Consider the following 143,648-nt stretch of genomic DNA (forward strand, 5'->3'; position numbering starts at 1 on the left):
TGTAAAGGAACTGTTTCTCCTCTATATCCTATTACAGTTTTACGTCTCACCTTCTTTATGACATAGTGGACCCTTCGGCCTTAGGGCAGCTCTATCCGTGTGTGTGTGTGTGTGTGTGTGTGTGTGGTATAGGTGTGTGTATGGGAGTGGACCATACTGTGCTGCGACTTCTTCCTCCTGGTGTCATATGGGAGGGGCCTGGCATGCTAAAGCTAGCTCCTCTTATTTCCCTGCCAAATGTTATCACCACAACATTCACATTTCTCTCCTCCTCCTTCTCCTCCTCCTCCTCCTCCTCCTCCTCCTCCACCTCGGCCTTTTTCTTCCACTCCTCTCCTCCTTCCAACATCCGTCACTCCCTATCTGCCTGTCAGAAGTCCCACATGTCCCTACAGGGTAAGATGCTGGGGGCCACAGGAAGAACTGCGCTTTGCGTCTGCTCTGTGCTCCTCATCCTAACAGGTGAGCTTAAAGGAGCTGTGATGGTGTGTTTCGCTTGAGTTGTCAGTGTTGTGATTGTAGAGCTATGATAATTATTGAGGTTGCTGTGTGTTCGCTTGGTTGGCGGGGCGACACTGGAGAGGAGTTGAGGAAGTTATTTTTCGTGGTGAGCTGCGACAAAATGTTCCGTGGGAAATTCTTTGGCTTTGAAGGGTTCAAGTTGGAAAATCTGTATAATAAAAAATTGAATATCAAAATGGAAAAAAAGACAAAGAGGACTCAAGCGGTGAATTTGAGGACATCCTAAAATGAATTTTGCCAAACATGTAAGCCTGGACTGAGAAATACCTCGACACAGCCTATTGAAATGCTAATGCGAGTCTCGATAGTGCTCCTTTTAACGCTTGTCTTGTGTTGTTTTGCATGTATTTTCCATAGTCATCTTCATGTGAGCTCTTCTACCAAAAACAGCAGTAAATAAAGACAAGCAAAGGAAAGAAGTTAAATCCTACAGATAAGTCCTTGAAGTCTAGACCCATCCTTCATGTTTGTATCATAAACCTTTTTTTTTTTAGAGAGAGCACTATTTGCCTTATCTTGAAGAAGACAGAAGATGGTGGCATTTGGACATGCATCGAGGGACTTTATTTAGTATTCAAACAATACGGATGTGTGCATTCGGCTGATAAGAGGCAGGTGCTTGTGGGTCTTTACCCGTAGTTGTTTGAGTGTGGACAACAACAAAAAAAAAAGGTATCCTCTCACCTCAAAGGCCAATGTCCGTGTAATGTCCCTATTTTCACCACAACAATATCTGAGTTGTGTAGGGACAACAGCGAAGGAGCGGGCTCGCCACACGCCTCCTCACCCTGTCTTTTCACCAGATCTCAGCTGGTGTAAACACAGGCACACTTCTGCTACACACAAGCACACACACTTAGAAAATGGCCTGTTGGAGTGGAACGTGCCAGAGGGGCGTCTGAATCGCCTTTATTATTTAGGACATAACACCAGACACACAGTGGCTCTATTGTGATGAGTGACACAGACAGCAGTCAGCAGGAGCCTGGCTGACAAAAAGAGCTGTGTGTCCCAGAGGAGGAAGGATTGACCAATCAGAGCAGAGGACAGAGAGATTAAATATGGCGCAAAGAATATGGTGTTAGAGGGAAGCGGCAAAACGCATTCATCCACTTAAGATGAAATCATGTAGCATTAGCAACATTCATGTTGTGGATACCTTCCATTCCGAGGGTCGTTCCTTAAATGTTGAAACTGAGAAAGAGAAGATGCACATTCAGAAGTGAGACAAAAGGACACAGGTTGCAGATAAGTGAGACGCCGTGGTGAATTTGTCTCACGATAGCACTGCCTACTCACCTGCTGCTGCCCAACACAGGCCTTCAGTTTTAAATTTCTGTCAAGTGGACCCAGAAAATGAAGTCTGAACCTGCTAAGGACATAATGTGATGCTTGAACTCAGGAATTTGCCAGAAAAATAAAGACTGAGCACACAGAGAATAAAATTATGACTATTCGATCAAAAGGACTCCCATTCTCTGGGTTTTCAGCTGGTTGCTAGATAATGAACTGCCATGGCAACTGTGACGGCATGTAGGAGATCAACCGTTTTCTAGTCACTTGCGAGAGCCCTATTGTTTATTTTGAGACAGGTTAGTAAAGTTAGACGAGCCTTGAGCTTGTCTGACAACAATGAGAGTCTTCTAGGGAGCTAAGTCAATATTAACTCACTACAGTTTCAGGACCTGTGTATTGTCAAGACTAGGATATAGAACACGTTGTTAGACAGACAAAAGTGTCTTTAAATGAAAACTGTTATACTCGTCATTGCTCCATCGAATCAGCAGCACAATAAATAGTAGTTCAGTATTGCAATTTGTAACTAGGATTTGAGTGCACATTGCTCAAATACATTAATTCAGTCTTAATTCAGTTAAAATGGGAAACAAAGTAGAGGGGAAAACTTTAGGGCCAGATATTTTCCTCAGGAGCTGGTAGAGACCAAAATAGAGGTTAAAGGAGGGAGGATTTTGGAATTAAATATGCCAAGCTGTCATAAATGTTTGGTATTAATTAATATAATGTTGTCATAGGTCTATTGAATTTTGAATTAAGGCTTTATTTGCTAACAGGCTAGCCAACAATGTAAATAATGAGAAAATATGCATATGTTGTGTTTGGAGCTTTTGATGCGTCGCCATGTACCACAAAAATGTCAAATAGCATTTCATTAGCACCCAAAAGTCATTCCAGACAGCCCCAAGAGTAGAGGCTGGACTATTGTTTTATTTTCCTTTATTCACATTTAGTTAAATTATTAATATTAAATGACAGTATATTAAACCATTTCATCTAGAATAGGAGGGACATCTTATCTGAAGGAGCTGCTACGTAGGGTTGGGCGTTATTGACAGAAACTGTCCAGCCATCAAACTGCACAACAACAGTTCATTTCCCTTTTGTACAGAGGTGTGTGTGTGTGGTGCACACAAGATAAATGAATATAAACTAAACAATGACACGAAGCCAAACACGTTTTTAAACAGCTAAACAGGAGAACCTCTCAATATAAAAAAGAAAACAATATTTTTCCCGTTCCCATCAATGTGACTTTGTTAAATGTAAAAAAAAAAAACTCTCTCACACATTGTTTTTCCTGGCTGCTATTATTCTAACCAATATATATATAACCTACTATACTCCTAATCCACCTAAAATTCTTATTTAGTATTGTTTACAGCGAAACGCAGAAGACAAGTACGGTAAATGTGATTCTCTCAGTGTTCCAGTCTGTTGTCGAAACATGAAGTAACCCGTGGCAGAGTATTTTTCTAGGTTTTGTGTAGTGTGTGTAGATAATGGCATCACTAACAGGGAGGCTGTGATAAATTCATGGGTCTGACACAGAGCAGTGTTCAAGTTTGGTTTCCAGTCAAAAGCTGGTGTTTAATTTTAATTGTAGTATTCTTCAAAAAAAAGTTTGGTATTTATTTTCAATATATCTGATTTAATTGAAGTTTTAGATGTATTGGTTTGATTACCAAGAGGTTTTAGACATCTGGTACAAATATAATCTACCTCTTTTTAATTACAAGGACATATGATAATTGAATTCACTCAGCAGCAGCTTGTGTATTCATCATCCAATGATACTAATCCATAAAGAGAAATACCTTTACGAGAATACATGCGTTTCATATTTGTTCTGTATGAAGCTGGATTTACTTAAAGAATAATCCAACTGACGTAACTCTCTGTTTTCTTCCTTCTCTTAATCTCCTGCCGACTCAGAAGCCAGCTCCGAGTTCATCCACGTCCCGTCATTAGTCCATCATGGTATTGAAGGGACGCCCATGTTCCTGTCTGTTGAGTCTCGATTCCCATTGGATGAAGTGGAAATGCAGGGAACTTGGTCCCACACAAAGCCAAGTGGCACTAGAGCCATGTTGGTCACATTTACCAAAGAGGCAGCAATCATTGGCATGATGTACCGAAACCATCTCCTTTTTAAACAACCCAACATTTCTTTGCTCCTCTGGAAACTAAACCAGGAGGATGAAGGCGATTATCAGCTGAACCTCAACATAAAGTTTCACAACAAGACAGGGCTGGTGATCAAGGAGGAGAGAACTGTGCAAGTAACAGTTGACGGTGAGTATTTTCTCTTGGACTTGTTTGTCGTAATTTATCGGCGCTGTCCAAAAATGTCCCGACATTCCTTGCTTTATTTTCAGTCCCTGTGTCTGTTCCGGTCATCAAGAAGAGCCCATCCTATGCAGTCATCGAAGACAAGGCGAACGTAACTTGGACTTGCTCAGTGGAGAAAGGAACACGAGTTGTGTTTCAGTGGCAAAGGGACAACAAAGTGCTCAGTCCGACTGATAGATACCACTTCTCCAAAGACTACTCCACACTGCTAGTTAGTCCTGTGAGGAAAGACGACAAGGGAACCTATCACTGTGTGGCCAGCAACTCCATCAGCCAGGGTCGACCCAGCAGAGCCATGGAACTCAATGTGTTTTGTGAGTAGATATATATTCATCAGTAGTCTCCTTCTCTTTATCTTTGCTCCCCAAACAAAATACATCCCCACCCACAGGGATAAAACATTACAAAGTAAGAATAGTCTGTCAAGATCAATGTCAAAAACATATTTGCATGAGACCGGACCTGCATATCTCACAGAGCTCTTCTGTCACTTAAATCGAGCTTGTTACACCCAGAACATGAAGTACATACAACCTTACCTTGAGTTTTTTGTTGGCAGTCTAACAAAACAAGTTAAGGTGGCTTAATTTTTAAATTTAGGAAAGCAAATATTATTAATTTACTTTCCATCCATGATTTATGCCACTAGACTGGTAATCAAGCCTGAGAGCCCATTATTGGAATCTATTGGCGACTGTCACCCCATGATGCAGTAAGCTGAAATAATTCACAAAGCCTTGGTATCAGAATGGTTATAGAATTGCTGCATGATAAAAAAATTGATGGAAAAAGAATATTATAACAGCCATATTTGACACAAACGCTCTCTGATCTACTGATGATCCCTGCAGATGGCCCTTATAACCTGGAGGTCAACTCGGGCCAGGGCCTGCGGACAGGAGAAGTGTTCACCATCAACCCCGGAGAACTGGTCTTCTTTGAATGCAGGGCTGATTCTAACCCGCCCAACACCTACATCTGGATCTCCAAGAGCCACAACACAACCCAGGTCATCACCGAGGGCCCTCACCTGGAGGTGCGCTCCTACCGATTAGCTCAGGCCGAGGAGTACATGTGCCGTGCCTTCAACAACGTGACGCAGAAACAGGACGAGGCCCAGTTTACACTGGTGGTGGCCAGTTTGGGAACAGGTGGGTTGATGGGGGCAGGAAGTCCTCTGAGATGTAAACTTTAAACAGTAAAGAGAGTAAACAGTATTTGTCAAGCAATTGAGAGGCTACGATGCTATAGTTGAAGTCGTTTCTGTAGATCAGGTGAAACTGAAAACCGGTTATGAATATAAAAATTAATAATCAGTCAATATACAATAGTGAAACTCATGCCTTATTGTCGTTGCCGGGTCTCAGTGGCTACAGTCGATATTAAAGTTCAGTCACTGGGAAAGTAAACACTGGATAGCAGCTGTTGCATTTGTTGACTAAGTTTTATAGCATGTCCAGTTTCTGTGTGCTGAATGTGACATTGATATGTTGCCTTGGAGATACTAAGACTCGCTGATGGCTACTGCTGATACCAGCCATTATTTAAAAAGCTATTTACTGAGTCAACACAAGTCACGATTGCTTTCATTTTCACGGACATCAAAATCTGTTGTAAATTTACCAAAGAATACTCTGTTGAATAACCTTGCGCAAGATTAGCTGTGCTAGCTAGCTGCTGTCAAGCTTTGAGCTACATGCTAACATGAGGACACTGATATGCTAATGTTTACCTGAGAAGCTAATATTTAACAAGCTGTCATCTCAGGTTGCAAGTATGTTGTCATGGTAATATGTGCTAATTAGCATACACGTCTGAGATGACATGATGAGCTGAATGACAGTTTTTCTGATCTAATAGGTCTCAGTTTTCTTTTGAGATCAAGATTATTCATACAGTCCTCATATTTGTGAAGACATTCTTTATTTATTTTTGGTAAATCATTTTGGCTAGGAGGCAGAGAAAATAGGCCACATGCTTAAGAGGTTAAAAGTTTGTTTCAAAGACATTATAATTTATCCTTTCAAACTTCACAATGTATTTATTGATGGTGCTAGTAGAAGAAAGTTCTACAATTCCCATGTGACAACAATCTTGCCTTTTAATATTAACATAGATATCTATTGTGCATTTGCCTACAGGGAAAGAGAGGCACACCCAGGAAGGCAGCCCTGTTTCCCCTCTGGCAGCCATTACTGTCTGTTCTTTGTTCATCATTGGCTGTATGCTGCTTTTCTTCATAAGGAGAAGCTGCAATCCCAAGAGAGGTTAGACGATTGTCTTAATCTACTGTTTTGACACGGTAAATGCAGAAGAAGTCCGTTTCGAGTCTTGTGAGTCTAAACCAGACTCAGTGGTGCAACTTCTTTCCAAAAAGTTAATCATAAGTATAGAAAACTTGCAAATGTCAGTATTGTACTTAGTTCACTGAAGAAAACAGAATTTGAAGGAATGTAAAAAAAAGAAGTGTGATTTCTTTATTTGTGACAAATTAAAATCACCTCCACTTTCTCATTTTCAACAGTGCTCATGAGCATTTACAAAAGGTATAGTCTTTCATTTGAAATTAATACAAGCATCATTCGTGTTGTTGCATATTTAACATACAGTACACGCATTGTGACTAACAGCTTTATTTCTTTTGCTTTGACAGACCGCTTGCAGAGCAGAAACGACCACATCGCTCAGGTGACTTTCATGTTAAACTTATTGCACTGGCCTGCTTTCTGGTCGCCACTCATGGCAGTGCTCAGGTTACGCTGCCTGAGCTGAGAGTCGTGATGATCTCCATGTCAACCATTTGCTGATGTTCTGACCTTATGGCGTTGTTACTGATTCTTTTCGATTGTTTTGTCAGCTTAGCTACGATAACTCCCGAGACAGAACATCCATGTTTTGGATTTGCAGGCTATTAGACTGTAGTTTGAAGGTGTTCCCTTGTGTGACTCCTTCATGATCAGGATTGTACCACCCAGATAGCACTGATGTTTGCAACTCATTCACTTGCGATCATGTGTAGCTGGTATCTTTGTCAAGCAGTAGCTGTAGATCATTTGTGATTTTTGACATGGTACTGATTTTGGGAGGCTGCTACGGTCAGCTCTTAGGTCCTTTTATCTTATTCCTCATGGCACCCTTCTGCTCTTCTATTGGACGAAAAGCTTTTTTCCAGGGGTTCTGCAGTGGAATATTGAAACTGACTGGTGTGTTCATCTCAGCAAGCAACTCCTTCAATTGCTTTGTTGGTCTGAGGTTGACACAATTTCCATCATCTATCTTCATTATGTTTTGGTGTCACCTTGCCATACGAGTGCCTTTGTGCTCTCATTGCATTTTAGCCTTTCAATTCCCAGTTGTGATGGACGTATCACAACACCAGCGGTTGAAGGCACCAGCTAATGGTTTACCTATAGCAGTCTCTCTTTGGACACTTTTGACACGGAAGTTGTTGCTATGGTTTCCTCACAGAATGTATTCCCCTCCTCACCTTTGCTCGTGTCTGGTCTGACATTGAATCCTGCCCATCAGCAGGTCACGAGGATGCCACAGAAGATTTTGGCATCTACGAGTTTGTCTCCATACCTGGGAAAATGGAGTCTGCACAGGTGTGATCATGAATTGACATGCATAATAAAAACAAAGTCACATTTGCAGCTTTTGTCTAATGTTGAACAGTTGAGTGCACTGTTCTAATTTTTCTATGCAACTATCCTGCAGGCCTCCTGCAGGTCCTTGGCTCGTCTGGAGTCTGTTCAGGACATGCACACCACCATCTATGATGTGATCAGGCACGTTCCTGAAACCCCCAGTCACAGTTTGCTGAACTGACTTCTAGCTGGTGGCTTGACATTATCGCTTCACTTGAAGACTTTTGCGTAGCCTTATGATCTCGAATCCCTGAAACACTGGCTTTGGTGGCCATTTTTTGCACAAGGGGTAAAGGAGACTATCTGTGAGTGAGTATACAAGCAAATTGTGCACTGTTACTGTCCAGAGATGTGAAAAAAGTTAAATATGTTTTGCTGACGTTATTGTGTATGTGTGGCTTACATTTCTTTATGTCAAACTACAACTGAAATTGAACTGTTTTACTTTTTTCTTTCAATTAAAAAATGGCCACTTGGATACACCGATACATCTTGATGGAGTTCCGTGACATGGGAGGGAGGGTAGGGCATGTGATGAGTAAGACGTTTTTTTGTAGACAATTTTATTAATATATTTCCAATTTAGCATTCTCAACAAGCAGAATATGTTTAAGAAAACAAGTGTTATGATGCATTTTTGTGTGCAAATATATGTGTAAATACTGTACATGAATTAAACTACAGATGCTTTATACCTATTTTCACCCCAAAAAGCCCGGGTTTGTCTGTCTCTGTTTGGTTTTACTTAACAGCTTTTCTTGAAAATTGGTCCCCAGTTGATCTGGTTAAAGGAGGCGGAATCAGGTATTTTAGAGAAAAAAATGTGTCAACAAGTCTAATGATTACATGATTCTTAAAAAAAATAAAACAATAATTATCAGTCATAATTTGCAGCTGATTAAGTTAGTTGCATTACATCATGCAATCTATTGAATCTACCCCCTAATTAAAGCTTACCAACTGACTCATTCGGTCTGATGTGTCTTTGTGCTTCCATCTCCGGCTAAGGGCTACCATCTGTTCCGTCTCACTGTATGCGTAAAGGGAGGCTCCACACTGTGGATGGCTGCTTAACAAACAACTGTGAAGTCAATAAAGGAATCAACCTCATCTTAATTTGACTGGGAAATAGCCTGTGGCATCATTAACCAGGATCTAGAGCTCATGGCGCCTGCTGTATATTGACTGTTTTTTTTTTTTTTTACCAAGTGCTGCTAGACATTACAAATAAGACTGAATAGGTCTGCATTGCATTGCTGATCTAATAATGTAATTGGATGTTATTTACAATACAGAGCCAGATGTAATTGCAGGGCAGAAATGGGGCTTCATAGAGGAACGCTGAGTTATGGATGTAACAATTAATCTTGCTTATTTAAAATGAGATCACATGAAAATATATAAAATAAACTTCTCTAACCTGCACAACATTGTGTTAACACGCAATTACAGTTTGTGATTATGCACTTCATTCAAGTTCTGAATACACAGAAAAATACAGCCAGTATTAACATTATAATAGAAGAAAGCTTTATTCTTGTCATTGTTATTTTGCATCTGAAATCATGTTAAACAGCAAGCACACAATGAAATTATTTTATACACCCTAGTACTCAGGGACCCCTCGAAACAACCACGCACATGCAGGGGCCCTGGCATGTGGAGAGGGAATAGGGTGAAGGTGCTGCCATGATCGGCACAACCGGAGTATTTTACTTATTTAATTTTATTATATTAGTTATATGCTCTTGATTATTTTTATTGTGTGGCACAGATGTTCTGACGACTGCTCCTCTGTCAAAACACAACAAACTATTATCTATTTGGTTATTTATTTGCACATTTAGTTTTCAAGCTCAGTGCAACACAGCCCTGAAAAGGCACAGCAGAGAACACTTTGCCATGTTTTCTCCACTAGAGGGACACAATGGAGGGCACTTCACCACATGCTGTTTATTGAAATGACTTGTTGTGATGAGTCTCATCACGTTTTATCCACTTTAAAGGCACCTGAGAAAGACCGCACAGTTGCTAATTTTTATCCACCACAAATTTTATAATTGAGCTTGATTCTTTTACATAAAAATATCTGATGTTTAGGATCCACATATAATTAGATTAAATAATTCGTTTTAAGAAGCCACAATAACAATTTTGCAACTGAAATAAAACAAATATAAATCACGACCAAACAATTATGCAATTATGTTCTGTGTTGTCTGAGACAAGAATACATCTATCATAATGATGATATATTCAACAACTTTGAAATGTATTCTATCCAGAACCAATCACATTTTCATTTTAATAAATGTTACTTCTCAACTGGTAATATTCTGTAAACCAAATTCTGTCAATGCGACTACAATGACCAGGATGCCTCAGACTACTACGTTCCTTGACGTTCCAGACACGTGACTATGACTTCCCTCCTGTACTGACAGAGGTGCGGTGTTAGCATCCAAACAAAATTGTAACTTTGAGCTCATTTATTCATTCTTTGACACAAGTTGGACAGATAATGCAGAAGTTCAAGTCTCTTATGACCCGGCAGGTGAGCATAGGTCTCTACAGAGCCGAAGCGTTCGTCTCTTTGTCTCTTGATAGCTGTAGTTAGCTAGCGTGACAGTTGGCTAAGCTAACAGGCTAATTTGACAGCTCATCGTTTGGCTTGTAAAATGGTACATTCAGCCTGACTAACAGCGACTAGATAGCCCATATGGAGCAACGGCAAGACATTCCTGTGTTCTTCGAGCAATGGTTATACCACGAAACAAGCACAACAATATGGGTTAACAGTGGGGACGATGCATCCTGTGTTTTGATCAGTTTTCACTGTCATTTAAAAAAACAATTGACAGAACAGAACAAAAACTACCACTTTTAGAAATCTGCCACGTTTCCATTTTTTTCTATATGTGACTGATGAATCACGAATTATATATCAGGTTGTTTCTTAACTTTATTTTGGTCTTATAGTGACTTTTGATTTGACAGGGTCTAAAAAGCCCTCAAGAAAGCATGGCAGATCTCAGTCCTGTGGAAAACCTGAGGATACCAAGCAAGGTAAAGCTTTGTCTTAGATATTACTGAATGATCTCTCTCATCGCCATAAAAGGTCTGCTGTTGTTGAAGTGGTGGCTGGAGTAGTTGACATCTGGCCTATGTTTACCTGTTTTAATTGTGAAAATCTGAGCAGGCGAATGCTTCCTGTTGCTGTATTTTTAACAGGTGAAAAATATTTGTAGTTATTTGTTCTTTTACATCTTTAACTATGGTTTTGATCCTACAAGATGCACCTTTCTTCTCTATGAAGTAACAATTATGTGGATTTTCACATGTAATATTTAAAGAGGCCAATTTTCTTGAAATTCAAACACAGTTCTTTCATTTATAGTCAGATAATGTGACTGATTTTGTCAGGATGGATTTAGAGTTGAACCAGTTGAACCAGACTTATTTTATTAGCGTTTTGATCACTGTATAACATTGAATTCCATTTCAAACTGCTCTTGTCCAGAAGAAGTTGTTGAATACATATCAGTATATTTATTTTAATGTATATCTATGAAGTCATTTCCTGACAATCTGATAAGAGTTTTTTTTTTTTTTGTTTGTTTGGCAATGAAATATTTATTCTTAAAAATAATCGATCATGACGGCGCCTTCACCCAATGCTCTGTCCACATGCTACAGGGCCCCTACATATACATGTGTGTGTGTGGATTGTTTAGAGGGGCCCTTTTTAAGGTCTAAATGAAATTGTTTCTGTGGGTACTGTGACACAGTACAGCTGTTTGTGTTAACAAGTGTGGTTGTCTCCTTTTCATTTGTCACACGCCTCGACTCAGGTTTGTGACAATGACAATTCAGATTCTTCTTAAATATGTGGGATCAAAAAATCCTGAACTAAACCATGCCCGCAGGCTTTTCTGGAAACCAGAAAATGGTTCCATTTAATATGATTTAGGGATATGCTGTACACATCAATCACAGCAGCAGGAGTGTGAAATACGGTCAACTCTTACAGTATTTTAGCAGTTTGACATGGCAGTATTTGAAAAATGTCAGGCTTTGTCACAAGCAGCTTTTTTCAATATCTAGATGTGTAAATGCAGTTTGTGAAGAGTCGACAGGATCAAACTGAGTGAAAGTCAGTGGCTAATGTATACTTAAACCCCAGTGATTAGCGAGTTGCTGCCTTGCCTCTGACGTTTGTGATGACCTCTATGTGAATGTGGCTGATTGCCGTTCGGAAGGTGGCCACCTCCTTGTGGTCGCTTGGTTTCCTCAGAATGATTCAAACTGATATTTAATTTCCCTATCGTGGCGTTCTTGGATTTTGTCACCCTGGTTCGGCTTTAATGTGAGTTGAATTGCCTCGGTGGACTCCTCCTTTGCTTATGTACCATCGGAGTATTGGTTGGCCAATGTTAAAAATCCATTTCCTGTTATGAAAGCAGAACAGGAAATGTTTTCTGTCAATTCATCTATGAGGGTTTGTGAAAGGTTAAGCGGGGAGATGTCGCTCATTTAGTTGTTTATATTCGGTCTTGCTCGGAAATCAGCCATTATTTAATAAGCTAAGAATGTCATAGCATATTGTTGTAATGTTTTGTGGGCAGCGTAATATGCTGCCACACCCAATATTGCAGATAGTCGTTTCTCTTCATTGGCTTTGCGTTTGGTACCAAGTGGATCTGGAGACATCAAACACCCTAAAACATTTACCATCATGCTTGAATCATGACCCCATGAATTATTAGGAATCTTATTACACCTGCTGCATTTAGCTTCTGCGGAGGAAACGGTGTACGAGTCCACAGGAAATGTGGAAGGGAGTCAATTCAGTAAAAAGAATAACAGCAAAATGTGTGGTTTGCATTTCAATACGCCCCCAGGCCGACTGACAGTCAGCGGTGAATTACGTCTCCTGTGTGTACTGCAAACGCCTGCTTTTTGTGTACTCAACCAAAACACAGGGCTTATTTATTATTTGATGATATAATGCTTCGACTGTATTTACTTTTTGTTGGGACTTTCAGCCTTCGTGATGTGGAAATTGGACCCGAGCAAGCACGCACTTGTATACACAAAAAACCCCTTTTGAATAAAGGTGAATAATCATCTCACTATGCCATGACACGTCATCACCTTGCTTTCATGCTGTTGCTGTTCATTTATTTTTATTTCAAATGTATTTAACAAAGGAGTCTCATTGAGATTTAAAATGTTTTTTTCACGAGCATCTGGGCTGAGACGGGCAGCCGCATGAAAAGGCAGGGTTGTAACAACCAGACCTATAAGTACAATTTACAGTAATTTATTGATAATCAATGTTTTCAATCAATGGATCTTATTTGCGTAGGCTCTTCTTCAATCCTCGGGAGCCATTACAATTATATATTGTTACAGTAATGGTCAGTCAACAGAGTTTTGGTTCTGATAGCCACTGTTTTCCAGGATTCCTTATTATTTCAGAGACATAAACAGATCTGAAACATTTAGTTAATTAAGCAAGTGTTTTCTGTCATTTTTTTTAAAATGAATGGTGCCAGATGTGAGGATTTTATTTGTTGAACAAAAATGTTACCTTGGGATTAGATGGGAATTTCTTTGCTCCTTTTATTGTCTCATCAGTTGATTAACTGAAGCATAACCGGCAGACCAGTCATTAATTAATTTTTTTAAAGCTCTGAAACAGACTTGGGTATAATCTGTGTCCCGCTGATAAATTCTACTTGACTGTTAGTAGGGAACAGTCGGTTACCTTGTAAACTTCAGATTCCCTGAGGCAAGCAGTGTTTGTCTTAATCCTGGCTTGTACTTGATGTACGTGCAGTTATCATTTCCCACCGGCAGGGGGCACCATAAGACCACCAAATAGCATTAGAATCAAAGCACTCTGTTCATTTAGAAGCGTTCTGTACATCTTCAGCATCAGGCAATTTATGACACATAGTTCCTAAAGATAACCTCTCTGTTTCACACAGACTCGTGGGGAGGCATCTGATATGACCTAACATGACCCAATCAGGTTGGTGTCTGAGCTAGAATGCTGCCTATTTATGCTCCAGGAGCCAGACTGTGTATCCGTGTAGTGAAACGATAGCATGAGAGGCCGCATTGCAGAGAGTATTTGTTTTGGGTGCATTGATATTCAGTTTTAGAACAACTTCTGAGGAAACAAATAATCACATTCTTCCGAGTAAAAGTTGCCCCATTGCCTGTTAACCCGCCGGTCCACAGCCGTGCTGCAGCCTGGATATTGCTTTGGTATGAGATTACATCCTGATATCCCATAAGGCAAACTGCGTTAAACTCTTGTGTAGGAGCTGTTGAGGCTGTTCACCTGCTTAGGTTGACATAAATATTCAACGCTGATTACGAGTAGGAGGGTTTTTTGATTTGTTCTGCTAATGAATGATTCCATAGTGGAAATAACTCCTCACCTTGGCACCTGCCTCTCCTGATGTCTCACAGGAGCTTCCATGTATCTCTTAGTGGTTATTCACTCTCCTGTTTTATCAAGAATCCGCACCTCGTTTCTCCACGTTCAGCGGACACTGCAGTAAATTACTTCTTTGATAAGGCTCGACTTTGGATGCAAATAGATGACTAATTTCTGCAATGAAATGAGAATTTCACCGATTTGGGGAGCGGGTTGAAGGGCGTTTTTGTTTGCCCCTCATCCTTCAAAGTAAAATTTGATCTCATTGATTTGATCAGAGGCGGAGCATCTGCTTAGCTCGCGCCTACGCAGCCCCGTGGAATGACGGGATTTACTCAAAGCGGGGTAACCTCTCAGTAAGTCATGTTTGGAGCTTTTCTCTCCTTCATTGCAGGTAGGATTGATGGAAAAGGGGGAAGGCAGTAACCCGGGACGGGTGAACCGCTCTAACTATTCTGGAGTGTTTCTGAAAGAGAGACCACATCATTGTCTTTTGTTCCGCTCATTCCTCTTTTTCTGTCTGTTCCAACGTTCACTACCCACGAGTCATCCAGCCCTCATCCTATTCGCTCTCATTTGAGCTGATTTTCCACCCACCCTTTTGACGGGAGATCGTGATCTTCTCCCCTCTCCCCTCCTTCCTTATCTCATGCACTCACCCACGCATTACCCCCCCCCAGGGCTCTGGCTCACTCCTTCACCTGATTGAAACATGGCGGCGTGCACGCTTCTTTATTACAGTCCTCCCAACTGCCTTGTAGAAAGTGTCTATAAGTTATATAAAAGAGATTATTTTAGTGTACCGGTAATTGAATTAAATCAGGGTAGACGATAACTTCAGTCAGAGCTGGGGCTGCCACAGATAAATGCCACTCAGCACGATGTGCTCTCACCCACAGAAAGCAGATTGGGTTCCTTGGGTGGGTGGCACGCTCCATCACTCCTCTTGCTGATAGCAGCTTGAGAAAACATTTGTGATTAAGCAGGTGTGTAACGATGTTCCACCCAGCTCAAGAGGTCTGGGATGAAGCAGAGATTTATGTGCTTTTATATAATAGATGCCTAAATGTGGATATAGCTTAACTTGCATTCATGCGCCTGCTTTGGTTCATCTCCATACCGAGCCTGTGTTCTGTTTGAAGTGCCATCCTGCCAGGCGTTGCTTCCAGGTATTGATCCTTCAGCTTCAAGTCGTTGGAGTCAGAAATATTTGAACTCGATGTCATATCTAGAATTTCAATGCTTCATCAGTTCAGGTCTCATTTTGTGCAATAATTTTGTTTAAATGCTTTCAAAACTGATGCCTTTATTTTTTGTCATTTAGAATAAAACAATGTAAGAGCATGCCGATTATAACTACAAGGTACTCCATTGCAATAAGCAAGTAATTTCAATCTTGGTCTGTAAATGTATCTGATGTGTATAAAGTTCACCGATGGATGATGTTTAAAATGTTAAATCCGTCCCGACTCTCCCCAAGAAGTTACCGCCAAATAAACAGCAGACAAAATAAAGTGCACCATTTTGAATAAAAGTTTTTATTTCTTAGGGTTTGTAAGAACACAACATAAAAGTATACCAAACAACAGTCCCATCATGCAGAAACTCTTATATGTTCAGCAACTTTCCCTTTATTCTAACGCAGCCACTCCACCACCTCTTTATTGACGTGTGAAAGCTGGCTCATTGGGGATGTGGGCTTTAAGCCCCTCATCTAAGAGACTCATTGCAGATATAAGCCTTGATAGATGCGCGGCACGTTAATCAATAAGGCTCTGATTGATCTCAGTGGCTCTGAAGGGGGGGGGGGGGATCTCTGTTGTACTGAAGTTCCTCGGCCATTCCTTTATTCTCATCTTTCCTCTCAAGGCTCTTTGATGTCCTCCGTGGCAGCTGTCCGATGAAATGAGCTGAAATCTTCACCAAAATGCCGCTATCACTTTTCTTTTTCCTTCTTTAACACCACCTTCCTTTCTCTCTTCTTTCTGTTTGTTCTCTGCCTCATTTTTAATTCTGTCCATTCACATTGCTCTCTCATCATTGCACCCCCCACACACACACACCCATCACTCTATTTCTCTCTTCCCGTTTAGATATATATTTTTGGGATTTTTGTTCTCATTTGTGTGAAAATGATGTAATTCTCTATTTTGAATTGCTGTTGCTTTCGCACCAACCTCAAGGACATTTCTATCTCTCTCTCCCCCTCTATTTTTGTCTGCCTCTTTCGTTCCGTCTCTCCCTTTTTAGGAGGAGATGCGAGAGCTTAGGGAGAAGCCCATTGATCCCCAGGCAGAGCAGGAAATCATTGACAGCATTCAGGAGGTCTACTTCTCCAACGACTCCTTCGACATGGTGCAGCACGAACTGGAGGTCAGAACTGGCTCCCAACTTCCCCCCCTCCATGACACAATGAGTCTATGAAACCCCTCACGTTTCATTGGTTTTATTGACAGTAATATTGCGTTTGTTCCGAATGAACGCCGCGTCCCGGGCTTTCAACCGAGCCTGACTGGCAGAGTTAAAGCTCCTCCCCACCTGAGCCACCGTCTTCTACGGCTCTGCTGAGCTGCATGCGTGCTGTTGACATCCGGATTGATGGATTGCATCCAGTCAACAGAGGAAGGGTGTGAAATCTCATTAGATTTATCTTGGGTTTTGCTACACCATCTGAAATGAGACTCTTAGTCAAGGGGAAAGTAATTACCGATCATCCTGTGGGCCATGGATTTGCAATATCTCCTTTCCCTAGCAGAGATTGTTTGCTGTTTACTGAATAACATCATCTACCTTCTGGACTAATCTTACTTTAGTAACTCACTGCAAAATGTGTATGAATTGAGCAAACATGTTTTATGTTTGTTCTTTCTTTAATGGAAGAAGAATTGCAGCCATTATCAGTCTTACTAGATTAGCCACCTTAAGCTCTGCAGGAAAAATAAAATACTCAGCAGTGAAATATAGCTCTGCCAAGGTAAATCAATTTCATACTATGGCCCTGAATGGCAGAACTTTTATGCTGCCATAGTTGTGATTTGAATGTTTCTCTCTGACGCATATCAAGCTGTGAGTTTTTACTGTGTTGAAAAATCTGCAACAAGTTTGGAAGCAGCTGTTTAGTAGTAAGAAGCTTTATGGTCTGTATAAGCAGACATGCCTCTGGTGATTTCACCTGTGTAGGAGGATATATTGTAAAAAATCCCAAAAAAACAGTTGTGTGTGTGTGTGTGTGTGTTTTGATTGTAGAAACTTCCACCTGAGTTGAACCTTCAGGAACTGGAGGAGTATAGAGACAAACTGAAGAGACAACAGGCAGCAGTAAGTATCTCACTCACTCGCTCACTCACTCACTCACTCACTCACACATCACTCACTCACACACGGGCACGCTATGGTGTTAAACCAGGACGGGGCATTTAGAGGATAATCATATCTTGCATTAACATTCCTCTGGTGGCCCAGAGGGGGGGATATAATTAAAAAAGGACAGAAATTGCACAATGACCTCCCAGTAAGACCACATGGGACACATCAAAGTGGTCTGGTTCAAGTAATATTCTGTCGTGAATTCGTTCTAGCGAGGCAATATTTACTGAACTATATTCTGAAAAAAGTTAAACATTAGTTTTCACGATCAAAATTATTATATGCAAATATGATAATTATTTTCCAGGAACAGACTTTAATGCTCAGGACATCAACGTGTCTGCTTTTTATATTATATAATTTGGAAACTGAGGTACCTCAGGGAGTGTTTTGTGCTCTTTGACAGCTTTCCATTTTATAGCTTCTCTGAAGCACTTTCATCACAAAGAAAATAAGACAGAAGTTAATTCTTGATCTTGGCTCGGCTATCAGAGCCTCAAAGGGGGAGTTTTCCTGTCTTTAAATCATTTGTCAATGTACTGCAAAAGAATGTTGACGGCGTCTTAAAGTAGTAACGATGTGACGTGTGGACAAGTTGCGGTCAATCTCCTGCAGACACTGATGGAATAATCATTTTTACCTCTGGGCACACGTGCGCACACACACACACACACACACACACACGCATACGCATACATCTATGTCTACGTCCACATCCAAGCATACAGAGACGCAAGGTAATCACCAACGTGTGAAATAGAGCGTCGGCCTCTGGAGATGCGATGTATTGCTTTCAGATTGTCACCATCTGTGTGAAGCCTTTTAGCGAGTTAAGCTCTAAAGCACTTTCTTACCTCCCGCTGTGACAAGGTTTGCATGACGTGGTGTTTTGACACATTAACTTCTGCTCTCGTGCTGGAGGGTACATCAGATGTGAACAAATGCCCTGTTTCTTTGCCACAATATTCAAGCTTAATTGGGGCCTCTAATACCTGGAAATGGCTGCTTTCTGGGCCGGTTGGCTTTTCATGTCGTCCCGCTGGAACAGAAACCAATTAATGTTACATGTATTAATGCTTACGGTATTTAATGCCCCTGCAGGAACAACTCATGAGCAGCGTCACGACCTTTTGCATTAGAATTCCCACCCACCTCAAATTGACTTTCTTCAAATGAATGAAGAAGGCAGAGATAGTTGGGGAGTTTGCATTTCTAACGCAGATGAAAATATTCAATTTTTAATGAAACTTGAAAGCAAGAGATGACGACCCGTCCTGGAGCGGTAATGAATTTCTTTCCTCTGCACCGTTTTCATAAAAGTTAGCAGTGCCTTATGCAACCTTTGCCTAAACCCTCAATGGCTGCCAAAAACCTTTCCCGCATATAAATCACGCTGAACTGGTGTCATGCTGTGCAGAGAGACACACTGAACCTTTGCAATAAATTTTCCTAATATAATCTGCAGTTTGCGATTTGGACCTATTTGAAGCATAACAAACTTCATTTTAAGCGCAGGAGCAGCGCATCAGACCACTGCTTTAAAGGTGAACTCGGGTTATAGGCCTTGTTCTTAGCTCTTTTAATCAGGAAGACAGACCTTTACCGCCACGGCCTGAATTAGTATTACCTAATGTATCTTTGACTACATCTGAATAAACACTTTCTTCAAGGTGTCTGTCTTCTCTTTTAACTTACCTGTAATTTTTCCTTAATTTCTCCTATTTTTTTGGTCAGACTCGGCTTTCATCTGATGTAGACAACCCTGATTCCAGTAAGGATGGGGCACTGTGTATAAAGCAAATTAAAACTCCAAATTGTTTTCCATCTATGTTGAATTAAGTGCAGCACCAAGACAGGATACTTAATCACACACTGATGAAATGTTTTTTTTTTTTTTTGTAAATACAATATACATGTGGGAAACTGTCCAAAATTTGGAAAGGGATGCTTACCTATGCCAAGGCCAAATAATCAGACACGTCAAATTTCACGGAAATTGATTTTGGTGTTTTCCTGGCCTGGTACCCATACAACTACCGATTTTATTTTGTGTAATCTTCCTAACAAACATGTGAAAACACTTTTGCAGAGGTAAAACCTCGGCAAAGTTGTGAAATCCTCGAATGCATTCCATATTGGTTTTGTCTTTCGAGCTAAAAGGTTGAAGGACCATCGATATTGCTATCAGCGCTAAGCTCCAAAGCCAGAGTCTGTGATGAAGTGTGCGTTAGTGCTAATAATTGTCTGCCTGCAGATGCCTGTCTCACAAAATAGGACAAAAGCCTCCAGCTGCTGAATGACTGAACTCCTATATCAAGTAACAGTTGGTGTCCTCAGGTCCCTTACCAGTTTGTATATGTTGTTATTTATAACGCAGTGGTAAACATGGCTCTATTCTGACTTTGGAGATGTTGCAGACATCAAATTCAGCGTGAGTGCATGTGTGCACACAGATTATTGGTTAGCAAAGTAAATATGCTTTTTTGGGATCGTATTCTTTCTATTTAGCAAAGGTGATTAAAACATGCTTTTTTTCAAATAGTTTTTTTTCACTAGTCACCAGTTTTCAAAATAGAGGTTGTATGTTTGAATATTTAAATATGCAAACTCGTCTGACGCAGACTGTTTGCACTGAGCTGTACTTACCATCTGTTCAGGTCTCCAGTCAGCCACCATGCATACTTAAACACGTGTTGAAATGCCATCACCACCCTGGTCTGTTGCAGATGTGATCCCCTCCTCACTATTTTGAACTAGACAGCAGTGAGGGACTGCAAAGCTCTGCGAAGGCAGCACATTTCCCCCCATTGTGTCCTAAAGGCACAGCCCTGAGCCTTGTTATATGACTCTTGGAATCACGTTGGCAACATTATTAACTTCATAGTTATTCAATAAGAACAACGTTTCTACATTTCACTTCAGGAGGAAGTGTTGTTGACATTCAGCTTTTTTGTGCCTTGACCCCTTTCAACTTAATCTTATATAAATTAAATAATCCGTCAATTGACATTATCATAAAAATTATAATAGTCAACGCGACATTAGGATAAATATTGCAAGGTGATTAACAGTTCAAACTGTGCTCCTCGTATGTTATCGGTAGACAGGGAAGGAAGAACAGCGATCCTTGCTGCAACCACAGAACAAACATTTTGGAAATGTACTGAATGAGAGCTATCAGGAGTTAACTCTCTCTGCACAACATTGTTTGTATGGCCATTCAGTGTCGGCGAGACTTCAATTCATTCAATTTCCATTAACCCTCAGTGTCCCTCAGCCTTATTCTCTGCTGGAATCAGGGGTGTGTAACTCACTGAGTCACAGTGATCTCATTACCTTGCTTACCGTGCTTCACGCCGAAGCGCATATGCTTCTGTTTTATTAATTACAGCTTTACCGTCACTGTGCCAAATTAGTACGAGGCACAGATGAGATGAGGGAGCATTAAAAAAACAAATACAAACAAACCTCTAATGTTGTTGAGAAACAATACAGCCCATCTCATATTTCATCTTTCTGTTTCTGCCTCTATAGGTTTCTAAAAAGGTTGCAGATCTCATCCTGGAGAAGCAGCCGGCTTATGTCAAGGTAAGATTTTTTGCGTCAACAATAAACGAAACTGTCTTAAAGTGATATTTCAAATGTGAAACTTGATTCTAAAACATCAGTTATGATTGTCGTTTGGGGTTTCTATTTAAGGGTATCTAGCCTAAATTTATGACATATAACATGAGTCAGAAAAGTTCTTGAAAATGATGGTATTATTCATTAACAGTAGTGAACAGATGCACTGTCACCTCACGATCAACATTGCAGCCAACCAACATTCTTTACTTTTCAAACCATAAAAATGAGCCTAGAATAGATCATTGAATGTTGGTAAATTGAATTCCAGAGTCTGGCAGCATCAGTAGATTTCAAAGTCACATATCACATTTCTTCGGTGCCATTTGTGACGGCATCACGTTGGCTCAAGGATCCGTCCATGACCATTTATCTTATTTATTTCACTTAGCGAACAAACCGCACCAGTTTCATCAGATATAACATAGTTGGATGGCAGAGGATGCTAAATTCCATATTTAGTCGGTGGAACTTTAATTGACACGATGGAATAACCAGCATCATTAAACCATCTCAAGGTCAGTCTGTGAAAAGTAAATTGGTCATTATTTCTGTGGCCCTCTCTGTGACTCTGGAGAGACAGTGACATCAGGTCTTTTAGGGAGCATTTCCACTGATCCCTTTCAGCCCACATTCACTTTGTCTTCAAACACCCTGCTGAGATCAGACGGTGCTTCAGTTTCCATCACATCAGAAGAAAGACAGATATTCACCGAATCAATCCATCATTCAAAAAGACCAAAAGTGACTTGCGTCTTGATTTGCAGATTTGTTGACTTTTTAATATAAATCCATGTTTTTATTCGTACTGTAAAACCTTATTTGGATAGTTTTCTTAAGGCTTATCAATGTCATGATATTTTACTTATTTACACACACATCTATGAACCTTTTCCTTGGACACTCGTAAGCCATTGGGCCTGCGGGATGCTTGGCTGGCGTTCCACACACAGCTTCCGCTTTTCAACAGTTTCCATCCTCCTCCCTTGTGGGTCATTCTGCAAATATCTTATTTTGCCATCTTGGTAATTTGGTTCACTGCTCAGATTTTTGTTGGTGTACATAAGACACAAGTAAATGTGGAGAGAGACCCCCTGATGTCATAGTCCTCGGACAGCGTGTCCTCAATCTTGTCACAATTTGCCAACGATGCACTTCTGCATGCTCAGTTAAATTTAAAGATGATTTGGGATTCATCATTTATCTTGTATTGATAGGTTGTGAAGTAATAATTTAAAGGTGCTTTTTTTTAATACTGCTGAAAATGAATTCGAAAGTTGATTTGTCTGTGAGTGATGAAGACATTTTTGTGAACACTGGCTCTCCTTGGTGGAGGGTTTGATGGACATTTAAACTAAAAGGCAACAATCATTCGCCTCCGCAATCATTTACCAGCTGAGATAAATAAAAAGCAGCGATGAGCAAGTCCCTCTATCTTGATCATTGGTCATTTCGTAAATGCCAGCTGTCTGCCTATCAGTGCCGCTTTCCCGCAGATTTTACAAAACCTCCAGCATTATAGAATAAAGTTATGGAGCGGTTTCCTCACGCTCAAATGTGGACGAATGTTTTTGTTTCAAATAGAAAATAATTACTTGGAAAATGAAAGACTGACTCCGAAGTCTTCCAGTGTTTACAGAAGCTGCTTATCTTTATTTGTTGTTCACAGGAATTGGAGCGAGTGACAGCATTACAGACTAACCTGCAGTTGGCTGCAGTCATTTGCACGAATGCCAGGAGGTAATGGAGGTCAATTGCTTACTATTTACTCACTGGATGAAATAGTCCATGCAAACTGCATCTGCATGCTAAGAGCTTCACTCCATGATAACATTCCCTCCTTATTGTTTTCAGCGTCTGGCAATATGGCCACAAATGACTAATAAAAGAATAAAAAGCCGCTGTACACAATACTATTAATACGTTATTACTTTGTTTATATATAGGTAAGCACTTCACTCTCCAGAGATACCTTAAGCACATTTTAGCTAAAATAATGGTGGGGCCCCCGAGGTGATGCATTTTCTGGTTATTGGCATACTTATTTTTTTATGACGTCTTGTATCAGTATTAATCTCTAGCGATGCTGCTGTATGTTCTCTCCGTACCGTGACTTCTTGTTGGAAGGCAACTGACCGTCTCAAAGGATGGATTCACAGAAGCCAGTCTGGGTCTGCTGGCCAATCAGAGGAGACGACAACTGCTGACAGGCCTTCTTAAATCACTGAGGACCATTAAGACGTTGGTAAAGTTTACACACATGCTTTTCATATTTTGCTCACAGCTAGTGAAAGTGTCGAGTGAGACCGCAGAAACAGAGAAGCAGCTAAAAGCTGAGGTGAGATCTGTCTTGGCGGCTGCTTTTGTAACTTTAACACCCTGAGCACGCACACTCTGGCCCATGATTGAGCCTGATCTCTCACCTCTGTCCAAGTAATTACATGCTTTTTATTGCCTTTTTTTGTGGCAGAGCCTTACATGGATTGTCATTCTGATTTCGTTTACACCCAACACCAATGTAGCACATGCCAGCATGGATTTCAAGGCGTTTCGAGATTGCTTCAGTAATCCTGTATGATTACATTTTTTTATTCAAACTTCTCAAACAGTTTCAAAAGATATATGTTTAATTAAATGTGTACATTTTGGATGCTTTATAATAAACATGTATATAAATTGTTCTGTTCTTGATAAATGTCCATTTTCAACTTGAATCATAATTTACATTTGCTTACAATTTCTCATTCTATTCTTCTTGAGGTTATTTCTTTTTAAATCTCCACTTGGGAGTCTGACTTTCCCACTGCAACGCTCCGAGCTGTTTGAACCTAAATGCCCAACTTTGCTGAATAGAATCCACGTAGTCTGTGATAGTAACCACATCACTGCACATGATTTTAATTTAAGATGAAAGTTGCTAATAATTAGCTCATTTGCTTTCATCATTTGCTCTAGCCGTAATCATTAGAGATTACCAGCAAGGCTACAGCAGCTGAGCATCGAACTGACGTATTCATCTCTTGTCATTCTTCTCACAGCAAAGAACAGATGTAAGGCTCAGTGAGATGCTTGAGGTAATCCGCTCCACACATACATACCGGCACACATGCACACACACACACCAACAAACGTGTAGAAATATGTTTCTAATTGACTTGAAAGGGCAAACCTCAGCAGAGATTCTGCATTAAAAGCCAAGCCCACACAAACAAGAGACTCTCTGTCAAAGGTCTCTCTATTGTGAAGGTCAGCTTGAGTGCAAAGCATGGATTTGACTACCATGGCGTGTAAGCCTCTAACCTATAACAACCACTTATATTACACTTACTGAATCTCAAACTGCGTTACGTAGCCCATCATTTACTCCTCATATTATATTATGTTGCCTTTTTAAATAAAAAAAACAAACTATATTCCACATTTAAGCCTATATTGTTGTAACATTCTGCCCCATGCAGGAGGAAGACTATCCGGGTGCCATCCAGCTCTGCCTGGAGTGCCAGAAGGCTGCCAGCACATTTAAACACTACAGCTGCATCAGGTACAGCACGGACAGACTGGCAGGCATGTTTAATTCCGTTCAAACTGGAGCAGTCGAGGACTTCAAGTCCTCTTTCTGTGGGTTTTGAGGAGTCATCTGATGATGATGATTGCGATGAGGAGGAGGAGGAGGAGGAGAAAGAAACTTGACAACATGTTTGGATGGGTTTGCTGCTATTATTAAGAGACTTCTTAGTTCCTCTTGTTTTGCTCGTTGACTCTTGGATATGACGTCAAAGCAGCTTTTAGCAGCTGTATTCCTTTTAGCTTGGAGAAATGTACAAATTCCGAACTGGAGTGTTTTCTTTCAATTAACTTGTAGCCTTCAATGTGATGTGAAAATGGATTGATAGACATTCATCAGTCTGAATTTCATTATACACAACATTGGCATTCGTGCAATTTATTTATCATTTACAACAAAGTTTTTGTTACACGCGATTCAAATAAATAGACGAAAAGAACCAACTTGATAATTTAACGCTCCACGTCTCATTTCATCCACCATTTTATTCCCTTTTTGTCAAATAGACGTCGAATGGCACAGTAATGCTCCCGGATGATGATGATGGGCAGAATAGACTCCTGCACCATTTTCCCCCAACGATGCGACACATTGCGCGCAGCCTATCAAGGAGAGAATGGAAGTGTAATCGTGATTAAAAGAGGCACTTCGATTAGTATTATAATAGTGGATGTCTTTGTGTTCAAATGTGGGCTGGGGCAGCCAGATAGAAATTCAATTGCCCTCTACCCCTGTGCTTCCCTTCGCAGTATGCTAATACCGCTTCCTGAATATCATTTTTTTTTAAACATAGCCGCATTGATCGCGCATCTGTCATGGTGTGAATTAGCATGCATGCATCGCATTTGACCAAAACCTTGAACTGCAGCATTGCCCTCCCCGTGCAGCTATAGTTGCCCGGTCTGATGCGCTTTAATTTAACCTTATAGCTACACTTTTCCCTGGGCTTCTGAATAACATGGAGGAGTTGTTTAATGCCCGCCTTTAAAATCAATACTCTTTTCCCAAGTAGGCACTTAACAAAGCCTCATGATCTGCTTCGGCCCATTTTCAATGGGCGGTCCACACGGGTAATTGCTGGGCGGCAAAACCCCCCAAACGTCAGCGCGTTGTTCATCAGCTGTGAAGGCTACTGTAACCTTACAGAAACAAAGACGTTGAAATCTAACCAAGAGGATCATGCAGAATTAAGAGTAACAGGTTCATTTTGTATTCAGTGCAGTATTAAATGACAACACATACACTTCATGTCAAAATGACTGTCGACAGCCCCCCCCCCCCTTGTATGTGGCTTGAAGCAGGTACAAAGATACAGGGGAATGATCAGTTTTGTAGAAAGAAGGGATGTTAAAGGTAATTTCTGTCTCACATGCACAGTTTTGTGAAAGTTACTCATTACTTACATACCTTCACTGCAGCAGGTCACCAATTTATTTAGAGCCACGGTGCCTCCATCCTCCTCTCCGTGGTCGTAGTTGGGTTCCTTCTGGGAGATGTGCAATTGCGTGGCAATGCAGAATTTTAAGCATTCATGTTGCGTGCCTCTGTTTGTGTTTACCACTCATAAGAACAGCAAAATCTTGGGAAATTTGATTTGAATGGCTGGTTTTGGGGATGCTTTTTCTTGTCTGGCAGGTTTTGTTGCCCGCATACAAATGCAGCAGAAGTGCTTTTGGCTGTCTCTAGTTATCACTTTTTCCATTATGTTAGTAATTTTGGAGGAAGCATTAATTTTATTTTTGTGTGCAGTCACTGTCCTCCATTTATGTATTTATACAGTTTTAAATTATATTAATTATATTAATTGCTTTCTTCATTAAAATGTATTGCATGCTTGTCACATAAGCTTCCGGACTGAAGAGTGTCAGCGCTTCACTTATTCGGATATTTAGGGTGCATATTTTAAAAATCAGTGATGCCTTCTGCATGAGCCTAAAGCATCATTGTATATTGATAAGGTGTAAACTCAAATAGTTCCCTTTTCTCCTTAAAATATCATTGCCGATGGCAACCATATGGTCAGTGTCTAACATTACCACAGCAAAAGTACATTGTCTATTTAGCGAGTCAGCCGTGAAGGGACTTCTCTCACGCCTCTTCGGACACTTAATACCAGCGATAATTGAAAACGCAGAGAAACCCCCCCGCCTTAATTTCCTCGTAACTCTATTAAAATCCATGCATTCCCTGCAGAAAACAGATTTTTAATTAGGGTTTCCACCTCATCTGTTATTTATGCATTCTGTCTCATCGTAGAAGGGTGACAGAATGTGGGCAGGAGCTGCGTCAGTACAAGCATGAACTCCCAGTGGACAGCGTCATGTATTATAACAGGAGGACTGGATTAATGGTTTTTAGTTGGTGCTTTCTACTTAGTGAGTCGTTTCCCTTGTTCTGTAGCAAGTCAGAAGAAGAGTATTTCCTGTTCTCTTTGGTTATTTTTAATCTTTATTCATCATCATCATATAATAAAATACAACGATAGCAGCAACAGTAGCTGATAAAAGGAATTCAATAAGGCACTAAGGCAACCAAAAAATAAAAATAAAGCTATAACGCTATATAAGTGGAAAGGAAGTAGAGGACGGAAAAAAAAGCAAACAGCAATACACCGGAGATCCAATCAGAGCTATGCTCAGCTTCTGCATTTGATGGAACATCATTACTTCATTTATCCCTCATACGAAGATGGATGGGGCAGGTATCGTTCCATCTAATTGAAATTCAATATTGGACTTGCAAAATAGCCAAACAATAACAGATATGATGTAATTACATATTTCGGTGGGGATACACCAGATATTGCCTAAAATGGCGTCGAGTCTGTTATTTTCCGGCAGACAAATAAGTGTCTTTAAAATATTAAAGTCTCTCTGTCAGCTTTGATATCTCTGGGATGTTTTTTGGGTCTGATTTAATCTCGCATTACTGTTGAGTTTGTGGTTTAGCTTCTGTTGCTCTGCAGCACTGCGGTGTGGGAGTGCATGAGAACGATCTGTGAGGAATAGGCCATTTAATATCCTGGCCTTTGCTCCGGTGGTATATATATCCTCAGTGCGGATGCCAGAGATGTTCGCCTCTCTTGTTTAGCGCTCGCCGGAGCTTGCATTTGGACAATCAGACGTATTTCTGCAGTAGCCTGGGTTTGGCATTGAATTCTTAACGCCTCTGTAGTTGAGCCAGCTAACTTCTTTGCTTTTTACTTTTTTTTTTTTTAATACCAACTTCAAATGTTGCTTTCCTCTGAGGACACACTGACTGTATCCTCTCAGCTCCTAGCTTGGAGTCTCTGCTGCTATCATTGCGATGGCACATAATGTAAAATCATTTCCTTTAGTTGTGTCTCACTCATTTATCACACGCATACATTGACGGGAAGATAGAAAAGGGTTGCTATGTATCAAATTGTGAAACGACATGCTCATTTTGATACCTGCTTTGCAAATAACCTGTGGGACTCTATCCACCGTCTCCTCAGTCTCTCCTTCCCCCTCCTCCTCCTCCTCCTCACTCCATCCCCAACTGCAGCTGAGATGCTTAATTAGCTATTTGGTAAAGACACTCTCTCCCTCGGGCGACCGTGGTCTCACGACGTACAACATGAGAACGGGCTGACCTGAAAAACATCTCAAGCAATGCAGAGACGGAGGCGGGGAAGTGATGGAACAAGGGGTGGGGGGTGGGGGGGAGGTTATGAATGAATGCAGTGCAGGGAGAGTCATAAGGGACTTGGTGGTGTCTTGGAATGAGGGAAAAAAGCTATGATTTCTGTCCCTGCTTCACCGATTCTTCAGTGGAAAATATTTTCTGGGATGTATCAAAATGCATGCGGGGCTCCGAGGAAGCGTAGGCGTTCTGTATCTGACATATTCATGCACATAGGGATTCAACACGTAAACCGATTCCACTGTCAAAACTGTAGAAAAGCAAGCATTTCAAACACAAGCAAGCTAATCGTCCCAAATATTTTAAAATGTAAGCATTACTGAAACTGCTGCTCTGTTTCCCCAAAGGCACATGATTACAGCTTGTTGATAAAATGTTTGCGATTTTAATGTGGAAATAATAATAATCTTGTGAAAATTCTTAGGAAATTACTGTTTCAAGATGGTTAATACATTTTTGTATTTTTTCTCAGATATATTTAAAATTCTAGTTAAACATTGTTGATATGTAACAGTGGCATTAATATCTCCCAACAGTCAGGAATACATTGATTAGATATCAGTAATTATGGATTCTAGCTTCTGCTTGTCTAAATGAACACATTTTTAAAACTATATTTGTTTCTTTTGCAGTGAATTGAATTCCAAACTACTAGACACTCTGGAACAAATAGAGGTATGTGCTGTATCTCCTGTTTCAACTTTTCAGAGTGACATTACTGTCCTTTTTCCATCTGAAAGATGCAATTCATACTTAATCTTGACATTTCATCTGGATCTGTGAATGTTAAATCAAGAAAGTTATTATTGTGAGCCTGCGAGCGGAATAATTTATATCTGTCCTGTGTCTACCGGTGTTGTGAAACTTGTGCTTTATAAATGATATGCAAAGCAATTTTCTCTGCGCTGCTGCTGCTGTGCTCCAGTAGATTAATTACTTACCGTTTTGTCTGTACACAAGAAAGAGACGAGGCATGCATGCACAAACACATATGTAGCCATGCATTGAAATGCTTGTTTTCGTACCCGCAAACATGGGTTTGTAATATGGCAAAGCAAAATCCTCTACAATCTTAAAAGTAAACGCTTGCACAAAGGATTTAGATACCTATAACCTTCATTTTAAAAATAAGTAATGCTCAAATAAATCCACAGGTGGTACCCCTTTGTGATCCAGGCCTCTATAGACAACCGAGCGAGGGATTAAAAAAAACTGTTAAACATGATTAGGCCCAGTTGACTTGCAGACTTTTTTGATGTGGCACGGTATTTACCATCATAAGATGCATTTTGGATTGAAAATGACACAAACCTTTCAAAGTATTTTCTCTTTCATCACGGGAACCAAGAGATACATCATCACTGTGATTGCTGCCTGATTACCTTTAAGATTGTTTTTCTACTGCACATATGTGCAGGATACACATTTAGGATTTCTCATTAGTTGTCATAGCAAAGATAAACCCACCGTCCTTTGGTACATACTCCTGTCTCCAAAGTCTTTTCGAGTCTTTCCCTGGCATATAATTAGAGTAATACAGTGAAACCTCGGTTGTCGAACATAATTCGTTCCGTAATATTGTTGGAAAACCAAAACTATATTTCCCATAAGAAATGATGGAAAGTAGATGAATCCGTTCTTAAGCACCAGATACATACCATTTACATAGCGTTTTGGCCACGTGTGAGGAGCGACGTGGAGGGACAAGGAAGGGGGAAATGTTATTCCGTTTAAAAGTTAAATTCTGAATATCTGTTCAACTTCAACTTCCGAGGCATTTTAAACTCCAACTCGAGAACCTAGTCATTGGAGAATCAAGGTTCCACTGTATTTTGTAGCAGTTGTCATTTTTGTCTTTCCCAAAAGTCATTAAGCGCTATATTTTCTATTCCCTGCTCCTGCCCACATTTCTTTCCTTCTCCATCTTATTTTTGGACTTCAGGAGCAGCTTGACGTCGCCCTATCCAAGACCTGCAAGCACTTTGATGTTTCACACTACACCAAAGTCCAGCTGGCTTACACACTCCTCGGAAAGACACAGGTCAGTGGTTTGACTCTTCCAGGGGATCAGACTGAACAGGATTGTTCAATTGTTGCAAAAATCCACAAAGAGGATGAAAAATTGGCAATTTAGTTCTTCTATAATAAAGAAAAATCTCTTCAGACCTGACGTAAGATGATGCTAATAGCATAAATAAATAAAGCATACATTTATTTGCATTACTTCTGAAGCAGATTCTTATTACCCATCATTCATTACTGGACTTTTTTTTAACCTTGTGTTCCATTCCAGACCTCATATTTATTGCCTGGACTGTTGATCCATAATCCTGCAGTGTCTCTGTCATAATTAGTGCATTCAAAGAAGTGAATCGCCAACAGCTCACTTACCCAATTGTTTTTATTTTGCCTTGACTTACATTCCTTCTGTCCTTTCATTTTCTTTTTGTCAAGATACCCACAGGGGTGTATAACAATTATTTTCTCTCTGCCTCCATGTCTCTATCATCACAATGCACAACCAGTCATGGCTTGGGTTGTAAGCGAGAAGCATAAGCTTTGGAGCTTACGTTATTTTTTTCCTTGTCTTCCTTGGAAAATGTGTCTACAAGTCGGGCAATCTGTGGTTCAGTAATAGCTACGATGTGCGGCTGTCCAGCTGTGCACAATAATTTCTAACTGCAATGAGAGTTCTGCATCGGAAAATAACTCCACAAACCACCTTTGGCCAAGTTGTATGGCGTTTGGGATTCCACAAATGCCGTTTCATGCTGTATCCTGCATTTGGAACTTTTCCACTCAATTTGGCTGAGCTGACTGGTGATGGTTCAGAGCCTAGGCTTATTGTGAATGGTGGAACTGGGCCAGTTTGTACTGGTTTAGTGGCTGTGTGGATACACGCCAGTAAAAAATTGATTTCCATAATCAAATGTTTTGTAAGTTTTATATGCCGCTATTTCAGCACTAATGTACATTATATTTGTTAATGTGAAAATAGAATTTAGTCACATCCTCCATATTAAATGTGGAATTACTAATGTGAGAATGGTATTTGATGATCAATTGGAATTTTAAGTCCAATAGTTAATCCAAAATATTTTTTAACTAGCTGGCTCTCATCCTGGCACATTGATTAAAGCCCATGATTGCTATTCCAAACCTTAGCCAGTGGTGATGTTAACGAATATGCTGTATCACTCTCGACATTAACAGCCATCCTCAAGGTACAGCCTGCATCAAGGCTTGTTGAGAATGAATAATGCTCTTTTTGTGACTGTGATAATGACTATTTTTGGAATCACCGGCACACCATCACCATTTTCTTCTGCTGTTTGTCATCCCCCTCCCTGCTTCTGTCTGTCGCAGATAACGGCGCTCTTTGTCTGAATGTTTCTGCAGCTCCTCCCAAGTCTTTTTCTCTTTCAGCGCACTCACACATGAACATTTTTAATTGCCGTCTTTGCAGCTGGATACATGAAAGAACTACCCGTCCAGTAGGTACTCTAAAGCATAGCCCTACAGGACGTACGCATTTCATTAGCCGTATGAGAGGCAGTGGTTGCTCGTAGGCCGATTAGCCTGACGTGCTCTTTTATTGCCAGAATCGATTTGAGTAAAACATCTACTTGTTTATTATAAAAAGGTGCAGAGGTTTGTTAGCATTTGCAGATGATCAGCATTTATGTCTAACAGCTGGCATCATGAGATTACCATGTTGTAGTGGTACTAGCTGCCGTTCTTCTCCGTCCTGTGCACAGCCAGGTACCTGCCAGCTGTTTAGATTGTGTTTTCATTGATCCACGCTGGTAGATGTCATTAACATCTTAACGTGATGCTTCTTAACACTGAGTTTTCCCCTTTCTCTGCAGACCGCTATGGACCAACTACACATGCACTTCACCCAAGCCATCCACAACACGGTATTCCAAGTAGTGTTGGGATATGTGGAGCTTTGTGCCGGCAATGCTGATACGAAGTTCCAGAAGATGCAGTATAAGGACCTATGCACAGTAAGGCCATTCCTTCCAGCGGTATTTGGTCTGTCGGTTTTCCCGGCTGTAATTGAGCCGCTTCACGGCCAGAAAGGTTTCGGTCATCTTTGGCTTGGCAGATGCTCATGTGAAGAATGATCACTACTGCTGTCTGTTCGGTGAAAATGTGAATGAAACGCCACCTGCAAGGGGTTGAAAGAACTCACTCGCCTACATCCCTCCTCAAAGGTTCTTATTGATTTATAGCGAAGCATTAATGCCCTTTTTCATGTTCTTATGGATTCTAGGGGATGAAAGTGTGAAGGAAGTGATTGAGAGAATCAATCTGGCTCACAATACAAAACCAATCACACTGCAGCAGCAGCACTTTTGACTGGGTTCTCCATACTGGCCCATATGCACCAGTTCCCTCTTTTTCATATCTTCTCAGATCACGTTTGCAAGGCTAGAAAGCCGTAAAAATGGCCAATCCATCGTTGCCTTAATAGAAGCCTCTCCTCAGAAGTTGATAGACTCTGACCTTCGACGTACTGTATAGTTAAAGGTTAATGCCGGCCTAATCAGTAAGGGACGCTTTGTTTCTTAAGTCTGTCCTGGTTTGTCAGCGTCTAAATTTATTTTCCCTTCTACACCTTCTTGGTTTGCAATTTACTTCCTTTTACATCTTTCCTTTGTTGTACCTCTACTTCCATCTACACAAAATTGAAAAGTGGCCTGGAAAGATAAATATTCAATTGATAAAGGCTGGGGGGGTTCCAGGCAGAGGATTATATTGGTTCAATTTAGTTCCACTGGTTTTAGCGGTAGCCGACATTCAAGATGGTGTACAGGGATTTAAATTAAAGGTACAAATATCGCTTCCCTTATCACCTCAAATTGACTTGAAGGACGATTTCTGTCACATAAAAAGTCACCAACAGAATGAAGTAGTTAAACAGAACATAACCTTGGCTAATTCCATCACATCTTTACAGACCTGGGCACCAACGTGTATTTAACAGTGTGTGTGTGTGGCATTCCTGTTTACTTGTTACCATACTTTACTTCTTTGCTGGCACAGCAGATCTGCAGATTGCTGACTGTGTGTTGGAGCTCTTTCAGGTTAATCTGTTTATTTATTCTTTCTTGAAAGGAGGGTGGTCTGATTGTCTCTTCTTAAAGACAGTGAATCGGCTAAATCAAGAATACCCATTCTCTTCTGTTTTATGGTGTATTAAAAAACATTTCATGCATACGTATATACACCCCCCATAATGGGAAAAAAAGGATTTGGATTTGATCTTTTCACTTAACGGCGAAGTTACATTTCGAAGGCGCTAAACGATGTCATTGATAAATTAAACCGTTGATCGACAACTTGGCCGACATTTTGTGTGGTCAATTTTTTTTTTATATTTGCATACATATAGGCCAATTATTCTGTACATATGTGTGTACTCACTCACAACTCTGCATTATGGACTCTGTATTCCATAAACTATTCCACTGTCAGAATTATCCATGACAGATTCTGCTATCTAACTCTTTTGTCATACCGTTAATGCTAGAACTAAAACTTAGGACTTTTCTCTGCAGTACGAAACAGAATCATATACGGTAATGTAATTTCTTTTTTATGAATATGTAAATAAGTTATTAAATAAATAATGGTTGTCATCTTATGAATAAAGTACCTCATTTCAAGCCTTGGACATTTGAATATGCTATCACAGTTGATTACTTTCTGGTGCTCAGCATGATTGATCAACCCACTGCATACAGTATATCCACAGTACGGAGCTCTCAAGTATTTCATATGCTGTATAAGAAAATGCTACTGTAATCGACTGGTCCAAAAAAATCAGTTAATTTTGCACGTGTAGTAATCTGTAGTTGACCTTAAAATACTTTAATCTCTAATCTAATTTTCAAGCAGTTGTCACATTGACAAATGTGCAAGTTAATTTTGATGCTGTGCTATTACGGTAAGATGTGGGGGTAATATCTTATGTGCACAGCAGAGACCGTTTTATTAATTTATGCTCTTCATATTTGCGAGAGACTATCTTGACTAAGTGCTTATTTTAATTAGTCCTTACTTGAATTAGCTCTTCTTACATAATGAGAGGGAAACATTTGTTTTGATGCAGGAAATGGATGGTTTCAAACTCATCCTTGAACGACACAAATAAGCAGACATGAATTATATTGAGAAAAGAGGAACAACGTATTACCCTCTCTTTGTTTGGATCGGTTGTTGAAACTTGCAATTGATCTTGATTTAGCGAAGCATAGTGTGTTTCATTACTTAAAGTTGTCTCTTTTTCCTCAGTAACTGTGATGTAAGCAAGCAGATTAAAATTCAACAAACAACGACAACTATTGAAACGAGATTTGCTGATCTTGTTTTCATCACTTGTCCACTATCAGCATATTACCCCGGACAGCTACATTCCCTGCTTAACGGACCTCTGCAAGGCATTGTGGGAGGTGATGCTGAGCTACCACTGTACCATGCAGTGGCATGAGGAACATGACAGAAATGAGGCCTCACCCACATCAGGTAAGACACGACACTTTCTGCAAATACTGTGTGGAGTAAAAAAAAAGAAAAAATAAATCACGCAGAGCTTCGTTTATTTTTTTATGGAAATGTGCCATGTTTGACTTTGAGCATGGTGGCACAAACAGATCAGGCTTCTACTATTTTAACCGTGGAGGTTGAGATTTTCTTGAAACTTAGATGAAGGGCACGACTTGGGCCAAGGAAAATCCATTACATTTTGGAGCAGTTCCGATTCATGTGGGTTGGATCCTCAAAATATTTTCCCTTCTTCCTGGCGTGAGACGACAGCAGTGATCTTTAAACATTAAATTAAAAGAAGCATGCGTCAGAGGAATAAAATGTTATTGTTTTACAGCAGCACAAATAGCTTGTTTATACAAATCCATACATCGATAATGTCCTGCAGGAAGATGCCACACTACTGGAATTTGTATATAAAGTCAGGCAAAGGGCACATCAAAAACACGCATGGGCTTTTATTATTGTCATCTCTTGTATTCTTGAGTTTTCAACATCGTCGTTTAGATTTAGATTGCTTTGGTGTTGTCGCTCTCCTCTGTCATTCTTGCTAATTCTATATCACCTTTACAAAAAGAGTGCATCCCCATTGATTTTAAACTTGTGGCTGCTTGATGAGTTGAGCTGCACTGTGTAATGTTTTAGCAATTAATGTTACCGGGTGAAGAAGAAAATAGGTTGTTTCAGGATGCGATAGGGGCCGGGGGTCACATACACTCCTGACAGAATTGATTTGCTGCTGTTACACACTTCCTGCCAGGTTTGATCAGCGCTGAGGCCTGTCAGGCACAAGGCCGCTTCTGTGTGTGAGTAAATAACCGTGGCCACTTTGTGCATATATCCCACGGTCATGGGTGTCAAGGCGTATGGAAGCTGTCTGCCCTGCTATGATAAAGAAAACGATCCATTCTCAGCAGTCAGGGTGAGCGTAGGCCTTTGACACCACATTCATGTTTATATAAAATAACCAGTTTAGTTCAGTCTGATTGATTGATTCAGTCTGATTTATACATTTTAAAATGATTCACATGGTATTCCATGAAACATGTTATAGTGAGCTGATGAAAGATATTCCAGTGCGAGACATGCATCTTGCTGAGTGTGTTTGACCCCCTCCCCTCCACCCTCCCCCCCAGATGGTGCAGCAGCCACAGAGTCTGACGAGTCAGTCGTGGACCGCAGCTACGTGAAGAAGAAACTGGAGCATGGACTGACACGTATCTGGCAGGTCGCTATCCCCCCCCCCCCCCCCCCCCCCCTCTACTTTTCCTCGTGATGCTCTTTTCCCACGAGTCACCCCATCGCTCTCCTTACTCCCTCCAGGATGTCCAGTTAAAAGTGAAGGCCTATATCCTTGGCACAGACATGTCCAACTTCAAATATGACGATTTCATTGTTGTACTGGATATCATCAGCAGGTATGCTGTGAATCCGCCGGAACAATCTCCTTTTCTACTTTTAATAGCTTGTTATGCTGCTTGATGTCACTACAACTTAGTCCCGTTTTAAGCCCATTTCACTCATTTTTCTTATTTTCAATATAACCTTATTTCAACCTATCTTGTCCTTTTTTTTAATCATGTATATAGCCCTTGCTCAGCTTTCAATCAAAGACAGCTTTTTCTGATATATTAATATAGACCTTTTTCATAACTGATCTTCTTCATATATGAATTATATATTTGTGACTGCAGTGTTAAGGCTGTTCTGTGCAAATTCAGCACCAATTAAAATATCTCTTTATATCCTCATATATAAACACTCTTTCCAGGTTGATGCAGGTGGGTGAGGAGTTCTGCAGCAGTAGATCAGAGGTCCTGCAGGAGTCCATCAAACGCCAGAGTGTAAACTACTTTAAAAACTATCACAGGTAAGATGTTCCCATTTCTGGATCATTACCTGGACAGAGAATTTATTTCTGTTCATTCAGTGGGTGTGCTGCTGAACACTATGTAATGTGCATTGATCTGATTTTTTGAACAATAGGATGTCTGTGCCTTGTGGAAGCATTTCACAAAGCACATCCACTGGCTGTCTGGATCATGCTGTTTTACCGTGGTAACCCCCATAGAGTTGAAGTATAACAATATAGTAACACAATTTAGCTGGAAGCAGATTTATTTCTTGATTACATAACCTGCTGCCAACTGCATGAATATGTATTATTTCATGCAGATGCATCATTGCTGGCAATTTGCATTCTTCAGATTGTGATTGCCTGTCAAGAATCATTAACAGGATTCTTAAATATTAGAATCCTGATAAGCCTAATTCCTATGTCACACTGTCAGAGTGAGGGGAAACAGAGGCACGACACATGCATCTGTAAGCTAAAGGCAATGGAGATAGAGGTGATCTCATTGTGAGACTATAATCGAAACAAGAAGCGAAAGAAAAATGTGACAGACCCTGGGAGAGAAAAAGAGTAAGTGGAGGGCAAACAGCATAATGAAAGCACATTATTCCCCCTTCTCTGTCAATGTGCTCACAAACTCAAATATCTGCACTCTCTCCCGAGGCTTCCAGTATGCATCATCTCTACATTAAGCTTAATTCATTTTCCACCTGGGTGTCGTTCCCAAAGAGATTATCCATCAGTGAATTTTGCCTGTCAGCTGCTTAATGCAAGTCAGCCAGGCATCATTGCGAGAGTATTGTTGGCCTGCGGGTGCTCAGGACAGAACGACACTGCCAGGGCCCAGACATGATAATTATCTGTGCCATCAGTGGTCATTTTGACGAAGTGATTGAAATGTTTTCAAAGTTTAATTCTCCATATATGCCACCGGATGAATATGAGTGTCGGGAAATGGTGCAAAATGGATTTGTTGAATGATCATTATATGCAACAGTGAAATCATATTATTTTATTATTTCTCCTGCAGTTTTCATTTTTCATATTTTAAACACTTCTAAGATAAATAACAAGAGGTGTTTTTTTTTTAAAGTTTTTTATTAAACAAGTCAAAACCACTCAGACATTTTCTACAGGGAGACAGTATTGAGCTAGCAGGTGAGATTCTGGGTGTCATCAATACACACAAGCACTCACATCACACACACACACACACACACACACACACACGTATGCCTTTTAACTGTGCATCAGTGACTTTTGCAGCACTTTTATCAGGACTGTCGATACACAGAAGCTGCTGGGATGTAGAAAATGACACAAGTTCAGTTTTGGAAAGAGGTTGCCATCTTCCTTTTAACTATTCTTTTTTAGTTTGATCTCCATTTATTTCCTCTGAATCCCACAGGGCAAGACTGGAAGAGCTGAGGATGTTTCTGGAGAATGAAACATGGGAACTGTGCCCAGTCAAGTCTAACTTTAACATCACCCAGCTCCATGTGAGTAGGAATATCTCTACGGCGGGACCGTGAATCATGGTAGCATTCACTCTCACTTATTTCATGTCCCCACTTCTGTGAAATTTGTAGAATGAGTATAAATGAAGGGGATCCTGTGTGTGTGCATCAGAGGAGGAAAGGTTCACACGTTATATAACACAGACAACCCGGCTCTTGCTCGATGTGGTGCAAGAGTTAGAAGATTATAGATTCCACACTCATGAGCAGCAGCTAAAGTGCTAGATTAATTAGATTCATTAATTACATATAATTGATTAATCGCACAATTTTTAAAATCGCTTGACAGCACTAAATCACAAAGAAAAGATCCTGCACTTTGCGCTAACGTCACCTCGAGGCAGAAATTATAAATGGAAAGCCCGATATGTCAGAAAGATAAATGGAGTCTGATTTTTAATTTTCATGCATCTTGTTTTTCCATTCATGCGTAGGCACATTTTGCAACACACAAGCCAAAGTGTTTATAATGAACCCACGCCATGAGATTTATGGGTATCTACATTGGTGGATGGTTAACAGGGGATGCACATGAGAGTCTGTTACACTGAAAAAAAGATGAAAGCTGCTTTTGGATGCTTGTGTATATTTTGTGTATTTGGTTCTGATTTGTTCCAGTCGTTCCTAGGTTTTTCTCGTTGAGTCTTTCTTCCCAAATGCTGTGCTTCATTTTTGATAACATCATCAAATCTCTCTCCTTTAAAAAAAAAAAAAAAATCTCAATTTTCTCATTACATTAATGCAATGATCATCCTTCTAATTTGTATTTGTGGAATCTTCTCCAATCTAGGAGTTTAAATTCATGGGCCAGTGTCGTTCTCCGTCCATTTCCCCGAGCAGACGGGCGGCGTCCTCAACCAGCCCGGCTCAGGAGGAGCTGTCATTATTCCAGCAGTACCTTCAGCAAGGAAACCCATTTGAAATGCACACTGAGCACAAAGAGGAAGAGACAGAAGATGTGCTTGCATCTAATGGCGTGAGTGTCAAAGAAAGGCAAATGCAAACGTGCTTCAGACTGATGCATACTTATAAATTTACGTGTTATCTTGTCAGAATTTTTTTTACATTTATGTTGGGCTCCTTTGTTGTTTTCTCTCACTGCCTTTCTGAGCTTGGGTGCCACATGCTTAATCAGGGGTTTGTTAAAAAAAGAAATTCAGAAGTTGCTAATATTGGAGAATTAAAGTTCACAAGGAAACTTTTCTGAAAAATGCAAATCATGACTTGAGTCATACAAAAGTCTAATTATTATGGAAATAGGATTTTTTTTTCCCAGGCTTACGCACAATCAAAATTTGTCTGGCATGCCTCTCAATGGAGTCGGTGCTAAAATGCAAGGCAAAGAAGGAAATCTTTGCAACTCGCTGAACAAATTGCATAGCTTCAGATCACGCTAGTGTTCTTTGTAGAACAGGCTTGTTTCCCTTTGTGCGGTGAACATTCAAACCCCAAATGCTTCCTGACCATATCTCACAGCATCTGAAAGTTCTCAATGGGAGATTAAATCACTACTTTGCATTGAAGAGCTACTCGTCTCCCTCTCACCCATCCCTGACAAAAGGAGGATCCTCCCCAGCTCAGGTTTCCTACTGATGATCACATTTACCCCCTTCTTTCTGAATAATAAAAAGTTTGCAGTCAGAATACACACTTTTATTTTATTTTAAGTATGCTGTGACTAAAGAAAATGCCAGAGAAATGCTTGTTTATTATTTTCTTGCCTTACATGTGTGTTTCATTCTGACAAGTGGTTCATTATCACTTGTCAGGTACACCCACATACATAAGTGTGTCCACTTAACAAAGTTACCTGGTGGTGTGTGTGTGTACTTCTCCATAAATATTAGTTAATAACGAGACAAGTTAATGAACAGAGATGTGATCAAATACGTGTCGTGACATGGTTTACAGCAGCCCTCAAGTTGTCACTGCTGGGACCTGAGCAAACCTTCATTAATGTTGTAGGGGCAGTGGTGCCAAACCTCCCACGGCTTATTGGAAGACTTTGATGCATTGTCTGACATGTAATTTAAGATGTTAAATAGTAACTGAAGCCTGTTGGGGTAGCTATAACGGCAGGGAAAAATGGAGTGGAGCTGCATGAAACAATGCAGCGTATCAGTCATGTAGTGATTTATCTGTGGCCCCACATCCATCAGGATTACAATACATTTCTACAACAGCAGTCATTAATAGTCTTTAGTCTCTGTATCTCTGAATTTGGAATAAAAAAAAAAAACCACAATGTTCGATCCTGTCTTTGTGTTAACTGCGGTATCCGGTGCAAGAAATGGAATTGATCGTGGAATTGTATGCATTTCTAGCCTATTTCTCCAGTTCAGGGATTACCACGGGCAATTAAATTTATATTTCAACATCCTCCACCTGAATTAACTCGCCGCTATTAGCATTTATGTTAGTCTGCAGTCTCACATACACCAGTCTTGCCTTGCTGGTATGGGCATGTCTTTGTTGTTTTCTTTTAATTGAACAGTCTGATTCCCGTGGTCCAACACCAGGCCCAAGTCAGCTGCTGGGAAACGGCCAAGGCCACCTGCAGGGATTGCTTTTGTTGTCACTGCAAAGGTCCTGCAGAATTCTGCAGGACCTAAAAAGTTCAATTTGTAAAACAATGCAGATACTTTTTACTTAACAAAATAAATTGATTTGACTGGGACACATGTGGTCTAAACCCTAACCCTTTCAATGAAATGTGTTTTTCAATCAAGAAAAAATGACTCGATACACCCTCTGCAACAATGACCCCCACTCACATCTTAAAGAACTGGTAATCTTTTTTTTGGGGCCATTATCTCTAAGGCCCTCTCTCTGATCTTTCTCTTACCGTTAAAGTACGAATCAGATGAGCTGGAGAAGAGTGTTTATCAAGATTACGACAGTGACAGCGACGTCCCGGAGGAGCTCAAGCAGGACTACGTTGATGAGCAGACGGGCGATGTCCCCCTCAAGAGGTCAGTTTCAATATTAGAAGTGGTGTGTTATTTATATATACATACGTATGAAGGTCTAATTATCGCAAAAAAATCCATTATTAGTATTTTATAGTTGGTATTATATATGCCGTCCTCTCCGACAGGAGTGAGACAAATATTCTGCGTACATCTGGATCTTTTTGTTGCAGCATGATGGAGTTCTGAATTGCATAATCCTCTCTGTTCAGTTCATTGTTTTTGTCAGTAAACCAACTAGACTGAATTATTTATTTGGCCTATGATTGTGTCCTTTCATGTGTTGGTGCATATCTGAGCGCCGATTCCAGATTTTGGTTTGCACAAGAAATTAGACACACTATTGAGGCTATTACTTACTCAGTAGCCTTTCAATACAGACACACGCTCACCAAGATCGATACATCACGTATTGTGCAATAATTTATGAATGTCCCTGTGATATTTGAGCTCAGTCTCATTATTTCACAGGTCTATGTTCACATGTTTTTGTTCTGTCGACACTTTTGATTTCCGCATGCGCATTGACCTGAAATGAGCCTATACTCACGAAAATGAACATTTCCCGTTCTCATAAGAACCGGTAATAGTTAATTATTGAATGGATTGCCTGGTCACATCCAGAAATTAGAAGCCCATGTAATAATATGTCTTGATGATTAGAGCTAGAGGTCTGGTGCCCCAGGACCCGCCAGTTCACAGGCTTCACTAAAGAGGTCCTACTGCACTTCCTGCCTTGTGTAATGGGTTCTGATGGATCAATTAGAAGCCTCTGACCCGTGCCAAGGTTTTGAACCTGGTCTATCATTTCTGAGGATTAGTGCTGCTAAAAACCGAGTCTCTCCTTTTATCATGACTCTGCCTCTCATTAGTGTGTCCAGGGAGACCATAAGAAGCAAGAAAAAGTCGGATTACAACCTGAATAAGACCAACATGCTAATTCTCACCAACACCACCCTCAACGTCATCCGGCTTGTCGGTGAGTCCTGAATAGAAACACAAGCACACTCCGCTACCACTTACCCCTCCTTGAGCACACTCGACCCAGGCGCAGTGAGCATTGTTTGCAGCCTGTTGAGATTCCATTTATTCACAGATGAAACCCACAGTGAATCACAATTGGTGCTCTGCTTCCGCCTGTATGACTGAGCGGCACTAATAATGGTTAGCCTTCACCCTGAGCGCTGACTTTTTGTTTCTGAAAGTTTGGTATAACTCACTCTAACACGACTGTGGAGCCCTTTCTTGGTGGAACATGACCCCCATGATATGATTTTCATTGGGAAAAGAAATTAGACGAGTATGCCGGCTGAACAAATCTTCTGCTATATGATTTTATTTAATTCATCAGCCCTATAGAGATCTACTGCAGTTCCTAGCATTTCCAACGATGGGAAAGATTTCACCTCACTCTTTATATCCCTTTTCACACTTGTTCCATAGAATCACTGTTCCTTTAATTTGTGTTTTTCACAAAGTGATTCAGAGTTGTATGAGCAAACTGAGTGAAAACTCAAAGTTTGACTCCACACAATCTTTTCTAATAAAATCTCTACAGGTTATTGATGGTTACATTTCTTCCGGAGGTCTTAGTGCAGACATTTAGAGAAAGGGGCATGAAAAATAGTAAATTGAGAGAAGCAGCGACAAAGCCATCTAGATTGAGTGAATACTTCCACCCCTTTCCTCCATTCATCAGTTTTCACTGGATGGTAATCTTGTTACACACCTGTACCTCAGTCCTTATTGCTTTTTAAATCGTTTTCCTTGAGTTTATGCAAATGCAATGTAATCCTGATAGAGTTCTATCCTCGAAGTTCTAGTTTACTATGCCAAACCTACTGATATTTAACTCTTTTAAGCTCCTGGAAGCAATAAAGACAAAAAAAAAAAACCTGCAATTTTATTCATTGCACCATGTTGAAAAGAAAGCATAAATCTGAAAAATGAAACAAACTTCCAGTTCACTGTTCATTTTCTGACGTCTAAATGCAGGGAAGTACATGCAAATGATGAACATTCTGAAGCCGATCGCTTTCGACGTCATCCACTGCGTGTCACAGGTCTTTGACTACTACCTGTATGCTGTCTACACCTTCTTTGGACGGAATGACACGGTACAGTGTTCATCACATTGCCCTTTTATGCCGTATTTATTTTTATTTATACTTATTGTAATAAGTCCTTCTTTACATACATGCTGCACATATATACTGGAGTCAAACCTTCCTTCCCTTGTCTTCTAAGCCTCACAATGTCCTTAATTTTACATGTTCTCTTTCTTTCGTATAGTGTCTCCTGTTTCCCGTCCCCTCTGCCTTTCCCCTTCTCAGCACTTTTATGTCTGCTTCGGTCTTAAAAACTCTCCCCCACTCTTCCTCATTAAGTGTAATTTTGTCAACCTAACCCATTATTGAATAGAGTCAAGGCATAGATATTTGATGTCTTCTCATGAAGATTAATAGATCATATTAATGTTCAAAGAAAAAATTACCTTAATCATGTCATTTTTATCTTATTTAGTTAATTACTGTCTTGTGGTTTGTGCAATTTCCTTTTTAAAATTGTAATGATTATTTTTGTACAGCATTTTAAGACACATCATTTGTAAGGAAAATTCTCTATGAATCAACTTATTTTCTTACATTTTGTCAAGTCAAGCTTTCAGAGTAATTAAGATGCATTATGTGTGTGTGTAATATTCATAAATGCTAATCAATAGCTAGGATGCTGCTGTGACTAAGGGTTTTGGAAAAGGGATTTTTTTTAAATTAGTTATTTAATATGGAAAGCTCCAGTGGGAGCAAACTAGATGTTTTTTATTTAAGTAAAGTAATGTTGATAGAGGAAAGACCGAAACGGATGGAGAGAAGATGAAGATGAAAGCCCATGTAGGTAACTCTTTTTGCACCATGGTGATGTGAAGGAGGAGACAGGATAGCTACCAAAATAAAGAAGAAAGCAAAGATGTTTTGAGACAAAGCTACACAGTCAGGAGAGATACAGTAAAGTGAGAAGATCAGAAAAGAAAAATATGGCATTGTTCTCTCTCTTCTTCCTCTTTCTCAGATTGCTGTGAAGCAGACGGAAATAGACTAGTACTGCACAGCATATCAATTTAGCATCCACATTGCATAATGTGCGATATAAAGTGAAACATGTCATTCTACACCTTAGAGGCGCTTGGTTCGTGAAGGTGAGATATGCTAGCTGTACCTTCGGCATCAGACCTGCTGTAAATATGCAGTGCTGTAGCCAAAATATGAGCCTCGTCTGTGGAGTCGGTGTCAGTTTGTTACCTTCCGGTTTGTTTCTGGTCTTGTCGGTGCCGTTTTGTGCTGAATCCTCTTTATTTAAAAGTTCTCTGATGGTGACAATATAACTACTTTTATTTATTCATATCGCAAAATATACTCTGGAGAATAAAATATTGCAGTAGCATTTTTTTCCAATATAGAGAAGACCTAATTTAGACTAGAATCTGTGATAGCGTTTCTTCACCTTAAAAGTTGGCCTTGCAATTTTCTACTTCAATGCAATTCAATGACAATTTTTGCTTTTAGGATAAGGGCAATTAAACGGCTCAACCAGCAATTTTGTCTATTAAATTTGAAGTTTGAGGATTCAAAAGAAACCCGTTTAATCGCACACACACAAACATTTAGTCTTCCCGCTGGCTTTATTTTAAGATGTCTGTATCAATGACGATACTGAATAAGATTTACTGTAACCCAAAGGTTACATGAGGTCAAGGGAGTCCATTGAGAATGCTTTCATGTGTGATGTTAGTAAACTAGGAGAAGGATTAATGTGTCAGTGATTTGCATTATCTACTTTTTACGTTGCTACCTTTTTTTCTTCTTCTTTGTGCTATCGCTATCCAATCATCACCCATAGCCTGTACCAAGCTCGCCTCTGCCAGCGAGTGGTGGCAGAGAGGCGGGCGGTGCCAGGATGGTGGGTCCAGTTTGCTTGGTAAGAGGAGATGATTAACGTTGCTTCTGCCTCGTGAATGCAACGTTACTAGTCAAAACTAGTTGTGGTGTGATTGATTTGAAGCCCTTAACGTGTGGCCGATTTTCCCTTCTGACATGAAACATCTGAAAGCAGTCAGAAGCAGTTCAATCAATGTTTGACTTGCCGTGCCTTGACCCTCTCCTCTCCTTCCGCCGCCGCCTCCTCCTCTTCTATGACTGCTGTAGCCTTATGTTTCCTCTTACCTATGCCTCCTCCTTATTTGGATTACTGTTTACTTACTAGAAGCAGCGAGTTTAGAGTTCTCAGATGAGAGATGTTCCCATGTATGCGTTCATGTTGTGGACACTCAGCTGTGTGTTTTTGTGTCTGTGTGTTCTGCAGTATGAGTCATCGGGTCTGGGCCTTATCAGCAGCAGACTGAGGACCACGTTGAACCGAATCCAGGAGAGCCTCATTGACGTGGTAAGTCTCTTTCTCCTCTAAACTTCTCTTTTAGTCACACTCTTCCATTGTCTTTCTCTTCACCTTCTCTTGTTACCTAATGCCTCCTCTAATCCGCTGACACAAACACACCTCCCTCGCCGGTGCCCATGTGCCTCTCTTCTCTTTATGCCTCTGTATTTTTTTTATTTTGCCCACCCGCTCCATGCTGCCTGACCTTGTCGCCACTAAATGCATTATGGGTCATCATTATCTGGCCAGTGGTCACGCACACCTCTCTCTCTCTTTAAGTGGTCACACAGAGGTTGATGTGTGTGTTATTCCATTAGCCTCAATCACATCTCCCCTCTATAATACTACGTAATAATTACAGTAACCCAATGCAGTCTGCACTCTGCACTTTTGTCCGATAGTGTCCCTCTAGTTTCTGTCTCCTCCATTACGGAATGATACAAGGATCGTCTCTGTCTCCGCCTTTCATTTATCGCCGTATGACAGCCCGCCTTCGGGCTGTGCTCGTAGAGGACACACTCGATCAACATTCTGGTCCTAATCTGAAATGCTGCTGAAGTTTTGTTCCTCCTTCAGACAAATGTGGGATTCTTCTGATATTTTTTGCTTTGTTTCGTGAGAAATCCCACTGAGCGTTATCCCTTGAGTTTAATTATGATGGATGTTTGAGCGAGAAGCTCAAAAAGCTCATATTGTCTACTTTTAAAATATGAAATGAAATAAATAAATACTTACTCTTCACCTGCGCTCGTTTAAAATGTGATTTGCATATATCTCATGTGTACACTATTATTCAGAAGTGTTTTAGAAACCCGATGATATTTGCACAGCTTTAATTTCCGGCAAATATAAATTGGAAAACAGGCCGATAAAGACGTAAAAAAAATGTCTTCCCCCAAATGTCATGTGCTATGCTTTGACTCACAGTAGACAATCAGCTGTGAGAAAATGAAAAAGAAAATGTTCTGTTACCGTCAGGTATTCCTGAATAACTGATAATTATTGAATTTCTCATTTTATCAAAAGCGGTGGGATTTTGTTTAATTTCTTGTCTGCACCACAGGCTGTAACTATTAAAAGATGTAATTTAGTGTTTTACTGTTTTCGAGCCATTTCAGAGAACCTTTTTTAGTTAATTTATCAAATGACGAGAAATTCCATAACAACCCAGGGATGCGCCTCAATCAAGCATAATTCTTTAACAAAAAAAGTCCACCATTAAGCAGTTTAGTGTATTTGCTGAGATGCCAATACAGACTTCCTAATCAATATTCATCAGTTATCTTTTATATAAGCTTGTTAAACTTGTTGGCCTCCTTCCAAACTGGTGTTGAAGAACACTAGATGCTGAAGTGCCATTTCAGCAACGTTATGGATGCTGTTTTCACAAAACTTGATCCACTTGAAGTCCAGTGCTCCTTCACTGTTATGGCTGGTAAACGGTAGATTATGCATTTCCGATCTGACTGCACGACAGAATCCAGCCTTGAACTCGCTCGATATAAAACACATCATAAAATGTCTTCTAGCAAAGTTCACAGAGAACCAAAAAGTAGCAACTAATTTGAATTGCAATCAGTTTTGGTGGGGGAAAAAAGTATTTTCTGGTGGACACAGATTGAAAAGTGAAAAACTAAACTTTTTGTGTGTGTGTGTGTGTGTGAATCCCGCCATACACACTGTGGCAGGCCAGTATGTTCATCTCGGATCAGAATAATCCTATCCCTTTGTGGACATCACAGGTTATGTCCCCTGGCTTGCTTACTCCACTAATTCCCCCTCTAATGTTTTGCGAATGCTTTTAGTCTGCCCTTTCTCATCTGCAAAACTATTTTATCTCAGTGTTGGAAAAATGACCTATTTTCTAAACTAACAAAGCACTCCCTATTATTTTTCCCCTCGCTCCCTCACTCTTTCTGCTCCTTACATCATGATCTACCGGGCACAAAAATTCTCACAGATATAATACACTTCCATTAAAAGTGATTGGATGTGTTGAATGTGTGTACCTGTCTGACAAACGTTGCTTTTAGTGTGTCATCATTAATATGCGGTTACCATGGTTCTAGTAGATGTGGGGGGGGGGGGGCATCTGTGTTATGAATCGTTCTCTTGAATATATGTGACTTCAGTTCAAAGTGGGCAGCAGATGCATGTATTCATGTTGCGTGCACATATGCCCCCCCCCCCCCCCCAACCTGCATACGAACATGCACGCCCATAAACTCCAGAGATTGCAGCAAGGTGGACCTCATTTGTAAACAAATTATAAAGTTAATTGCAAACTGCATTTCAGTTGAGCAGCTGTGAATCCTTCGGGTTTTGTTGCAACCGTTAGATCCCAGTACCAATGTGCTAGTAATGAGTTTGAATCCCATATGTATGACATTGAGAGTCTGTCTCACGTCTCAGGTTCTGAGTGGCTTCAGCCTAATTTGGGAGTTCCACGGGGAAAAGGGAAAAGTTCATTCCCTCTAAGTTCTGCATCTCCCTTATTCCTTATGCGCTCTCTTATGCTTGCGCGTCTCGGTTGGACAGTTTTTGATTCGAGGTTGCTCACTTTTCTTTGGAAGGTTGTGATTTTCTTTTTTTATAAATGCTTCATCTTTACCTGAATGTGAAGCTGGGAACTGATTTGCCTACTAAGAAACTAGCTGTGACATAAAATAATTACTTTCTTAGAAAAAAACAAAACCCTAACCCTCTGGTGAGATTTCTCGGGGCAGGTTAGTTCGCTGTGTAAGAATTATGCCTTACCTTCATTCATGGACAAATTGTCACTTCCAGAGAGTTCAGTTGTGGCCGCTGTTGAGAACCCTTGCTGCAAGGGGGCATTGCCAAGCAATTGCAAGGCCACCCATGATTCACCAACAATTCATTTCTCTAAATATTCAAACTACCAATATTTACCCTCTCAGTCAGTCAGTCAGCCCATTTTTCCCTTTCTCTCTCATCCCCTCCATTTTAATATGTTTGTCCAATTTCCTCCTTTTTTACCAGCTTCGTGATTACATGCCTCTCTACTCTCAGCACATGCAAAATTGTTTGTGTCATTCCTCTCACTCTATTGGCGCTTCTGACTGAACATAAAATTGTGCTTTTGTTCAGTTGTGTATATAGTTCAGTGTGCGGCATGAGCCCTGGCATGAAAATAATATATGTCAAAATTGTGTTTGATTTCCTTTTCCACCCTCGATTGAGTATTACTTTTCTGTAAGTCAAGTGAGCTTACTTGATTTACCCGCGTGTGTGTTTCTGCTTCTGGGTACCTGGCTTTTATGTACATTGATGTAAGGTTCTTTTGGCCCTGGCTCTGAAACCGAAATGAGAAGCCGGACAATTTCTGTGTTGGCACAAGCAATCTGGCAGTGAAGAGTGCTTGCACAAAATGGCACGTATACACACACTGACTGACAAGAAAGCATGCATATAACAAAGGGGAACAGATAAATGTTATGTAGGATTCCAGTCCAGCCTTGTGTCATTGCTATATTAAAATCTCTCTCCAACACACTCTTCAGGCTTTCTTTGTTTCCTCTATCTCCCAGTAGCAGAGCGATAGCAGAAGCTGCAGGGGGTCTTCTAAACTGGACCATCAGATTGGCCAGCTTTGATTCCATGCAGTCATGTTGTTCATCCGCCCGTGATGTCATTATTCTTCACGTTCCGCATACTTTTGTGAACTTTAGCCCTTGTGACCGCTCGCCTTTTGCCTCAAAATGGCTAAAAAAAAACAAGTACTTTCCAGGGAGAAAAAACATTTCTGCTTTTACAAAAACGGGTAAAATATGGAAACCAAAATCAGAAACGACCATTGAAGGATTGATAGAGAATGCAAGAAGAAAAAATAAATGTGTGACAGCTCTATTTTCACCTCAATGTTTCAAAAGCTCTGCAGTTTTACCTAATTAGTTTTTTTTTTTTAGGAAAATCCCCCATCCTGCCCCGCTGCCATTCATAGGAGGCTCTGGCTGATGTCACATACAAATTAGTTCTGAATCTCATTTTCCAACTAGTGGCTTTGTTGTGGACGTCACGCTCTCTGTGAATGGTACGACCAACCAGAACGGATTACCGTTTTTACAGGGATTATGGTCCATAATTATTATGGTTCCGTGGTGTGACTGTTTACTCTGTGGTTGTCAGGGTATCACGAGTATTGATATTTTGTAGGAGTGGCAGTGGGACACACACACACACACACACACACACTGTCGTTGGTGGATCGAGTTGCAGGTCATGCTTCCCTCCCAGGCTTGGTGAGGAAACAAATGATCCCCACGGATACAGTATCTCCCTCTTCTTTCAACTTCTCATCAAATTCTTCCGATGACTCATCACATCACCCAGCAAGACCATGAGCAGAATTATGCACATTGATTTCGGTCTCATTTGCATTCTGCATTAATTTTGGTTCCTTCCTTTTCGCAACTCTAAAATTTCAAGTTTCTTCTTGTGTGTTTTTATTTTTTCAAGTCAAAGCAGGTGTGTAGACCAGCTCTGGGAAAAGAAGCTGCCAGAGACGGAGGCTTCGTGTCACACAAAATGAATGAAGGTCCTAATTCCATTTGACATTCATCTAACGGGAACCAAATTTTCTAGTATTAGAGTGACAAAGAGGGGCGAGAGGATCTACTTGACAGTAATTGCCTCGTAGCCTGTCCTCTCAGCTTGTCCATAAATCTCAATGGAATGGATTGAAGAGGGGTAAGTAGTCAATCAAGATAGATTGGACTATTCCAACTGCAAGATCGCATTTCAAGCCTCCTGCTGGTTCGCCTCTTTGATGACAAGTTATCAAGCTCGCATAGTTGACCGAACTTTTCCAATGAAGGATTTTATTTAATTTTTCATGTTCTGCGGGGGATAGAATTTGAAAATAATTATGCATTTTTAAGTTCTGCTTAAAGGGCTGGTGTTTGAAAGACAACATTTCTGGTGGTTAATCATAGATTTAGATTCCGTGTGCAGAAGCGTAACTGGTAGCTCGGCTTCTTCAAAACTTATTTTTTTTTGTGCTTCAAAATGCCCTAGATTTGCAATTAAAGAAATTGGCAATGAAAGAAACCTTTTCAGAAGCCTGTATCTTATTGGTCAGTTGTTTCTGCTCTTAATAAATTCCGATGCTTGAATGTCACATCGAAGCCCCTGAAAACTTGATGCAAACTGTGTGTTTGTCTTTGTTTAGATTTAGCTCGAGGGATGCTTTGGGCAACACAGGGAAACAACTGTATTCACATTTCTGTTTAAATAATCCTACATTCATTCATTTATCCAAAATACGGGTCCCAGGTTATGCGAGATGAGTCGCCAGCTCATTACAGGCCCATAATCCCACATTGGGATTCTGTATCCTGATGGATGCAATAATAATAATAATAACACACGTCATGTGTTATTATTGGACAACATTAATCAAATAATATAAATATTATGAAGCTGATTAATGTAATTAGACCAACATTTTTTTTTTTTGTGATTTGTCATTATACTGTATTGTAGTAACTTCTTTTCCACATCCGCCACCTTTTTGTATCTCACTTCACGCATTTCATGTGACGGATCTCTCAGATTTAGCGGCGAGAGGGAGCTCCCGTCTCCCCTCCCCAGGTGGCTGCTGCTCACTGATAAGGGCTTGTTATCCCATCTCAGAAATACCTCAGGCTGTTGCTCAAAAATGGAGCTGCAGAAGACAACTCAACCAGAGGATGTGTAGAAAAAAAAGATCCAGCGATCAAATAGATGCTCCTGCAAAGTTCGACTCAGGACTTGAACGTAATACATAGAGATGCAGATGTGGACACTTTTTGGGTTCTCCCCGGTAGAGTTGTATAGGAAGCTGTTGTTGAGTGCAACAATCGAGTAAAATATACTGACTCATAGTGGAAGTAGATGTTTTCCCTGTAAGAGAAGAGTAAGAGATTCATTGTGTGATTGATTGTGTTCTTGTGTTAGCATGGCTTCTATTAGCTGACTTTTGAGAAAGTTCAGGTGGTCAAATTAATGCATGTGCACGCTATTCTGCAGCAGCTTGATCGATCGATGTACTGTAGCGTACAGCAAACGTTCTTGCTGCCACTAAGGGAGGACTGCAGCACTAGAAATGCAGGAACAAAAACACGGCACAGTAATCCAGCTGCCATTAACTAATTGCCATTATCTTTATATTTGCTTTACTATTATTATTAATAATAATACTTTCATTGCAAACAAATAATTTATATATGGACCAATTTGCTTCAGGTGTGAATGCAAGCGTAGAATTGCTTTATTGTGAAACCACTAAATACTTTAAATGGGCCTAATTGCCTAGACTCCTGATCTTCTATCAGTGGAGTTCTTTCTGTCACTGTCGGTGCTCGTGAAATTGAACTCCGCTTTTGGCATGCTAATGCACCTGTGCGAGCAATAAGCCTTTTAGAGAGTTTCCCCAAACCAAGATGCATTTATCATGAAATGGAATCAAATACAATGAAGCCGTGCATGCATTTAGCATTTCAACTCTTACATTATTACGTAATCTGATATTTATTTTGTTCAAGTTGTAATTATTTTTTAGCTTAAATAAATTTTAGATTTTTGTTCCCTCTCAGGCTACGCATTATCAAAACAAAGACCTATTCATGGTCATGGTTTTGCGTTTCTCATAGCACGGCTACTCTTTCTCTTTATCATGTTAATCAGAATATTCATATTCCAACAGTCAATATTTGTGAGACACGAGTCAGTGAGCAATAATAATAACCGTAATCTTTAGACTAGCTATGGCATTATTCTTACTTTCCATACAGTAATTTTTCTCTTCTTATTTTCCACGGCTTTCTCCACTGCTTATGCAACTGTTTCCATTTTTATCCTCATTTCTTGTGTTTATGCAGATGTCACTCTTTAGTTTCTCAAATGTTAAAAACTGCTGAAAATATTTCCTTAGTACTTCCCACAGCTCCATAGAAGTAGAGAAAATCCATAGGATGATGGAAGAGATGATTAACCTGATTGTACCTGCCTCTGCATTTTGTCCAATGTCTGCCAGCAGCCACAAGGATTACTGATCTCAAGTTGTAATTGTCACAGGATTGAGAAATCTATTGAACAAAAGTAGTTTAGTTTTAATTTGTAGGATTGCTGAGTAAATAAGCCTCCTCATCTCAGCCTCTTTTGCATTTATTTCTTGACTGAAAACAACAGGAACATTTAAATTGTGTACTTGTTCATCCCGTTTACGTGCGGGATGCCTTCTGAAGTCGCAGCGGTGATTTGCATGCTGTTCTGCAAAAAAGTCATTTGAATATTCAGGAGCACCGAGGACAGACAGCAGTGGGAAATTAGGTTCATAACATTCAATCAAATCATGTTTATCATTTTGAGCATGTAATAATATTAAATCAAGCATCTCATAAAACAATTAACATGAGGTAGGCCTTCAGTGCAGTTGCTGGATCACAATCAGGTTACACTCGAAACAGGTGAAATTGTAAAACCCTGCTGACGAAGCCGCAAATCACCAAAGCTCAGAGCACATCTAAAAAAAATTATTTTTCTCTTTACTGCTTCAGCATTTCAAAGTTAGAGCCACAGAATCTTAAATGTCATGGATGTGTTTGTTTTTGTACCGGTAAATGCTTTTACCTGAAGAATCCCCACAGAGTCAGATGCTACTTGAAAAGAAACAGCATGCCGTTTCTCACAGCAGTCTTTCAGAAGGAATATTTGTTATTTTCTTTATTTGGAGTGAAATTAAAATAGACCAAACCAGACGTCACTGCAATGTTAGATTAATGTAGCTTGCAGCAGCAAGGATAGAATTCAAGTGATGGCACAGAGCTGTTGGGGCGATGCTCTGAGAATTTGACAGCCGTGGTGGATGAGAATAAGATGTTTAGAAACCTTCAAGCATAAAATGGCTAAATCAACCATCCACATAGAATCACTTGGTTTTGCAGCTCAACTTGTAACAGAACAGCTTTTTTCTCATGCATCTACATTTACGCCTGCATTTATACATTTAGAAAATGCAACGTCGCCCAGCAGAGGCAGATCTAAGAGGATAAATGAGACAAAGACATGGGCCCGATCACGAGCTTGCGGGCTCGATCGGAATCGGACGTTAGCTCCCGATCAGGACTCTGATATATATGGATATTCATTGTCATTACTTTTTATCAGATCTGGAGTTACGCTGTGACATTTTTTATTCATTTTCTGCCAGTTTGCTGCTGGTGAGTGAGACGAAGGAAAGAGTTCAATGTGAATGATCTGATACAGCATGACTCGCTATCATTTGTTTATTAAATTGCTATTGATCTCCCAGAGGCTGTTTAAAGGGGATTTGCAGGTGGCATGGCTGTCTCATTCATCACGGCCACCTGGAAATCACTTAGAGAAAATAATCCCATCCTCCGTCCTGTATGGAATCTCGATGGCTTTGTGCACAGATATAAATCACTGTGATTGATGGGAGGGGAATTTGGATGAAATCTTTCCTTTCTATTTCAATTGCTTTTCAAATGAGGGGATTTTTCTGTGTGGATGCTGGATGATGCAATGGGGAAGATAAACCGTTGCTGCATGTTGGGTCAGCAAACTGCTTTGTGCTCTTTGGACGTAACTGAATTCTGCAGTCTTTGAATTTTGTATTGCTGGCAGCTGGTGGCCTCTGTTCACGGGTTAACAGGTGCTTCTGCGTCTTTCTGCTTTATCTGCTTTGTAACGTGCTTGTCCACCGCTGTGACTTCCAGGAAGCGGCGTCGGAGAATTCAGGAGTCCACGGCCCAGCAGAGGACAGGAAGGAGAAGGTGCCCAGCCCCCACCTCAGCCAGCTGGTGGTGCTCACCAATGGTGGGACTCTCTACGGCCTAGCACAGAGGGTGGTGGCCACCGAGTCTCTGTAAGTACACGCTAATAAATCCACACAGTGATGCTACCTGGAAAAATAGAGTAAGCGTGAACCCATACGCAATGAGGGCAGGTCTTGTTTCACGCTGTGACTTCCTGGCAGTTTAGGTCTGTCAGAGCGTTATCTCTGATCCAGTTAAGGTTCTGGCTAACTGCCTCGCCTCAAGGTCCACATTATTCCATTAGTCAGCGCTTCATGGCAAAGTAATCATTTGGTAGGTGTGTGTTTGCGTCACAATGTTTCTGTTTACATGCACACGAATACATTTTGTGAAATTTGAAAGGGAAAAAAATTAACTAGAATAAGAGATTAAGAGACATATTTTACCTCTACGGGATCTGTGCGGTTATAACGGCGCTCAGTCGCTATTACAATAAAATGCTGACTTGACTAAGTACTCTTGCACAAAGCTTTCTGGTATATGAGGCCGGCAAGCTCTGGAGAATAATCACAGTAAAAGCACTGAAGTGCAGATTTGAAGATATTTCCTGGGTAAAATGTAAAAGAACATGATTCCCTTGGGTCAAAGGAGAGAGATTTATTCAGACCAGAACTGCAGGATAAGGTTTTCTGTCTGAAAATGGGCTTATTTTTTGTTTTTTACTTGAAAGGCAGCATGCCTTAATATTGTGAAACCCTCTGAAGTCAGCAGCGCCGTTTTTTAAAAATGATCATGACAAAAGAAGAAAGCTGAGACATTAGCTCTGGAAGGTGCGCCTTCAGTTGTTCTTGCTGATGTCTTATTTATACAAGCATGATCAGATAAATGTGCTTTTTCTCTCACCGCACTACCAATGCTGCCGAGATAAACACAAGCTGTTCCAGTTGAGTTTCTCTGCTCCATGAAAAAGAACAAAGGTCTGTGGGCTCTGTTATAAGATGCTGGCTGCGTTTAATACGGTGTTTATAACAGCTTTATAACAATCAATGAAGAGGCACAGTTTGGAGGTTCATTCTTGAGTCTTGGATTTGGTTGATTTTATTTCTGTTAAGCGCTGCTCAATCAGTTGTGACATCACTATATTATGTAGTTCAGTCCTCTCATGCGCTCTCAGTTCGTTATTCAATGTGCTGGAAACGCGTCAGAGCTATCTATTCGGCCGGGTCAAAAGGTCTTTATGCAATCAGAGTTGAATTCACAGGAAAAAGGGGGATTATTCTGCCTATGTGCCATCGCTTTTGGCCTCGATATTATTCAAACTTAAATCCGAAAAGAAATTGCCTTTTCTTTTGTTCGCCATAATTCATAACTCGCTTTGTGAGGTGAGAACTGATTATTTGGAAAGTAGTTTTTACAGAGCACATGACCGCAGGGTTGGCGGATGATTTATGAAGTGAGGGCACCTGAGTCGGTTTAACTGCATTTAATCATGCAGGACAGTTGCAACAAATACAACATTTGCACACAAATATTTTCCAGACTGTGCAGAACAGCTTAACTTGTCATATTACCAGAATGAAAAGAAGCCCGACTTTTCTTGTGTTTTTGGCTTCCAAGTAAAAACCTTTCTGGAAGTTTTGTGTGATTGAAGAATTGTCTGTGAAACTGGACAACATGAGTCTGTGTGACATCACCCGGCCCTCCGGCAAAAGGTGAAATCATCCAGAGAGACCCATGAAAAACGTATTCATATTTGTACCTGGAGCATGTTATAAATGAGCCTTTAGATGTCTGCTGACAAGGTGATGACCTCCAGGCCATAAGGGGCGCTGTTGGTGGACCACTTGAGGACGCCCTCTTCTGATCTGCGGCGACAGCTTTGGGTGAAAACTAAGAAGAGTTCTGTTTGGAAAGCTGACACGAGCAGCGCTCTTCTGCCAGGACCTGAGTCCACAGCGGTGATGGCTGCCATCCAGGAATGTAGATTAAATCTCATCCAGCCAGCCGGCCTCTCCATCTGATTTGGCTTCTAGATTGTAAAATACTCATTGTTCACTGGAATAAGTGAATAATGTAGGAGAAGACTATGTGGCAAAATAAAAGTGCAAAAGGTTTTATAAAATAAATCATTGGGCCCACCAGTGGAATGAAATGACTGTCTGCTTTTTTCTTCAGTGTATTTCTGGCCGAACAGTTTGAATCCCTCCAGTCCCACCTGGACACAATGATGCCTGCAGCCAAGAAGCCATTCCTCCAACAGTTCTATTCCCAGGTATTTTTTACACCTTCAATATAAAGAATATGCATTTACAGTTCAGGCAAGGTTGCACCAAACCATTCAAATCAACATTTTCTGTAATAATGTTGACACTGACACGTTTGTGCGCTCTGCTCGCTCCCCCTCAGACGGTGTCTACAGCCAGTGAACTCCGGAAACCCATTTACTGGATCGTCGCAGCCAAAGCTATAGACTATGAACAAATGCTGCTCCTTATGGCCGGCGTTAAGTGGGACATCAGGGAGATTATGTCGCAGCATAATGTTTATGTGGACGTCCTATTGCAGGTGAGAGTTACTCAAAATGATAGGAAGAGAGTTTCTATATTTGGAGTAATTCATATTTTTTCACCGCCTGAGGTTAAAGGAACACAAAATGAGGCCGACGTGACGTTTTTTTCCATTCTGCCGTTTTTCTCACTGTGTTTTTGAAAAACAATCTCGGTTGTCCCTTTGACATGCGTTCCATTTACGTAAAGTATTACTCCTTATTATTCCATTTTAAGTGACCTTCCTTGAGTTTGAATTCAGTTTGGGTTCTTTAATGTCAATAATTAGGAAAGGGTTAAATAATTTACATTGTTGCATGCAGATCTACAGCGAAGTTTCAGCATTACAAGACAGTCAAACTCATCAGACACACATGCTTTTGGAAGTGTCCCACTCCATCTGTGTCTCATGTCCGCTTTTTCCATTATACATTTTACATGAAGTGAGAGGGCACACCGCTCACAAGGGGTCACAAGGATACATTTCCATATATGCATGGTGTATCACGCATAAAATATTAAGGGAACTCACTCTTTAAAGAAAATCCCAAAATCATTTTGAGTTATGCAGCTAATCCTAATTTATTTATTCCATGAAGTAAACTGTTTAATCAGAAAAATTCACTCTGGTCTGGTTTAAATGCTGAGCAATGTAAAAAAAATAAATAAAAAAGGTCCAGCTGATGACCTGATACGATGCGTATTGCAACTAGCATGTACTTTTCCCCAACAGGCTCTAACAGCCTCCTCTGTCAACTTGTCAGTCAGTTGTAATTCGTATGGATTTTGACATGTGCAAACATTTTGTTGTACTGCACTCGGGAGAATATTTTATTCATGAATTCAGCTTGATCACTGGCATTCAAGAATGACATTGATTTGCATATAAAGTGGCAAGGAAATGCAGCGCCTGAGAATGACTTCTAGACAGAATGCTGTAGTAACTATTGTAGGCTGTTTGTGAATGAATAGCATTTCATTCTCGGGTAGGAAATGAATAGCGGTTGCTCCCGTCTTCAAGTTCAGGTTCATTTTTAAATAAGATGCAGTTTGAATTAAAGCCATCATATATATATATATATATACATATATATCTGCCACATCGCAGCAACACATTCATTATATTTCTGAACGGTCCTTATAGACTGCAGTTTGTTCCCTTTAAACAGCATCATAATCATAATGGTATAATTTGATCGATCAATAATTGAACAGGGTGCATTGGGTACACAGCGAGCGAACGGCCCAGCCAAAACCCCTGCTTGTGCAAAGTTTGTATGGCGACAGAGAGCGGGACCAAAACACGGTACGAATGTGCACGGCTTCCTTGTGTTCAGATAGGAGAGGTGAATGCTGGGAATCTTCTTGGAACACAAAGCTGGGAGCGATTCAGGGGAAACGTATCTGTTGTTTCTCATAGACTTTCATTTTGTTCATTTTCCCAACGTTATAAAGTTGGTTACTTGTTCCACTTTGTTGTATAAATGTTGTATATATCTATATCTACACAGCATATCATGCACAAGTTAATTTGATGTCGTTATAGTACCAGGCCGACAGAAGTCTGGCCCCATATTTTTCTCTATTCGGGCTAACGGGCGCTTCGTCTTCATCTTCCCAGGAGTTTGAGCAGTTTAACACGCGGCAGGAAGACGTTTCCAGACATGTCCGCATCCCGCTGCCCGTGTCCAACGTGCTGTGGGAGCACTGCATCCGCCTGGCAAACAGGACCCTGGTCGAAGGGTAAGAGAACCGGCATCCAGATGATGTGTGCCGCCCCGTGTCATTTTTGTGTTGTGGTGATTTTATTTTTGTGGGTCACTGTGACTTGTTGTGAAAATGTCTGTTGGATTTCCCCGTTGTCCTTCTTTACCAGACACACTCCTGAAAGCAGCAGTTTGATGTTGTTTGTTGTCTATTTTGACCATTACATCAATCTGTCCTTCAAAACTGGCAAAACAGCTCCTCCTTGTACTTGTATATTTTTTTTAGAGGTTTTTAATGGATGTTTTGGTATGAGGAGACACGAGTTGAGGCAAATCTGATTGTTGTTCCTGCACTAATGCATTATGGACTTCTCTGCATCCTTGGTGTATTTATGTTTATCCTGCAGATGAGACGCCGTCCGTCACTTAATCTTCAAACCAATTTAGAACTGATTTAAGAAGTTAAAGCGATGAAGATGAAATTTGTTTTTGCTATAAATGCACACACATTTTATGGTAATTACATGTCTTTGGTAATTCATGGAACTGAAATGTATTGTGTAGAAGTTGATTAAATGCATTTATTTATAACTGATGGTTTCAAGCCTATGGAATATAACGCATTTAATTACTCACTCAGCCCAAGGTAGGGTTTTCTTCATGTATTTACGCTCTGACAGAAACTGTTCAACAAGCACCTCATGTTAATGCTACAAGGGAAAAACAAATCTGCACCAGAAATACTCATTTTAGCATAAAGAATTATTGTAAAAAATGTATGCAACCACAACAAAGTCAGTCCAAACATGCGGAATATATTTATTCAGACTTCAATCTGCTTCCTAAGGCCACTACCAGAGTCACCAATCAGAGCCTCTCTGGGGAGACTCACAAGGATTCCCATCGAGGAGGAGGAATAGTTTACCTCTTTGTGTATCTGGTTTCTCTCTGTCCCTCAGCTGAACATCTGAACCTCATAAACTCCAAAAAGAAATGTAAATTTTTTTGTCTAGTCCTACAGTATAAGAACAGCACCGGGATCTTTGGAGTCGTTCCCCTTCTGCCATCTCATTCTAGCCCCTTTCTCCATTAGGGAATGGCATGACACAGGGCGTTAGCGAAAATAGAACACTCTTAAAACATCCTTTGTGATGCATCTTTCCACTGTCACACCTGTAAGCAAGACATGTGGGTTATGAATGATAGGTGACAAAACACCCGAGTGCTTTGTTTTTTCTCGGCGTCTCTTAAGATGTGCGAAACAGGCTTTTAGATCGGCGGTGCGATTGGGGGAACCCCCCCCGATCAGATGGCCGGACGCTCGGCAACATGAAGGCGGCGCAGCTGGGTGGTGAAGAGGCACGCTGCGAAGAGATGCCGGTTATCACAAGGTTATGTCTATTTAATTGGAAATAAAAAACAAATAGCCTCATGCCGTCTATAATTTGTGAAAGTTGTACAGAGGGGAGTTCGCATGGGTAATGGCAGATGCAAAAAAAATAGTTAACGTCAAAACAAATGCTTGTAAAGTCGTTCACGGCTTGCCAAGTGTTTAAGTCCGTGTTGCTGTGTGTCGAGGGAGAACTGAGCAGATGGCAGAAGTCTGTAAGAGCAGCTGAAATTCGAAGAGCGTTGCGGTCGTGCTGCGCCTCTTTTGTTCATTGGAAAGGGTTCAGAAGTTCTCTTTAGCAGATGTGTTGGGAGGAAACATGTTCCCTTCACTTGGTAGGTGAGGCCAAGTCTCCCCCTGTTTAGGCCAACATTCTCTCTTTAAATCCCCTTCCCCTCTGGAGCTCAAAGGCAGACCGCTCATTTGGATTTGTTTGCGCTCCGACTCGCTCAGCCTGTTGTGCGATCATTTCACCGCCCGTTGACTGGAGTTTCCTATGAACAGAAGCTTAAGGCACCGAATAGAGGAAAGGAAAAGGAAAGAAACACAAAGTGCTTCCCGTCATCTGCTAAATTGCATTGACATTTCTTTGCTGCGGAAGTAAAGTTCCAACATCAACCTGCGGCCAAGACCTCTGATGATTTCCATGCATCGAGAGAAAAATAAAACTGTTCATTGATTCCCAGCCGTCCCGCCCTAAACCTCCTCGATGCTTACCTCCTCTTAACGCATCCGAGTCTTTGCTTCCAGCTATGGTAACGTGAAGAAATGCAGCAATGAGGGACGCGCCTTGATGCAGCTGGACTTCCAACAGTTCCTCATGAAGCTGGAGAAGCTGACCGATCTCCGGCCCATCCCCGATAAAGAGTTTGTCGAGACCTACATCAAGGCCTATTACCTCACGGAGAGCGACATGGAGCAGTTCATCAAGAATCACAGGGTGAGCGTGAAGCCGGCTGGTACTGTTCAACGCTTAATGCGATGCCCTTTTCTTTTTTTATGACTGTCCTGTGTGTGTGTGTGTGTGTGTGTGTGTGTGTGTGTGTGTGTGTGTGTGTGTGTGTGCAGGAGTACTCCATGAAGCAGCTAGCCAATTTGGTGAATGTTTGTCTGGGCTCGCATATAAACAAGAAGGCTCGTCAGAAACTGTTGGCGGCCATCGATGACATTGACAGACCCAAGAGATAGAATGAGGTCAAACCGGTTCCTGAACGCATCAGGCAGCCAGCGAATGCAGCACTCCCAACTTCCCAGAGCGGTCATCTTGTGCTGTTTCCATGTTCACTAGACGCTAATCATCAGTTAAACTGCAGTAATTATGCGGTCAAAAACACAAACTAGACTCTTGTTGACCTCATGTGAATGGAAATAATTACTACATCCAGTGTGCCTCCGGTAAGGAAATATTTAGTTGGGTTTTCCAATTATAAAAAAAAAATACAGGAACTACCAGTGTGGGATGAAAGGCAGCTGGAATTCAGTCAATTTCTGGCACGACTCCTTCCTTGAAATCTGACTGTTGCGTAATATTGACAAGTTTTGTGGTTTTGTGGCACGACTGAAGTTAAAGTTGTTGATAAAGCGTCATATTTTGTGTGCAACTATTCCAAGAAAAACACTGTAAATGTGAATGTTTTGAACAATGTCTGTATTTATTTCTTTGCTTTATGTCGAGTTTGAATTTTATATAATTGCAGGAATTGTATTGTGCATTTATCGCCTCTGTGTATCTTGTAACATATGAATTTAGCATAACCTGAATATTTAAGCTTATCGGATCAATAAGATTATCTTGTAAGAGTCAAGTTAACTGCAGTGAAAATCATTAGTCAATCTGTGACTGTACGTTGAAACACAATGATTCCAACACAATAAATATAACTCCGTAACAGTGGACGGTAATTGTGTTACTTTGTTTTAAGCTTATTCCACCAGCGGCATGAATAAACTGCATCTATAAATCACGTCCAGAATTCAGAGTCTCCGCCCCGGCAGCTTTCCTCCGTTGGCTGCGACCATTCATCAGATTGTATCTGCTACCTTTTTCAGCAGCGCCGCTGATCATGCTAATGATGCTCGACTCAGCCTGGAGCTCGGACACTGTCGTGGTAATTAATTGTCTGGTTGACCAGGATCAACTGAAAGAGCTGTGAAGGTCTCCTTCCAACTTTTAGGAGTCCAGTGTTCGTATTAGCATGCAAAAGTTGTTTTTGAAGAAATCTCTTTAAAAAAAAAAAAGAAATGTGTTCCCGTGTTGAGCTACTGTAGCATTAAAGCTCTCGTTCACAGGAGGGATACTGAAATGTAGTCAATCAATTTCATAATTATGTCTTACATTATTTTTCACATATTTAAAAAAATAATAATATGCTGTCAAAATGAAAATGGAATTCAGACATTGGTGGTGGCGGCTGATGCCTCTGTTGAGACTACAGTGGCTTAGAAGGCTGATGAAATGATGAAGTTGTTGAATCTGCTGGTGGAGGCGGAGCTTGTGGATAAATCGCGGCAGGAATATGGTAAATGGTATATAACACAAACTACATAGGTGTAAAACCATACTCTTCTATCTTCCACATGTTCATTTTATAATTATATAATATATATATAATTAAACAGTAGTACATATAGGATGAAGTCTTTAAAGGCTCCGGGAGGGAGAGAGGGCTTGGTGTAAGAGGATAAACAAAAGCGTTTTCATCTGATGGGGTTTCAATCACACACCTTTCAGCGTCTCACTCTGAAAGAGCAGAAAATCGAAAACTGTAACCAGTGAACTGTACAGGTTGGGGGGAGGGGGGGGGGGGCACTCACCCCCCAATAATAACACCCAGAGGTGTATTCCCAGAGCTTTTCATTCAAGGTATTATTGATTTAGACCTGCAAGGGAATGATCAATGCACATAAAGAGACGTCTCTTTCCATGTCCTCCATTCTATACTTATCTATCTTCTAAGAACTATTCTACTGTGTTCATCTTGCTGTAGTAGCCAAATGGGCCGGATGCAATTTCAGATATGCATTTATTTTATGTACATTTTTAGATTTACAACAAATTAATTTACTTGATGAGATGAACTTCATCCAAACCCCTCAGTAATTTAGCGAAAGCGTTTTCACCTACTAATGATACTAGATGCCACCCTTTCCCGTTATCCATTGAAGTGTTGTGCAGGGAAGCAGCTAATTGCATCCCCTCGCTCTAATTATCGCGGTGATCTGAGAACGTCGCTCCGTCAGCGCTGATTTGTAAGCGCAACCCCGGCAGAGAAATCTAAAGGAACAGCGGGGATCTGTTTAAAGGCAGAGTGAATGAGTTGCACTTTCAAATCAAAGTTCAATTTGAAGACAAATTACTTTCAATTGTACTAATTTAAAAAGTTAAGTGGAATTATTCATAACAGGAAGTGTGTACAATATAACAGCAGAATCTCCTCTTTCCAGTGAAACAGATTCATATTTGACAAATCAATAATCTGTTGACATGGTCAGGATAAATCTTTTTCCTCTGGACTCTTGTTTTTGTGCAAACTACCAGCTTCCATGCAGAAAACCGTACTCAGCGCATTTTCAAGCTTTATTTTTCCACCGGGGGGACTGAAGGTTGATTTAGAAGATGAATAATATGCTTTGGGTCAGTTTGCTGGCAGCAGGAGTTCAAACCTCCCGTCTTCACATCATTATTTCATCTTCTCAGTACTGAATCAATGCCACGCAAATGCAACAGTTGCAATGTTGGCATTTTAATTCACTGGAGGAAAACATCTTCATCATCACTCCCTGTCAAGATTCCGCCTCTCAAAAAGGGTGACTTTTGAGGGCCGGTCGGCCTACATCACATTTAAACAATTATATTTCCAGAAAAATAAATAGTTTTATATGGCAGAGGTTACATAACGTTCTACACAAATAGAGCTTTCAAGTAATGTTACGTGTAATTATGGCGCTAGCAGGAAAGCCAGCAGGCAGTTGTAATCTCCCGGCTCACTTCATCTGCACATAAAAATTAACTCCCAGGACGAGATAATCATTTTTTATCTCTGTGCTGGAAATTGATTTTGAGAAATTCGATAAAACTATTTCACAGCACAGAGTTCAAAGTATGTCTCTCTGTCATGTTTTCTTTGAATGACTGGATGAGCCTTCAAAGTTTTTAGCGACATTCACTGATTAAGAAGAAAAAATCAAACCTGATCCAGAATCCCATTGTGTAAATCGTGTGTATCCCACGGATAGACGAAAGTCCAAACAGTGACCCAGAAATGATTACAGTGTTTTCATTTGTACTCGATGGCAAAATAATGAAAGCAATACATCACGGGAGGGAATGTAAACCCGCTGCTGTTCGCTGTGTCTCACAGTCGCGTTACCATATGGGCCAATCTTTCACACACAAATCTGTCATGGGCTCCTCCACACCTCCTTTGCAGACGAAATCTTTACAGCGCCGCTTCCATTTTAACCATTCTGGTTAACATGTGGTCCGGCATGCTCCTCCTGGCTTTCCCCGTTTCTCAGAGGAAAGCCGCGGCCCGTGGATCAGGGAGTTTGAAGAAGTCAGAATGGAGGGTTCAGAGGAGCCGAGCCTGAACGCCTGAGCCGGGGAATCTTCTCTGAAAGTGGCAATTACACACCATCTCTGCTTTGTTCTCACGGACAAAGTGTGTGATCACAGAGGAACAAATACAGACACACACACACACATGTACTAGTCATGTAACTATGAGGTCCCTTTCTTCTTCTGCGGGTGATGACGATGATGTACAGCAGCGTTCCCCAACCTTTTTCCTGCCACGTTTCATGCCGGCAATTTTTCCGTGGACCCGGGGGAGGGGAGTAATTGAATGACATTACATTATGCCCCTGTAATAACTATTAAATGATTATTACCTGTGATTGGACAACAGTTCAGCATGACAAACCTCGTCGAGCCATCAGCCCTGACCTGAGGGCCATTAAGCGAGAAAGCGAGGAGATACAAGGAGTTACACCCAAATCAGACAGAGTTGACGTTTTGCTTTTCTCACGCTTAACCCATCTTGAAAGCCTTTGAACAGGATGACCGTTAGCCCTCCTTTTCATGTCACATCAGAGATTCGCCGTGTTTTGATCTTGACATTGATAATCCTGGGGGTTTAGACGTGAGCTTGGGGAATGAGGCTTTAAAACAGACCCTGCAGGATTTGCTCAATGATGAGCTAAATGAGCAGGTTTTGTGGATCTTCCATTGCCTGCTTCAGGTAAACCACTCAATCCCACGCAGGCTGTAGCTAGTATTATTTACATATGAAAATTAACGTCAGGATTAATTTGAGGTAGGCGTGAATTTGCTAAACCAGGTGGATTATGCATCCATCTTGTTCGTGTGCTTGCATTTTCCTCGATTCTTAAACTACTTTGGCCAGCCTTAACCTTCAGCAGGTCAGGATTACAAGGAGCAGAGAAAAGTAAACTTTAGTTCTCTTCGTCTTTATCCTTTGCGATCAGAATCAATGTGTATTATATTGGCACTGCTGTTCCACTCGAAGTGCACTTTACAAAAATATAAATGCAAAACTTTCTCTTTTCTCTCAAGTAATAAAAATTAAAGAATATGTTCAAGCACTCAAAAGACTAATTTTGACCTGCTTTAAGTGCTTTTTATTTTATTTTAAACTCCAGCAGTGAACACATTTATGAAAATAGATCTACCTGGGCTGGTTGTAATAAAATACCTCTCTGAAGTGTGCTTTTATCGCTCAGCATAAAGCCACAGATGTGTATGTGTGTCTGTGTCTGTGTGTGTGTGTGTGTGTGGGGGGGGGGGGGGGCAACATCTTTGCTGCAGGAATGTCCAATGGAGCGGGCAGGATGTTCAACCACCACAGACCACATACCGCCAGACCGGTCCAGGACCTACAAACACTTCCTCACAGGCTGGATCATCTGAACCTCAGACACCCATAGAGCTGACTCGGCACTTCTATTGTACAGCCCATCAGACTTCAGACGCCATGTTAAAGCAGATCGTTTTCGTGCACGTCGTCATCGCCGGGGTCTCACTGAAGGCATCTGAGCGGTTTACTGATGCCGTGAGGGGGTGCAGCGATGGTGATATCATTTCAGGGGTGAAATACTGACGACAAAACACAGGTGCATTTTACTGATAGCAGCCTGAATGCATCATCGACTGTCGGAGAGTCGTGATGCACGTTCCTATGTCGCTGAATCCATCCCAAGTCTCGCGTGCTCAAAGTTCAATGCCTGACAAAAGCCTTTATTCAACATAAAACTGCAAAGCTATAAAGCAATCATTCCTTGCGACCAGTCCAAATCCAATTTGTGCAACAATCGTGTTGTCGAGTGCGTGTCGCTACGCCGCTCCTTTCCGGTTGATGCATTATTAGCCGTGGATAAGCGCTTAATAACAGGTATGAGTATATTTGTGAAAATTTATTAAAAATAATCTGAAATCCTTTAACTTGTGAGACAAATGAGCAAATATAAAAAGAGTTGCATTTCTATTTTTACTCAGTGTAAACCGCCTGCATGGACACGACCAATCCCAAATCCGACTCAGTTTCAGTGCTCGTCCTCTGAATGCAGCATGATCCTTTCCTGCTTCAGTGACGCTCTGGCCGCTCGGGCCTCAGTCTCGTTGTGTGTGTGTTGCTGCTGCCTGAGTGTCAGGCGCTAGGCATTGTTCATTTTCCAATTCAGCACACATGTTAAACCTCCTGCAGTGAGACAGATTGGAGTCATCTGAGCCTGATAGGTGATACGTGGTGTATCACCTATCAGCCCCACAGGCGGGGCTGAATAGCAGCAATAAATGTCTTAACTGAGGGTCAGATGTCCCCTTTATAACCTGCTGCAGTACAACCCTGAGGGGCAAAAAACACACACACACACACTTCCTTGTGTGACTTCCTGCTCCAGAGCCTTGAATTTTCATTGGCTGAGTGTCCGGGCTGGGTATAGTGAAGCAATTATGGGATGTGCTGTGCTTTAAAAGACATGCTCATGTCGAAGCTATAGACGCACTTTGAAATTTATTAGACTTTATTATTAATGGATCCTCTGGGTGTTTAATAATTATTTGTCAGTGTGATCACAGATGTAATGAAGAGTTACAGGAAAACACCTTTAGCTAATTGGGATTGCCTGCTATTGATCTTCCTTTGCCAGAACTTTTATAATTATATATCACCCTTATACTTTCTTGTCATTAGGCTTTTAAGCCATAGATCAGGGGTCCCCAAACTACGGCCCGCGGGCCGGATCCGGCCCATTTCCACATTTGGCCTGGCCCCCTGAACAATACCAGTGACCCAAAATAAAATTTACTTATTTTCCTTTCCATACGACATGAGTAGCCTCCCTTTTATTTTTAATGATGGTCACATACGGCCAGAAAGTTAATGTTCCGATGTTCTGTAATATCAACTTATTACATAGTAATTACCTTGTAATAACAGGGCAAGTTTCCTCACCTCCACGGTGGCATAGTTGGCAGCACTGTTGAGGGGGGCAAAACGGCCCTGGTATCGAATCCCACTACGGGAATGAGATGGAGCAGGGGCAACAGGGTAGGCCCAGGGCACACCTGAGCGGAGTGGAGTGGACCAGTGGTCCAGTTCACTCCGCCCAGGTAAGGCCCTGGGCCTACCCTGCCGCCCCTGCTCCACCCCCACTCCCACAGCTGGATGCGAACCCAGTTCCTCTGGCAGTAGACCGGTAACCCTACCGACTACGCCACCGTATAGGTGAGGAAACTTGAGGTATTACTAAAGTCGTACCTGTCAAATAATAAGTTGATATCTCAGACCACAGCGTGTTGTTGTGTTGTTCTGTGTTGCTATGTTGTTGTGTTGTTATGTTGTGCTTTTTCCTTTTGTGTTATGTGGAGTGGGCGTGTCTCCGACCAGGTGACGTCGTACTGGATTTAAAACCAGTGCCTCTGGTCTAAAGTCAACAATGCTACTGTCTATGTATCCTAACGCTTGATAGGATAACGTCTAGGTGGTGTAGTGGGTAGTGCACTTGACTCCCTGCTAGAAGATCCTGGGTTCAAAACCGAGGCGTGCAGCGTTCAGGTTTTTTACAATAATTTGAGGTTTGTTGTTTGGTCCTCTGCAGCTGTATTGGATCAGCTGATTGATCCAGTCGTTCTTCGCCTCTGCACTTCGTGACAATGCTGGAGAGAGACTGAGTTTGGGTGTGAGAGGCATTGCGTGTGTGACACTCGATTCATGTCACTGTGTGTAGTTGTGATGGTGAGATGAAGCCTAAACTACAGCCTGCCGACACATTCGGCCCCTAAATGTTTAGGCACCCCTGCCATCATCACACTTTTCCTACAAACTGGCCCCGGCCCTCCATCAGAGAAGGGAAAAGTGATGTGGCCCTCACAGGAAAAGGTTTGGGGACCCCCGCCATAGATGATGCGTGTCTGAGGTCAGCTAAAATGGATTCAGATCTTCTGAATCTTATTTGTTAATTGTTTCCCCCACTGATGAATGTGAACAAAAAGAAACAGAAAGAATATAAACTGCTTGTCTCTTCTTATTCCAGCGCTTGTTGTCAGAGCTAGAACTCCTCAAATCCTCACCGCGGGGATAAAACACGAGAAATAAGTCAGGGCTTTTCCTGCTGTGCTGGTAACCCTCGTAAAATTGTAAGAGCACCATGGAAAATGAAAACACATCACCTTTAGCTGGAAAGAAAACTGGCTTCTAACCTGGCATTTAACGAGGCTCCATGGTCTTTTAAGTTTGAGCACTTTGGCTTTTGGGCCTTGTCATTGAAAGCTCTGTGAGCCAGAGATTCGTGAAACCGGTGCTTGTCCACGTTATCTTCTGCACCCAGGTTGATTTCCTCCTGGTCACCTTTAACGCACCTTGTACCTCACGTACTTCGCGCAGACTCGGTCATGTGACTTGATGTAGCCAATTGCATCTCGCAGAGTGTGTTTAAGCACCTGCGGCGCCTTTTCCCAGTTCGACGTGCTGAGGCGGGAATTGTTATTTATGAAGTTGAATGTGTGCACATGAATGAAGGAATAACTGAGGACAGTGGGTTATGTTATTATGCCCTACCAGTCATGATTTTCACTGGTCCTGTTTATATTTACAGACCAGGCCAGATAATTGAGTCTTTGGATGGCGAGCTTGGAGGCCAGGCTGGAAGCCTAGGACTGTGACTAGTCAAGAACATTGCATTTCCTGCAGGTCTGGTAGGAGGCTGTCATGGCCTGTGAAGTTTAATTTCACATCAAGTTGTTAATTGGTATGTGCAAATGTGCACAATACACTTATGGACATCAAAATTGATGAATAATATCTTCTACTTTTCATTAGCAGGCAGAAAATGGAATCGTTTGGTCAGTTATTTTGATAATATATGCACACTTTCTTTTGAAAGCTATACATTTGCACAAAGGAATCTGTGATCCACTGAAAAGGGCTGAGCAAACAAGATGCAGATCATTGACAGAAACTCAGATGAGGAAGGACGGAAACAAATTAGTTGTTGGTGTAAAGTGTCTCCATCACCACAGCATGAACTCTTTCAAGGCCCCTCATAATTAATCATTGTCCTCCATGATCCAATTAGAGCAGGGGTCCCCAAACTACGGCCCGCGGGCCGGATCCGGCCCATTTCCACATGCGGCCTGGCCCCCTGAACAATACCAGAGACCCAAAATAGAATTTACTTATTTTCCTTTCCATACAACATGAGTAGCCTCCCTTTTATTTGGGACAATTTTAATGATGGTCACATACGGCCAGAAAGTTAATGTTCCGGTGCTCTGTAATATCAACTTATTACATAGTAATTACCTTGTAATAACAGGGCAAGTTTCCTCACCTCCACAGTGGCATAGTTGGCAGCACTGTCGAGGGGGGCAAAATGGCCCTGGTATCGAATCCCACTACGGGAATGAGATGGAGCAGGGGCAACAGGGTAGGTCCAGGGCACACCTGAGCGGAGTGGAGTGGACCAGTGGTCCAGTTCACTCCGCCCAGGCAAGGCCCTGGGCCTACCCTGCCGCCCCTGCTCCACCCCCACTCCCACAGTTGGATGCGAACCCAGTTCCTCTGGCAGTAGACCGGTAACCCTACCGACTACGCCGCCGTACAGGCGAGGAAACTCGAGGTATTACTAAAGTCGTACCTGTCAAATAATAAGTTGATATCTCAGACCACAGCGTGTTGTTGTGTTGCTATGTTGTGCTTTTTCCTTTTGTGTTATGTGGAGTGGGCGTGTCTCCGACCAGGTGAAGTCGTACTGGATTCAAAACCAGTGCCTCTGGTCTAAAGTCGACAATGCTACTGTCTATTTATCCTAACACTCGATAGGATAACACCTAGGTGGTGTAGTGGGTAGCACGCTCGACTCCCAGCCGGAAGGTCCTGGGTTTGAAACCAAGGCGTGCAGCGTGCACATTTTATACAAGAATTTGAGGTTTGTTGTTTGGTCCTCTGCAGCTGTATTGGATCAGCTGATTGATCCAGTCGTTCTTCGCCTCTGCACTTCGTGATAGTGCCGGAGAGAGACTGAGTTTGGGTGTGAGAGGCATTGCGTGTGTGACACTCGATTCATGTCACTGTGTGTAGTTGTGATGGTGAGATGAAGCCTAAACTACAGCCTGCCTCCGCATTCGGCCCCTAAATGTTTAGGCACCCCTGCCATCATCACACTTTTCCTACAAACTGGCCGCGGCCCTCCATCAGAGAAGGGAAAAGTGATGTGGCCCTCACAGGAAAAAGTTTGGGGACCCCTGAATTAGAGTATGATAATGGCACAAGCCCAATTAGTAAGACACGAATGTCCTCTGAGACGTATTATTAGCACCGGGCCGACAAAAAGGCACACCTCTGCTTTTAGCACAAACAAGAAAAGCTTTTTAGTGTGCTTTGTGAGGAGGAATGAACTCGCCAATGGGTTGTGTTGTCATTCTACTCTGACTGAGTGGAACTGCATTTCCCCCTCGCAGGGTTTTCTTTTCTTTCCCACTGCTTGATCTAGATTAATGAGGTCAGAAACCAGATAAATGATGCCTTCAGCGGATGCTTAGAAACGGTTCTCCAGTGGCGTTCTTATCGTTGGAAGCTTACACACAGACACAAAAAAAAAAAAAGCTTTTTGCAAATGCTGCCTCTCACTTTCCATTTGTGTTCTCCATTCCATTGGAGAACACAAAGATCATTTAAAATGATAATTTATGAGTGATGCCATTCCTGCAGACGGTTGCGGGAGGAATGGCATCCGGCCGAACACTTTACCAGAATTTAGACCAGACCAGAAGGTTGAGTTGAGTCGGACTAGCATCTTGCCATCCATGTGTAGAGTATTGGTAAAGCTGCCATAGATTTCCATACAGTTGATTGTTTTCCAAAACTTGTCAATAAATTATCATTTCTTTTAGCGGTAACTTTGGTTACCGCGACAACTGTCTTGCATCTACAAACACCTTGACTTTAAAAGTTGGGTTTAACGCGTCTCGTATAAAAATACGTTAAAATCTCATCTGTATTTGTCCAACGTCGCTTGAAATACATTTTAATTGGGAATGACTGAAGTCATTTCGGAGCCACCACTCAGCCGGTTAACGTGAGACTGGCCGGCTTGGTATGCGTAGCGACAAAGCCGCAACCTCTGGTCTGTGTTTGCTGCAGGCGTGTTTGGTAAATTGGTCATTTTTAATACTGTTGACGTGGTTTCAAGTTGCATTGAACAATTTGATGAATCTGGTTTTATGCAACTTGCAGGGAAAATATTAATTAGAAGGATAATGGGATGGCTCCATACACATCTCACTTCATCATCACATGCAGGAGGACAGACTGTGTTCTTCTTCAGGCTGCAGCATTAGGATGCAGTCGAGCCTGAAATTGCATATTATAAAGTCGCAATCTAAATGCCCCAAAACATTCTCATAAATAGGAGAAGTCAGCTTTGTTAGTGAGATAGCAACCTTAATTTGTTGTAAGGAGGGAGCAGCTGTATATCTTAGAGATGGGTAGTTTTCGTACTTAGAGTTCCCGCACATACCGGTTTGCAATCTGAGGGCGGCTGAATGGGAAAGACGGCAAAAGACTCCCTAACCTAAGTTGTTCCTGTGCACTCATTATACAAACTCGCTCAACCCTGAAGCGTAGACGAGAACAATGTTGGCGAGGAAAATACTCGGAAATCATCAGCATAATATAATTATATTATATAACATAATGTTGCACAAAGTTTGTCCTGCAGCCACAGAATCTCATTTAACCGCTTTATCCCATAACAGGAAATCTACTTTTTAGATTGATTGTGCGGTTCAATTTGAAAAGAACAGCAACACAGAAGAATCTCTTATGTCTGTACTACCAGTGCGAAAAAGTTTGAAAAAAATATTATTTATTTTTAAGTGATGTTTTTGATGTCTCTCTAGTCCCAATTATTGACAAGCACATAAAAATAAAAATAAAATAGATGTCAAATTTCACAGTGACAAAAATACTTTATATACAGTGTTGGCTCATATTTACATGGTCATGAACATAGAAAATATAAAGGCTCTGAGCTAAAACAAGAATAATACATTTTACAGTGAGAATCACATCCAAGACAGACCACTGCTATAAAGTAGAGGAGCGCATGAATGGCAGACTAAAATAAATACATCTTTCTACGGCATCATCAGACGACGATATCTTTCTCTCTATTGACTGTCCCTCGTTTTTCATTCCTCATGTCTGGTTAACAACTTATAACTCACTGAATTCTCGTACTGGATTTCTAAAGGTCTGGTTTTATTCAAGAGTGAATGAAAGATTTTATCCTGGGACTGACTATTTATTTTTTATGTAACTTTAATAGCTAGTAAAGAAAGCTGTTTGTAGATCAGGAAACTTTTTTTTATAAATTTAACATAATCAGCTCACGTTGTGTTCAAATCTCTTCCCGATCGCCTATTTATGCTGCAGCTGCAGGGAAGCACTTGTTCACAGTGTCTCTGTAATTAAATGAATGATTTATTTTTCATGATTTTAAGTGTGTGAAATCAACTTCAGCTTCATTATGCGGGACTAAATGTGCAAATCTGAGCTTCATTCTGATAAGCTATTTGTTATAATCCTCTGATGCATCATCTCTCACAGAACTTGAAAGGAAAACGGTATTCCAGTTGACACGGAAATCATTTCTTGAGGACATATCAAACAGACAACGACCCAGTAGCACCAATGCGGAAAGAAAAGCGTCATACCTTGGAGAGTAGAATTAAAAATGAAATCTTGGAGAACCAAGGTAGGTTTTTTAAAAAGTGTCTGATACATGAGAACCTATATTGAGCGAGGGCACTGTCGTTTATCATGTTCATCGTGTGTGTCTGTTACGTGACGCACACTATGGAAGCTTATTGGGCTTAAAGCAATAGACTAATCCATCAAACAAAAACGCTGCCTCCCGACATAAAGCAACTTCAATGAGATCTCTTCTTTGTTTTCTTCACGCTCATTCCCTACAAGCGCGCTACGATAAAGCAGCAATAAAGTGACAAGAGTTTTACGGATGGATATGTTAGTCACATTTGTTTCCTGTGCATGTGAACGCGTTTGAGATCTAACGTTGACTGTATGGATGTTTAATCTCATTCATAAAAAAAGAAATGCTGCAAAGTTCATGATAAATGTGGAGAACAGAAGAGAGAATAAAGGCATCATGACAAAGCATGACAGTGCAGCTTCCGCACTTCAGAGGAAACTGCAGATTCATTGGCACAACTGATGGTAGATTTAATTCAGAAACTGTAAAGCAACTCTTATTCGACCTCAAAATAAAGTTTTTATATTCATATAAAGATAGATAGGATAGATTAGATATTGTGCACATAGCTTCTTTTTGCTCCTTAGCCCTGTGATGATCGGCACAAAAACGGCAATTGCAAAAAGACAAAGCAGTCACGAGTGCAGCGTCACAGGACACACACTTAAGACTATTGGCGAGCTTAAATATTAAAAGAATTTGAAAAATAACATCCTCTTAAAACATTTTAGCATTTGTAAATGAAACATGGTGAACACAAACACCACATGTTATATACACTATTCCAGACATGTAAGCACAGAGGCTCTTGAAATCTGGCCTCCATCATGGCACATATCATGTTTTAGAAGAGTGTGTGTGTGTGTGTGTGTCTGAGCCCTCCTTCATCCAACGAGCAGCACCATTTGGCATAGGTGAGATCAAGAAGGAGTAGTCCTTCTACTTCACCTTCAATATCATCATCAGGACACCATCAGAAACATGATTCTAATGGCTCACTTCAGAACCAGCATTACGATCATTGTCGCTTTTAGGAGCAGCTTCATCATCATTATCATCATCTCGAAACGGGAAACACAAGCACCCTCGCTGTCATCACAGCCGCCGCTATTTCTGTCTCTGAAGTGCGCTTGCACATTTTAGCAGCTCTCACACGTCCCAAAATATAGCTCTCATCTCATGCTGCAAATTCTTGACATCAAATTACTGGGAAAGCAGCAGCGACGGCGATGTAAAGTGCAACGTGAGCTTTTTTTTTTGAGTGGAATCGCTCATTCTCAGTCTCATTGAGCTCCTTGTTTCCAGACTTGATTTATTCCTGAAGAAACCGGCCACTGAGAGGTGGCGGTAAAACTGGATCCCTTTTCCTTTCTTGCGCTTCATCTTCTCCCACTGCTATGCTCGGTATCCTCACCGTGGCTCATGCGTACGTGTCTCCTGTCTTTAGAGCCACCAGTTCAGAGTCGTCCGAGTGTCGCCTGTTCAAATGTTCACTGTTACAGTCGTGGTGGTACATGAAGGCGGGCACCTCCGTGATGGAGGTGGCTGTGTAGGACGTGGAGCGCATGGAACAATGGTCCTTCCTTCTCTGACCCCACTGGGTTTTATACTGCATCCACTGCCTCTTTAGAGCTGCCTGCACCTGGGCCACACAGAAACACAGGTTTTAGGATCACGTCGTTCTTAATTCAAACGGCGTCTTGGTGAAGAGACTGAAATCTTCATTGGTGTGACCAGAATTGCTGCCGCGTAATGCGGGCTTTAACACTTTTAAAACCCGCACCATGAAGTTATTGTCAGAACACTTACATTTTTGGGAAATAAGGTCTTAATGGAATCTTCTGACAAATTTGTCCAAGAAAACAAAACAAAAAACATACATTTTTATATAAGTGCTCTAATTTATGTAATTTTTACATAATTCTTTTTCATGGAAAATGCAGATGCATGTGTTGGCTTGTATCTATTAGCTTTTTTGAAGTAGAAGTCTCAAAATCCAGAAAAGATATTCTAAAATACGCTAATCTGTCCTGAGAGCTACTTCCACCTTCTAAACAGCAAGTCTTGGCAAAAAAAACAACCAACCAAGATAAGTGCATAATTGTTGAAATGCATTTAGCTTTGTTGTTGTGTAATGCTGGCGCTTCACAGGGAAGCCAAATGGACCTGCTGATATGCTTAAATACAAACATCGAGCTTACCTCGCCGTTGAAGAAGCAGAATATTGTTGCCACGAGTAATCCCTTAAAAAGCAAAATAAATAAACATTAATTCACTCGCCGAAAGATATGAAATATAAGGGCGTCTGTGGCGCAGCGATGTAATCCCTAGCTGGTGAGTCAATGGAATGCATACCTGGAAATTTTACAAGCAGTCTGCCTCGCATGAGCGCCTGCCTGAAGTCTATAAAGGAGCTAATGGAGTGCCTAACTGCTGAATTACACCAATCAATCAATTACAAGGCAGAAAACAAGGTTTTAGTTTGTGGAAACATTTAGCAGCTAAGCTGAGGGAACTTGATGAGTACCGACAGCTGAGCAGGAATACATGATCAATTCGGATTAAGATGCCTTGACTGCACTAAACACATGCATTTTTTTTTCATCCTACCAGATGCTATAATGGAAATTCTGCTTAACGCGGCGCCTTGCTGTCAGCCCCGGTGCTTACCTGGTAATGTATGAGTATGTGCATAATATACTCGTAGACCTCGCCGGCCAGCCGGTTCTCTGGCCTCCAGGGGAAAATGACAAACTGAATCCCGAGCAGGGGCACCAGGATCAGGGTGGCTCTCACTGCCTTCATGTACATGTTGGACTCTGCCCGGTGCGTGTCTCTCAGCTTTGTCACCAACACTCTTATAATATTTAGTAAGAAGAAGAGGTTCACCTGCAGAAAGTATTGGAAAAAAACCCATTACAGCCATAATAATTCCCCCTACCACCAATCTTTTCCTATTTCTTTTTAATGTTACGCTCAAACGGAGGATGCAGTTGACTTACAAGAAGCGCTGCCACTATAGGACCGTGGACCGCGTAGAGCAGATGTGTTTCCACACTCATCCAACAGCTACAGAGGGAAAAGCACAGTCAGAGCTGCCTGCAGCCCAAAATACACATGAACGCACCCGTGCAAAAACATGCATGCACATGGACCGGCACGCTCCCTTCAAACAGATGAGCACATGTGTAAACATCTCCTGTTTATTTGCAGAAGTTTCTAGAACATTACTCACTTGTCATCAAAATACTTTTTCCTTGCCACGGCGTGGATGGATGCTGGAACCAGAGGGAAGCCTTGGGAAGGAAAGCGATGGACACCACATGAGGTCCTGACTGGAGTTACCGTTCGCTCACTAGCTTGGTCAGTCGTTTGTTGGTCTTGACCTCCTCGTGAAATGAATATTGTTCAACCATGTATTTAGAGAGGCCAAAAGAAAGTCGATCAGTTTGCGCAAAGATTCTCATCATAATTTTATTGTTACGACCACACAGGCAAAACCTCAGCTTAGTTCATGTAGCACTTCAGCCCTGTTTGACCTTGGGTCTGTGTAGAAGGCCGCACAGAAGGCCCAATAAACCTGTCAGCGAGTCCGGGTTCACATGCTTGCACAAGGATCAGGCGGATACATGCAGAAGGTTCTGCTCAGTGGGTCTCCGTACTGAGACTGGGAATGTAAAAGCTGATCGATAAACACACGCAAACAAACAGTGTTTTAATCCTGTGGCTGAACTCACCCCAGCCGAGGAGGTAGTACCAATGCAGATGTTGCTCCTCAGCGAACACAGCCACCACAATGAGCGTGTGCAGATAGATGCCTTCACAGAGCATCCAGAAGTAATTACAGCCCAGCATGTACATGTGGAAGAAGTGCAGCACCTTACAGCCGACCTGCACAGAGAAATTGAAAATAAAAATGTACTAACCACTTTTAATTTAAACGCTCCTGATAATCATCTCAGCAGGACAGAAAAAAACACAGTTCTGTTTGCTGGGCCAAAGCTCATTAGTCAGGTTTACAATCCACAGACAGGAAGGGTGGCTATTCATTTACCCCCTCTGGAGGTGTGCTGGGATGATTATTCTTTGTGTGCGGTGATGCATTTGATTATGTTTGTCCCACTTTGCCCATAAAAAAAAATAAAAGTAAAAAAACTAAACAAGTGCAGACTTGCCTTATTTATTGCATCCTGTCTTTTTAACTGGGCAATTGTCAAGATTTATTGGAGGTATTCAAAATTATTATTGTGTAAACCGCAGTCTACTAATGCTATATTTACTATAATGCTAATGAATGTGGCAGGAAGTAATGTGCTAAGTGTCGCTCACTGGTGTCCATAACCCTAACCCAGGGGTCCCCAAACTACGGCCCACGGGCCGGATCCGGCCCATTTCCACATGTGGCCTGGCCCCCTGAACAATACCAGAGACCCAAAATAGAATTTACTTATTTTCCTTCCCATACAACATGAGTAGCCTCCCTTTTATTTGGGACAATTTTAATGATGGTCACATACGGCCAGAAAGTTAATGTTCCGGTGCTCTGTAATATCAACTTATGACATAGTAATTACTTTGTAATAACAGGGCAAGTTTCCTCACCTCCACGGTGGCATGGTTGGCAGCACTGTCGAGGGGGGCAAAATGGCCCTGGTATCGAATCCCACTACGGGAATGAGATGGAGCAGGGGCAACAGGGTAGGCCCAGGGCACGCCTGAGCGGAGTGGAGTGGACCAGTGGTCCAGTTCACTCCGCCCAGGCAAGGCCCTGGGCCTACCCTGCCGCCCCCGCTCCACCCCCACTCCCACAGCTGGATGCGAACCCAGTTCCTCTGGCAGTAGACCGGTAACCCTACCGACTACGCCACCGTATAGGTGAGGAAACCTGAGGTATTACTAAGGTCGTACCTGTCAAATAATAAGTTGATATCTCAGACCACAGCGTGTTGTTGTGTTGTTGTGTTGTGCTTTTTCCTTTTGTGTTATGTGGAGTGGGCGTGTCTCCGACCAGGTGACGTCGTACTGGATTCAAAACCAGTGCCTCTGGTCTAAAGTCAACAATGCTACTGTCTATGTATCCTAATGTCTGGAAGGGTAACCTCTAGGTGGTGTAGTGGGTAGTGCACTTGACTCCCTGCCAGAAGATCCTGGGTTCGAAACCAAGGCGTGCAGCATTTGGGTCTTTTACAATAATTTGAGGTTTGTTGTTTGGTCCTCTGCAGCTGTATTGGATCAGCTGATTGATCCAGTCGTTCTTCTCCTCTGCACTTCGTGATAATGCTGGAGAGAGACTGAGTTTGGGTGTGAGAGGCATTGCGTGTGTGACACTCGATTCATGTCACTGTGTGTAGTTGTGATGGTGAGATGATGCCTAAACTACAGCCTGCCTCCACATTCGGCCCCTAAATGTTTAGGCACCCCTGCCATCATCACACTTTTCCTGTACAAACTGACCCCGGCCCTCCATCAGAGAAGGGAAAAGTGATGTGGCCCTCACAGGAAAAGGTTTGGGGACCCCTGCCCTAACCGTTCGGTCCCCCTGCTAAAAAGGCCCACTTTCCCTTATAAATAGAACATTTATTTTACAAACATTAATTATTTATTTTTTTTAGACCAATTTGTGTGTGTAGTAAATTGTTTTGCTGTGACAGAAATGCCATATCGAAATCTTACAATCTCCCTTGCAGCGGGGATCTTGGTCCCAATAACTCGTCCTGAGTGAATAAACCTCATCTACTTAATTAAATTATTTCTTATTCTGAAAACCAGTACAAAAATATTTTACCTTCAAAAAGAACATAAATGGAAGAAACCTTTTTCGTGATATTTTTGACGTGCATTGTCCAGAGCAGCATGCATGTGGCTGCGCTGTAATTCAGAGACGCTGTCGTTAGCTGTATTCTCAGGCGTGCACATCGTTTCTAATCTCTCATCCAAAGGTCATCTGTAAAGCTTCTCATCTTTCCAGATGAGAAGCAGACTAATTTCAGCATTCAGACAGGTCACGTGTCATTTACGCACTTTTTCACAATCGCTTTGCACCGAAGCTCACAGAGGTAGGGTAAAGTTACACACGGTGCTCTGGTTTGCACATCATCCCGCACTAGATCATTAGCTGTTTCTCATATTTTTAGATTCCTCTCTGCTTTGACATAAGCCCCGGGGATTCACTCCCCCGCATCTCTGCCGGGATAGATCAGACTTTGTATCTTTGAGAAAATACGTAGAGCTTGTTTTCTCTGTGCATTCACAGAAAAGAAAAATGACTCAGTCCACCATTCCTAAATCACCAGCGCAGACAGCAGACTCCTAAGCCTCACTCTAGCAGCTGTAAACATCAAAATGCTTCCAAATGGACACACTCGAATCCCAACCAATCATCCTGGAAGTGCTGGGCTGTGGTGACCGATCTTGTTTTGACTAGTTGCCTCAAGTTTGTACGACTTGACAGCTCCACGTCTCTAAGTAAGAGCTAAGGTAAACTTTTTTTGACGAATGGCGGGGAAGAGAGGTTTAAAAGAGAGCCAATGCACTAAACACATTGACGATGATGGCTGTCACTCCCTGCTGCTTCTTGGATGCTCCAGATGGAATGTTCATAAAGCTGGGAGTCGGGATCGACCAGAACAATCTGGAAAATCCATGAAAAGCGGCAACAGCGGGACTCAGAGTCAAACTCGAACCCGAACCGGGCTGAGGATGCGACTGTCGCCTGGATTTTTTAGTTTGTCGGGGCAGGCGCTAGCAGGCTATGGCTAACGGGACTGTATGCAGTGTGAGCCAATTTCTGTAATCCTGCTAATCTAGGACACACGTCATCTGACGTTCTTTTTAACATTTAAAGTCGCTATTATGACTTTATGTTGTGTAAAGCAGACTTCTGAATTCCCCGTAGAACGGTCTCCAACTAAAGTCAAAATGTCATGGAAAAAAGTAAATCAAATAATACTGAAAAAAAAAACTTTATGATGTATCGTGAATCCAGCATAACTGCTCAATCCCTCTACCAGACCACGCTCCATTAGGTTTCAGCTCATGAAAGTGGTTTTTTGGGGGTTAAGCTTACTCACCGGGTTTCTGCCGACCACTTTGGGATTGTTACCCACGGCGACGAGATAGATGATGGTGAGGGCTGAATTGAGCACGTAGGAGCAGAAGAGGTTTTTGTGCAGGGTGATCCTTTGGCAGCTCAGACTCCTAAGTTTAGAGAGATGCCATGATTAAACTTGTAACATGATTTCGAAATCTCTTCTCATGTGAAAAAACACAACGAGGACAAAATAATAAGACAAGAAAAAGTACGAAGAAAGAGAAGCCATCATTCTCAGGTTGATCGTTGGGGTTGTAGCAACAGTGTGCAACAATCGCACGTCATGTTTTGTGGTTTGTAAAGAAAGGCTCTATTAGCTGGATCGCTAGAAGCCCTGTTAAATAATGCATCATGGGACCCTAAGGGTGTTTCCTCATTATCTCAGCTTAACAGTGTAATGAAATGTTTAACAGGCAAAGAGAAAATAACTATTAAAATCAAACTGGTGACGAGTTATTCATATCCAGTGTTTTTATTGTTGGTAATGCTTTAATGATGTTGTAATTTCAGGGCAATCAAATGGATTGTTTTAAGCTTAATGCAACAAAATCGCCCTTTCTAATAATTCCTTCTCGACGCCGCAGCAGTTCAAAAGTTCTGTCCTTTATGACTCGTCCATCTCTCAAGTTTACTTAGTTATTTTTAAACTAATTTATCAAATGATTCACTCTATAACGGTAACTACGACTTCACATCCCTTTTTTTATGCAGTTTCCTCCATCAGAAGAAAACAATCTCACACAGTCAAGACATAAAAGGAAATGTAGAAGCTGCTGAATGCTTGCGTACAAGGCTTTTGATCTAAAAGGCGATGTCGAAACACAGACTCAATCCTCATGGCAACAGTTGTTCACACACCCGTTCAACCACCTCAATTTTTCCAAGGCATTTCTGGGATATTTTTAACTGGGAATCCTGACAGTGTTGACGTCTAGTTGTAAATATCGGAGTGGTGCAGCTGTATACAGTCACATTCCACTGCGCGCTTCACATCTGGATCTTATAATGCAGCGTTAAGCCTCCAACATTTGAAGTCTCTTGTCCATAAATATTACAGAACATTTTTTCTATTCTGATAACTTTGCTGCTTTCCTGAGATCTTTGTTGGTTTGTTAGATTTTGACCTTGATGTAATGCGAACGCCTCGCTGAGTTTCTCTGTTTATGAGTCTCTGAGTCTAACCGGGCTGCGCTGTTCTACGATAATGCGGCTGCGAAATTTATGAGCGTGTATGAAACTCTTACGAGAGCTGTTCTGGATAAGAGCTGCGTTCAGGAGGTCAACACCCTTCATCACATCAAACCTTACACTCAAAGCGTTCGAGGAAAAACAAGGTTGAAGAAACCAAAACATCTTTTCCGCATCAATAATGTTGCTGAAATGATTTTCTTCCTTGACGATGAGCAGAGTAGACATCTGTACAGTTTTTTAAAGTGTTGTCAGGCCTTATTATATTTAAATCTACCACACAATCATATGACGCTATACATCCATACCCGTTATCCATTGACCCCTCATCTAACAGCGGCCTCTCAATTAAATGCACAAATGTTCCCTCTGGGATTACGCGCTGGGATGAACAACTTTTAATGAGCAATGCAACCCAGGTGCACACATTTTTAATGAGAGCCGAGCACCGGCACATCCTAAGGAAGTCACAGCTCTCCGGTTTGGAATCCTAAATATCCATGAAATCATTCCGCAGCACAGGAAAACCAAGTTGGCATGAAATTAGCAACAGTTAGCGACAGAACTCGGGCGCCAGCGTGAAAACAATGACAATCTATCTGATTACTGGCATTTTACTCTGCGTAACTGTTAGAGGTTTTTATTACATGCTCTATTAAATCCCCAAACAGTGCTGGATGAGGTTACGGGATGACTCTTGTTTGCTTGTCTTCACGAACAGCTGGCCTTGAACGGCTGGATTTTGATCAAGTTTTATGTCATAGTGGATCCTGGTCCAAGGACCTACTGATGATAAACACATGAGTCCTAATATGAGGAGAAGGATTCCAGAGTCTAACATCTGGGCGTGAAGCAGCAACATCCCCAGAATGTGTTCTATGCCCTGGATGCACTGCTGATCTCCTCAGGGCGCTAGGAAATGCAACGTAGCGGGAATTGTTACAGGATTTAGTTTCGACATAGTCTGGAAACATTTTCCCGATTGGACATGTTTTGGCGTGTGTGGCGTTGGATGACATCTGCACTCTCTGGTAGCGCTGAAGTTGTACTGCAGCATTATTACTTCGACTCAATGTGCATGACGAGTGAGGAAATGACTGGAGTGGAACAAAGGCATTATCCTATTATTTTAAAATTAGTCGTTAAAATCGTTAAAATAATGAAAATCAAATGCTGTTAAATTCTCATTACCTGAAATAGAAGAAGATCGCCAGAGAGATGAGCAGGGAGGCTATGGATAAAGCATGACCCACAATCGCCATGTAAAAGAGGATGTATGCTGACTGTAAGAAGCACAGACAAACAGAACATCCGCCGTAGTTTTTATACTCAATTCATTTGTATTTATAAAAGAAGAAACGACGTCTTGAGAAATGGTCAGATGTGGTCTGCTTTGGCAAAGCTGATGGAAAAAATATTAGTACGTCAAGATAAAAATTAGAATATTCAATTTGCATTTACAAATGTAAACCTGGAAGAATGATTAAAAACTCAGAAGTACTTTTATGATTGCAGATATTTATTATGTAAAAACAATAGAAATGGGAAAAATATTACTAAAATTAAATAGAATGTTGTTTGTAAATAGGAATAATGAAACAGGTCAAAAATGAAACTGTGTATAAATTAACACATAAACAATGTTGTTGTTGGCAGTAGTAAAATAAGATAATGTGTTTTTTTTTATCAAGACATCGGCAGAATTGTAACTCGATCTTGGGAAAGATAAAAGTTGGCTCATCATATGATGATGTCATACTGTTGGAATATCTCTGGCTTCTTTTAAGATTGCATATTTAAAAGCTGAACTTGACATCAGCCACATAATTTACTTGGATTTATTTAGCTCTATAGCTCTCTGGGGTCTTCCTGTCGAGGGTGTTTGTTTTGGGAGGACAAGTCAACGAAGAACAGGTTTCCATGGAAACAGACAGAGTGACTGATTCTAATCGATCAGTGCCATTCTTCCCGGTTTGTCCAGACAGCTGTTCCAACATTCCAATATGTGCAGAAGTTCTGTTTTCAAGAAGTCTCGATTTGCATTTATCTCACTCTAGATGAGACACCAAACGAGTTCTTTTTTAAATTCCATTGGTAAAAAAAATGTAAAAATTGGCACTGCTTTTAAAAATAAGAATGCTTGCCAGAGGAAAGTCATTAACTTCAAGCAAGCAAAATTTACAACTTGGAAAATTGTCCTAAAAGCACTTAAGGTTTGGAAGGCGAAAGCTGGTCATGTGCGAGATTTATAATCTCATAATCCACAAATTACGGTTGTCAACATGTAGAGTGAAATATATAGGGTGCACAAAACATGCATTTTTATCAAGTGTACTGTTATAAGGACATTTCCCAACAGGCACATTTATGACATCGCAGCACAAAGTTTATTGTTCAAATAAAACTGAAGGGTGCATGTTAGCGCAGGATATTTATTTGGGTGGGTTTTAATGTAACGTCTGCGCGTGTGGAGCCGATGTCCCCCCGCTGACATCATGGTGGGTTTATGTTCGCGGTGTCCCGGTTTCCATGAGGGATGTGCTGCTAGCTGTCAGCAGGCTGGGACTGTGGGTGATAAGATTGTTGGTGATTTGAAATCAACATGAGGCTTTTTGCTTTATAAAGTCATATGACCTGACTTGGAATCGGTTGATGGATTTTCTACAACAAGGTTTGTTTGAACAGTTATTTTTAATTTTTTTAATCCCTTTGCTCTACATCAACCTGCTACCTGGAGCAGCAGATGCAATAGAATAGAGCCTTGAATCTTTAATGGCTTACCTTCAGCTTTGCTTCTGTGTTTTCATTGCAGAGCGTGTAGTTGGACCAAGTCCTGTTGGTGTCCGGGTGGCGAAACCACTGCCCGTCCTCCCCGCAGTACTTGGTAGCCTTTTCTGAAACCAGCCATTGATATAGCTTCTCCATATCCACACATTTGCATCCATATATCTAGTCAGCCTCTGTGAATAATTCATCCTCAGTGCAATGAATATTCCAGAGTTCAACACTCACGAGGCTTTTCTGCTCACCTGTGGGGTCAAAGTCTGCAAAATAATTGGGGCAGTTTTGGGAGGTGTACGTTCCCGCCGGAGTGTCATCCCAGCACAGCCAGCCATCCCAGTTGCGACTGCAGTGCAGACCTGCAACACCAACAAAGCGGCGGCCGGCGCCCGGCGCCCGGCGTCAGCGAGGGGGGAAAAGCACAGAGCCGCCATTAGACTCTTGTCAGGTTACGCCGCTACCTGTTTTGTTGTGAGGTGGGTCTCGATTCATTTTCTCAAAGCACTTGTACTGGCTGTCGAGGATTTTCTTCCTCACAATTTCCTGCTGCACCGGGTTAACCATGGGGCTCACTGTGGCCTCGTCAGCGGGCTCGACGCCAGCGTCCGCCGAGAGCTGGGCGGCTGCCTGCGTTTTCATCACATCACAAAACACACACACAACGCAGAAATGTTTTCATCCTTGAGTTTCTGCTTGGATTCAAATAAAATAGGGATTTCACCTGAGATTGTTTCCTAAAGAGGCCTTAGCCATGTGTTTTCCGAAACCTTTCCATGAAGAGAAAACCCAGATTCCAAACTGTGCATGTGTTGCTTCAACATTACCATTAACTTCTCCTTGGTGTTGACGGAACAGAGCGTGTAGTTGGCCCATGTTTTGCCGCTCTCTGGATGGTGAAACCACTGCCCGTCTTCTCCGCAGTACTTGGATGCTTTTTCTGACAGTAACAGGTGAGCCCCTTATTAAGTGTAATGTATTCAGCGTTTTCCATTGAATAAATCTGAGCAGCTGTGCAGCCTTAGCCCATTAGATCTAGTAAATAATTCATTCTCAATGCATAATGAGGATCAGAAGAAGCTTTAACAGAACTCTTCTCACCTGTTGGGTGGAAATTGTAAAAATAATCAGGGCAGTTCTGAAAGGCGTAAGTCCCTGCTGGAGTTTCATCCCAGCACAGCCAGCCGTCCCAGTAACGGTTGCAGTGCTGAGCTGTGGCCAAAGATTCACCATTAAAAACAAATGTTCATATGCTGCTCAAAGAATCAAATCAGTTAGAGTTTCAGAAAAATAAATAAATTACCTGACTTGTCAAAAAAGGGATCTTGATATATTCTCAGGAGGCAGTTGTATTCATTCTCAAGCATTTTCTTCTTCTGTGAAATAAAACACAAACTGATGATTGAGGGTCGACAAGGATTAACAAATGAACCTTAAAAAAATAAAAAATAAAAGCACGAGCACATGGAGTCCATATAGAATAGCACATTACTTTTAAAGGACTGAGCTTTACCCTCAGCTTCACCTCCTCGGGGGAGACTGCACAGCTTGTGTAGTTGGACCAAGGTCGGTGGGTGTGTGGATGGCGAAACCACTGACCATCCTCTCCGCAGAACCTTGTTGCCTTTTCTGAAAGAGCCATGATTCATATCAGAAATGCAATTATCGCTCCTTCTCAAACTCTCCCCAGTCTTTATTAGATAACATCTTTACACCCGGCTCGAATTCATCTATTCGATGTCACCTCTGAAAATAAAATATCCTTCAGCTCACTGGACATTATTACTGTCCACCCCCAAAAAACAAAAAAATATTTGACTCAGTCTCCGGATTTGTTCCTGCCATTATCAGTTCCTTCCTTGAGCTGGTCAGGTTATTATTTTAAATCTTATCCAGTTCAAACCTTTCGTCCAATGATTAAACGAAACTTCCTGAGTTCCTTGGAAAAATACTGTATGACTAGACATGGCCAAAGGAAGTTAATAAAAAGACTATTTTTGTGCTGTTGCTTTCTGATTATTTTTAATCCTATATATTTTCTCATTTCTCTGGTGGAATAAATCGAGGCTCCCTTGTTGGCCTTTTACTATTCTCCATTTATATGACACAAATCTTTTCCAGGTGAACTACAAGTGAGATCATACAGAGATCTGTTTGTAATTCTTTGGCTACAGCCAAAAACCAAAATTACCTAGAATCTTTGCTCCGGGACTAAGAGGAAAATCAGGAATGCCTGTTCTCATTCCTGTTCTAAATCCCTCTCAAAAACAGACATTTAATTTTTTGTGATTCTCAACTTGCTTGCTTTTTAAGTATCAAGGACATATATTTTTTCCTGTTGGTTTCATGTCTTTTTAAAGCACTTTATGACTTTTGGTTTGAAATTCCCGTCCAAATAGAAAGTCTGATATCATTTGATTGCAGTAAATAGAGGATTTAACTCGAGTCTCTCCTTTTCCAACTGGCAAACCTTTGCTCCAAAACGACTTGCACCCTGTTTCCATTTGACTAATCAGCTCAGAAATCTCATTACTAAAATGAAACCGTGGGCCACTCCAAGATGCACAAGCAATCAAAAAATGTAATTCATTGCACATGAAAAAAAGATTGACTCTCTCAAAACCTTTCTGCTAGATGCAGATAAATAGTCTTGCCACTCACCTGTGGGATCAAAGTCGATAAAATATTCGGGGCACTTCTGGGAGGCATAGGTTGCTGCTGGGGTATCGTCCCAGCACAGCCAGCCATCCCAGCCACGGCTGCAGTGCAGGCCTGTAATAGCGGCAGTAAAATAACATTTCTTCAGTTTATCAAATGTGAAAATTCATCACAAAGATCTCCGTAGAATGATATACCTGATTTGCTGTAGGGTGGATCTTGTCTCATTTTCTCCAAGCACTTCTTTTCACTCTCGAGGTTAAATTCTGCAGCGCTGCCTCCTTCTGCTTTAACTGTTGCCTGTGTGGGGAGCTCTTCCTTTGCATCTGTTTGAATGACCTTCTGGAAAAAAATACATCTACAATCTGCTCTGTGGAGAAATTTTTAGATGTCTTTTTTGTCTTTTTTTACACACAATCTCATCCACAATCCATCTTTTTTTTTCCTGCTTTCAGGCCCTGGGATCGTCAACTGAGCGATCTATCAACTCCCATCAGCCGGTCCCATCTATCCGATAGCCTGACGACACGCCTTCCATTGTCAGGCTATCATCTTGTTGCAGTCTTTTTAGATAAAACGATCTTTTCTTGTCGTTCTTTCATGTGGTTTCCTCATCTATCTGTTTTGACAGGCTGGATTTTCATTCATGAGACATCCTGAACTTGCAGGGAGACCCAGCAGCAATGGTAATACCCCCAAAGAGACTGTGTGAGAGAATATTTCACCGACAGTAATCTATATTACCATCTTCTCAGGGGCGACTGCACAGAGTGTGTAGTTGGTCCACATCTGGTTGCTCTCTGGATGATGGAACCACTGCCCATCCTCTCCACAGTACTTGGTTGCCTTTCCTGGAAAGATCCATTATCCACGTGAGGGGTGAAAACCTTTTTCTAAAATGAATCCACCCTCCTGCTTACTGGACATCAGCTCAATGATAATCAGGAGACAAGATCGGTTACAAAACACAATCCTGTCTCACCACAAGACGCCCTTCGGCTAAACCTATGACCTTGTCAGAGTCTCTCCGCTCACCTTGGGGGTCGAAGTCGATAAAATATTCGGGGCAGTTTTGGGAGGCATAGATTCCTGCTGGGGTATCGTCCCAGCACAGCCAGCCGTCCCAGTTACGACTGCAGAACAGACCTGTAACAAAAACGAATCCATAAAGTAGTCGCCGGACCTCTTCCTTTACACAACATGAAACACGATTCTGTGCACAGTTACATTTTCCTGTCAATAATATTGTAAGTACAAATAGTATAAGCACCTGGTTTATTATAAGGTGGGTCAAGCTTCATTTTCTCTGAACATTTCTCTTCTTTCACATGGATAACGCTCCCATTTTTTGTGTCGCCCCTTTTTATCATGGTGATAGACTCTTTCACTGCGTCCCTTAAAAAATGGAGGACTTGGCTCTGAGAAAGAAAATACAAATAACTATACAGAGCAGCTGAAGCCATGACAGCATTCCATTACCAGCAGGGATGCGGTACCTCTGATTGAGGCTTTGAAGCTGGTTGACAGGAAGACCCAGTCTGGACCCAGTTACCCAGTTTGTCACAATATTTGGTCACTTTTTCTATAAAGAAAAAAAACAAAAATATCAGTTGTAATCCTGAAAGCTTCATACAATATTTGCAGACACATTATTACTTCTGCTGTTGCGGAAGACCTGAGAGGGGAAGAAGGGATTAAAATCTGTTGATCTTCTTATTGTCTCATAATGTGTTTTGTCTCCTGTGTTTATGACTCGCTAATGATGGTCTCCGCCTCCTGACATACGCATTCGAATGGGCAAACAGCAGGATATTAGAGCAGATTAAAATACATCTGGAGTATGAAGAAAGATATTTCATTCATTTCACATAATAGGGACGGTGATACAGAGCCAAATTAAAACTCAGCCGGACAAAATGAAGATTCACTCAGTCAAAAGACAGCCAAAACTGAGAAAAAGAAAACTCCTCTGACAGATCTCACTTTTTAACCCTGAAAATTCCAGGTCGCCCCCCTCTCCTGTTCCCTGAGGAACCTAGTGCTAATTAGCATTAGCCATACAGCCTCTTTAGCAGCCCAGTGGCATTGGGCGACTTCTGCTTGAGATGGCCAAATGTGACACCCTGGTAAAGAAGCTGGGCTCGACCACAATGCAGAGTTAAGTATTAAAAATAGAATAAAAAGTCTTGCATCACCAGGTTGTTAATAATTTGCATGTCAGGGCTTCATTATGTTTAATGATCATGTCTAGTAGAGAATTATTAGTACCTTATATTAGCTGGTTCTGTCTCTGGGTTTTAGATGTACTGTGTCGGAGTCATCCAAGCGCATAAATCAGACGCTGAATTTTCGCATTAGGGAACGACTGCAATTAATTTTACTTGAGATGCATAATCAACCATTATTGAAAGTAGAAAAGTTCCTCTTTGAAGAAATGTTCTGGCAAATTCTCAAATGTAAAGCTTTAAAACTCCGTCAAGCCTCACATGAGCATTTCAAATACGAAGCCATGAGGGACTTCTAACGTCACAGGCTTTTGAGAAGATCCCTTACGAGCTGTAGAAAAATAGCTCCTCCCTCTTTTCAGTCGTATTTCTCTCCCATCCATCTCTATGATCTCAACTTCTCCGCTTCTTTTTTCACCAATAGTACAGACATGACTCAACCTTATATCCACCATGAGCTAATGTGCTAATAACAATGTTAGTATGATAGTACACTTAGATAATACCCATAAGATGACGTTGTAGGTATAATGTTCACCAAATCCACAATTTAGAATTAGTTTATTAAATGCTCGACATGTATCGGTGGTGAGAAGGATGGGAATATCGTTCCTTTTGGAGGTATTTGACATAAGCCAGATATTTTGGATAATTAAATGTTGATAAAAGTGCTGGCAGAAAATACAAAGCTTATTCTCTCTATGGGGAATGAGGCTAAAAACAACCTTTTCACATCATGAAATAGTCCATTAAATAACTGTCGATAATGATCACTTTATATTAAATCTGCTGAGAAGATTTTATCAAATCTAATTATACTATGCTCATTGGTGAGAGACACTGTCGTCATAAGATCCGGCCTATTTATAGCAAATTGGCGTACATGCAGTATAATGCAGTTTATATTTGGTGGAAAAGGGCTCAGCTGTTCCTGGAAGCACAAGAATATGGGTCGAAACAAGATTTATGATCGGGGAACTAATCCCTCCTGAATAAATGGGCATTAAAACTTGGATAAACGAGGGGAATTAACATTTTTAATGTCCTTGTTGCATACCTGCACGGCATGCGTCGGATGTTACGGTTCATCTGGAAGTCACCAAGCTGATGAATGAACCAATGATTGTGAAGGAAGTAGCAACAGCTGATGCCAGTCAGCTTGTGCCGACACAGCCTCACTGCCCCCCCATTGCATATCATATCTCCAGCTCAATGCGAGGCCTTTCATTCCATTTTAATATAATACCATAATAATATTCTACTGATACTGGATGTTTCTGCAGTCTTTGCATAATGAGTTGATGCGAGCTCAAGACTCTAACTGGCTTGATAATGAACCTTTTTTTTCTTTGTCTCATTAAAAAAAAAAAGTTTCCTGGGCATCTGTATAATCAACCTCACGACCTTTGACCTCCATCAAGCACTGATGATTGGATCGTCGTCCGTGTTACCTCCCGACCCCCTGAGTTCGGTTATTTTGCCAGTTTTTCTTACCAGTTGGGTCCAGGTCAGGATGATCTGGACAGTTTTGTGTTACAGACGTCCCAGCTGGCATCTCATCCCAACACAGCAAGCCATCCCAAGTACTTTCACAGAACGCGCCTCAAGAGAGAAGAGGGGAAAAACAGTGTAATGACTCTTTTGAGTCAGGGTCGTTAGCTGCTCATAGTTTAAGTGTACTGTTATGCACCCTACTCCAAAAGCCCTCTGAAGTCAGCTGCACTTATCCCATTGCTTCTAACACTAATATTACTTTGAGTAGGAACAACAAGACTGTTCTGACCCCCATTGTTACAACATCATTACACCGTTCCTTCCCTTCCAGGGATAACAATAGACTTAGAATCCTTAGGATAAGTCAGGCTTCTCACCGCTCCAGTCTTTGCTGGACAGGTCAAGACATTTGTGTTGGCTCACCGCCTGTCTGTCTGTCATGCTCTGACCAGGACTGGGCGATGGATCGGAGACCGTCTCTGTGCCTGTAATCACCCTATGCTGTGGAGACATCGCGCCACCAAAGACACGAGTTTTGATAAAATGTGAAGGAGTTTAGGAAGAAAGTTCAGTGAGCTACTCTTCCTTAATGCTTAAATGAAAACATGCACACTTACTAAAATCAAAATTAAGATGGAAGAACAGCATTTATGAAGCACATCCTTGTCCAAATAAATCATATTTCTGTTTTTACTGCACCTACTTTGAGGTAGCTTTAAAAAAAATAAAGTAACCTTTATGACGAGATGATTTGGATAATGCTGCTCACTGAAGGAAAGACATCGTATAAAAAATACCCCAGCCTGTCAGAGTCCAAGGTTCATGCCCTTTCATTTTCAGAACACTTTTCTAAGACTGGTATTAGCAGATCGTCTCCTCATGTCTTATCACAGTCGAGATACAGCTCTCCTCCCTTTCTCTCTTTGTGGAGGGAAAAGGAATTCTTATCAGACAAAATTATAATTCTTACCTGTCTGATAAAAACTTGTAAAAGGTTTAAAAAAAAAAGTGACAGTTGTAAGAATGTTGATGTCCCATGTAGCAGTTTAGCAGCCGTACATATGATGTCACTCCAAACACTGAAGCAAATGACGTCATACATACGACCACCAAGCCACCACCAGTGTCAAAAGATGAGCTGGACAAGAAAAAAGAAGAAGTAGATCTTCATGTCAAAGCCTCTCCTCTATTAAAATTCATCCATGTTCAACACGAGAATTCAAAAAAGAAAAAAGAGGAGTGTTGAGTCACCGGGGATATGGCAGGGACATTCCCCAGGGCCTTGTTGCCAAGCTTGAAGTTGAACATCCACGGAAAGTGAAACAGACTTCAGACTCACATTGAGCAGTGCCTTCTGGGAGGATGCACTGTCACCATAGCAACAATTAACCCAAATCAATCCAATTCCTGTGCATCCAGCATGACCTTGTATTTTAGTGTATTTCATCTGCATGCAACTTCCAGCCGTGACCGAAAGGAAGGGCATATTTGCAACAAGCCTCTGCAATAAGAGCTTTAAAAGAAATCCCGAATGTTTGAGTGTGTTGTCATTTAAGACAGAACTATCATTAAGCTAATTTGTAAGGAGAGTCACAAGTCCATCAAAAAGACATTTCAGAGTGAAACGCTTTAATGGTAGAGCAGGGTGCAGAAATGTTTCTCCCCTGCAGGATGTGTTTTAGCTGATGGTTGCAACGCCGCCATTTAGCTAAATGATGTAATTTCTCAAAAACAATGGAGCACCCTGACTCATCCGACTGTTATTTATCTACAGCACATTCACAGAATGCCTATGGCAGGGGTCCCCAAACTACGGCCCGCGGGCCGTATCCGGCCCATTTCCACATTTGGCCTGGCCCCCTGAACAATACCAGTTACCCAAAATAAAATTTACTTATTTTCCTTTCCATACAACATGAGTAGCCTCCCTTTTATCTTTAATGATGGTCACATACGGCCAGAAAGTCGATGTTCCGGTGTTCTGTAATATCAACTTATTACATAGTAATTACCTTGTAATAACAGGGCAAGTTTCCTCACCTCCACGGTGGCATGGTTGGCAGCACTGTCGAGGGGGGCAAAATGGCCCTGGTATCGAATCCCACTACGGGAATGAGATGGAACAGGGGCAACAGGGTAGGCCCAGGGCACACCTGAGCGGAGTGGAGTGGACCAGTGGTCCAGTTCACTCCGCCCAGGTAAGGCCCTGGGCCTACCCTGCCGCCCCTGCTCCACCCCCACTCCCACAGCCGGATGCGAACCCAGTTCCTCTGGCAGTAGACCGGTAACCCTACCGACTACGCCACCGTATAGGTGAGGAAACTTGAGGTGTTACTAAAGTTGTACCTGTCAAATAATAAGTTGATATCTCAGACCACAGCGTGTTGTTGTGTTGCTATGTTGTGCTTTTTCCTTTTGTGTTATGTGGAGTGGGCGTGTCTCCGACCAGGTGACGTCGTACTGGATTCAAAACCAGTGCTTCTGGTCTAAAGTCGACAATGCTACTGTCTATTTATCCTAACGCTTGGCAGGGTAACATCTAGGTGGTGTAGTGGGTAGCACACTCGACTCCCGGCCAGAAGGTCCTGGGTTCGAAACCGAGGTGTGCAGCGTGCACATTTTATACAAGAATTTGAGGTTTGTTGTTTGGTCCTCTGCAGCTGTATTGGATCAGCTGATTGATCCAGTCGTTCTTCTCCTCTGCACTTCGTGATAGTGCCGGAGAGAGACTGAGTTTGGGTGTGAGAGGCATTGCGTGTGTGACACTCGATTCATGTCACTGTGTGTAGTTGTGATGGTGAGATGAAGCCCAAACTACAGCCTGCCTCCGCATTCGGCCCCCAAATGTTTAGGCACCCCTGCCATCATCACACTTTTCCTGTACAAACTGACCCCGGCCCTCCATCAGAGAAGGGAAAAGTGATGTGGCCCTCACAGGAAAAAGTTTTGGGACCCCTGGCCTATGACATTGCTACCCATAGGCAGAGTTGTGTGTGTACGTAATTTGGCATGAGGCATATTGACGTGATGTCATCATGGTGACATCTCCATAGTGGGTGCTGTGCCCTGGGTGCAACGGCAGAACAATTGATGGTCTCCTCACAGCGATTTGAAATGCAATGCACAATTTGTGCCTACCGACAAGGGCATGCGTTTCTAATTCCAGATGCCTGAGTGAGAATGAGAAGGCAAATGCGTATCGATTGTGCAATAACACATAATTGTTGTAATCTGTCTCCTGTCATCAGTGTTTTGCAGGAAGTTTAACATTTAGAGGACTTTCAAAGCGTTATTTAGCTTTTCTGTACGGACGGAGGGAGCTGTTAAATATAAATCTATTTGATCTAAAATCAAACTGTGTGAGTTTGATTTTTTATTCTTCTCCAGCTTATCTGGGTGACATCAATTGGTAGAGGATTTAGTTTTAAAATAGACTATTAGCTCGGTAGCCACTGATCAGACTTTTGTGACAAAGTCGTAGCTGGAGTGTTTCCAGTTTTGTTGAATCACATAATACTATGCACCAATTAATATTGAGCATGTGACGTCACCATTCTATAATAAACAGAGTGCATTTGTCCACATGCTGAACTGTAGTTATTTGTATTTATGTATGAATATATTCTGTTCCAAAGGCTTGACGATGGAGCATAAAGTCACAGCGAACACTGTAACACTGAAAATGTCTGCAGTTGCATGGAGATGAAGCCATTGACATTCCCGGTGTAATGCATTAAACAGGAGAGCGGGGTGTGGTGCTTGTCCTTGATGTAGTACAGGATGTATATCCATATCCACGCCAAGTTTAAACAGGTCAGGATCGTCTTGATGAAAAAAAGCAAGGGTCAATTGCAGTAAAAAGGTATTAAACACAGACTGAGGCAGTGATGGATCACATAGCTATCGATTCAGTTCATTCAAGCTCTCAATGATTTATCTGAGCTAATTATACATTTTAATTGCTAACCATAAAAGGATTTTGAGATGAAAATGTGGTCCTGTGTTTAAACCCACATGTAAAGCATACATAATGAGCAAAAAGAGAAACAGGGCAAGTTTTCCTTAGAGTATTCCTGAAAAAAATTAAAAAGGGGGCTTACCACCAGGAGATACCAAAAGATCCAAAGATAGTCTGTTAGCTTCATATTTTCCTCTCAGGGGCAAATGTCTGGAGAAAACAGAATGACAAGTTTAAACTTCAAAAATAGTTGCTCGTTCATCATCTGTACTCCTGCAGATCTCTCAGTTCAGTAACTGACTGAATGTTGGATTAAGATTCCCTTCAGGTCTCTTTGCTTTGGCTCACAGAGCCCCTGTTGGAAGGTCCATCGCTCCAGAGCTTGAACAGTTGCGACAACCCACTGATTGTTCTCCTTGCAATTTCCAGTAGTCATGCATGAACAAGGGCCATAAGTCGCCGTGGAAGGTTAGCGGGATTGATAGTATTTGTTCTGGCTTTCAGACACACACTGGTAGCACACTTAGCACTGGGACAAACCTAAAACCTGCAACGAATTTAAGGGTAGGACAATGTATCTCCATATACTAAAGGCAAATAAATCACTGGACACCATATATATTATACTAAAATAGATGAAAAATATGACATTATAATATTTGGCCATAGCAAAACATAAATGTTCAGAACATTCTTCTATAAAACCAACATCAGAAGGTTGACAGTCTTCCTATCTTACTTGGTAAGAAGTCAAATAAGCAGACGACTTTATTACAAAATGGCAAACTACATGTGAATGACTTCTAAGAATGACATTATGTAACAGGTTTGTTATGGCCTCGTTAAATCCTGGTAACAACGCAGAAGTAAACCACACCGGTTACAATTACATGATCGGTAACGCTGAGAATGTCAGTGTTTCGACACTCTGAGCGCATCAATGATAAATTTGGCTTATCTCTGCTGCACGTTTGACAGCTTTAGCCTCCCACCTATTTTTTGACTTCCAGAGTATGTGGGGTGGGTGTGTTCTCTCAGTGACCACTTTCTGACTCATGCATTATCTCTCTAAATGCTAAACATAGTCCCCAGAGCATTTTGAGTGCCATTGCATCCAATGTGATAAGAACAGTGAGGCTTGAAACGCGTGCAGCTCCTTATGGACACCAGACCGTCTATGGAGAAGGCAGAATAGCTCTCAAAGTGGATGACGGAATGCGTAGTATATATCAGTCCTTGATCCCCGCCAGGAATGCTGTTTAGTTTTCATACATCAAGTGAAAGGTCAGTCTGTTAAACCGATGATTCAGTCTGTTTTTGCATCGTTATTTAGGACTCCTGTGTGTTGAGTATAAGTAAAATATGACCGAAGTAAAGTTTTATGTTTCACGTTCAAGGCTTTTGTTTCCTTGAATAGACATTAGTTCTCTCAAGAATTTAGCATGAAATACTTTAGAATTCCTATTTTTGCAGAATAAATCTCTTGCTAAATCACTGGAGTCAGTTCACCTATGCTGTATGCTTTTGGATATGCAAGCAAAAAAAAAAATCTCCCACATCATCAGAGGCATTGAACACATCACCTTCTTGGGGTGAGACAGAAGTGCTACCTGCTTCAGTACTACAGGGAAAAAAAACATGGTTATTTTCACCATTTTATTATATTTTACAGACAAAAAACAAACAAACAGATCAGTTGATCAAGGAAATACTCCATGTATTTATGGATGAAAGATGTCTTCTTCTTGCTTTATTGCGTGACTGGTCACAGGAATGTCGACAGCACAGATTTATGGAGAATGAAGCGGTTCAATCTGCCTTCTCCCAACTCTCCACCACGTCAGAGTCTATCAATCAGTCTGAAAAGGAGCAGTGACACAGGCGTGATCTGGCATCCCATCCCGAGGCGTGCTTCAGGGAATTCGTTTGACGAGCAGAGACTGTGGACATTTCGCATAGGTCTGTTTTGCCTACAGAGCAACATACTGCAGCAATTTTGCTGTGTGTGCAGAAGTCTCGAAGCTATATTAAAGGGCCATTTACAGATCATTGCTACTGAGGATTGGCAGTTCTTCAGAATCACATCCAGAATCACATTTACTATAGTCTCGCAACTGTGCATAGATTCTTTAAAACTATAAAAGTATATGCTGCCTCTTTTAGACCCATATATGTGAGCCTTTTTTGGTTTACCTCAGTTCCACAGGGTACGCTGCCTTTTTCTTGCACGCATGATCAGCATGCACGCCTGGTTATTTGGTTTTTGCATTTGACTTTTTATCTGTAGAAAGTCTGAGTCTGGCAGGATGCACGCAGCTGCCCAGTTCTGGCAGGGATGGATTAGAGGTAAACATGGAATCGTCAGTCACTCCATGTCATGAATTCTTGGTGCAATTTAAAATTTGATCTGATAATTTTCTCTCGCAAAAGCAGTTCGTCAATATCTGTCATTGATTCACCTTCCAATTGTCGTCTGATGGTCGAACCAATTTCAATTGCCGTTTCTGAGGCTCGCACTTTATCGACAATTGCTACACATGCGGCCCATGTGATCGCCTCTGAAATCGCGCACAGCCTCTTAGCCTTTGCTAGATAGCTCGCCTTCAGGGCCTCTTCATTTCTTTTATCAGCTGTCTTGACTTTTCAAGGGAATAAAATGCTATATGTGCAACGTAACGTCTGTGATCGTGTGTAGTTTAGCAGTAATGTGCTAATAATGTAGTGATAACAATAAAAATGCTTGAAGAAATCATAAAAAAATGTGAGACCCATCAGTCCAAATTGTGTTGACTGATGGGTCATTTTTAATTATTATACCGACACATTTCTTTGTTTGACTACAGATTTTGATGAGGTCTAACTAGTACAAACTTTTTTTCATGCATTATATCAAATAACATACTGAGGTCTCGCCAGTAAACAAGAACAAGCATGGATTCCGTTCTCGTATGCGTTTTCCCCACCCGAATCCCTGCTTCATTCTCATTTCCTCTCTGGCCTCGTTCCCTTTTTCAATGCTTTTAATCTATTTCCCTTCGAGTCTTGTTTGTCTATCTCTCTTCCAACCCTCCTTTCTTCCTCCACTCTGACTCTCTCTCTACTTGCTCCCACTTCTTCTGCAATCTCCCTCTTATAAAAGCCCTGCCCAACTTCCCGCTCCAGCTTTTGAAAGGCTTCCTGTCCGACTCGCCAGGCAGATTCAACAGATTCATGGACTAGCACATCCTTTATACATTAAAACAGGTTCCCGTTGCTGTGACACGTCAAATTTCCAACTGATCTGTCTGTATTCCACTGAACGCACAAAGAACAGACCCGGTCCTGCAGTCGTCCCTGCTTGAGTGCTCATGTGGCCAAGCCATCAGACGAGACGAGAAGCATAATAAAGAAATGTAAGAAGTGTCAAGCTTTTTTTTTGTGTGGGGATCAAATAAATGCGGAACGTACCAGTGGCGATGCTTGATTTAAAGACGTGAACTCACTGCGCTCATGTCCAAACTTTTGTGACTTACGACCTATGTGACTCGCCACAGTTCGGCTTTAAGACCGCACTGGTCCGTTGTTCTTTTTGTCTGTTTACGACCTGTTTGTAACGACATACCAGGAAGCGAACAGCAAACATGTGTGAACTGGTGCTACTAAGTGTCTGCCAGGTCGACTGATGGGAGCCATCTGACCATTTCCTTCCTTCTCTGTATGAGTACACAGAACCATTTGGAGCACGTTGGCATTTCTTCACCTCTAACAGCTAGTAACTCAATTGTGGTTAACAGTAATAGATGTTAATGTCTCTTAGGGTAAAGACTGTAATTAACTGTGAGGCAACATCTCAAAGTGAGCATTTCTTCTTCCTTTTTTTACCACAGATTTGTGGCCTTCCTAAATTAGGCTAAATTGTGCATTCAAGTTTTAGCAAGCCATCTGGAACATGTCTCGGAGAGGGTTTTTCTTTTTGTCTGCATTTTACCTGCCAGATAGAGCAGTTAAATAAGTGTTGTGGTTCAGGACTCCATGTCTTTCTGAAGTATACATGCAATTATTACCTCCACCGAGGCGGGGCTTATGTAATCACCGGGGATGGTTTGTTTCTTTCATTGCAGGAAATATTAGGAATATTATCAGGAATAGATGATAAGTTTTTTGTGATGATCTAGAAGTTATCCTGGATTCTGGATCACTTTTAAATTTTCATTAAGCATGCAGTCAATGGAGCTTCAAAGTTTGTTCCTCAATATCTCAGTTGATTATTGACTGATGTTTATGAGTTTTGACACAGTCATGTAGGATGGTGATCTCTATCTTACTACTGAATTTAATCCAGATCAGATCTGGATTGCGGACATTATCGTGTGTTTTTTCCAAAAAATAGGCGTTTATTGAGTCTTGGTTTAATTTAGAGCCCATCAAATTTTGAGAACAACCTGGATAGCTCTCTTGATACAAAATAAGAAATCTGGATTTTACAGTGTGCAATGAATAATTGTATGTGACATACAATTATACAACATTTTCTCCTTCTGAAAAAGTCAAAGATGTGTGAGATAATTCTTTGTAGGTTATTCACAATGAGTAATTCCACATACCAATAGTCATGTACTCCATCTTTAATCCATGATTTTTCACAGCTGCTTTGCATTTAATAATCTCGATAACCTTTTTCAGGAGGAGGACCCATGCCTGAAAGTTAACTCTTCCTTGGATTCCATCACATGATCCATTAATATATTGTATTGCTACTGTCTTTTACACGCTGCTGTTTTGCAAATGTTTCCCTCCCATATCATATTTCTCATTATTTCTCTCTCTTTCGCTACGTTTCCATCCAACCAAGGTTACAGTCATGGTGGTCTGGCATTAATCAATGTCGGGGCCGCCAGGACTCCCACTGTCTGACTGGACATTCAGAAAAGCCTCTTGTTGTTATGAGGTAATGGTCTTTGCCTCAAAAACAATAAAAAAATATAATGGAAGCTTCACATGATAAATGAGATATGTTATAACATAGGGGAGGATAGACTTTAAATTTCCCGGTTTTGATACTGACATTTTATACACAGTCTAAACTTTAAGAGATAGTTTTAAAGTTTGAAGGAAAATGTCTTTTTTTTTAGCTACTGCTTCAAAATTCTCTTTTTTTTTTAAACCAGACATTTTGCATCAACCTGGAGGCGTGTGGTTTTAAAGTGCTGACGGGTTGATGCTGTCAAGTTGAATAATGGAAAAAATGTGGCTTGTCTGTGTCCGTGGCATTTGACCCAGACAACAACCCTGCAATGAACTGGCAGCTTGTCCAGGGTGTACCCTGCCTCTCACCCGTGGACTGCTGGGATAGGCTCCAGCACTACCTGCAACCCGGCTACGTGCAAAACTGTTGAGAAAATGGATGGATGGAAAATTTTCTCTTGACATAGAAAATGTCATGAGGATTTATATATGCTTATAATTTAAGGAAGAACCATACCAAATTGCTGGACTTTGAGGTATTGCAATGCAAGAACAAACAATGGAACACACAAACACACACACACACGATTTATTCTGCAAGGGCATCATGACAGCAGCCAAGTTCTTGGTTTTGCAAAGTATGTCTGACATAATTGATTGACAAAGATTTATGCAGCACGCATTTGAGGTCAGTACTTTGTCCTCCTTAAAAGCTTTGGACCAACGAATCTCGGCTCTCCTTTCAGCTCCAGCTACACTGCAAAGCGATCACTCTGCTCTTCAAAAGGCAGCAAGCAGCAGAGCTAAGTATATCATTAGAGAATGTAATGATCAGATGTTAAGCGGCGTTGATCATGCATCCGACCTAGCTAACAAAAGAAAAACAGCAGGGTGATGAGCTGTTGTTGCTGCTCCAGTTGATTTGCATAACAGTGATTAATTCATGTTTATGCCACTGCATCCCAGAGGGTTCATCTCAGATGGCGTTTGCTTAAGGGGCTAGTATCGTGCCAATATTATCGCTCTGTAGGTAAAATGCATTTTAATTGCACAGGTTAAGTCCAGATTTAAATGCATTTTCTGCCATATTTAAAGCACAATAAAACAAATTTCACGTTACATAGTATATGATGCATATTTAGAGTCGAATTTTCCTGTTGTGTTTAGAACAGAGAACCCTCAGCTGTGTTGCCATGGCTTATTGATTACATCCACGCCATTATTTAATCCCTTGCAAACCATTTTATCTCACTGAAATCAGGCTTTGTTCTGCCGAATGCTTTGCTCTGTCCTACTAAGTTTTTTTTCTTTTTGTTTATTTCCTGATTTAGTGATCCCTTTATAGCTTCATCCTCTCTGAGGTGGCATCATTCCCTGTTGCCGCTCCACTGAGAGGATCATCTCATCTCATTACCCAACTGACGATCGATGTTTTTCTACCTTCCCAAAAAGAGGATTGTAGAGGGCAAAACATGAATGATGTCATTCACATTTCTGTCATGCTCAGCCAACCTGGATATGCACACAGATAAATCCCCCCCCCCCCCCCCCCCCCCCATGATGCATCCATAGACAATGAATCTATGCCTTAACCTGAATAAGATAGTAGATAGAACTAAAGCATAATGGTGTTTCGTAACGATACAGCTGCTCATGCACAGCTTGTATGGGCATGAGGAGAGAAGAGGGGACACAAATCAGGAGTCAGAGATAACCCCCTTCCGGGTCAAGGATTGCAATCAGATAGAAAATAGATTCTTGCGAGTCAAGATCCAACCTGATCCTGCTACTCAATCATCGAACTCCAAGGAGACAGTTCAAAAAGCACCAGAGAGAAATGGCTGATTCAGACGGAAAATGTTCTGCACCTATTGGAACAAAAATAATAGCTCCATGATGTAGACTGGAGTGAGCATTCTGTACAATAAATCAGTTTCAGTGGGAGGAAATAAAAATAGGTTGACGGAGTAGCTGTTTTACAACCTTCAAGCCAAGCAGCACAGCAAAACATGTCACTCCTGCGTGATTTAATAGCATATATCCACATGGATGTAGAATACCATAGTTCTCTCTGTAACCTTTCCACAACAGTGGAATCCATCACTGGAAAATCTTGGAAGTTCCAAGAAACCCAGCTAGCGTTCCCAGATCCCGGTGCACAGTTTACCCCTGCACAGAGCATTTACCGAATTCTAAAATCATCATGAGGCTCTGGTCCTGCAGTGAAATAATCCCCAATGTCACACCGTCAAAAGTGACTGCATGAAAAGGGTGCATCCTTATGTTCACAGTAAACATACAGTTGCTTATTTTCTCTTCACTCAGCCTCGATGTCATCGGTTGAGATGGAAAGAAAGAAGCCGAAAAAGAGAAAGAGGGCAAACAGAGAATTATCAAGTGCTTCTTCTACAAGCTGCAGGTGAGAGTGTGAATAAGAAGGATTACAGTGTGTGTGCGTGTGTGTGTGAGTGTGTGTGAGTGTGAAAGAGAGAAACAGTTGAGAAGATAACGCATCGCTATATCATTGTATCTAATTCATATGGATGACTGCACATTCATAGAACATAAGTTAAAGCTAATTATTAGTATTCAATTAATGAATTGAATGCCCGTTCCTGGTTTAAAACCAGTTCACATGTTCCTCTATTAACTCAAACACACGCACACACACACACACACATGCACACAAACTGTCGCATATTCACAGATGAAGAGAGTGCCCCATTTTCTCTGTCTGATTCCATTATCATTATCTGTGCTCATGGTAACCAATTTGAGCCCGGGAAGTCTGACCAGCAAAGTACATATCAAATTGCCACACTATTAACTAATCAGTGGATGGATGTACACCAATGCACCCAATGCTTTGCACTATTTCTATCACTGTCTGCTTCATAATAATCCATTAGCCCCATCTAAATTAAATTTCAGCCCCAAGACACGCTTGACAGAATGTTCCCTCCACCATGCTGCTTTAAGTGCTGACATTTCACTGTAATTAAAATCTGAATGACTTACCAATCATTAATTTAGTAATTAACTGGGTGAAAACATGTCACACATGCATCTCTTCATTCTTCTTACGTTATATGCAGCTGCATAATTTATATTCCTGGAAGTAAAATTTCTTCTGACTCTCGTTAATTAATTTCATAGAACTAAAATGAAGTATTTATGAAAATCCTCAAGTGAGGCATCTTTTCTGGATTGCAGGTCTGCCTAAAACACACTCTAAAATATTCATTTCATTCAATATTAATTTGGGATGAGTATTGAGGTGAATTTTCACACATGTTTTGATTCCATCAAAGATCACAACAAACGTTTTGCTAGCACCTGCATGCCGAAGGGCGGCGTATCCCATCAGAATAGGCTTTTTGTCCTTCAAAGCTCACTGTAGCTGATATGGGAAAGCGATTAAAGGAGTATTCCAGTGTAATCTGGTAGGTCGAGGAGTTGACAATATCTGGGTGCTACAAACATTGACATTGACATTGAGAGGCAGAGCAGCGCTAGTGAGGTGAGTGCCGTGATCATGAGTATGAATAGCAGCGGAGAGGATGAGTGGAAAATGATGGAGAATAAAGGAGGCAGGTGAGCAGAGATCACAGTAAACCGGCCAAAATAACAGCGTAGAGCTGAAAAGAAAACCAATAAGGAAGCAGAGGAAATCACTTTTCAAAAGGAGACTCTTCTCGGAGTTTTGTAAGTGAACAATGACACCTGAAGGAATCCAACCGTTTCTCATTGATCGATTTTTAGATTTACCGTGCTTTTGAGTTTCAATTAATTCTGCCGTGTATTCCTTGTCATGGAGGGGAGCATGTACAAACAGCTTTATTATTCCAGTTTCTGTTCAGTTACAAACTTAAAGAAGCATGCTAAACATCTAAAGAGGAACACAATTTTTTTTTCCAAAATAAAAGTTGTAGTTTCTGCCATTTTTTTCACATGTGAGTTAAAAAAAGTTGGTGTGCTATCAATTAAAATATGCAGGCGTTTATGAGAGTTGTAACTAACATCTATCTCAATTATCTTGATGTCATTTCAATGGATTTTTCCTAGAGTTGATGATGAAAAGAAACCAGGTCCTACATCCGTTTGGAACCCGTTTCTCGTGAAACTGGGTAAAAGAATAAATAATTTACATAAATAGAAATAAAACTGGCTCTTGAGACCAGCGTGTAATAATATAACCAAGATCATATATGTCATTGCTGAAAAGAGGTTGAAGTTTTAAAGACACTATGCAGACACTTTATTTGCACAAACACAGATGAGACAATCATTGGCTGCAATCTCTAAAGTCAGTGTAACGGCTTGAAATCAATCGCGGAAAACTTAATTGGGGATGATCACACCCGGTATTACAACTGACCCTGTGAGTCAAGGAGAAGCTTGGAGAGTGTGCCAAAACGAGGATGATAAAGAGGCGAACAGCAAAAAAAATCAATGTCTCGTCTAGTAGTCTAGGGACATGGTAATAATTCAGAATTTAGAATGTCTCACAGCACATGCAGCTGCCCGGGGAGGGAAAAAGCAAGCTACATTAATTACTGCCAACCACACTCGGCTTTACTTTCAAGCCTGTGGGAGCGAGACTCTTTTTCCTTTTAAGATCCCTGATTTGTCATTCATGCGCTTTTCCAAATGCCGAAGAGCTATTTCTCAATCCAGATTTTTGTCTTGTGTCTGGATGTTATTCCCATTCATTGATTTTTTTTTTTTCTTTTTACAAGTTGCGCCTCTCTCTAAGATTCACTAAGTGTTATTTATGGCTCAATACAAAGGCAAGCTCGCTGTTTCCTCTGTTTTTACCCTAAGTTAATGCGGATCACCACAGTTATGCAGCATACAGACCAAGTGTTAGCAGGCGTCTTGTGTAATTGTCATCAAGATAGCAAATGGATCGATTTTCCAAACGTATTCCCTTAATGAACTTTCTGTAATTGTCCTTGACATGTAAAGTCACCTTTGCCCTACAAAGTGCAAAATCTCATGAATAAAAAGATCACTAACTGTGCCCTTGGCTTGACAGATTGCGGGCACATACGCAAATGGGAGCCAAACATATTCCAATGCGTCACTCCAAATGTCAGTGTTAATGAAAGCTGAGCAGCATGTGTGACGTGATAATCTGGAGACCTGATTGGTAAACCTCATGGAGGATTTGAGGTGAGCAGGGACAGCGAGGACGCAAAGACTTATTTTGGTGACACTTTGAGAGGTTGAATTGAATCCTTGCTTCAGCAGCTCTACATTTTATGATTTAATATTGTATGAGAGAGGGTACAAGCTGTCTCAGTGACTCTTTAGTCTAGATGTGTCTCTCCAAGTGATGGAAAGCTACCAGGATTTAACAGTCAGGTGCGAAACACCCACTGAGTTTGCCAACAAAACGAAGGTAGAAAGATCTGGAGCAAGGCGTATGTTTTTTTTTTTTTTTATACTCTGGATGGAGATACAGAGCAGCGTAACACAGGACAGAAGAAGAAATGAGAAGATGGACGAGCGACAGAGAAAAAAAACAATTTAATATGAGTTGTCCCGGAGCGCAAGTCCTCTGATGAACCGGCAAAAAAAAAAAAAACATAGACGAAAAGAACGAGACAAGAGAATCATAAGGTGAGGACACTCCGAAGATTAAATGAGACAGATTGGGAGCGCATGTGAACAAATACCCAGCAAATATGTCACAAAGGGGGGGTGACGTAGATGTTACAGAAAGAAACAGAAAAGAGAAAACAAAAATGTGACAGGTTGGTTTTCCTGCTCTTCTGACAGTAGAAAATAGAACTGTAGGGATATCAACATGCAAACTGGATTCTTTGTACAGACCTGCTGGTTCCGAGCGGATAAAAATGGGTTTACAGCAAGTTCGTCTTTAATGTTTTAACCAATGGTTTTAAACATTTCTTCACACAGGCTAACAGCTATTTGATAATGAGCTTCCTCGCCATTTAAAATAGCGAGTGTCTATTGACAGAGATGTTGTTAACCGTTCAACAACAATCCGGTGGGATTTTTAAATGTTCCTTTGGCTTTGCTAACAAATCTGTATGATTTCAGACAGGGAATGTTCGATCAATCAAGGAAGTGAGGGAGCACGCTTTAGCATTTAGCAGCTGTAGTGTTTTCAGTAGATGTGCATCGAATCAAATTCAGGTATTAGGGAGATATCACAGGTGGTGGACAGACGATGAAATCTCTAAACTGTCGGAAAATCATCGCTTTCGTTCTCTCTTACACACACACACACACACACACACACACTTGTATAGATCTCTGATCAGCCATTCACTTGTTTCTAGCACCACCTATTGATACTGCTGCTCGCTAAATGAGATCCTGCGGATCTGATATGATAGGATGTGTCTCTGCAGAGAATAAAACACCCCACCTTTATTCAATTTGCCTCAATAAAGGTTTTTTTTGTTTCATCCAAGTCTCGCACGTCTCATTCCATAGCACAGTCACAAACCACATGCATCAGTGCAAGCTTTCATGTACCTGAAACTGCTCGTCCAGCCATCTGCGCTTGTAAAACGACTAAACAGAGCTGAGATATCAGCAGCAAATGATTATTTTCACTTTGTGGAAAAGCCTAAACACGAGCATTTGCATGAATACAGGACATGTAGGCACATGAGGAGAAGTGGTAGCTGTTGAGGATGCTCCACACAGGACGTGCGGCACTAACCGCATCCTGAAACAGGATGCTCAGTAGGTTCAGCTTTGTAAACTTCATCTACCCTCTAAATGTCTTTGACACAGATGTGTGTTCACGGTAGCATGAAATGACTTAAGGCCTGCACCTCTGGCTCTGAAAAGACAGTCCTGCTTAAAGTGTAATGGAGAAGGTTAAACCCCGCCCCCGGATCTATCTGCACTTGACAAATGGCTTGCCAGCATGGGAACTCTAAACCTTATGTGACATTTCAGCATAAATCCAAATCATGCAGTTTACGGGAAGTTTATCCTGGATCCAGTTCTGACGTTTGCGAGCCAGCCGATGTAAGCGGTTAATTACGTTCACATTGTGTGTGTGTGTGTGTGTGTGGCTAAAGACGACATGGAAGAAGAAGGCTTTAATTCCCTTCATGCATTAATATTGAGGAATAATAGCAAGCGGTGGGTGATCTGCTCTCCTTTAATGAATGATGGGTTTCTTTTTTTCATAGAGATTACAGAATTCACAAACAATTGTTTTTGGCATAAAGCAGTAAAAACATTCGTTCAAACACTTGGCGACAAGACAAATTCAAGACAGATTCCCCTTTAAATGTCATGTCTTTGTTTTGACATCTTTGCCATGCAGACCTCACAGACGTCACACTCCTGTCCCTTGAAAAAAACGAAAGCTCATTTTTGCTCACACATCCGCCTCTGGCCAGACAGACAGGAAGAGAACGACAGGCATCGCATGTGAAGATGAATGATGAACTTAACTCTGAGACACAGAAAGCAGCCAGACATGGTTCCGACCCAACCCAACTCACTCCAGGGCGCTGCATCAACCTGCCTGTCTGCATGCATTTCTTCATTGCTCTCTTTCTCGTTCTGTGATGTTTCTCCCTCTGTGGCAGCCTGGCTGTTTCTATTCTTATCCCTCTCTGTGCAGCAAAGTGCATGAATGCCAATGACTGAAATGTGCAGGGGAAACTCTGGTTCCTCAATGAGGCCACGCCCCTCTCCAGTGCCTCTTATCAAATGATCCCATTTGTTTAAAGTAATTTCGTAACACAAAGGAATCCCCCAGAAAAAAGACTGAGTGTAGCTGCAGATGTCAGCTTCAAGTCAGCCTCATCAGTTTCTGCTCTGAAGTAATCAAACTGAAGCAAGCGCCATTCTGCAATTATTTTGTCTTGCAGCATTTTTTCGCCGGTTGGTGGGTTCAAGAAATAAATCTTACTTTCCCTTTTCAGAGCCTTTGTAAATATAATCAATTCCAGGGTAATGCATATATGTAGGAAGAGAGAAGAAATATCAAGTGGATTTGGCTCATGCAAATATAACTCACACAAAACCCAAAAATTCCTGCTAGAGGGAAAGAAAAGCAGCTTTAGTCTTCACACACTCCACAGTAAGCCCCGCACAATGATTTATCGGATACACCTTCTGCAAGAAGGTTGTGTGGACTTTTAATCTATAAGTGCCCATGGTTTGTGCAGGCTGTGAGGAGTGACTGCTCCTTTCAGGAGTGTCTTAGTTTGTGAAATTATATTTATTTCCATGGAACCTAATATATATGGTATCTGGGGTTTTTGAATGGAAGCAGGATCCTCTATGGATGCAATGCAGGTGTGTGTGTGTGTGGGTGTAGGTGTGTGCGTGCGCGTGTGTAACGCACTCCGCATCTCTTCAGCTGTAAAGATTGCACCTTCACTCTGCAGTTTATGCGCAATTTTCTCCAGGTATGAATTTTCCTCTGAATTTGCTTTGTTTCCCGCAGAGAATCAGAGTTGCAGAAGTTGTTTATCCTGAGCATCAACCGAACTCCAGCTATGAAATATCATCACTGATTGCTTTATCTAGAATCACTTCAGGATTTCCTTTTTAATTGTGTAACTCGTGCGTCATTGCAATTTAAAAGCTTGCGCACCCGCATAGTTGGTGTTCAGCTGCATGAGAAGGGGTCACGCTCTTTTTCTTCATTTTCCGTTGCTTCAAAATATTGAACAAAGGCGTTGTTCAAATTATCACCGCCTTTACAAGCAATACGTTCATGCTATTACATAAACACAACGCAATTAAAATACAAATCATATTGCATCACGCTCATCCCATGCGTGGGGAAGCTTTTCTCCGTCATCACTCCAAAAATTTAAATTCCTGTCAGATTGAAAATATCACCTCCTTATTTGATTAGACGTTTTTCCCAGCAGTGACTCATTTAACAAGGTGACTTACCTCGGTTACACTGATTTTTAGAGACTGCAGCCCCAGTGAGAGAAACAGATGTGAAGGAGGTTCGGAGTAGCCCTCCTTCCGAGGAGACTGACTCCCAGCTTCTGCGCTCCTGGTCAACGGCGCGCAGAAAAAAAAAAAAAAAAAACTTTTCAGCAAGCCCTACAATAAACCCCAGTGTAAAAAAAAATCAATATCTAACTACCACTGCAGCTTCAGCGAGGTGACTGCCTTTAAATCAGACGCATTGATGAGCGCTGGTGCGCACGGCGGAGGCGCGCTGAGCAGGGCGCCCGTCTGTGGTCGATACGCGCTGTGCTAGTTGACTGCCCGGTAATCCAAGTGCGGATAGCAGCCTCCCGTTTACGCGGACGACGTGTGATGGTGGAGCTCCTCCTCGTGTTATCGCTGTCTGTGTGTTACAGACAGACACAGACACGCACACGCACACACACGCACACGTGCGGCTAACGGTGGACTACATGCATGTGCGCTCTCGGATTTTTTTCATTAGAACAAACACCATACTGAGGAATTATTATTTGTGCTTTAAATGCACAGCCAAATTTCTTCATATAATTTAATCTAATATCCATTTAAAATATATGTATATATGTTTCCTGATTGCAGGAGTCATACCTGGTATTCTTTTAGATTTAAAATCACCAATATAAAGGCCTATAATATAACACATGTTAAAACGAATCACATGATAAATTGTTGGTTATCTTCATCATTGGCTCATTAAGATTTTACTCAGGCTGAGACTCAGATTTAAAGGCTCCTTCCGAATTAATAAAAACATTTTCTTTAGTAAACCTGCATGTAAACACAACTTCTGTTTGTTAAGAAGAAAACTGTGGGGAATTTTTTTACAGCAAACAGAAACAAACCTTTCCCCTTCAAATAAATGTGAAAACAGCCTTCTTGTGTCAAACGCCATCATTCTGCACTTTGAAGCTGAAACATCCAAGCGAAGGAACAAGACAGACGCATTTCGGTGGAGGAGGCGGATGATGTGGAGGAGGTGGGGGGGAGCTTTCAGGACAGACTGAAGACTAACTCCAGATGTCTAGAGTCTGCTCCAGAACTGTAGATTGTATTTTCTGGCATGATATAAACTCAAGAAAGTGAGTACCGGTAATAAATAAGATTTCCACCCATTTTTCTTCATCTTCACTATGTGGATATGAATTTTTCCACTGTATGATATATTTCTTATTAGCACTACAATAAACATGCAGCCATGATTTATTCATTAAATAAAGCTGCAGACCAACTTGATTTTCTCCCATCATGGGTTGTTGGCAAATGTTGCCCAGCCAAATGGGAACGTTGTACCTCATCTGTATTTTAAGAGATTTTCTTTCTTTTTTATAGATATTTTCTAATTAGAGGGCTGGTAAGGTGATGTACAATTCAACACCAGAAGTTAGAAGATTTCTAACAAGCGTCGTCTTATAGCTGAGTCAATTCCACATCGGAGCAAGTCAGCGGATTTGTTCTATCTTTAACACCCGAGGAGACAAATCCAGTTAAAATTGTGGTAAATTTTTGATTGAAAGTGTCCAAACACAATATCGTTTTGTTGTGAATATTTACCCCCGATTTCAACTGGATCTGTAATAATAATCTATATTAGTAGTGGACAAACTGATTTGTTTATCTTGAAAAGCTATTTGCTCCTATAGATCCAGAAGGAACCATCGTTACTGAAAGTGTGCTTTTAGTGAATAATTTCTAAACTAATAATGATATCAATGTGAATCTAATTGTTAAAGGTTTGTTTTCCTAATTAAGGAATCTAAAAATATAGATAAAGTAAATGTAGGACAATAATTCTTGGTGTAAATCACGGAGGTGTGTGCGCTCCATGTGCTTTTCTAATTACTGTTGTTTTACAGCCTCTAAAGCAGCCAAACAAAGTCAGAAACCGGCTGGGGAACAAAATGAACCATGAAGACACCAAACCACTAGTTATTTCCCTGAGGAGTTGGTAAAGACCAAATACACAGCCATGAAAATATTGTAATTACGTTCAACAGATGGCAAGAAAGCCTTTTTCCAAATAACTAATGTTCTGGTCTGTATTTGCTTGATGTTTAACTGAACATCTGTTTATACAAATTCACCATTCAGCTGAGACAGTAATCAAATCTCAATGACCAGAAATATCAGTTCAAGCACATTGAACTTAGCAGTCAGTAAATCCACTTTCATTAGCAGAAGTTGTGATGAAAGTCGGATTGTTCCGATTTGCATGCAACCTGCTTATTGTTAGAATTTCCAGCTTTCCTGTTTCATTTTATGCATTTATTTTTTCGCAGCAGTTCCCAACCTACCAAAGACGTTTTGCAAGATACATCAAATACGTAATAGAGAGGACGGGAAAGCGCAAAAACATATCTCTACCTCTTAAAATATATATATATATATATAATATGCTTAAAATCTTTTTCATACAGAGTACTGTGTACTTAAGTGAAATAGTTAAGTATTCTATGGGCAGATTAGGGTAACCAATTCACCTTAGGTGAAAATCTGTTCAGCTGAACTTTGTTCGTTTAATTAAAGTAGTTAATTTGCTAAGTTTGACACAGACACCTATTTCTATTGTAAATTATGCAATTCCAAGTACTCCCACCACAAAAAAATACAATGATTGAAATTGCTTCTTCCACCAGGGGGCGTCTAAGATCTGCCCCTTCCCAGCGTCAATTAACCCCCTTTTATTTTTTTATATCTTCTTAAATACTCTGTTTGAATGAGCATTAACTTTTTAACAGCAATTTCCAAAATAGTCCACAAACATCTCTTCTTGCTTTGAATCAGTAGTTCAAGGTAGCAAACTAATGCAAATCCGATTGGCCACAGGTAGCATCCTGCATTGAATTAATCTCTTTTAAAATGAGATGCATTTTTTCCAATGTAAATGTTATTAATCACCGTTGCGATTCAGGGGTAATATTACACTGCCTAATGCACTGTAGATAATGAAATGACTAGAGCAGGATCAATTCAGCTCAAGCCCTCTGAACTACATTCATTCGGTTGCAGTCGTTTTTGCCGGATTAATGGTCCAGTAAAGTTGTCATAAAAACGTGTCTCCATGTTTTGTAGTTTTCTACACATATTAAATATAGTGTTGAGTATATTTGAGTGTTTTTACATCCTCTCTCATCTTCCCATTGGGTAGATGGCTTGTCTTTGGCGCTGAATAGCAATGGGACGGCTGCATCAGCTTCCAGTCCCTTTTGTAGCCGCAAGTTAGGTTGAACAATTTATTTTGATATCAATCAATAAATTTTATTAATAAATGAATAATCATACATCACTTCAACTATTCACTCATAAGAGATGGAAAGAAATCATATAAAAATATTCTGGAAATAGTATTTTCAAATCATACTCTATCTTGGAAAGGTTAAAGAGCTGTCTGACTTCTTCTCTGGCACGTATATGATAACATTTGAGATACCTAAGTAGGAACAAATGAGAAAAATAAACCAATTGTGCTTAGGGAAAAGCATACGTGCATTCATGAACCACCCAGCTTTGAGCACGGATTTATTAAATGTACATTGTGTGTACAGCATCTCAATATAAGCACATTATAATGGCTTGGAAATTGAAAATAATTGTCATTATAATTGATAATTGCTTGATACAAAAGCTCATGACATCTGTAGACATAGAATATCCAATGAACCTGCAGCAGTATAATTTACCCCTTTCTGATTCAAGGCAATGCAGAAGCAGCCAAGAGAGGCGTGAGCGCCCTGCAGTGTTCCGAGATAAGAAGGGAAGACAGCAGCATTAGTAAGAGCCTGAAAGAACGTTCCCAGCCAAGAGCACTTGTTTTTTTTGGAGCAGGGAGTGTAAAGGTGATGTTATGTTGTCCTTCCTAAAAAATAAGTAGGTCACATGCATGCACTGTTTTGGTTCAAGAAGTTTGCACTCTGCACATATATTAATAACAGCTGCATGAATTTGCATTACAAGACACAACGCTTCATATAATTCTGTGTATTTTCTCAAGAATGTGCTTAAAAATAATTCAGTAAGTCAAAACGTTTAAAGGCAAACATTCAGAATCCAATAATACGTAACTGGCAGTAGTGAATGGATACAGTGACAATGTGTGTGTATGTGCCTCCAAAGCAATGGAGACATCGTCAACATTTAGCCATAAGCAAAGTTAGCTTCCATCAAGGCATTGGTCCAAATCGCAGTCCTTAAGTTCATATATTTACGCCAGCAAGAAGGTGATGCGATTCTTTTTCAGATACTTTTTCTTGCCAGCTCCTTTTACTTTCCTTTTCTTCCTTCCTGGAACAAAAGAAAATATTTACCAACTGATGAACAAGATTAACCGAAGCATTTTAAGGCTCACTTACGTCCTACATATTGCGATTACATATTGCACAAAATTAATATTCTAGACAACAGAGTTTCCTTATGATCGGCCACCAACCCCTAAAGGCAGCAGATTCTGCTTAAAGCCTGAATCAGAGCATTGCTTCAAATCTTCTCAATTAACTATAGCAATCCTAACATAAAGACATTAAATGAAAGAATCTGCTAAATTCTCTCTCCATTTCGCAGAACGACTCCTCCGATAACGCACCTTTAACGCAGACATCCATGCAGCTTTGCCTGCCGACAAAGTTGTTGCTGCTCCCGCCGCACCCAGAGTAGATGAACTGCTCACACGTCTTTGTGGCGGTGTCGTAGTAATAGCGAGGGATGGAGGCGGAACACTTTCCCCTGTCCTGACGATCCAGACATAGAACAGGAAGAGCTGCACACACAAAAAAAAGACATCCACAATAAGCGTTCTTCCTTAGGAACACCATCCGATAACATCGGAATACTCCCTTATTGATTGATAAAATGATGCCTGACATTGTCGTGCTGCACTGTGTGTGCGTGCTTTTATATATTCATAGCAGCAGGATCACAACTTAAATCACAGTTGAGTTCATACTAACGTTTTTGCGGACTGCAGTACTCCATGCAAGCTTCAGCATCTGGGAAGCGATTTGAGTTCCCCCGACAGCCACCGTAATAAAACAGCTCACACTGCATGGTGGTCATGTTGAAGAAGTAACGGCTGAACAAGGCGCGGCAGGGCCCCTCGACCTTGGGGAACCTGCAGATTTGGGGAACCTCTGGGGAGCGAGATGACAAGAGATGACGTCAGAATCTACTGTTTTTTGGGTTTCCTGGTGCGCGAAAAAAAAAGAAAAAGAAGTTCCACTTTTTTTTTCTGGAACAGGAACTTACTTGGTATTCTGAAACACGTTTTCTGGCACTCCAGATAACTCTGGAAGTTATTGCCGTTTCCACGGCATCCTCCGTAGTAGAAAAGTTCACACTTTTGCGTGAGGCTGTTGTAGAAGTAGCGTGGAAGCAGCGCCCTGCACGGTCCTTCCGTCGCTGGAAGGAGACACGCGTCTGGAAGCAACAAATAACACCGAACGATCAACGGGAGAAAAAAAAACACAGCAGGATCAATAATCATTCTGATCAGCAAAGCGGACGCAAGAACGCGCGTCTCCTCTTACCGGTTGGTGCCGATGCAAAGACGCTGCAAGCTGCAGAGGAAAGCATCAACAGCGCCAGAACGCAAAACTCCATTGTGAGACTCGTCAAGTCTTTTTCCGCTTTGTCCACAGTCCCCGTCAGACCCAGTTTTATACACGAGCGAAGCGCTTCCCACGGTGAATGTTTAGGGGCGGGCATGTAATGACTCATTTTCATCCTGTCATTGCAACTCTAACTTTGACAGTTAATTTATGATGTAAAATTTGGTTAACACAGTGACTAATGGAATGCAATAGAAAAATGTATCTCATCACGTCCTTTATGACGATGATGATGATGATGATGATGATGATGACGACAGACACAACATTCATCGATTAGTTACGTAACACCTATCGAAAGGGACTCCATTTCACTTGAAACCAAAGTATAAAAAAATATCAACTTTCAATTGTAAAATTCCGCCCCTACCAAGAGAGGCGTGAGCGCCCTGCAGCGTTCCGAGATAAGAAGGGAAGACAGCAGCATTAGTAAGAAATAGAGGAGGCCTAGGGATGAAATGTAAGAGCCTGAAAGAACTTTCCCAGCCAAGATAGCTTCTTCTTTTTTTCTCTTTTTTTTATTTTGGAGCAGGGAGTGTGAAAGTGTTGCTATGTTGTGCTTCAGTAGGTCACATGCATGCTTCGGTTTCGGTTCAAGAAGTTTTCACTCGGCACATATATAAATAAGAACAGCTGCATGCATTTGCATTAAAAGACACAAAGTTTCATGTGTATTTTCTCAAGAATGTGCTTTAATATAATTCAGTAAGTCAAAGCTTTTAAAGACACACATACAGAGTCCGATCATACACAACTGGCAGTAGTGAACGGATACAGTGTGTGTGCCTCCAAAGCAATGAAGGAGACAGTCAGAAATTTAGGCTTAAGCAAAGTTAGAGCTTTGAAGGCGTTGGTCCAAATGGCAGTCGCTACGATCATGTGACAGATGCTCACGCCTGCAAGAAAGTGATGCGATTATTCATATTCTTTCTCTTGCGAGTTCCTTTTCCTTTACTTTCCTTCACACTTCTTTGTGGCAGTGTTGTAGTAATGGAGAGGAATAAGGAGTTAACACCTCCAGCGGTTCAAAGGATCCACGCAATCAATAGGAAGACCTGCACACAAAGAAAGACATGTATAATAAGCATTCTTCCTCATTACATCAGAATGTTCCCTTCTTAATTTATGGAAACATGAAGACATTTGACATTTCAGTGTTTCATGACATTGTAATGCTGCATTGTTTAAGTGGGTGTGAGTGTGTGTAAATATAAATATATATATGGAACAGCGAGAGAGAGAGATGTCAGCAGCAGGATTACTCAATAGCAGCAAATCACAGTTTAGTTTATACTAAAGTTTTTGTGGACTGCAGTACTCCATGCAAGTGTCAGCATCTGGGAAGCGATTTAAGTTTCCCCGACAGCCACCGTAATAAAACAGCTCACACTGCATGGTGGTCATGTTAAAGAAGTAACGGCTAAACAAGGCGCGGCAGGGCCCCTCGACCTTGGGGAACCTGCAGATTTGGGGAACCTCTGGGAAGCGAGATGACAAGGGATGACGTCAGGATCTACTGTTTGAGTTTGTTTCCTGGCGCGCGAAAAAAAGAAAAAGAAATCCCACTTGTCGGCAGGGCTTTTTTTTGTTTGTTTGTTTTTTGAACAGGAACTTACTTGGTATTCAGAAACATGTTTTCTGGCACTCCAGATAACTCCTGAAGTTATTGGCGTTTCCACCTCATCCTCTATAGTAGAACATTTCACACTTTTGGGTGCGGTTGTTGTAGAAGTAGCGTGGAATCCTTCCCCTGCACAGACCTACTGTCACTGGAAGGAGACACGGGTCTGAAAGCAACAAATAATACTGAACGATCAACGAGAGGAAAAAGCACAGGCAGGCAAAGCAGGGATGCAAGAACACGCGTCTCCTCTTACCAGTTGGTGCCGATGCAAAGACGCTGCAAGCTGCAGAGGAAAGCATCAACAGCGCCAGAATGCAAAACGCCATTGTGAGACTCGTCAAGTCTTTTACGCTTTGATGACGATCCCAGTCAGAAGATCCAGTTTTATACATGAGCGAAGTGAGGAATTTTTAGGGGCGGGCATGTAAATAACAAATTTTCATACTGGCAGTGCAACTTTAACTTTGACAGTCAATTTATGATGTAAAATTTTGTTGACACAGTGACTAATGGCAGGCAATAGAAAAATGTATGTCACATCCTTTACTGGATGATGATGATGATGATGATGATGATGATGTCCATTTCACTTGAAACCATTATCTGATCAAGTATAAAAAAGATATCAACTTTCAATTGTAAAATTCCACCCCTACCAAGAGAGGCGTGAGCGCCCTGCAGCGTTCCGAGATAAGATGGGAAGACAGCAGCATTAGTAAGAAATAGAGGAGGCCTAGAGATGTGGACTAGTTTTAATCAGATTAGCAGATTAGGATTGTTTTCCCAGATTACTATATAACCCACACTGAGGGAGAGGAGAGGGATTCTTCAGCAGGAGTTTGAGGCTGAAGGACCGCTCCTGCTAATCACTTGTAAGTACATTTCTTGTCCTTCATTTATGTTTTGGAACAACTGCATTCCTTCAGGACATTTTGTCTGTCATACGGCAGCAAACATTTGGCTAATGAGGGACACATTTTCTTTTTTTTGACAGAAAATGCCTGTTATAAACGTGGACGACCTGACAGACAAGGACAAGGCTGCAATGGAAGTAAACCAACTTAAAACTGAAGTGAAACTTGAGCGCTGGTTGGTAAGTCGTTCTCGCTGATGAGCATGCCTGTCAGGCCTTTGTGGTTTGGAGAGATACCAGTGCATACATTTGTTTTCCAGCACCTTTAGCCGTGATAAGCAATTAACCAACCTGTTTGGTCTGCATTGACACTGAAACGAATTGCTGGACGGTGCTCTCTCATCTGCTTCTGCTTGATCGCTTTAGACATCTAAATGCTGTGAGGAACTCAAGGACTACATTCAGGCCGGAGTGGAGGAGGACATCCTCGTCAAGGGCATTCCAGAGGATAAGAACCCCTTCAAGGAGAAAGGTGGCTGTGTCATCTGCTAGGCTGGATTTGATACGATTTGATATCCCAGATTAGCACAGAAGGACATTGTCACTCCCCTTAAAACTGATTAGCAGACCAAGGACATACATAATAAGGAAAGACTTCACATATTCCCATCTAAGTGATTCCATGTCTTCTGGTTAGATTTGTAGCCTCACAATGTACTAATTGAAAAGATGCAGTAAATATGATCTGTATTTGACACGGTTTATATCATCGTCTGTTTTATATGTATGTGCTGTTTATTAAATATTAAATATGCTCGTTTATAAGTCAACCTGTCTCTATTATTGACTATGGGAATGTTTCACAACAGAATAGAGAAGTTACATCTTCAAATTCATACATTAAAAGTTGACCCAGATCATCATTTTATTGAAGAATACATTGTTTGTATGAGGTATTTTATTTTTTCTACAGTTTTATGTATTGTTTGAGCTTGTCATTAGACCAGACAAATATCAATTTAATTAATTCGCTAGATGTATACAGCTGCATTAAGTTATAAGATATCTGTTCCCTTTAAATCAACCCACTCAATGAATTTATTTTATTTTAAGGTCTAGTGAGGTGAAAACTGAAATGTTTCAGAAAAATAGAGGTTTGTAATATATAAATTTATAAATCCAATTTTGAAAATTCACATTTATTTTTCGTAAAATTGCGTTTTGTTATTCGTTCAATCGATGAACTTTCTTTGAGTGACGTTGCTACAAAACAATTGTATCGCTCTCCGAGGTTAACTTCCGTCTTTCCGCCGCTCGCCTCTCACGCATGCGCATACGAGTCAACAAAGATGGCGCTGCGTGGAGGAGTTGTCCCTCTCAGATTGACAGTAAATAGCCGGTATTCTCACAAGTTCGCCTTACTTGGTGGTGCCCGGTCGTTTTTAGAAAAGGCATCAGCAAAACCTTCCACTCCCAAAGCCCCGGAGGTCACGGGTGACAGTGTAATCTACACTCAAGAGCACTTTGCTTTAAAGAGGTCCCTCAGAAAGGTATGCTAGCCCTGTAGCAACAGCGACGTAGCATACAGCTTTGTGTTATCTAGTAATAAGCGAAATATTTTCTGTAGCCATATTTGCTGCTATATCGTTAAATGTAGGGAAAGTCTTGCTGTCCATGTGGGGTAATACTTATTTAATTCTCTAGGGCAGTGTGACCAAAGTGGGTGAGAGGTCGTTGGCTAGCTTGTCGTATGACGTCACACACCCCCCCATTTCTGTACTCAGTTTCCCGATTCTTCTCCTTAACTTGCAACTCCCTGTTGGCCACTCGTCTTTACTGTAATTTTCCGTGTTAATTTAGTGCAACAATTGACGGGAAGTGACGTGAGGTGGAACAAATCACACGAATTCTGATCAGCGGGAACCAGATAGGAATCTGATTTACGACCACATATGAAAGTGACCCAAATCAGAATTCAAAAGATTCGATGGCTGGATCATTTGTGCCGTCAGAAAAACAAAACCTGTGTCAAAATGGGCAGGAATTGCCTGGTGTGTGTGTGTGTGTGTGTGTGTGTGTGTGTGTGTGTGTGTGTCCTGATTGCCAAGTCAATTTGACACTGCTGTTTTTGCAGCCAAAACAAGACTGATTAAAATGAGCACATACCCCACCAGTGCCATTGTCGCTCAAACCTAAACGATTGATCAAAACAACGTCCTGTAATCCTGTAACGATCCCCGCTGCCAGTTGATGCCACTATAAGGATGTCGCTGTGTTTTGGGTTTTCATCATGCCAGATTATTTAATACCACCTGCTGGAGTGATACTCCAAGTACTCCTGACCTACTTCCTGATATGTAACTTATTACTTTTCACAGATGCATGAATCGGCAAATGTTGCAAGGCTAGATAGCGTTTGTGTCTAGCAAAGATTTGCATTTTTAGTTGTACTCTTCAGAATATTTGTATTTTGTCCTGGGTATTGATTTTGTGAGAGAGGTAAAAACAAATATCCGGGAGGACCACAGATGGGATGGGAATCGTGGGAATTGAAGTTATGGCAGAGATGAAATATGGAAATTCTTTCATTTGGATGTAGAAAAGTAGTTCAAATTTGCTTTGACGAGAAGACAAACATGAACTATTTAATCACTTAATTTAAAAGTGTTTACTTTAGAATTGGGAGGGCACACACACACACACACACTATATCTGTACCGATAGCAGCCAGTTTTCTAACCCACATAGCTTTCTGGTAGAAAAAGAGTCAAAGGAAGTCTTAATAATCGGCCGGACTGTTTTGGAGGATAATAAAAGACAGACATTGGAGACAGAGGCTTCAAAAATAACAAATGCCTAATTTGAGGTAGGAAACAAAGACGTTGCAGTGAACAGACAAAGGTCGCTGAGTGACTAAACCTCCTATAGGATGCTTGGAGTTTGAAAATAAACCACTACTGGGAATAATGGGAAGGATGAAAATGTGAAAAGGAAGTACTGAACAATATGTCCACAGTGCAGGAAAGGGAACTTGAGGCAGCTCGGTTTATTAAAAGAGTATGTGTTCATAGATGATTCAAAGACGGGGTTATAGGAAATCCTTCAGTACCCGTTCAAGGTTGTGAACCTGTGTCTGTGTTTTCACTCCTTTCTGTTAGTTGGTACAGAGAACGCAGGATCTTGCTGGTTTGTGTGAGTGACTGAACAACGCGTGGGCTTCATGGGCTCATTGTTGGATGAGATGAGGAACTTCCCATGCTTTGAAGTTGCAAAGTCTCCCACACGAACAAGCTGCCAAACCATCCAAAGGGAATAGCTCATTAATAAACGTGAAGCCGTTTCCTCGGCGCTTCGAGGACGACGTTCTGCGTGTCCGGGATCTCGGGGTTTCTGATGGGAATTCCTCTCATGCTGTGAAGCTAATGCTAATAGACTCAGGACAATGCTGCAGGTCAGATTCTACCAGTAAAAAAAATACAGCTTCGTATTAAACATTTTAGGGAGTTGGCTGATGTTTGAAATCAGCTAAAAATGAAGGCCTACGTGATGTTTTGATGCAACATATTTTTTTAAATCTCGGCTGAGCAACCTTTACAGGGCCCCCCTTTAGGGTCTGTTAAATAGCAGTTAGCTTGACGCTTTTGCCACCAACTACTTAGAATGCGGTTTTTAGAGCAGGCTGAGAGATAATAATCCCCATCAATAACATTAATGCAGCGCCTGTGGAAAAACATCCAAGACAGTTTGATATCAAGCCAAGCTCCCAGCCAGCATGCAGAATGTTATTTGACTCAACTGCAACTCCCATGATTCCATGAATGTTTTCCTAGTCATGAGTTTCTGTGCTGCGATGCATCTTGGATGGGACTGATTTTGTTGCACTGCATACATGCTGCCGAATCACGAATCCATTTGCGTAGAATAAGTAGACGGGAATGTCTGCTGCTAATCTCGTTGCTCAGCGACGTGAAAAGCCGTTTAATAGAATGAGTGTACACGGAGACATAAACCCACATTAGCAACTGCTGGGTCTGACGGAGGATCCCAGTCTGTTCTGGGTGTCGCACATTCTGGACTGTAAACGTTGTGTTTCCTGATGAATGCGATATTCTTGACAGATGTGCTGTTCGATAGGATGATGATGGGAAACTGTCCTGGTGTCTAACAGAAATGGTCCAGAGTGACCTCGAGCCACAGAGTTCCGCTCCACTCCCTGATGATGTCTCTTTTTGCCTTTGCAGCATTTAGCCGTCCCTCCTTTTTCCCTCCTCAGGATTTGAACTTTGAACGCGGATGAAACATGGAGGTTGAGGGGAACCAGTAGGACGAGTGCTACGCACTATTTTACGCTGCGTATTCTTGTTATGCTAGCCACACATTTCTATTGGATCCCGTGACTCTGCTTTCTGTTTTGAACAGTGAAAACATCCAGTCAGTGTTTTCTATCTGCCCCGAACTGTTTCACAGTCGGTACGTTATTCTTGGCAGATCGAGCGGTCGTCTGGTTCTGGCTCTTTTGTTTTGGAAGGAGAAAATGAAATCCTAGAAAAAATTCTACTTGTTTGTTTTTGTCCAGTAATTAGTTTTTCTTTGTCTTTCTTAGATTATATGGTAAAACCCAGTCTTGTGCATTGCTGGTTGTAATTTCCCCAAACTCCAGCCAGTGGTGTGAAATCTCTTGCTCCATTGTTAGATCATTATTTTTTTGCAATTAGCTAAAATTCTGAAAACAAATTTCACTTATGAAAACTTGAACTACGAATCCAGACCTTGAGGTTTTGAGCTGCCTGCTAGCGTTGCTCAGAGCCAAACTGTTTTGTTTTATAATTTCCCTTTCATTCCAGTTCCTCCGGTTTGTCGTTAGTTTCATTTATTTGCACATTTATTTGTGCTGTTCATCAAAGTGATTGAATGTCTCTAAAGGGTTTCCTATAATAAACTGCCAAGCGTTACTGTTAAGCCCTGATTCGAGAGAAAAGCTCTTTATTAAATGAGGATTTCTGTCATCTAGTTAATGTCTGCCAACTCTTAAATAATATTTCTCTTGCACCAAATCAGCACTTTTATTAAACTCATAAAAGCATAGTCATCCTTCATTGTTTGGCCGTTTTATAGCCCAGGCTTTGTGGCTGAAGCGATTGATCTGCTCCGAATGCAGATGGAATGTTATCAGCATGGCTTGCGGTACCAAGCTTAATGTTCACATGCTGTTCTAAACATTCTTTTCTGCCATTACGAACATAAAAATGTTTTTATTGGCATTCGAACGGTCAAAGCAAAGATGCTGAATGTCAGCAAAAGACTGCCAACCAGCTTGTGTCATGAAATACATTTACCAGTGAAACTTATTGTAATTAACACTTTGTTATTTTGGCCGGCGTGTTGGAGCAGCACAATTCTTTTCTCCTCCAGAATATTGCGATTAAGCCCAAATTCCTTGTCATTGTTTTACAAGCCTGCAGCTTGAACTGTCAACCAGTATAGAAAACAGCATGCCGTTCATCCTGCCACTGTATTCACCAGCATTACATTTTTCCAATCCTGCTTTCGATTCATTGATGTGTAATACCTCACCTGTCTTGTCTGTAAGTGACGGATTACGTAGACTTAGGGAGAGATGTGCACCGCACAGCAGGAAGCTAATGTGTGCCGAACACCGTTGTGTGTGTTTCTTTCACCCGTAATGCATCATCATGCAGTGTCGGTTATGACAAAGGAGATGGAATAGCTGGGCTGTCATTTGTCATTATCACAGTCTGTGCATGCTCGTGCAAGAACACACAAGCATATATACTTAACATTCATGTGAGAAAATGTCAAAGAGGACTTAATGCACGATCTTCAAATGCTGATCTCTTTTTATGTGTCTTTTTTTTAATGTGCTTTAGATCATCGACCAGGAGATCAACCCCTATGTGGATCAGTGGGAAGCGGAAAGGCAGTTTCCAGCACACAAGCTCTTCAAGATATTAGGAAACGCAGGCTTCCTTGGAGTCAACAAACCACTCGGTGAGAGCGTTGTCTAGCGTCATAGAGATGAGAAAACCCATTGTGCAAAACATTAGCTAAAAAGATGTGCACATCTTGGAATGTGCAAACCATCCAGTCAGGGTTGTGTCTGCCTCGCATTGCTACCCAGCCATTGAAATGAATTCTTGCATTTTGTGAAAGAATTTGAAGAGAAGATAATAACACTGCCAGGGAAAGATAATCACTGTTGGAAACACAAGTCGTCTTGCCGGATCGTCTCTCCGACAGCGTTTACTTAAAATTAACGCAGTACGGTTTGAGCACGTTGCTTCAACAAGCTAGTTCAGACACGTCTATGAGCAAACTACTGACAACCTGAACGTCTCAACTGGGCGCTGTGCATGAGTACACAAAGCAGCAGAGACACTAATGTGTCATGAGATAAAAATTTGGCTTTGGAAGTGTTTTGAGGCTTTTTTTTTTTCTTGCACAGACTTTAGTAAACTGGTACTTTGTCAAATTGCATTTGGTAAGCCACAGAGATGTGGCAGCCAGTTGAGACATCTGTGGCATCTCTGTGAACTGAAGAGGTCTTGGCACAATACAAACAACACGAGTATACCATTTTCAAATCACTAACACTCACTGCTAAGACGCTGGTAACCTGGGAATTGGTGGATACGAATGTTTCCTGCAGCTGAGCGGAAAATAAGGAATCTTTCTCTCCGCGTCACGCAGCATTCGTTTTCACAAAGTCATTTTCTATTGATTCTCTCTCAGGCTGACAGTCCTGCATTCCAAACTGTCTGTAATGACAGGCTAATGTCACGGGAGCGTCCCACGACATCTGCCTCATTTCCAGCTGTGCCACTGCTGGGGTAGAGGAAGAAGTGTGGAATAGATCATATGCAGTCTGAATATTTTGTTGTGTGTTTTTCGGCAATCTAACAGCACAGTTCTAAACTTTCAGCTATCCTCAGTTTCAGCCCCCCCCCCCCCCCCCCAGCTATAGAGCAGCTTATCTTTATTAATGTGCATCTTTTCTTGAAGTTGAAAAGAACTAATCTGTAAACAACAATGTTGCCCTCCAGCTCTGTGAAGAAGACTTCATTACAGGTCTGTAGGTCAAAGACGAGGGAGGATGAGGGGATTAGAATCTGCAGCGTACACAAGCCTGAAGCATCATCGTGGATTAGAGTCGGCGCGGTGAAGACATGCTGCGTTATCAGGCGCTAGATTATCTGATATCTTATGCAGTACAATAAACGTGGCTAAAATTTCTCAGGGTGTTTGTTTGATGCAGCTTCTACTGCCGTCTCGGGCGGTAAATGTTTCAGACTTAGTTTAGCTTCCGTGCGTCGGTAGGGAAGCGTGCAAACGGGCTAGGTTAACGCGGCATGTCCCATGGCTGCATTGCTGACAGTGTTTCAAAGAGTTCTGCCCCGTGTTGATAGATTTGGCAGCTTGGATTTCTGGAATGGAAATGGGATTTAGGACACGATGGGATTGGGAAATGATTCATTAGGTGGGATGAGAGCTGGTCACTGGTTCAGAGGAGATCTCACCGTCTACCTTACTCTGCCTTTTTTCAAGTCAGACGTTCAATTATAGCAAATTCTTCAAGGGCTGTTTGGGGGGATGAAATGACATTTTCTTACCTTAAACTTTACAATGAAATGATTTTTATGTTAATTCTAAAAAGCTCAGACTTGTTACTTTGTTATATTTGTAGTTCTATTTCTTCAGTAAACATCTAAAAGTACCCTTTATAATATCAAATAAATCCAACTGGCCCTGGTTTGAAAGTTGCTCCCCAACACACACACACACACACACACACACACACACACTTTTTCACTGCACAAGGAAAGACATTATTACCTCTCAAAACATGCGAACAGGAAGTTTTCACATGGCAGGCACATTCAGGGACAGAGATGACCTTTGGATTTCTGCCTGTTTTCCTCTCTGCACTTGGCGCCATGGCAACGACCTCTTATCTCCTGCCTGACAGTGGGAGCTGGCACACTTTTTCTTCAAAATGGAATATGTTTTTTAAACTAACGACCCTCTTCTCATGTTCTGGTCACACGCTTCAGGGTTTATTGTAATGAGAGTACATGCATGCAGGATTTGAATTTTTATAGTAATTATCACAGAATTTTCTTAAGTCTTAGTTTAATCCAGTGCTTTGTTGTTGTTGTTAGTACAGAGCGAGAGAGAACAGGATCATATAGATCTCCTCCCAGTGAGGACCTACACTGAGAAACATCTGGTGTTAAGAGGAGACATGTGTGAACAGGATTGTCATTTTTGACTGCATTTTGTTTGTTTTTCCATCTGCTTGTGGGTCCGTCCGTCCGGCCTGCTGTTCTGCTCAAAGTGGGATAAACCTCTGTTTTCCTTAGTCCTCACTATCCTCCGTGGGGTTTCCAATGCTCGGGGACTTATCGCCACACAGCTGCACCTGCTTCCTATTATTTTCCTCTCCAACGCTCCCTCGTCCTCCGTCCCCCTTCAGTCCTCTTTCTTTTCATTGCCTGTCTCTCTGATGGCCTGCAAGTCTGCGCCTGCCATTATTCAATAAAGTTAGCCTGGCAGGTGACTCTCTGTTGGGATTGTAGATCACCGTGTAATAGATTTGCTGTTGTTTATTCATTGCTCAAGTGAATGCACACAGAGAATATTATTATGCTCAGCCTTTGTCCTAATGCATTATTGTCAGATTACTGGGCCAGCATGAGATGATGTCAGACATCACATTCATTCAGTCTTTTTAATCCGTATTGTTTCATTTTGAAAGAACTTGTTTGTGTCTACGTTTACAACAAGCAACTTTTGAAATGCAGTGGAAGAGAGAGGAAATTGTCTGACTAATTACAGAAAACCGTCCTTTAGTGTAACAACCCGACCATTCATCTCAGGATAAATGCGAGCGCTGGTGATGAAAGGGAAAAAGAAAGGGTTCTTCATGAGAATAACTGATCTAAAGTGGTGTTTTAAACATGTTAATGCACCGCTCAGCTCCATTAAGGACCTGAGGTCTTCGGAAATGTCTCTATTATGAAAATGGAGCAAATAGATGTTTACCTTCCCTAAGGAGGTTCTGTTTTTGACGGTGTTTGTCTGTTGTTTTTTATTAGCAGGATTATGGGAAAAACTCCTGGATGGATCTGAAGATGAACCTTGGTCTAACTTAGATCCCATTAAATTTTGAGAGCGATCCGGATACACTTCTGGGTACATAAAACATTTCCATTGACTTATAATGGAGGCTTTTTCAAACAATCATATCGTAAAACATGCATTCGATCCACTCACCAAAAATCACAGACATAAAGGGGTCCGATGTTACTCATACCAAGCAGAACAGAGTCCGATCTCCCTGCAGTGCTTTTTTACTCCCAGTTACCGATGGCACAATTAATGACTTAATGAATTAATTAACTTGCGAGCATGTCCGGGCACCAGTGCCTCAGCTCAACATGTTTTGCGCATTTACCAGTGGTCGTGTTGAGGTTGTGTTTCGACATGTGTCTCGAGAAACACACTCTGCCATGATTTTTATCAAAGCGGCAATGGGAAAGATGGAAGTGAGGCAGAAAAGCAGGTGCAAAGCTAAAACTACAACTAAACTGTCGGCAGCGGCTGAAGCAGGTCGTGTCTCCCCTCGTAGAGTTTGGAGGTCTGGGCCTTGACTTCAGCTACAGCGTCGCCGTGGCGGAGGAGCTGGGCAACATCCGCTGCGGCGGCGTCCCCATGGCCATCGGTGTCCAGACTGACATGGCTACTCCTGCACTGGCCAGGTACAATCACGAGTGATGCCTGTTTGATACGTTTATTTGGTAAGCGTTTCTACTTTTGTTAGCTTGAGTTGGTTATCTGTTTTCATTGGTCGGTTACGGTGACTTTATAGTGCTGTTCTCCTGTGACACCTCTGAATTGTCTCAAACATGGAAATGTTGGTTTTAAAGCTCACTATTTGCCGTCTCTTTCTCTCTCTTTGTGTGTAGGTTTGGTTCAGCGGAGCTAAAGAACGAGTTCCTCCTTCCGTCCGTCACGGGAGACGTGGTGGCTTGTCTGGGAGTGAGTGAAGTTGGGGCCGGCTCTGATGTCTCCAGTACGTCTGACCTTCATCCTCCGGTCCTTTTATTATCACAAAATGTTTGAGGAACCAGAGACGCAGCGGTTCCGCAAACATTCTCTCAGGAGAGGAGGATGAGGCGCTCAGCGTCCGCTGTCATCAGAATTTAATGGATCCGTGTCTATTATGTTTGACATCTAGAATATTGAAGTATAACACTGAAGTATTTTGATTTTAATGGCCAAGCTTGTATTACATTGAATATTTATTCATGGAATTTTCATTTAACCCTCCGCCACACATTGCTTCAGGCATCGTGACCAAGGCAGAGAGAAAAGGGGATGAATACGTGATCAACGGGGGGAAGATGTGGACGACCAACGGCGCCCAGGCTGACTGGATGTGCCTCCTCGCCAACACCGGAGACGGGCCCCTTCACAAGAACAAGTCTCTCATCTGTTTACCCATGAACCTGCCAGGTAGGGCTCCAGTGAAGGCCATCTGCTTGATCTGACATTTAGCCAGATTAATTAGCAATAAATCACCTGGGACTGATTGCGTGTAACAAGACCTCTAAGCAGAGCCTGAGCACCAACAGAAACTGGAAATTATCATACAATGTAATGCAATATCCTAAATGATTTGATTGAAACTTGAAGCCCCGCAGGATTTCAGCGTAACTTGAGCCTTTACCGAGATGCACTCTGAAGTTTGTGTCCTCTCCGTCCTACTGTAGGCGTACACATCGCCCGCAAGATTGACAAGCTCGGCATGTGGTCGTCAGACACGGCTCAAGTGTTCTTTGACGACGTTCATGTGCCCTGCAGAAACCTGATTGGCCAGGAAGGCATGGGATTCACCTACCAGATGCTTCAGTTCCAGGAAGAGAGGCTCTTCGCGGCGGCCAATGGTGCGTCTTCATCCCGCTTCTGTCTCTTCCTTCCCATATCTAGTCACCAAACATCCTCTTAACCTGGTACCCAGAGTTCAAGGGTACCAGGTTAAGAGCAGAACTATTACTCCACCGCTACTGAGCTATGTTATGGTTGGATTAAACAAGTTCTGTCCCAGAATAATTAATAATTCTCTACAGAGAATTGTGTAGAGAATTATTAATTATTCTGGGACAGAACTTGTTTAATCCAACCATAACATAGCTCAGTAGCGGTGGAGTAATAGTTCTGCTTCTTTATCTTAACGCCTCCAGTCATAACCACGATGGACAACATCATCCAGGAGACGATCCAGTACACACGACAGAGAAAGATCTTCAACCGGCCGGTCCTCCACCACCAGTCGGTCCAGTTCAGGTTGGCTGAGCTACAAACGGAGGTTGAGCTGCTCCGCTCGCTTGTCTACCATGCTACAGGTGGGGGTCACGGCAAAAGTGAAATTCCAGGGCCAAATAAGGAACATGGATGTTTGAGTTTGAATGTAGAGCTTTTTTTTTTTGTAGTCATAAATAAAGGCGTGCAGATTGAATCTGAACTCGACTCTGCCAGTCATGCAAACAACGCAGATGAAGCGTCTCCAGCTGGGGGGATAATGTATGGCTTCAAGGGCATCTGAGATCTTAAGATATTAACCTTTAATCCACTCTTAAAATGTAAATAACAGATTTCAGAATCCCTTTATTTTGTACTTTAAAAGGTAATAATTGAAGTCACGTTAGGTGTTCTGCTAAAATACATTTTTATTTATAGAAAGGAATCCAGTGTCGCTTTTCATATTGGCATAATTTCAAGACCCACAGCTGCTTTAAAAACTACCACAAACTCAACTCTAACTAAACCTGCTTGATGGACAGATATCCAGTGTTGTTTTCCTCCATGTTTAAACCCTAAGCAGCATTTCCACTCTCCTATGCTCTAACTACTCTTTCCATTTTCCCAACAGCGTTGTACATAAAAGGCAACGATGTCACCAAGCTGGCCTCCATGGCCAAGTTAAAGGCAGGGCGGCTGGCCAGGGAAGTGAGCGACAGCTGCCTCCAGTTTTGGGGAGGAATGGGATTCACCAGCGATGTGCTGGTCAGCAGATTTTATAGGTGAGATTTACTGAGTTGCAGCAGCACAAAACTAAAGAGAAATACATATTTGATTAAAATAGTCACATTAAGTGAATCGGATGTTTCAGGAACCTGCTGATATCATCGTTGTGTCTCCCCCACAGAGATTCCAGGTTATTGTCTATTGGCGGAGGAGCCGATGAAGTCATGCTGGGAATCATTTCCAAGTACATGGACATGCTTCCACAGAAGTGATGTCATCAACATGATGCAAGATGATCTGTTCAAACATAAAGATGGTCCTTTAAAATAATGTAAATAGAGTTTTACTATTTTTCTTCGTTCCATTTTTTAATTTAACGTTGTATAAAGACTAAACCTGCCATAAATGAACAAATCATGCATATGAAGGCTGTTGTATAAATTACCTGTAGAGACTTGTTTACAAATGAATAAAAAAAATAACATTAAAGCCTGTCGTTTAAATGTACTCACTATTAAAAAATGAAGGCAACATCGGTGCGCCAACATGTGAAATCTACTTGAATAGCTTGTAGCAGTTCCTGATTGGGGATAGAATACAGCATTCCTCGTTACGTTTGCACACATTTAAAACAGTCGATCGCGAGAGCATAAAACATCTTTATTTACAATGTAAAACATTTACAACAATGTTGAAACAATACTAATCACTGCTTTATGCAAATATCAAGTGCAATCAGATATCCATTACTCAAAGTAAACACTATATTATTAGTTTATGCATAATTTAATTACACAAAGTTGGGCAGTGTCAACTTCAGGTTTCTGACGCACATCGAACCCTTCAGGCACCTTTGCGATCAAGATCAATTGAATTCTATCATCCAAATCATCATCATGTTTGTCGCTATGAGATGCATCACTTTGGCACAGCTTGCAGAAGATGTGGAATTAAAGAACCAAATGTTTCTATCACCTCAACTTGATGAACCAGTAAAGGACAAAGAAGACAACAAAGCAGAAGAGCAGCATGTAGCACAGCAGTTTGCTCTGACTGCCTCTGGACAGCTGCTTGACTCTGCCGATGGTGGCGCCAAGCAGGCCGCCGGATGACTCAAAGTCTGTGTCCTAGTGTGTCATGGAAGGATAAAAAAAAAAAAAGAATTTAAAGTCAAGGGACACAAGCAACCAACATGCACATCCTAGGAAATACAATTGTTGTCTGCTCAATGAGTACAGAATGTATTTTTCATGTGTTGTAATCCTTTCTTTGCCGTATCTTTACAAACAGGCTACTTCACCACCTTCTGGGTATAGAAATAGTATAACCAGATGAGGTTGTTTTATACATTTCTTTTTATAGATACTTGTCATTATAAGCTTCACTCTACAGTCTCATATGATTTTTCTGTGTGTCATATAATTAACATTGCATGATGGGGATTTATACTTTATTAGCTACACATTTCCTTTTCTGTATACTTTTTAATCGGTTACATTTTTATATTATGACAGGTATTCTGTGGATCAGCTGTCAGAAGTTAGATTCCATTAGTTATACCTATGAAATATGAACTTATACCATTAAACAATATAAAGCAGTTAAAGAAGCATTTCCTTTAACAGTAGCGATAAAAAAATAAAAAAACACACACCCCCATAAAGAGTTCAATTCTTAATTGTCTATTTTAAAAAAAGGAATTTTTCCACATGTTGCTGGAAAAGAATTACACAGTATAAATGTAGTTCCTGTACATACAGAACATTTTAATAGCGTTTTACCTCTCAGGTGTATTTTCTATTGTATGACTTTTTCACAACAACAAACAATTATAATAATTCTAATAATTAAAACACCATTCATCCTTGGTTACGATGTTTGAAACTCACCATTTCATTCAGCATTTTATTTTGGCATTTAACTTCCGTCCCAATGTCGATAGACAGCTGTAAATAAAATGTATACACATAAATTAAACTGATATTGAAGTACAACACAAACAAACGGAGTCATTCGTGTTTATTTGTGACTTACACTTTTGAGAGCGGTGACTTTAGCCCGCAGACCTTCCTGTAGATGCTCATTTTCCTCCTCGTACACGCTGTAACCACTAGCAACGTAATTCCCAGAGCTTCCTTCACCTGTAAGAAACAAACGGGGGTGAATCCACCGCTAATAAAACTCTTTAGATCGTGTAATTGGACGTGAAAGCCTGCAAGTGTTCTCTCGTGGAAATGGACGACGTAACCAAACGCGTTCATTCATATTCGTTAGCATGAGCTGGTTAGCTAAATATTAGCAAACATTAGCTAGTGAGCTAAATATTAGCAAACAAGGTAAGAAATGTGCTAAGCTCGGGATAAACGCGTGTTCCTCACCCAAACCGGCGCGCCTCATCTCGAACCACGGAAAATAACTCCGGTGGTGTTTGTTTGTTAGGCGTGCTTTATTAAACCGGAATTTAAATAGCACAGTACGAATGCGTTCTGACTGACTGCGAATATTGGACAGACGTCAGCAAGCGCCACGTCATCATACGGTGGCCGACGAGGACAATCCTTTCTGATAAAAACAAAATGCAAAACGAGAGACGCGCACCAAAATATTATCCATTTATCATTTCTGTCAGCCTTCTTAGGACACTGTATTGATTGATTATTTTACAAATAACATTTATGAATATATATTACATGAAAAAGAGTTTTGAAAATAATTAATTTGAATTTGTTATTCTGTTAGTCGGTGTGTGTGCCTTTGCATTTATTATTGGCATTATGTCTACTTAGGTTTGTGACTGCCTTCAGGGAAATCTATCTTTAAAGTCGTGCAGATAACCTTTAAATCACAAGACATGATACTCTCTCTGTGTGTGTGTGTGAGAGAGAGACGTGTGTTAATACTAAATACATGCCAGTGTTAGTATACATGACATTTTCAAAGCAGAATATGCCATCTTAATGCAGGTTGTGTGTCACATTAATAAAAATTTTCACTACAGCAACATCACTGACTTAATCTACCTTTAAAGGGAGAAACATTATTGTAGAAAATTGATATGATTTTCCTTTAAGACAGAGGGGATTGGGTAGACTAGACGAGTCTTCAGGAAAATGCCGATCATTCTTGACACACACATTTTGGTTTGGGTAGACACACACACATTCTGAGGATTCCCATGAACTTATTTTAGTGTGTGAGAACCAGCCCATTGAGATATTTTATATATGAACAGATTATATGCTCAGACTTCTGAAGGAAAATAAGTAGGCAACCATTTTTAGACTTAATATAATGAGGAACAGTTTAACATTTTAACAAACTGACTTTCTCTTTAGGTTCATACTTAATAACGGCATCAACCCTGTTTGGTAATTCTTCTGAAAATTTTAATAGGAAGGGATTACATGTCCCAAAATGTTTTTTTTTTTTGAGAAAAAGATAATAACCGTGCAATGAGAAGCAATGGTTCAATCTTTTTTTTTCTACGATAGCCTGAAAGGAGATGCCCCCCAGTCTTAAGTGTTAGCATGCTATTTGGCCAGACAGGACTCTAATTCGCAGAAAATGAAATTTGGTATTCTTTACCTCTCTCTGAAAACTGCCTTCCTGATATCTAGCTGCCCCTGATTGAGGATAATTTCTCCAGAGAATGGAGCAGTGAATGACTCGGAGGATGGAGGAGAAGAAATGGATGAAAATACTCACCGGAGGAAAGATCAAAGTGCTCCTGACAATTGGCAGCAGAAAGAAAGCATTTTAATTTCCATACCTAAGATTGCTTTGAACCGCAGTTTAAAAAAAAAAAGATCTGTTGTCGAAAAATGATCTACTTTATGAAGTTCTACTGTTGTGTGTGAGGATTTAGGTCCTGAATAGATGGCTGTGTTATTGAACAGACCCAAATCAGTTAATGAATTCTTAATTTCCCTGAGGTCGTCTTCCCAAGGGATTAATAAAGTTCTCTCTATCTATCTAATTCATCAGTTAAAGTGTTTTAATGAGAATAAAACTGTGATATTTGGGTTGAGGTGGAAAATACTGGAGACCAAAAAAAAGTGTTAAATACTGCATAACGGAAAATGCTATTTAATATATATATATTCATGAAAATGTATGTCTTCAAATTTACATGTTTCATTTTTGACACCTGTCCCACTTTTCTCACAGTTTCATGAAAATCTGTATTTTCTTTATTTTTTATCTGAATTTATGAATCTCTTCCCGGTCACATTCCCAACCCTTCCTTCAAGTTTCATTCAAGTCCATTCAGTAATCAGATCAAATACAGACTACAGTATTCTCTAGACTAATTATAACAATTCATCCCCGCTCTGAGCTGAGAAGCCGTTCCAGCCCATAATACGATGATGAAATCAGGATTTACTGACTCACATCTGAAAGGCTGTTGACGACGGCTCACCTGTGATGAATTAAAAAAGGAAAAAGTATCAACAAGCCACAGGAAAAACAAGATGACAAATATGCATATAGAGTAGTTTTCTTTCGTTTCCTCATCTTCTCTTAGCGCATTTATGGTCCGTCGTCTCGTATCACTTTAGTTGAAGTGCGACTTGTCATGTTGTTGCTCTTGCAGGAATGGCCACCAGCCAATTAAGCAGAACTGGCGTTTTTAAATTGAGCAGCCCGAGACCAAAATGCCCCTATCTGAGTTTTAGCTCCATGTCTATTCCATGCTGCTGAAGTCCTTTAGGGATTCCCCATCACTCCGACTAAACAAGACCATTACTCAAACCAAAATTAGTTTCCACCCTGTGATCCCGCTGATTTTTCACTCCTCTGTTCTCAGCTTTTGCAAGAATGTTTGTGTGTGTGTGTGTGTCAGCAACCCGACACGCACAAAGGAATCCCAGTGAAACGCAGCAAAATGAGCCATTTAAATTAGCCTGAACTTCACAGCTCCTTCCCCGTGTTCAATCTGCTCTCTTGATTCACGGGTCGGCTCTAACGCTGCGCTACTTGAAGCGCCATGCTTGCTCTGCAACTGGATTGAAATATCGATTCTCTATTTCACTGGCTGCTCTACTGAGTGGCTTTGTTTTCCTTCTGGTGACGATGCACGCATGACACATGACCTTTTTCTCATTCTAAATTGCGTCTTCTTAAGCGACCTTTGAAGAAATGCCATCCGACCCCAAGCTTCTTCGTCTTTGTCGCTGCCTCTCAGACACTCTTATGGACTTACACTTCTTATAGCTGTTTCCGTTTCATCTGCACTTAAGTGTGGTGAAACATCCACCATCACCACCATGAAGGACCCTTGAATCCAGGCGCAAGACAAACAGTAAGATCTTTGAAGGTGGGTTAATGTTCTAGAACAGGGGTCCCCAAACTAAGGCCCGCGGGCAGGATCCGGCCCATTTCCACATTTGGCCTGCCCCCCTGAACAATACCAGAGACCCAAAATAGAATGTACTTATTTTCCTTTCCATACAACATGAGTAGCCTCCCTTTTATTTTTAATAATGGTCACATACGGCCAGAAAGTTAATGTTCCAATGTTCTGTAATATCAACTTATGACATAGTAATTACTTTGTAATAACAGGGCGAGTTTCCTCACCTCCACGGTGGCATGGTTGGCAGCACTGTCGAGGGGGGCAAAATGGCCCTGGTATCGAATCCCACTACGGGAATGAGATGGAGCAGGGGCAACAGGGTAGGTCCAGGGCACACCTGAGCGGAGTGGAGTGGACCAGTGGTCCAGTTCACTCCGCCCAGGTAAGGCCCTGGGCCTACCCTGCCGCCCCTGCTCCACCCCCACTCCCACTCCCACAGCCGGATGCGAACCCAGTTCCTCTGGCAGTAGACCGGTAACCCTACCAACTACGCCACCGTATAGGTGAGGAAACTTGAGGTATTACTAAAGTCGTACCTGTCAAATAATAAGTTGATATCTCAGACCACAGCGTGTTGTTGTGTTGTACTGTGTTGTTATGTTGTTGTGTTGTTATGTGGTGCTTTTTCCTTTTGTGTTATGTGGAGTGGGCGTGTCTCCGACCAGGTGACGTTGTACTGGATTCAAAACCAGTGCCTCTGGTCTAAAGTCAACAATGCTACTGTCTATTTATCCTAATGTTCGATAGGGTAACCTCTAGGTGGTGTAGTGGGTAGTGCGCTTGACTCCCTGCTAGGAGATCCTGGGTTCAAAACCAGGGCGTGCAGCATTTGGGTTTTTTACAATAATTTGAGGTTTGTTGTTTGGTCCTCTGCAGCTGTATTGGATCAGCTGATTGATCCAGTCGTTCTTCGCCTCTGCACTTCGTGATAATGCTGGAGAGAGACTGAGTTTGGGCGTGAGAGGCATTGCGTGTGTGACACTCGATTCATGTCACTGTGTGTAGTTGTGATGGTGAGATGAAGCCCAAACTACAGCCTGCCTCCGCATTCGGCCCCCAAATGTTTAGGCACCCCTGCCATCATCACACTTTTCCTGTACAAACTGACCCCGGCCCTCCATCAGAGAAGGGAAAAGTGATGTGGCCCTCACAGGAAAAAGTTTGGGGACCGCTGTTCTAGAACATGTCGGAGATTCAGATGTGAATTGCAGCATTACATTTCTTTCTCTTTGACCCTGCAGGTTAATTGTCCGATCAACTGGAGATGCTGTGCTGAACACGCTCTCATCTCCACTAGCTTCACAGGTGCATTGAATTCAGTGCAGCCCCGTGCAGGCTCGTCTGCTAAAGGCCTAGTGCACCAGAGCATACTGCAATACAACTGCACCTGGTGCAAATTATCATAAACGTTGGCATCATGCGGAAATGTTGTCTGAGTGCGATCGCGCCGGTGCACTGGTGAAACACAATATGTGGCACTTACTGGAGCCCTTTAAAGTCACGATGAATAACTTTTAAAGTTGCACATGCACCGATTTCATGTATTATTCCTTTCTATTTAACTTGCTGACTCAAAATATAGTAGAGTAGAAATATTGTGTAGCATGAAATTGAATACTTAAAAAAAAATGAAAAATTGGGAATAATAATGACGTGATTGTCCCCGAGATTTATGACTCTATCTCTCTTTACAAAAATGAAGGGGAAGGAAATGGCATGAATGCAAATTTACTTTGTTTAATGCAGCAAAGCAGGTGATGGTTTGAGATCTGTCTGATGAAGGTGTTTGATCAGCAAACGTCTGTGGAGAGAGAGAGAGAGAGAGAGAGAGCCCAATGCTGCAAAGACGTGTCCGTAATGCTAGTGTGCACTAATTAGCTTCTCCCAGATGTCCACTTGAAGGATAAAAGCCTGCAGGCCGGGAGAGACAGTTCAGCAGAGTGAGTCATGAGACAGCCAGGAGCAGATTGAGCTTGTTGTCTTTAATCAGTGAGAGGAAAAGACAAACGCTGAGCCTTGTTTTATTCCTGGAGGTGTTTTCAGCTGGGGGGGGGGGGGGGGGGTGCTGATACACAACTGAGGCCGTTCTCAATCTGCCGGGCTTTATCGATGATGCTGTCAGAAATATTCTGGTTAATGCCCACCCCTTCCATCCTCAAAATCTGTCTCACATGTCCATGTAAAGACGTCATTCGCTCGCTCGAGTGTGATAATGGTGCGTGATTTACACAGACTGACCTTTTCAAAGAAAGGCTCTAGAGTCCAAATCTCATAGCTCAGGTGCGAGACAAAGAGAAGACAGTTCGAGTCCAGCTTCCTGTCATTTGCGTAACTTTAACAGGATCCGTCACGCCTTCAAACCGAGAGCTTGATCTGTGGCGTGTGTGTGTGTGTACCTTTCTTTCTCCTCTCTCAGCAAGTAAAAGCAAAAATGCCTGCTCTGTTGTGAATTCAAATTGAAACTTAACTTGACAGAACCAGAACTTTACTTTATGCACAGCCGCAGCCCTCCTGTCTCCAAAGCTTCGCTTGACTGCACTTGTCCTCCCTGCAATATGTCTCCGCACTGCACACATTTGTCCTGCTATAATTGAGTATTACCAGGGCTAAACCTTATATCCCTGGTGTTCTGCACGACACGCTTTGACAAGTAATTCATAGTTTGCTGAGTAATATCCCTGCAGGGATGTGGCATAATGTCAAACTCTAGCGCCAAGCTCAGGTGTATTTAATGTATTTATGGAAAAGGCACCATCGGCTCGCCGCAGTATTTGGAGAAATGCCCCCTGATGTGCGGTTGTGACAGATGTGCACAACCATGAAGGAACCATTTGGCCCAATAAAGCTTGTAAATTAATAAAAGTAGAAGAAAAGCGTAAAAGACGTTTGTTTTAATTTTCACCCAACAGTTTGTCTATTATATGGCAATTAGAACAAAGCAGGGTTTCAGGAGGAATCCTCTATCGCACCACGGCGCTACAAAACCCATCTTGGATATCTTTGTCATGCTTCAGATGTCATTGTCTAAAGGGCAGATCACTATCGAGCAGCATGAAGACCTGAAATCATGAGATAAGACGTCATCTAAATGGGAAAAAGTGGTTGACAACTCTATAAACTAATGTTGGGAAACATGATTTGAAAATGCTCGGAGTGGGTTTCAAGGGTCGAGGAATTAGACGGTATTACTTAATATGGCTTCATCATGATGACGTCATGCCAAGGGCAACGATGCTGAGTACTCACAGCGCCTTACGCAGAAGTATTTGTTCTCTCAGTGCTTCTCTTTTTTCCTGTAGAGGAATAAGATGGAGAGGATGTATAGCAGCCATTCAGTTTGTTGGAAAGGCTTTTATACAAGCTGGGGGGGGTACATTTATCTGCAGTCAACAATCATCTTCTTTCGCAATCATCGCACTTTAGTGGCTATTTTATTCTCTACTCTCTTATGAAAGGGCCCAATGAATTACTGTCAAGTCACAAAGGAGTGAATTAAAACGCAACTAAAATAACAAAATGAGGAGAGTTGATTGTTCGCTGTCATTAACATGCTGCTGTACTGAAAGGAGCAATCAATGCATTGAAACGATGCAAATCCAATCGTTTCCTTCAGACTGCCCGATCCACATTTAATGCGGATGCTGGAGAATCCTCTATTAAATCCACAGTAATCCGCTTATGTATGAGTAAGAGTGCAGTACGAAGAGAACATGAATAAAAACCTTCTTCCAATGCTGACCTGCTTGCATATCCTCATGTCTATGTTGTTCCTTCTGGGGAATCCGGTTTTCTCTCGCGGAACCAGACCTTTTGATGAACTGGCAACCAGCCTAACATCTTTTTTTTTTTTTTTTGGTCAATTCCTGTTAGGACATTATTCAAGGTAAACAGTGGAGGGGAAACAGTTCCTTCCACCTAACGCCGTCCCTAAGTGGAGTCATGCTCTTCCACCCATAAGGGAATAAGGATCCAGATCTGGATCTGGAGTCCAGCGGAATTCACAACCACACTTAAACTCAGCATTTTGGGTTTTGGGTTGCATGTCATATGATAGCGTAGCTTAGCTAAAATGAAGCTTTATCAACTGAGCTACTCATCCATCATCAGGCCCAATTACTGTGTTCCATGTAACTTATTATTGAGGTGCAGCCTGTGAATCTAATTAACAGATTAAGTATGCAAACTTTAAAAATGTCAGACAGTCAGACAGAAAGAAAAGAAATCACAGAAGGGACGAAATAATTAGTCTCTAACAGCTCCTGCATCAGAATCAACTTTTTAGAGAAATCGTTCTTTGGAATAGCTGAAACAGAAACGCTGTTCTTGTCATACGTCCTGAAAATCAGCCGCTGAAGACACAAAACAACTTTTTCACTGAACCGTTTATTTAACGTTAAAAGGCAGATTCTGCTGAAAGGTTGCATCGTGGAGTATTTCTTATTATTTATCTTTAATACTACACAGGAGTTAAAGATGGGGAATCATATTACGAGGCAAACAAAGATTTTGAAGTGATCATTAAAGTCTTGTTATTAAAAAACATCATCCTTGAAACAGAAGAATATCTCTGTGCCCTGAGGTATTTTTGAAAACCAATCTGGTGGGGATTGCAGCGACCTACAGTCAAGGTCAGACAGGTCGGGAAGAAGCAGCTTCCAGGGGACATGTGCACGTTTTCAGGAAATCGACAGCGTTTCAAGAAACTGATTTTGCAGCGTGTCTAATAAATCAGGGAGCAATAGATGACGATGCCGTTCACATTTTAAAGACAAAAAAAATCAAATCTTATATTCCAGTAGGTGGGACAGTGGCGCCCTCGTGTGGACAAAGTAAACAGCTGTTTTAACTAACAATGACACTCAAATAATGTTCTTTTATTTCATAAAAGAAATGCAGACATGACATTCTAACATATTACAGGTTATATTGGCGCTTTAATTCCGTTATATGAATTGCATCATCTTTTATATTCTTCCTGGTAATTCCGATGGGCTCATTAGAAACTCCATGAATAGAAATGGTTAAGACAAGAGGCGGTTTAGGGATTGTCTTGTGGAGCCTTTTAACCAGAAGAGGTTGCTGCTCTCTCACTCATGGAGGGATTGGGGGGGAAAAAAATATGTAGGCGTCCAAGTCTGGACTAAAGCAAGAAGAATGTACATTTGGAAAAAGTTTGTCTGGCAGTTAAAGAAACAGGCAAAGTGAAAAGACAAAGAAAAAGAGGCCACGCAGTTTGAACATTTTCAGCCGATTCAACCAAAAATCCAGTGAATTGATTCAACATGTTTTTGTACAGTTACATTTAAGAGCAAAGTCTAACACATCTAGATGAGTTACAGAATGGTTGAGTGTTAGTCTGATTATATGTCTGCACCATTCTCACCATCTATTTTAAGAGAAGGAGTTCATTTTTCCTCGTCTCCCTCTTTCTTTGTCTGCTGTTGGTTAGGGCGGTCCGTGAGGAGGATTGCGTTGGAGATGCTTCACGTCTCTCGCATTGCATGCCAGAGGTGCTTGGGAGGGGAGGCTGGTGCGATTCTCTAACTGACGTTAAAGTGTAGCATCAGGTCCTCTGATGGGACCGCTTCCATGGACCCATGGACCCAGTCCCCACTGGGACACTGTAGTCCGCAGGATTACATAAACCCAAATCCAGCCATGTTCATTCGGAGCAAAAATATAATAAAAAAATAGGACAGGTTATTTTCATGCGGTGACCGTGAAGCATATCGGCAACCAGTCTAGAGGTGAGGGTCCTGCTTGTGTCTCTTATCTGTCAGCTAAAAGCTAAACAAGCATTAATACAGAAACCAATCTCACAGAAAAGGTCACCAGTTGTTAGAGAGATTACACTTGGAGACAAAGACAGAAAAGAGGAGGATGGACCAGCGCTGTGTGGTCACCAAGCTGCCATTCAGACTACACACAACCAGGAAGAAGGAAGATGAAGCCTTTAATCGCTGCAAGAACCACAAGAAAGGCAGGACGGGAGGAAGGAGGGAAAGGAAGGAAGGAAGGAAGGAGGGCAAGGAAGGAAGGAGGGAAGAAAGGAAGGAAGGAAGACCGTTTCCATAAATTCAAAAGCATTTTTATAAAGCACAGAAATTACAGAGGTAGCTGTGGAGCGTGTGAATGAGGAAGAGAGAAGAAGTGAGAGCGACAGGGAGGGGAGGAAGAGCATGAGAGACAACGTGGCAGGAGGCTTCGTCCAACGTAGACGGCAGGACTCCGAGTTTATCCGAGGATGAGTGCTGGAGGAAAGCTCTGCTTTACCAGTTATAACAGTAATTAACTTTCAAACACCTTTAACTGCTGTTTGCTACTCAGCAAACTGGGATTCTTCTTCATCGTGCAATTAAGTCATCGTTATTTCATAGCATCCCTCGTGGCTTTGCATGATTAATACAGGGTATGTATTTATCTATAATTTATTAGAGTCTCCATTTAAAAGCCAGCACAATGCGACAGTATATTACATTATGGTGGGGTTTACATGCTTTCAACGCACAACCCTCTCCTCTCTTTGTATTGCTTCTTGCAGAGAGCCTTATCACACTGATCAGGCGATGTTGTTGAAATGAAACTTCCTGTTTACCTCAGAGAAACGACAAGTTGGCAGTTGAATAAATCAGGAGCCTCTAGCAGGTCGCTGGATGCTTAAGATGTTCCAAAGCCATGCAAATGAGGAAAAACCTTTGCAGAAAGACTTGTATGCATGCATGAACACATTAAACACCAGCTTCTGCTGCAAGAGGATCAATATCAATTCATTTTTAAAGGTTAAGTTTAAAATTATACATGTTTTGGGCCTCTGGGAAGCAATGCAGGAAAGTCTTCTTTTGTATAAAAGACTTAAACATTCAAGCTGCATTCTTTCTTCCTATTGAACGTTTTCCATTGACATGCACAGAGGGAATAACGACGCCCTGCACAGAGGACAACAGGTAGTTGTGGCTTTCACCTCTCTTTAGCCCACCTTTCAATCTTACATTGTATTGCTTTTTTAATTGGGGGATTCTCACAACATACAATCACTGTTCACGTGCCTTTAAAGACAAAGTGCACGCAGCACACGTTTGAGGCGCTACATACTCTTCAGTGAAATAAAAGCTCGACTAACTTAATGCCATCACGATCGATATTGTCAGCCAAGAAGTTGCATCCAGATTGAGCATCGTACTCTATACATATGGAATTCTAAACCTGAACCTCATCATACACCAGCCAGACCATCCCTCCAACCAATCGGGAGGCTCCACCAAAGAAGCATCATCCTACTCTCAGTGTTATAGGAATAGCACGTCAAAGAGGGTGCGGCGCTGGGAAGTGAGACGTGGGTCTGAGTGAACGAGGGAGGGAGGAGTATGGAAGGGTGGAAATGTGGCAGAGGAGCAAAGGGAGGAAGGAGCAAGAGAGAGAGAGAGAAAGGAGGAGCAGGTATCTCCCTCAGTGAAAGTAATGCAGCCCAAAAGGTAGGGGATCCGCCTACTTGATCACTTCCCCTCATTGTAAAGGTGTGTTTACCTCCCTGAGGGTGTCATCAAGTAGATCCGCCCACCAGCACCTGGGCAGGTTCGTCCCTCCTCCTCCTCTGACCACCAGGGGATGAGAGAAAGACACGGCGAACCTTAAGCTGTGGAGCTTCCCACATAAGCTTCATTCCTTCCTGCTGTTCAGCCTTGCAGGCTGAGACAATCCAGCAGTGGGAGTCTGAGATCAGGAAAAGAGAAAGAGAAGAGGGGAGAAAGGCGTGGGGGGAAGGGAGACTTTGGGCCATTTTAAGATGTCTGTGGAAAATGAATCACGGGGGCCTGCACAGGGGGGGCGGGGCGGAGATCCAGAGAAGAAACACATCTGGTTAGGAAAAAAAGGGAAAGAATAGGGCCGAGAGAAGAACAGAAAACACGTAAGAAAAGTTGCGAGCAGAGGGAAGATCTGAAGTGAAAGAGGAGCAATGAAAAATAAAAGAATTAGACAAACGTGTCTGTGAATTCTTTTGAGTTTAATGACATGTTGTTCCAAGATGAAACTGTCCCTCCCTAAATGCAGTCCTTCAGGACAGCCAGCACTCGATGCCTTTTCACCATTTTGACCAGAAATGTTTCTGTAAAGTGTCTCGCTGGTGATCCGGTATCACTAACTCACACTGAAGCAGTGTGTGAGGGACTGGTGTGTATTTAACACCCCACCTCTAAGGGGAGAGGGGTTAGAGGAAGCACCCCTGATTCCTGCTCCGTGTTGTCACCGGCTACAGGCTAAGAAAATAAAACAGCATGGACGCCTCATCGCCACACATGCTCTCCTGAGTGTGTGTGCGTCTTTGTGTGTTTTATGCAGAATTAAACAGTTTGGCAATTCTCATCCAAAGGCAATGGTGAAAATAAAGTTCATACAATACAAATAAATCTATTTATCATTTATCTTTAAACAACGAGACGAGATAATGTCCGGCTGCAGGTGGAGGCAAATAATCAAAAATCCAGTAATTGACCGAAAAGGAAGTGGAGTGGTGGGTAAAAAATCCACCGCGGCCTGACAATCAGGAAATGTGCCCCATCAGGGTTCTGAGTTTGGCCTTCAACAAGATGGAAGTGTTCAGGTTAAAGACAGAGAAACATGGCCGTGTCTCGTACTGCTCGCATCCCGAGTGAAGATGGGGATCACATTTCACTTAGAGCACATCCGTACTCTCTACCTGGACGGGATGAGAGGCCGGTTTTAAGCATCCGTGACGTCAGCCATCACGGCAGCAGAGGCAGGAAATGGTATTGGAGATAGAATATGATTCAAACTCAGGCCAAAAGCTGCTTATCTGTGTTAAAAATTCTGTGAAAAAAGATTTTCTTACGCATCAAAATGAGAATCAGTGTTGCAAAAAGGAATCTAAAGGAAATTACGGATGTAGTGCAAGGATCTCCGGTCGTCTCTTCACTTTTGCTATAACGAGAAGAAAAATGCGTCATTTATGATGAAAGTCCACCAGAGATTACCCGGCTTTCACGTCCCCAGATAGATAAGGTGCCATCATTAAGCCACCGCAGTCCTTCCAGCCGCCTTTTAATCCGATAGGAAGGCGAGATCAGAGCCGCACCAAGGCCGATTGCTGATTACAGATGGGCTTTAACCCTTTCATGAATAACAGCAGCCTCATTTCAAAGCTCCAACACTTTCCAGGTTGGAAATGGAAATGGAAATGGAATAGGTGGTTTCCTGTTCAAACACTTCAGACTGGACGTATGAAAGTGAGCTTGTTTGTGTGTGTGTGTGTTTAGGAAATCACCTCTCTTGTCTGCATCAAAATAAAAGCACCAAATGTTGAACTCATTACGTTCATTAGGCATCATTTGTTGAA

General features: G+C 41.4%; 8 protein-coding genes across 10 annotated transcripts; 4 read left to right on the plus strand and 4 right to left on the minus strand.

Moving 5' to 3' along the window:
• Positions 1-377: 377 nt before the first annotated feature.
• hepacam2 (HEPACAM family member 2) lies at positions 378-8,319 on the plus strand. Its single transcript, XM_068747410.1, has 9 exons — positions 378-462; positions 3,754-4,113; positions 4,197-4,484; positions 5,022-5,321; positions 6,312-6,437; positions 6,695-6,716; positions 6,824-6,858; positions 7,702-7,775; positions 7,888-8,319. Exons 1-9 carry the CDS (start codon positions 384-386, stop codon positions 7,996-7,998), a joined length of 1,395 nt encoding a protein of 464 aa, XP_068603511.1. The 5' UTR covers positions 378-383; the 3' UTR covers positions 7,999-8,319.
• A 2,019-nt stretch (positions 8,320-10,338) lies between these two features.
• Positions 10,339-62,123, plus strand: vps50 (VPS50 EARP/GARPII complex subunit). 2 transcript variants are annotated; one of them, XM_068747019.1, is made up of 29 exons: positions 10,339-10,371; positions 10,815-10,883; positions 16,519-16,641; positions 17,515-17,586; positions 21,169-21,222; positions 22,928-22,998; positions 23,386-23,503; positions 24,297-24,332; positions 24,717-24,799; positions 29,122-29,164; positions 30,432-30,530; positions 32,359-32,499; positions 34,891-35,023; positions 36,181-36,272; positions 36,368-36,462; positions 36,816-36,914; positions 38,308-38,398; positions 39,207-39,392; positions 41,270-41,388; positions 42,258-42,364; positions 43,381-43,502; positions 45,283-45,360; positions 45,745-45,825; positions 54,555-54,703; positions 56,769-56,865; positions 57,000-57,158; positions 58,761-58,882; positions 60,986-61,175; positions 61,304-62,123. In XM_068747019.1, the coding sequence occupies exons 1-29, from the start codon at positions 10,339-10,341 to the stop codon at positions 61,421-61,423; spliced, it is 2,982 nt and encodes a 993-aa protein (XP_068603120.1). In that variant the 3' UTR covers positions 61,424-62,123. The 2 variants fall into 2 exon arrangements, with proteins under 2 accessions (XP_068603120.1, XP_068603121.1); XM_068747020.1 differs by lacking the exon at positions 45,283-45,360.
• A 12,825-nt stretch (positions 62,124-74,948) lies between these two features.
• calcr (calcitonin receptor) lies at positions 74,949-91,474 on the minus strand. Its single transcript, XM_068747564.1, has 20 exons — positions 91,339-91,474; positions 90,962-91,069; positions 88,739-88,824; positions 88,278-88,431; positions 87,987-88,093; positions 86,098-86,103; positions 85,888-85,960; positions 85,686-85,796; positions 85,412-85,524; positions 85,049-85,214; positions 84,836-84,946; positions 84,588-84,700; positions 82,998-83,089; positions 80,599-80,725; positions 77,266-77,419; positions 76,764-76,824; positions 76,531-76,597; positions 76,199-76,417; positions 75,730-75,771; positions 74,949-75,170 (listed from the first exon to the last, which is right to left on the minus strand). The coding sequence occupies exons 1-20, from the start codon at positions 91,472-91,474 to the stop codon at positions 74,949-74,951; spliced, it is 2,268 nt and encodes a 755-aa protein (XP_068603665.1).
• Positions 91,475-112,094: 20,620 nt separating this feature from the next.
• On the minus strand, positions 112,095-114,547 carry LOC137902780 (carboxypeptidase inhibitor SmCI-like). Of its 2 annotated transcripts, none has more exons than XM_068746857.1 (5): positions 114,338-114,547; positions 114,057-114,227; positions 113,762-113,941; positions 113,398-113,571; positions 112,095-113,095 (listed from the first exon to the last, which is right to left on the minus strand). In XM_068746857.1, exons 1-5 carry the CDS (start codon positions 114,531-114,533, stop codon positions 113,079-113,081), a joined length of 738 nt encoding a protein of 245 aa, XP_068602958.1. In that variant the 5' UTR covers positions 114,534-114,547; the 3' UTR covers positions 112,095-113,078. The 2 variants fall into 2 exon arrangements, with proteins under 2 accessions (XP_068602958.1, XP_068602957.1); XM_068746856.1 differs by having other exon boundaries at positions 112,095-113,099.
• A 578-nt stretch (positions 114,548-115,125) lies between these two features.
• LOC137902781 (inter-alpha-trypsin inhibitor-like) lies at positions 115,126-116,368 on the minus strand. Its single transcript, XM_068746858.1, is given in 5 exon segments — positions 115,126-115,381; positions 115,383-115,476; positions 115,720-115,896; positions 116,035-116,205; positions 116,296-116,368. Coding segments are annotated over 5 exon segments (588 nt in total). The 3' UTR covers positions 115,126-115,308.
• A 671-nt stretch (positions 116,369-117,039) lies between these two features.
• gngt1 (guanine nucleotide binding protein (G protein), gamma transducing activity polypeptide 1) lies at positions 117,040-117,447 on the plus strand. Its single transcript, XM_068747565.1, has 2 exons — positions 117,040-117,135; positions 117,322-117,447. Exons 1-2 carry the CDS (start codon positions 117,040-117,042, stop codon positions 117,445-117,447), a joined length of 222 nt encoding a protein of 73 aa, XP_068603666.1.
• A 797-nt stretch (positions 117,448-118,244) lies between these two features.
• zgc:85777 lies at positions 118,245-129,417 on the plus strand. Its single transcript, XM_068746855.1, has 9 exons — positions 118,245-118,445; positions 122,784-122,904; positions 126,542-126,671; positions 126,879-126,985; positions 127,261-127,428; positions 127,686-127,859; positions 128,157-128,318; positions 128,846-128,996; positions 129,122-129,417. The coding sequence occupies exons 1-9, from the start codon at positions 118,245-118,247 to the stop codon at positions 129,210-129,212; spliced, it is 1,305 nt and encodes a 434-aa protein (XP_068602956.1). The 3' UTR covers positions 129,213-129,417.
• Positions 129,418-129,585: 168 nt separating this feature from the next.
• bet1 (Bet1 golgi vesicular membrane trafficking protein) lies at positions 129,586-131,468 on the minus strand. Its single transcript, XM_068747378.1, has 4 exons — positions 131,319-131,468; positions 130,975-131,081; positions 130,830-130,886; positions 129,586-130,067 (listed from the first exon to the last, which is right to left on the minus strand). The coding sequence occupies exons 1-4, from the start codon at positions 131,335-131,337 to the stop codon at positions 129,912-129,914; spliced, it is 339 nt and encodes a 112-aa protein (XP_068603479.1). The 5' UTR covers positions 131,338-131,468; the 3' UTR covers positions 129,586-129,911.
• Between the last annotated feature and the right edge of the window lie 12,180 nt (positions 131,469-143,648).

Source organism: Brachionichthys hirsutus, chromosome 13, assembly GCF_040956055.1.
Source record: "Brachionichthys hirsutus isolate HB-005 chromosome 13, CSIRO-AGI_Bhir_v1, whole genome shotgun sequence".
NCBI classification, from domain to species: Eukaryota; Metazoa; Chordata; class Actinopteri; order Lophiiformes; family Brachionichthyidae; genus Brachionichthys; species Brachionichthys hirsutus.

Excerpts from the sequence above, each read along its gene's own strand:
- hepacam2 (XM_068747410.1), top strand. The coding sequence starts at position 384 with ATGTCCCTACAGGGTAAGATGCTGGGGGCCACAGGAAGAACTGCGCTT. Across the intron at positions 6,717-6,823 it reads CTCATGAGCATTTACAAAAG|ACCGCTTGCAGAGCAGAAAC; the intron begins GTATAGTCTTTC and ends TTGCTTTGACAG. Across the intron at positions 7,776-7,887 it reads GGAAAATGGAGTCTGCACAG|GCCTCCTGCAGGTCCTTGGC; the intron begins GTGTGATCATGA and ends ACTATCCTGCAG.
- vps50 (XM_068747019.1), top strand. The coding sequence starts at position 10,339 with ATGCAGAAGTTCAAGTCTCTTATGACCCGGCAG. Across the intron at positions 41,389-42,257 it reads GGCGATGTCCCCCTCAAGAG|TGTGTCCAGGGAGACCATAA; the intron begins GTCAGTTTCAAT and ends GCCTCTCATTAG. Across the intron at positions 45,361-45,744 it reads TGGTGGGTCCAGTTTGCTTG|TATGAGTCATCGGGTCTGGG; the intron begins GTAAGAGGAGAT and ends TGTGTTCTGCAG.
- calcr (XM_068747564.1), bottom strand. The coding sequence starts at position 91,474 with ATGTCTCCACAGCATAGGGTGATTACAGGCACAGAGACGGTCTCCGAT. Across the intron at positions 88,825-90,961 it reads TCCTGACCTGGACCCAACTG|AAAAAGTGACCAAATATTGT; the intron begins GTAAGAAAAACT and ends TTTTCTTTATAG. Across the intron at positions 83,090-84,587 it reads ACACAGAAGCAAAGCTGAAG|TCAGCATACATCCTCTTTTA; the intron begins GTAAGCCATTAA and ends TGCTTCTTACAG.
- LOC137902780 (XM_068746856.1), bottom strand. The coding sequence starts at position 114,533 with ATGAAAATGAGTCATTACATGCCCGCCCCTAAACATTCACCGTGGGAA. Across the intron at positions 114,228-114,337 it reads CTTTGCATCGGCACCAACCG|ACGCGTGTCTCCTTCCAGCG; the intron begins GTAAGAGGAGAC and ends TGTTGCTTCCAG. Across the intron at positions 113,572-113,761 it reads GTACTGCAGTCCGCAAAAAC|CTCTTCCTGTTCTATGTCTG; the intron begins GTTAGTATGAAC and ends TTGTGTGTGCAG.
- gngt1 (XM_068747565.1), top strand. The coding sequence starts at position 117,040 with ATGCCTGTTATAAACGTGGACGACCTGACAGACAAGGACAAGGCTGCA. Across the intron at positions 117,136-117,321 it reads TGAAACTTGAGCGCTGGTTG|ACATCTAAATGCTGTGAGGA; the intron begins GTAAGTCGTTCT and ends TGATCGCTTTAG.
- zgc:85777 (XM_068746855.1), top strand. The coding sequence starts at position 118,245 with ATGGCGCTGCGTGGAGGAGTTGTCCCTCTCAGATTGACAGTAAATAGC. Across the intron at positions 126,986-127,260 it reads GGCCGGCTCTGATGTCTCCA|GCATCGTGACCAAGGCAGAG; the intron begins GTACGTCTGACC and ends ACATTGCTTCAG. Across the intron at positions 128,997-129,121 it reads CTGGTCAGCAGATTTTATAG|AGATTCCAGGTTATTGTCTA; the intron begins GTGAGATTTACT and ends TCTCCCCCACAG.
- bet1 (XM_068747378.1), bottom strand. Across the intron at positions 130,887-130,974 it reads AAGTCACCGCTCTCAAAAGT|CTGTCTATCGACATTGGGAC; the intron begins GTAAGTCACAAA and ends TTTTATTTACAG. Across the intron at positions 130,068-130,829 it reads ATAAAATGCTGAATGAAATG|GACACAGACTTTGAGTCATC; the intron begins GTGAGTTTCAAA and ends ATGACACACTAG.